The sequence below is a fragment of the Athene noctua genome, chromosome 1 (assembly GCF_965140245.1).
Source record: "Athene noctua chromosome 1, bAthNoc1.hap1.1, whole genome shotgun sequence".
NCBI lineage: Eukaryota > Metazoa > Chordata > Aves > Strigiformes > Strigidae > Athene > Athene noctua.
Window position 1 is genome coordinate 144365508 of NC_134037.1, and position 144179 is coordinate 144509686.

General features: G+C 39.8%; 4 protein-coding genes across 5 annotated transcripts; 2 read left to right on the forward strand and 2 right to left on the reverse strand.

Moving 5' to 3' along the window:
- Window positions 1–1892: 1892 nt before the first annotated feature.
- On the reverse strand, window positions 1893–16532 carry BTLA (B and T lymphocyte associated). The gene is made up of 6 exons (XM_074928438.1): window positions 16445–16532; window positions 6136–6444; window positions 5019–5054; window positions 4290–4418; window positions 3338–3384; window positions 1893–2234 (listed from the first exon to the last, which is right to left on the reverse strand). The coding sequence occupies exons 1-6, from the start codon at window positions 16530–16532 to the stop codon at window positions 1893–1895; spliced, it is 951 nt and encodes a 316-aa protein (XP_074784539.1).
- A 5292-nt stretch (window positions 16533–21824) lies between these two features.
- CGGBP1 (CGG triplet repeat binding protein 1) lies at window positions 21825–29253 on the reverse strand. The gene is made up of 2 exons (XM_074899183.1): window positions 29154–29253; window positions 21825–26511 (listed from the first exon to the last, which is right to left on the reverse strand). Exon 2 carries the CDS (start codon window positions 26480–26482, stop codon window positions 25979–25981), a length of 504 nt encoding a protein of 167 aa, XP_074755284.1. The 5' UTR covers window positions 26483–26511; window positions 29154–29253; the 3' UTR covers window positions 21825–25978.
- A 607-nt stretch (window positions 29254–29860) lies between these two features.
- Window positions 29861–66858, forward strand: ZNF654 (zinc finger protein 654). 2 transcript variants are annotated; one of them, XM_074899197.1, is made up of 9 exons: window positions 29861–30024; window positions 42286–42431; window positions 46301–46382; window positions 48295–48430; window positions 52548–52759; window positions 53528–53667; window positions 58440–58581; window positions 60263–62579; window positions 62967–66858. In XM_074899197.1, the coding sequence occupies exons 1-9, from the start codon at window positions 29893–29895 to the stop codon at window positions 62972–62974; spliced, it is 3315 nt and encodes a 1104-aa protein (XP_074755298.1). In that variant the 5' UTR covers window positions 29861–29892; the 3' UTR covers window positions 62975–66858. The 2 variants fall into 2 exon arrangements, with proteins under 2 accessions (XP_074755298.1, XP_074755307.1); XM_074899206.1 differs by having other exon boundaries at window positions 52548–52750.
- A 5474-nt stretch (window positions 66859–72332) lies between these two features.
- C1H3orf38 (chromosome 1 C3orf38 homolog) lies at window positions 72333–79683 on the forward strand. The gene is made up of 3 exons (XM_074928452.1): window positions 72333–72539; window positions 73919–74139; window positions 77740–79683. The coding sequence occupies exons 1-3, from the start codon at window positions 72401–72403 to the stop codon at window positions 78301–78303; spliced, it is 924 nt and encodes a 307-aa protein (XP_074784553.1). The 5' UTR covers window positions 72333–72400; the 3' UTR covers window positions 78304–79683.
- The last annotated feature ends 64496 nt before the right edge of the window (window positions 79684–144179 follow it).

Below are 144179 nucleotides of genomic sequence, written 5' to 3' on the forward strand. Positions count from 1 at the left end.
CTTCTGCTTGCAAGGCCTGTATCTAGGTCACAGAAAGCAATTAGAGAAGTTTCACGCCTTTTGTTCAAACCCATTTAGGCTCTCTATTTAATGGCTGTACCTTGTTTTTCAATTTAAGACCACTGAGGTAGAATCTATTTCAGAGCAATATTTTTTTTTTCTTATTCTGAAAGCTATTTGTAAGTCTGTAAAAATAATTGTACCTTTATCAGCTGAACAGTAAATGCAATTAAAGGACTATTTCTGGGCCTGTTCATACATAACTTTCTCCAAGTTTCCCAGTCCTTCACCTAAAATAAGTAGTCTCTAGCAACGCAAGGATTGGCCCACTAAAACTAAAAAAGCAACCTGAATTTTTCTAGAAGACAGTTTTGTACTATTTTTTTTTTAAATGAGGATTGTCAGTTATTTACTGGATTAAAAAAAAAAAAAAAAACTCCCTCCACCCCACCCCCCCCCCCCCCCCCCAAAAAAAAAAAAAAACCACCAACAAAAAGCAAAGTATCAATATATCTCACGGTCTGAACTAAAAACTTAGTGCAGAAAAAATTACCATGATTTTTATCCACACCAATACTGTGACTGATTTCAAACATGGAGGAGGCATATAGCACAAGTGTACCATTAACACGATAAAACACCTAGCTTACCAAAATAACAGGGTGAATGTGTATGTGCTTAGCAGCTTTGGTATTAACTGGAATGATACCAAGATGAAACAGGAAGATAGAAGAGCCTTACTTCCACTAACTCGAGTGCAAATTATCTGGTCTGTTATGTGCAGCCTGACACCTAGTACATCCTTTCTTTTCAAGAGTGGTGCAAATTTTTAACCTAGTTAAAGACTCTCTGCTGGCTGCTGTAAACCTCTGGTGCAAATATCACTATGAGTGATTTTTAAGAGCATTATTTTTCAAGAGCAGATGCATGGTATCCAAGACAGAGCTGAATAAGTGGTGCAGAAGAAGGGTGTGAGCTTTCTTTTCAAACTTTAAATGGCACCTTGGTCTTTACCTCCTTTTTATCTTCTTTCCCACAAACCTGAAGTATAATCACTTTTTTGTACCAGTGTTGGGAGGAAAGCTTAGCATGCCACATTTATACACAGTTATTTATGACCTTATTTTTTTTTATTTTGACTGGTGTCAGTCACCGCTGATCATTTGTTATTTCCATTGATTCATCATGGACAAAAGCAATATGCAATAACTTATCTCACCAATTATCCCACCAAGAGAAAAACAGAGTGCACTATAATTCAATATTTTCTCACACATTACTTGTAAAAATTCTTTGTAAAAAGGAAACAACCCTCTTCTTCCCTGTGTTCCACAAAACCAAACACACACACACACAAGTGTTCACTTTATTTTGGTTAATAATAGCTTTAGACATTCATGGTGCTCAAAGATCTTTGCAAAGAGATAAACTGGAGTTGAAAACTGAATCCTTGGAAGGATGTTCTTCGAAACTCAGAGACAAATTCTCCCACAAACAGTCTTAGATTATACTAGGGAGAAATTAACGTGACTCAATATTATCTTCCTCACAGGCTCATTTTACATGTTTCTATCCTAGGAAAACCTCCCCTTCTCCCCTTTGTCTATATTCAAATTATAACCAAATCAAATTTAGACTAGAAGCAGAATCCTGAAAAAAGGAAAAATAAGAAAGATGACTGCTTTTATTCCCCCTTTTAAGAGACAAACACACAGTACAAATGCCAAACCATTGACATGGGCTGTGTTTTGAATTCTAGCATTCCAGGAGCATCCATAGGTTCTTCTTAACAAAAGGGAAGTTTTCCCAAAAGAGGAAGGAACAACATCCTGGAGGGAATCTAGAACTGTGACTGCATTTAAGATGGTTGTTTGGAGAAGTCCTTGACACATTTACTTATTTACATTAATGGAGGCATACTCTGTAAATTCATTTTCTACAGTTAGTTCCCTTCTCTGGCATCTTTCTGCAATAGCAGAATGATTTAGTGCAGCGTATGTGAGGACATCTGAGCTTTCAGGTAAAACTGGGATGGAAGTAATAACAAGATCATTCCGAGGAGCATTAGCTGCTGTCCTCTGAGCATTGCAGAGAGGGACATCGTTGTCATAAATTGTGTTGCCATGCAAGTCCTGCAGTGGGCTAGTCATGGAGCAATAATAAAGTGAGGAGCTTTCTTCTGAAGCTTGAGTTGTCCCAGCAGCATGTGATGGAGCAGCTGCTGGACTTCTGACCTGCAGAAAACAGAACAGGGTACAGATCTGTGCATATCGAATTGTTGTCTGTGCTCCTGATAAATAAGAAGCGTGTAAGATTTTGTTCAAGTTGCTTTATTCCCTTAAAACCACTTTTGAAAAGATTAATTGGATTCACCTGGTCAATGGATTTGATATTTATCTTTGAAATAAAGTTAGAAATCATTCTTGTATCTCCTGCCTTTCCCCACTTCCCTTCCCAAACTCTCATGTCTTTTATTGCAAGTTACCAACTTAAGGCAAAACTGATTTATCATTTTGTGAGAGCTCTTCTATGCCACTCATTCAAGGTTTTCCCTTCTCAGTTTATGAAATCTTTTTTATTTTCACCTCCAAACCCTAAACTACCTTTTTCTCATTGCCCCTGTTCTCCCATTTCCTGATCTCTTATTTGTCTTACTATTTTCCCAATAAACTTTTCTCCTTCTCCAAAATCTGCAAATTCTTCTATAAATTAATCTCTTTTTAATGAACTCCCATTTTGACATCCATTTTTCTAGCCACTTAGGATACAGTGCTTTTAATTTCCTTTCCTCCAGCTTGCCCTTTGGGAGCTCTGCAACCTGTTCGGTGCTCTGTGATCTCCACCAACACTACCCCTGTGATTGATAGTTGTCAGCTCCAGTTGCATCTTTTGCGTTCTGCCTTCTGCCCATCTAAATTCTCTGGAACTGATTGCAGGACCTGTGTGAATTCATGCCACCCACATATGAATGTCTTCCTTTTCAATCATTTTTCTCGCTCTGTGAGTCATTTCTTGTCTTATGCAGACTGAACCATATCAATAGAGGTGCTTTAGGTGCCTAAACTCTTACTGGAATTGTACTTAACAAATTAATACATTTTAACAGGAATTTAGATGCCTGAAGTTCCTTTGTAGCAAAGCCCCTTAGCTCCTTCCTTCAGCTCAGCCATGGTGATATCTCACACCAGGCAAACCATGCTGCCCAGGCACCAAGACAGAGGGTCACTAAATCTGTCTCTGATCCTATGCCACATTTTGTACTACACAAAGATTTGTTCTCAGTACGTGGTTATGCAAGATATAGTCAGGTTTTAATGATGGAGAAATTTAAACATACCAGACTCTTTTGTCTCTGTTGGGTTAATCGAGTTCTCTTTTGCTTTGCTAGGAAAAAGAAAAAAAAAAAAAGTTATTTCAATAAATCAGCATTGAGGAGGTGCCTTTCTGCTTATGGAGGGAGTATTAATTACTATAGGAGTCCTTGCCTTGTTGAGTGGACCTCAAAGAATAAAAATGTATTCCCAAACTGGAATTGGGAATAGCTATTCTGACAAAAGCTAACCAACATAGACTGATATATTTATAGAATGAGCTTCTGTGTTCCACAGAGCTCCTCTGAGTAGGAGCAGTCAAAACTCCAATTGTTCTTGTGGCCAGTTTTCTCTGTGTTCAGTGAACTGGGTGGGGAAAAAAAAGGCACAGAAGATCCTAAAGTCATCCTATGAGCAAATATGTTAAATTTTATTTTAAGATGAAATAATTTCATTTTCCTAAAATAGAAAAAGAAATCCATGGGATTATAATAGGCAAATGCGAGATCACTTAAGACATGGGGGACTCCAAGTTCCATTCTTGATTTAGGACATGGCAGCTGTGTAAGAGTTCCTGTAAAGCAAGAGAGATTAATACTGAAATTATTTGATAATCTAGAGGGAAAATTAGGAATATAAAATGTAACTGGATAGAGCTGGACTGCATTTGCATAGCTAAAATGCCTCTTTATTTCTAAAACAGGAGAAAAATTTCCAACTATTATGAAGTCTGAGGTTTTTATTTGTTCTTACTATACTTCCATCACTCTGTCTCTGGAAGGGAACAGTACATAGGGTAAATTAAATTCTTAAAGATTCTGTATCCTAACTGGCACACTCAACAAGGACATTTCAGCAATCAGCTGGGGTAGTTATTAGGGGATTTTCATAGAGCTTTGAATGCAATTTCTGTGAAGCTGTGAAAAGGGGTGGAATCAAATGCACACTAGGCAAAGGTTAGATGGCAAAACTACTTACCATGGTACTTCCTTAGACACCAAAATATGCATACAATGATGATTGGACAACAGACACCCACGGATGCTGAAGCATAAATAACATGCAATATCTTGTATTTTCCAGGTTCTTCTGAGGTGCTAGTAGTATCTAAAATTGCATTAGAATGTATTAGTGTAGAGAATATTTGACTGACCTTATTTTTATTTTTATTTTTTTCAACTGGCTTCTTAATGTACTTAAACATGCTGTAACTTGGTACAGCATCCCATGGAGACAAGATTATCTCATGACCATTCTATGAAGTATGAAAATACTGGAAGGAAAATTGCACAGAGAAGTGTAATTGATGAACGATGCATGGCAGAAGGCTTGCAGAAGCAAAGAAAGGGTCAGAATTAGAGCACTGTTCTGAACTTCCAATATATTTTTGCAATTGTAATTGTAAACCACAACCGACTGTGAGTAAAAAACCATAAATTGGACTGTGTTAAAGTGATGGTATAGCATTTCAGAAGGGTGGAGTATACCACCAGGAGGTAATATGATTGGTTTTGTCCCTTTTATGCCAAATGCTGGACAGTCCTAGCCTTGAAAACTGTGACCTCTGAGAAACTGTATTTTGTTTAAGTGGGAAGAACACAATTGTAGTTTAGCAATGACTTTAAATTTGTCTTGACTGCAGAAAACACTATATCCAAAAATTCATGGTTCCTTTCTCTTAGAGAGGAAATAAGAATCAGAACTTACTTTCTGGTGAAATCATGATAATGTTTTCAGACTTTTCTGAAAAACAAAAGCAAGACAGAAATGAAATAGCAACTTGACATTTTGCACTGCAGTTGTGTTCTCTGCACCACATACTGAAGTTTTCACAAGACTCCCCTTCAATCTGCTGATGGCAGAGGGAGCAAAATGCAACAAGCAAAGGGTAGAGTGTTTTAGGGGTAGGGGGAATGACGTGTTCGTCTCCCACTGCCAACAGAGTAATTTTATCTTTCAGACCTCTTTGGCATTCAAATAAATAGATCAGCAGAATATATTTCAAAGGAAACTTGCATCATGAGCTGGGCATATACTGTGTCTGCTAGCACATTACAGTCACAAATTTTGATGTTGCTCACTCTGCTGTAGCATTTTGTTTGGCAATAAACAAGGTTTTAAAGTTCATTAACTTACCAGAAGAGGAACTGGCAACTGAACAACCTTACAACTCAGCTGCCTGGGGTCAGTAGGACACACAGCCACACAGATAATTTTCTAGCTGTAAAGCAATATTGAAGAAGGCAGATGTGGCTCCTCATAATCTAGACTGGCCATTCCAACTGTCTATGTTAATGTGAAGGTCTTTCTTGCCCTTAAGATCCTTTAAAGCTATTTAACCTTCCCTGCTCCTGAACTTCTTGGGGTACAAAATTATACTTTCTCTCTGTTTATGGCAAGAGAGATCATTCTCAACAAGACGCTTGAACTGCTTTCTCCTCTTTACTGTTGTGTGGCCTCATCGGCTGCTACTACACCACCATTTGCATCCTGTCTAGTCCATGTGATGTATAACAAGGCTGTCCTCCCACAATCTTCTTTTGTTCCAATTTATATTTTTTAATTATAAAATAGTCTTTTAATGGCTGCTTGGTGCTGGCAGCTTTGCTATTCTCTTCCAGATCCTCGTTTTATTTCTTTAGTTTGTTCTTTCCTTCTATTTCTATCCTACCAAGAGGCAGGATAGAAGCACAAAGAAGGTGGTAAGTACCAGCACAAGTGTGCTACCAGTCAAAGATGTTGGGAGAAGCCATCATCCAGCATGCTTTTCTGTATACATCACCCTTTTGTTTAAAAGGGGTCTTTTGTAACATAGGGGTCTCACCTTCAACAATAACCTTAATTCCATGGCTCTCACTGGAATATTTGTCCCCTATTGCTCGACAACGATAAAGTCCGCTATCATTCTGATGAACTGAGACAACCTCCAGAGTAAACACATTGGACTTCCATTCTGCTTTGCCCTCCTTCAGCTGCACACATGTAGCCACCTCTATCTTGCACCACTCCATGACTGGCTTTTTCTTGCAGTAATAAACTGGACAGTGTATAATCAAAGAGTTCCCGACATTAATTCTGTGCTGGGAGTCTCTCCTAACCTGAATTTCAACTGGACAATCAGTGTCATCAAATCCTGAAAGAGAAGAAAAAACATGATAAAAATCATGGTGGTGGGGGTCTACTGTATACTCCCCATAACATTAATCACAGTTTCTTTTCTCTCTCATTACTCAAGACTTCCCTTGTCTACCTGCAGCAGATCTGATCTCTATACAGGACAGTGAAAGCAGATAACATCAAGACTATTGGTTCTTTCATTTTTAGGATTGTTAAAATGCACTTTTTCCCTCTCATATTATTTTTTCCCTTTTTTTCTATAACTCAGTCAAGTTAGAAATGTAATAGTTTAGAAAGAAAATACATAAAATATGCATATGAAGTTTTCCTGTGTCATCCTTCTCACAGAAGGATGTTAATTTGCAGAAGTTAAGGCTTTTATTTGATAGAGTTCTTTCTCATTATAATATTGAAAAGAATTATATTTAATGCAAATATACCTTATCTCTATTTATAAAATTTTTGTTATGTTTTGTTATGTTCAAAATATTATGTTCATAGTGTTCAAGCTATGGTATGTCACCTTAACTCTGGGTCTTAGTATTGAATGGCCTGACCTTTTAGTAAAGTTTCATGTTTATTGTGGTGCTTTTATTTCTCTGGCTAAGTCAAAGTAACAAGAACTGTGTGATACACATGTGCTCTCTAATTTCCTACCCTGTCTTACAGTACAGTGCCCGTGCACTGAAAAGAGTGATTGATTGCAATGCCAGAGAAAGAAATCCTAAATCTATCTGTATTTTCTCGCTGATAGGAGAGAGTAGAAAAAATGGTGAAGTATGTTGAAGGCAAGTTTTGTAGGGAGGATAAATGTGTAGGGGAGGAAAGACCATTGTTGGGGGCAGAGGGGTCTGTCTGTCAGCAGCCAGTGCTGATTCAAGGGACAGAGCCTCTGGGCCCCGAGCAGGCTGTGCACATAACTGCAACACCGAACACCTCGCCTGCACCATCAGCCAGGATTTCTCATGCATGTGACATAGCAAACCTTGTGAATCCTTGGATAGTACCTTCAAGAGCTTGGGTTGGCCAGCTTAACAGTTTTCATTTATGACTTCTAGTTTGCCAGCCTTTTCTTCACAAATCTGACAACTCCACACCACAGAGAAATTGTAGAGCACTCGGTAATACTGAGTTTTGAGCATGTGTGTTCATAGCCTTCATTATAGCAGAGCTAATGCTTTGCTGCTGTTGATTTTTCAGTTTACTCTCTTTAAGGTGACTTTGGGAATGAGCGTCTAAAAATTAGGTGGCATTCATCTGCCTCTAAATCTAAATCTTTAATATTGTTCTCATTTTGACCTATCAAACCTGCGTGATCTTGCTTGATAATGGCTATTCACTGTAAAGCTGTTATTTGCAGCCACTGCAAGAGATCATGGCCTCTGATATCCCTCTGCCATGTGCAATAGAGAAACTCATCTGCTCACAGGACCTGTCATCCTGGGAATTCTCTGCTTTGAGACATCCAAATCTGAAATCATTCTTGTATACCAACTTTCAGGATGGATTTAAATGAGGATTGAAGTGGGGTGAGTGGCAAAAGCACACAGGTAAGCAACTTGGACAAGAACTTTAAAAATTTGTCCTTGTGGAAGGGGCGAGTGAAGGAAATTCAGATAATTTGGATGAAGATGAGAAAATGAACAAAGAGGACAATAGCTCTGGATACAATGTCTTTTTACTAAATGAAAAAGTCTGGATAAAAGGAAGGGGAACTAGAAGCCTTAATTAATTCAATATCCCTAAGAAGACAAGGAAGAAGAGCAGCAGGGTAAAAATAGTTTGGTCTGGCAAAGAAACCTTCGGTATGTTTGGAGACCTGCGAGATACGAACTCATCAGATATAAGTACAAAGGAAAAGGACATAAACAGAGCTGGTGGTCCATCCAATAAATGAGAGTATAAGCACTGAGTATCCACTACAGCAGTGCAGTAAAAGACTATCTTGGCTAAATCATGAGTAAGCTTTTCACTGAGGTGAGAAGGAAGCCTCCAAAAGCGTAGAGAAAATCAGGTTATTAAGGAGGGGCATAAAAAGAGCAACATCAGAAAAGTCATGACAAAGAATGAGATGCACTTAGAAAAACCCATCAAGTCTAAATATATTGACCGTAAAACTAAGAAAATATGATTTCACTAGTTAGTGGAGAAAGCTAGCAATAGATTACCACCAGTAGACTAGATTTCCAGATAAATTAGAAAAATCATTTGTAAAAAGGGAGGCTCAGTTCAAGAAGATATACAGGGGATATGTGATAACCTTTGCGTTCTGCTAAGGACTGATTAAGTGTACCTAGGTCTTGTCCAGTCCTTTGCACTGCTCTTCAGGAAAGAAGGGGGCCAATGCTTGGAGTCTCTCCAGGTTGGAAAGAAGCCAGCAAATGCCATGAACACAATAAGAAGGCTATAAAGGAAATATTGAAATTCTTGAGGTTGTTTCACTTAAAGAAAAGCAATAAGAGGAAAGGACATAATAAAATCATGTAAAGACATAAAAGAAGAATGAAATAATTTGGGTTTTCATGTTTCTGTTAGGTATGGGGTGAAATAATGGGCTGAAAATGAAGTAAGGAAAGTTCATTACACAGTTGGAAAAATTTCCTAACTGTGAAAACAGTAATATCGGAACTGGTTTGTACGGAAGCTTGTAGAGTTTGAATGATTGGCAGGCTTGAGGACTAGCCTACACTGACATTTGTCAGGATAATATAACCAAATTTACCTTCTAACTTGTCAGTGTATGTAGTCATGTAGACAAGTTCATGGCCATCAGGTCCATAAATGGATGCTGTAAGGACTTGGGAAAAGTTGTACATGCTGATGTCCCCAATGCAACTGTTCCACTGCTGAGGGGACAGGAGGAGAATGGACCACAGGCAATGGCCGTGCTCATGTGCTTTCCCTGAACAGCCTTTCCTTTTGCTGCTGCCAGGGACAGAGCACTGGTCTTAGGCAGTATGGCATTTCTTACGTAGTTTCCACTGCTATATAAGATATGCTTATGATCTGCTTTTTGCAACAGCATTGCCTCAGTAGTAGCTCCTGATTATAAATAAACATGTGCTGTACAGGAAGAGATATTCTCCCAGGGACCAGCCATCTGGGTGCAGTAGCAACAGCAATATATTTAATAGAACATTTAACATATTGTACAATATTTAATGTGAATAATTAAACATAGTGTTTCATATATTAAATATACATAATATATAATTTTTTATTGCAATGTATATGATGTGGCAAATATATTCCAGTAACAACAGCTCTAACATGTAGAGCCTGGCCATGTTCACAAGGTAGCATTTACATGTTAGATCCTGCTCAGTTATCTAGTCCCTTTTCTATTCCCTTGAATAGGAGCATTCAGAAAGACATATTTTAGTTATGAAGCAGGACCACTTATCTTTCACTTAGACTCTTGCATCTCTGATTAAAAGAAAGCATCATTTATTTTCAGGCAAGTAGGTCATATCTACTTCGGTCATACTGCGGTAGTAGCACATTGTTATGATTAGTCTGAAAATGGAAACTAAAAGCTCAAATTAGAAAGTTGAGGTTTTCAGTTATTTCAGTAATGATTGCCATGGAAGATAACACTTCAGGAAGTATCTATAAAGCTCGGATTGTGCCTTGATAGCAGTTTTCTTTCTGGTATAACCCTATATAACACTATTTCCAGAAGGATGTGCAGATCTCTGCAGAACAGATATTTTTGGATGTCCTTATCTAATTACTTTATCATATAGTTTTATCTTTTTCAAAACTCTATTTTGGAAACAAACAAACAAACAAACAAAACCAACCTAAACCCAAACCCAACAAAACAAAACTGCAAACTTTTCTAGAAGGTCCAAAGCATCCAATTTCTTTTAAAGTTTTAAAATAGATTTCAGTGACACTCTTTCATTCAGCATCATTATTAACCAGGGAGAGGGCAGGAGTTGTTGTATCTCTTCCATTCTTATCCTTTTCCAGTGCAAGGAAGTCATGTTTTCCTTGATTTTGAATCATCTGTTGCTTTTAGAACAAAATATACATCACTACTGTCATTTTTGGAAGAATTGCCTGATCGGCATTGAACAGATTTTGTACATCCAACAGCATTCACTTGGTGCAGGGCTACTAATCCTCATGGATTCAGATGAACATTAGTTGTGTAGGTAGCTGGAAAGGAAAATGTCTTATCAATGTTAAATACTGCTCTAAAGAAACTGTTGTCCTGCATTGGTCAGCATAACCTAGAATAACACTCAGTGGCAGAACCTCCCAGAGGGAGGGAACAGGGGTGATACTGAGTCCACAGGAAGTTTTGAATTATCCTTCAGCCTCGTCCTGAGCAGAAGCCTTTCTGAGGTCTGGATATACTTCTAGAATAGTTTTTGTGCAGCCCTTGTGTCGTGGTTTAGGCGCAGCCAACATCAAAGCACCACTCATACACATTGCTCTGTAAGTGAAATGTATAAGCAGTTGCAGTGTTATATGCTTGCACTATCACAACAAGAAGCTTCCCTCCATACGCCTTCCTGCACTACTACCAATTAAGCCATAAGGAGCTCTTCCACTGCTAACAAAGGATTTGCTTAGTTACAATTTGCTTTTTTAAAAAAAGTTCCACTGACATTGATATTACTCATCTTATTTTTTCTCATATATTATATTTTTAAGAGTTCACATTAAATGCACTAGTACATCTCTCGGTCAGGTGAGCTTGAGTAGTGTTTCTCCTTTTTTCCCAAGTGCCTATGCCAACATGTGCCACAGTCTTGCTCCTTCATCTTCTGGTGCTAATCGTTCACTTTTGGTGGTGACCACTCACTTACTAGTATAATTCCAATATAATCAGGTCTGGTTAAGCTATGTTTCCAGAGCAAAATTCCCTGCCATTGAGAGGGCCTGACTCCAGCACCCTTGCTTTCTCCAGAAGGTTACCTATGGAATATGCTACTGAGCTTCAGGAACTGCACGGGGAAAACTTGTACTGCACTTGCTACCCAACCCAACAGTGTCACTGCCTGCCCACAACTCCTGAGCAGTAGCATCCCCTGTCCTGATGACCCTCAGAGGTACTTTCAGATAAAAGTTTATGTGATGCTGGTCTACGCACATCTGTTGGCTCTTAGCCTTCACTTCTGGCTGCTGCTGCAGGTAAAAGGGTTTGGCAGCCTGCTGTCAATTAACCTGAGGGTACAAACCCTCTTCCTCTTTCTTAAAATAAGTGGGGTAAGGCTACTGGCTTTCACTTGGTCTTCCATTTCCTCTAGTTTATAGTCCTTGTTTTTTCTTTCTTCTAGTAAAGGTATAGACTTAGTAGAAGAAATTTAGCTTACTGAAAACTGATATAATTTTTTTAGTTATCATTTGTGTATCCCTTGGAAGAAGCCTGTGGGTGCTAGGTAAACACCACTATTTTATTCAGTGATTTTTTTTTTTTTTCCTGCCAGTCAAATAGAGCAATCTTTTGAACTTCCTAACTAGGAACTATATAAGATACTGCTTGCCTTTCAGTGTGTACAAGAATTTGTAGACTATTTTCAGAGACTGCAAAAGGGCCTTCCTTTCAGAGGCTTAAAGCAATTGGACTTTAGTCTGCCTTTAATTATTTTTTTAGTTGTTATGAGACAATGCTTGGAGCATGAAAAATAATCACATTTGCTTTTGTATGTTTCTGTGACTTGTTAGTGACTGATGACTGAATGACTTGGGGTTTAGGGTTTTCAAACTTTCGTTAGAAAGAAACCTAGTCCTTGGTAAATGTTACTACTCATCAGTTTGGAGAACTTCTAGAACAACATCATCAGAAGAGATGAATAAGTAAGAGTTAAACATTTTCCTCAGACTTTGGAAAATTCTTAGTTTGAATTATTTTGAACTTTGATAATTAAAATCTAGGCTAGAGAAAGCCTTTTCCTATAGTCCAGCCTTGTTTTCTCTAGCAATTAAATAAGGGAATTCATAATAAATACGCCCTAAAATCTCTAATTAATCTTTCCTCTCTCCCAGATCACACCTCTCTTGGCAAGAAATTTTAAGTTGCTAAAAAGCAGTGGAGAAAATATTTTTTAAAACAAAAATATTTGGGACCTTTTTTATAAAGAATAAAATATTCAAGACAAATCTTTCACAGATTCCCTGTAAAGGTCATTTGCCAGGAATAGGTATCAGTGAAGATTTGGGATTAAATAACAATATAAACCATAATATCCTAGAGAATGAGTGATATCTTTTTATGAAAAGGGGAGAAGAAAATTCAACGCATCTGACAATGAGAGAGAATCTTTTCTGTTCATTGGTTGCCATTAGAAAGACAAACATGAAATAAACTTCAGTTAATGAAAGCACAAACATGGCATGATGTACTTTTCCTGTGAGAGTGTATCTTAACTTTTTTCTGTCTGCTGCCTCCTGTGCCTATGAGAAGTCAATGGTAGAGACACTGTCTGCCAATTACATTCTATACGTGCAAGCACTTTCCCAGATAAATTTAATTACTCTTTCTTTAACACTGTTATGACCTGAGACCTAAAACCAGTTACAAGGTCTTATAAAGAGTCTTAAGTTTTCAATGTCATGTATATGGGTAGTCATGATGAGTATCTGAATGTGCAGTTGTCAAGAGGGTAAAAGAATCTGTAACACAGGGAAGCTTTATATATCAACTTCAAACTTAAACTCCTGGGTAAGATTCAGATTGACTAAAAGCTCTTTTTCTTTTAGATCATTTGAGTGTGTTTCTGAACAAGCTGCGGTGAGCCAGGCTCTATTGTATCAAGAATTGTTTTGCACAGGTAAGGAAAATCTTCTGTAGAGTGTACTGCCAGGATAAGGATTTCAAACGAAAGCATGTATTCTATAACTTATACAAGAACAAAATACCCATGACAATACTTTCTTTTATAAAAAACAATTTTTTTTCTCATGTTGTAGAAAACATAGTCATGACATGATTCATTAAGTGAACAAAAGGTTTAATGGAGATGGCTTTCCATTTACCCAACTCAACATATTTGTCGAAAAATAATAGCTAAAAATTGAGCCTTCTAATCTTTGAATTATAAATGCTGTCATTCACACCTGGTCATCTAAGAACTCAGAACAACTCCACTAAATTAGGACTTATTAATTGAAATTTCTGAGGCATTTGTTTTTAAAAGGATTTTTTTTTTTTTGCCTCTCCCCATTAAAAAAAAAAAGAAACAAGGGATGGGATAGAATACAAGTCATATGTATCATTCCCTGAGGCAGATAATGGCTGAGGCATAAAAATGTCAATTATTCTAAATGACTACGGTTAGTTTTGAATCCTATGTTTGGGTTGGTCTGTGAAAACAGCAGAGGACTAGTAATGGTTTAAAGTCAAATCCAATGTTCCGAGAAGAATTTGATTAGGGCCATAGCACAAAAACTGCACCAGAAAGTGCATTGCTGTCTTGCGGTTTCACATTTAACACCGAGTTCTTCACTTGTTAATTTTAACAGCAAAAAAATTAGCAGGCTAAACTCACTTTCCATGAGAAGAACTCAGGGAAAAATATGCTACCTCCTTGAGTTTAGAAAAGGTGTATTGAGAAAGAGAAGCACTTCTAAAGACATGTTAAGTGATACCGGGATAGGCATTTTTCAGAATTGTCCCAGCTTGAGAGAAAGCTTTTCAAGGAATGATGTAAAATTTTATTTTAGTAATTTTACATATTTAGATAAAAATTTGGATTTTTCAAAGAATGGAATTTTGCTAATAGAAATTGAATTTTAATCCTTTTCACTTAATTTTCCCTATGTCATCTTAAAGATATACTAATGTACTTTTTCTATATACTTGGTGTACAGTGAAGGATTTTCCGGGTTTATTGTTTTTCTGTGGTTTTTTTCTGGCAATGGTTGTATTTGTAAAGCTGACCTGCTTGCTGAGGTAGATGATGGAGAGTTGCATCATTTTTTAACCACTCCTTGATGAAAGCTGTGTAAGTGCAGAAAACATGCCTTTATATTTTGATGACTGAAACTTGAAGATGGAACATTTCTGTTTAGCTGAATGTTAGCATGTGCAGGCTACCCCACAAGAAGGTCTAAGAGCACGGTGTTATTAGAGCCGAGGATGGTGACCACCATTAGGAAGCACGTGTGCACATGCTGAGCTACTGGCTGGGACTTCTTGGAGCCAGGGTAGGTTTGATAGGCTTTATTTTCACTGAGATGAAATGCTTTGTTTCCTTTGCATATGCTGACTAGCCACCAACAACCACTGTTTGTGAGACTGGATGGGAACAACCTGTTACAAAGGAGATGGGGTCTAACTGGACTAAAATTACTGGGGTGAGGCAGGAGAAGGTACTTCTGCTTTTGTGACTTACCAGAAACAAGATTACTTCTCCTTCTCTAATTTCAAAAATATTTGCTGGTTATTGACTTTGTATATGAAACCTGAGTGGTCAACTCTGTTTCTGTTAGCAGTAAAGGAAACTTCGGATAGATTTGCAACATACAAAGCTTAAATAAGTTGGCTTCAATTTTAAGCTTACTTCAAATAAAAACCAAACAAGCTTAGAAAACTTACATCTAAAATTTAAATACATTAAAAAAACTTCTACATCAGGGTTCTGTAAAGACTGATTTGAAAAACTTTTCTCTCTGTAATACTTCTGTAAATATGATTCTGATATTTGTAGTAATGTAGGTATATAGAATGAAATAGTATTGTTCTCAGAGAACCCCAAGTAGTTTTGATGCAGATCAAAAAATAAAACCTAGTAAAATAAATTCTGTGTAAACCAGATACATGCTATAAGCAGAATAACAGAACTTATATTCTGTTTTAAAAACAGGATCTAAGAAACTGGCAGATGAGTACAGAGGGTTTGTCAGTGGATTAATGAGCTATACAGGGTGATGCAGAGAGGTGACTGTGTGAGGGACTAATAACACAGGCAGATTTAATGAAGTGAGTAGAAACAGTAGTTAATTCTTACAAGAAAATAAGATACTTCTATTTAGGCTATGAAGGAGGTTATCAGCTCTAGATACACCCCCTCCAGAAACATGTTAGTCTATTCAGTTGAAAATCAAATGTAAAGCAGTTCAGTAGCCTCCCTGAGCTCAGATCACACCCTCGTTAAGAAACAGCTGCATTTAACTGATCTGGTAATTCATGTCTTTTAAGCTAAATGTTTGGGTTTCCCTTCCCAGGCAGATGCTCTGAATGCTTGTTTAACTTTTCCTACCAGTATTAAAAATGTATTTTCTTCATAAAAACAAGGCACATCAAAAGATGCTATAGATGTGTAGAGTTAGTCACTCATGTCAACTAAGCTTCACATAGCCAATTCTATTTGTCTGTGTAATTTTAGCAGTGCCTCATAACAAATGCTATTTTGATCAGTTTATCAGTGTGTATATCTGAAATGTATCAAAAGCAGTTGAGTGCATCCATTACAGTAGCTATTATCCTTTCTCTATGACTGCCTTCCTTTCAATACTAAAATTTACGTCTCCTATACGATAATAGTAGGGCAGAACTTGAAACAAAATAATCTCTGGTAAAAATAATAGTAGTATACTGGGCACAGTGTAGTTCTCACATCATACCAAATTAGGACAATCTCTCTAATTAAAAACCATGGGTGTTCAAAGTTGAAAGTGGGATGAAAATTAGATGGAGTTAAGCTAAGTAATTGAGGGTACACTTACTTATCTGGTAACGACAATTTGCCGGATCCAGTTCAGAGATAGTAGGATTCCTGGATGACAAGCAGAGGCTTGAATGCTGCCAAACCTTGTAGGCAGAGCCTTTGGCCACAAAGCAGGATGTATTTGGTCCCAAGGTCCTAGAGTTCTGGTCTAGACTGTTACCTAATATTTCTCAATTTTTGGCATCATCATCATCTTTAATCGAATTAGAAATCTCTGATATAGTAATAAGACACAGATTATATCTGAGGTACACTAAGTACTGCTTTGGTTTCTGTTCTCCCCCTGCAATGTTTAGTAACTACAGAAGGTTAAATTATAAGACCACATCTTACCGTAAACTTGGCAGTTGCTCTGTGCCAGCATTACCAGAAGGATGTGCAGTAAGATCCTTTGTATCAGCATGACTGGAGGAGCCTTCATTGTCTGGGCATGGTAGAGAGAAGAGGTTCCTGTGGGTTTAAAAAGTGCAGTTCAGATGGCCTCTTGCATCCTGTTAGGTTTACTCAGGGTGTATGCCTGTCTGAGCTGATTCCCTTTTCTACTTCTATCAAGATAGTGAAGAAAGGGGCGGGGAAACAATGTATATTTCTGCAAAAATCTGACAAGTTACACTGTTGTCTTTTTTGGTGTGGTTGAAACATGAACTGCTATATTGTTTCACATAACTCAGAACTCCTCTGACTCAAGGCAAAACATCTTTCACCCTTCTCTGGTTCCCCTTACAGTGTAACAAACATAGTTGCAGATTTTTTTTTGATTTTTTTTTTTTTTTTTAAATGCTCCTGCAGTTGAGGTTTTGATTTTATAAGCAGCAATATAGCAGAGAGAAGGGATGCACAACAGTGCTTTAAACTTATTCAGTTGTGTATTACTCTAATTCAGCATTAACAAATTAAGAAGCTGAACCACTATTCACAAGCTTGTAGATGACCAAAACACATGTCTGAATAGTCTTAATTTTCATTAGATTAATTTACTGTAATCTGCACTATAAGGGATAATTGCTTCTACTATTATACTTAGTCTTAGCATCCACTGTATGTGGCTTGTGAGGATTCTTTACCTCATTTTTTTAACAGTAAATATCTTGGGTGCTCATCTATATTTTCGAGCCCCTTTCTTTAAAAGGCTTTGGCAAATGTGACTTCTATTATCACCACTGACACTTCGTTACTTCCTTTATCTCCTTTCTTCTTAGGAATAGGGTTGTTTTGAGGTTTTGCTTCATGGTGGTTTGAGAATCTGCCCGAAGATGGCAAAGAATCTGAATTTTTCATGTTTTCTTGTTAAGACACTTTGTTACCTCGTTGAGACATTCCTAGGAGCTTTTTCATTTTTGTGGTATTTTTAAGTTATAAATGAAATCTTTTAGATATCCAAATGGTAACTTATATTCTAATTTTTTGAGAAAGTCAGTCCCTGAATTTGAGACACTAAAATATTCTAGTTTTCCCTTAAATGCTGGTTTCAAGGGATAGTAAATACTAAATAAATATAAAATATTTACCAAAGGAAGGAATGAGAGTCCTAACTCATTCCTTACCATAGAGTATAACTAAGAGAGGGAGGAGCATATGCATTTGATTCAAGATGAGCTATCATTTGAAGATGGCAGAAAAAAGTCACTAGGTGGCACTGATTTCCACTATCTGCAGTAACTCAGTAACTTCGCTATATGCAAATCAGACCTCCACTGAATCCTGACACCAAGTATTTAAAGAACCAAGAGAATTCAGTGCAATTCAAATGCAACAGTTGGCACGGTTCTGTGTGTGTTGGATACTATTTTCAGGAAGAGACTCCAAAGATAATGGAGTAAAATTTGGACGAGAAGATTGTTATTAATGGAAACTTTCTTCACCTGATTCAGTCTGCTTTGTCATGTCTGCTGCTTCTTTACTGAATGCAAGTGGAACGAAAGAAAAAATAAAAATCTATTCAATGTTCCTCAGTTTTGTTTCTGACAAGACCAAGGTTGTGTTTGAGGGTTGCATTTTCCCTGTTTGTGGGTGTTTAGGCATTGGCCTCTAACCGCACAGACATGGCATTTACAGCAGGCTCCAGTAAGTCTACTGAAAACTACCTTCATAATACTACATGAAGAAGCTTTAGTATCTGAAAGGAACAATAATTTAGTCTCTCATCTAGCCTTACCTGTCACTAGTGATCACGCAACTTGCAGTAGCATGGACTGCCACGTGAGCTATGGGGTGGCCCCAGCATCCTGTTCTCATGCCTTACCACTGTAACTCCCTCTTAAAGGAGAGATCAGCTACTTCATTTCTATGCAAGTCCTTTCCTTTTTCACAATATGAGATTCTTTCCATCTTCTTGCTTTTTCCTGAGCAATTTCCATTTCACATGACAAGCTAAGCTTTGTGAAATCAAAGAACACATCTTGAGCCAGGTTTTAAAATGCAGACTGAGCATGGGCCTGAATGCTCTCACAAGAGGTGTCAGTTCATTCAATATAGAGTTGGTTAAGAATCTACTCAGGGTTTGCTGCATATAAAACACTTCACTAAGTGTAAGCATGGCCATTCTAGTTATTGGATTCATCTTGCAGTAATGACAGGCTTCAGAAAAGAACTAAGGCAAGGAGGTCTCATATACTGTGGTGAAACCTAATATTTAATTTGGGAGCTATTCTGTACACTGGAGGACGGATTAGAAAAACACTTGAGGCAAACCAATATACAAACCCTCCCTAAGAACCTCTAAAGCTTCTAATTATTTTTCTTCCAGCTTTGAACAGAACTGCTGAATGATACCCTCTCTTCACTGCATTGCTGTCAGCTACTCTATTGGTTAGGAGAAAATGCATGATTTCCTTTCCTTGTGTCCTCAGGGACACAATAATTCTCACTGAACAGAAGGATCAGATAGGAGGAAAAAGTAGAAGTATCCATTGAAAGATACTAGAAACTTCCTAACAGATGTGTACTCTTATTTTAGTGTGTTCATGGAGCACATATAAGAGTACTGCTCATTTCACTGTAATTACATTCACGACTAATCCTCTGCTTTTACTCCCCATTCCTGTGCACTATTAGAGGAGAGAAGACACAAAAAGAGAGCTAAGTACTTAGATACATCAAAAAGATGAATAAATTTAAACTGCTTGTGTTTGTTTGGCTCAGCTGAACACAGACTTTGCATACCAATTGAAACCAGTAATCTTCCTAGTGTCCTTCTACAGATCTAGCAGAAATCTTCTAGCAAAACAGATATTCTTTTGCAAGACTAAATCTTCAAATGTTTCTGGCTTTGGAAACTTAAAGTGAGCATGGAGTTGGGACACCCAAAAGCTAAACTGAGACTAAAATAGCTATTCAGTAATTGTTTATAATTTCTATTTGATACTTAATTTTCTATTTTATGGAACTCCATTAAAGTATACTTAATATATATATAATAACATGGAATCATAGAATCACTCAGGTTGGAAAAGACCCTTGGGATCATCAAGTCCAACCATCAGCCCTACTCTGCAAAGTTCTCCCCTACACCATATCCCCCAACACCTCATCCAAACGACCCTTAAAACACCTCCAGGGATGGTGACTCCACCCCCTCCCTGGGCAGCCTATTCCACTATCTGAACACTCTTCCTGGGAAAAATTTTTTCCTAATGTCCAGTCTGAACCTCCTCTGTTGCAGTTTAAAGCCATTCCCTCTTGTTCCATCACTAATCAGCGGCAAGAAGAGACCAGCACCAACCTCTCTACAATGTCCTTTCAGGTAGCTGTAGAGAGTGATGAGGTCTCCCCTCAGCCTTCTCTTCCTCAAACTAAGCAGTCCCAGCTCCCTCAATCTCTCCTCATAGGATTTATTCTCCAGGCCCTTCACCAGCTCCGTTGCCCTCCTCTGCACTCACCCCAGCACCTCGAGATCTCTCTCATATTGAGGTGCCAAAACTGGACACAACACTCCAGGTGTGGCCTCACCAGTGCAGAGTACAGGGGGACTGTCACCTCCCTACTTCTCTGCTGGTCACACTATTGCTGATACAAGCCAGGATGCCGTTGGCTTTCTTGGTCACCCGGGCACACTGCCGGCTCATGTTCAGCTGCTTCAGGGGGCAATGCTGGTCTTGAGACTGCCCTCTGTCAAACCAGAATGATAGTTGCTTGCGATAGCTCTCTGTACCCTATCTCAGAGCCTGCACCTTCTGAGGTGTACTGTCTGCTTTTGAATATGAAAGAGGTGGCCTCGACCACCAGAAGATCCACAGATTCCAAACTCCTTGTAGAAAGAGAAGAATGGTGGGATGGGAAAAAACAATTCCTTAAGCAGAACTGCCACAAATTTGTTTATTGCCCAGTCTCTGCTGTTCAGCCTATGTAAATGACAAATGCCAAACCTAATTATCAGTATAAATGTGGTCTAACAGCAGTTATGTATACTTCATCCTAATACATCTTGGATATGGGTTAAACCACATGATTCAGTTAGGAAAGTAAAATGTCATCGTAAGAATTTAGCATGGCCTAATTACTAAACTTTAAATACATACTTCATCCGATTCTGCACCAGCTTCCACACAAATCCTTACTGATACATTGATTTTGCAAGTATGCATCTGCTGTTTCAAAGAGGAATTATCCACACAAAGAAACTTTACAAAAGGGTATGTTTATTTCTGTTCTGTTTTTTCATTTGATATAAGGGCAACAAAAAGTAACTTGACCTTAATGTGCTGTGACCTGAAAATGAGAAAGTAATGATTAGAAAATTCCTAAGTCAAGGGGCTGCACAAGTTTATCACTGATCCGTCATGAAATGTCAAGACAGGTAAGAATTCAGGAAAAGGAACATGTAAACAATCAAACCTACACTTTACAATTTTGATGGGTTGATGTTATCTGCCCACTTTTCATGAAGTCCCTAAGGGAGACAGAGATCAAACCGTGACCTTTTTGCAGATAGTTTGGAAAGACACGATTCTTCCACATTGCAGAAGCCCTTCCTGAAAAGGCCTGAACCATTAGGCAGCTGCAAGATCCCATACCTACAAACCGTTTACTGCCATGTCAAATGCTTAACAATTATTTCACTTGGTATTGTTTGCAACTGAAGGCATAATGAGGGAATTTCTGTCACGGTGAAGAAAGTCACATACTTGATGGGAAATGGGTTCTGAGAGCCAGTCCTGAGATGAACTTCAATGTGATTGTACAGGTACATCAACAAACTGCTTCAACATATAGTCTGATGCTACCTTAAGCTACCACGACAGCATGTAGATTCTTTAATTCTTCCTGTCACCATCCGTTTCTACTGTCTTACTTTACCATTATATGTGAACTACCACATGTTCTTTATCCGTTTTCTTGGCAAAATAAGAGATCATGCATAAATTCTATGAAAAAGGAATTCCTTTATTTTTTTTAAAAAAAGACCATTTTTCCATTACCAAGTGAAAACTTTACAAAGTAAAGTATTTCTCTTCCAATAATTTTTTAATATAAAAACTCAAATCACTTACTCTGTCTTATTGTTCTAACAAGAAGTCTTGTGGCACTGCAGAACCCAGGTATTTTCAGCCTCACTCTATTATCTAATCGTAAGTTCATCACTTGTTTAAATAAAACCATTTCTGTGGCCACTTACCATCAGCAAAACATCCCTACCACCAAACCAAAAATAAAGCATCTTCACTAACCCCAAAGAGACTAAACTTTAATAGCATTATTACAGTGAGAAGCTTTGTTAAAAAAAAAAAAATTTATTTGAAAGTTAGACACAACCTTGAAATTGTACAAAGACAACAAGCACTCAAATTACACAGAGTTAGCAGTGAGTACAATGTGAACACAACAACAGTGAGTCTTGCTTCTCTTTATAGGTAAATATAAATAGAGATTATCCTTGCCAAACTTCCAGCTTTTTTTTTTTTTTTCCTGAAAACCAGCTCATTATGCTGTAAAACCTAGCAGGGAGCATTTCACTGTTCAGTTCAACAGAATTGTTAAAAGGGGCTCTGGCTAAAAATAGTCCTTCTATCATGAGAATATCTCATACTTTGCAGAACCAAGTTTCTCTCTCAGTTGAAAAACAGCTTTCCCTTTCATTATGTTGAATGTTTCACCTCCTCTAGGGACCTGGCAAATTACAGGCTTCAAAATGCTTAAAAATATTAGAACTTGCTCATGTTTTTTCAAGAACATGCAAGCTGAAACTAACATGGTGCATACACGTAAGTAGTCACAAACCAGAGAATGTTCCTGTTTGTATTTTACTCTTTGAAAGTGTTGTTCCAAGAAAAGCACTTCAGAGTAATTTTAGCTGTGAGTTGGCTAAACTAATATAAGTACATGATCAGAGAAGAAAATATTTCTTCTTTCTTTTTTTTTTTTTTTTTATATTACATTTAGAGCTTCAAATATATTAATAAAACCACCTGGCAAAAAGTATCCCTTATAGCTTGTCCCTACATATGTATGTAAAATGAAAAGCAGACATTGCTACCATCCTCCCTTTACTTCTGAGAGTACTCTTTACAGGAAATACACGGAAAAATAATGCAGTGTCCTTGCAGAAAAAAGGAAAACTCCATGGAGACTGTTAACCACAGCCTCTGTTCTAGGAACTAGTTATTACTTAGGTTTAGATATACCAGAAAACTTCCACAGTAAATCTTCCCAAAGATCAACAGCAATTAAATCAAGGTTATGCTTTATCCAACTACAGACACACTGGCAGAATTATGCTCTGAACTTGAGTGTTTGCAGGACACTGTTCCAAGACTGAATGTAACCATTTTTACTTTTAAAGAAAATAAGTGTAACTGTCTTGTTGATGATCTGGATTATGTCCATGAATATAAATTTACTTATTATTCTTTCTAGATTACCTGAAAGTGCTTTATATTTCATAGTTTTACCCCATTATGAATGTTTGTTGCAACAGATCAGTATCTTGATTTTCATAAAGCTTGAAAAACATTGTGGGTTTGTCTGGGTTTTTTTTAAACAAAATATTCTGTTATTAAGACACCAGTGTCCTATAAACTGCTGTATATTGGAATTCAAGTCAGTTCAATTCAAAATCCTGATAATCAATTTTTGCTTCCAAATTATGAGTTGGTAGCCTATGGCTGCACCGATAAGGTACCTCACAAGGCTCATACCCTCTGCAGTAAATCTCCATTAAAAATAAATTGGTACTAGAATAATTACTGAAAATACTCACAGAATTTTATTAATTCTGTAAATTGAGGCTCTGTACATAGACTGCTTTATAAATAGAGTAAGATTTAGAGAAACACAGTGTTCTAATATTGCTTTACCTTGTTGAAAATTACTGGTTTTCTTTTTTTTTAACAAAAGCTTTTGATTTGCTAACTTTTATTTTTACACAAAACTATTATAAGTGAAAGTAACTCGATATTTTTCAGTTGTGCAAGAGCCTATTTAATGTTGCCATTAAGCTTTTCAAAATGTCTCTCAGTTTGACAGTTAAGGAAAAAACATACAGCATTGAATCCTACATAAAATAGTTATGGGGTGCAGCCTGTGAAAACCCAGATTATACCTTTCAATCATACCATCTTCTCCAGATGCTTTTGTTTAATGGAAGCCTGCTTTCTCAGTACTCCACTGTTTTCTATTTGCTTCAATTCTAAGATGGCCTTTGTAAAGTTAAAAAAAAAGGTAAAAAATTAAAGCAAGGATGTTGTTTCACTGTAATGAAACGGCAGCTGTAAAAGAACACTTTCAATTATTGTCAGGGCAGAAAAGGCCATTGGCAGTGTATCTTTCACTTGGCTTAACAAGATTTATAAAACAGTTCTAGCCCAAGGCAGTTAATGATCTTAAGCTAAACCCTTGTGCAATAGCAAACGATATTTCAGAAGGCATATTTTGATATCTAGGATTAGAAAAAAATGATTACTGTTATTTCTGTCTGAAGTTCTAAACCGCAGCCAGTATCACTGACAGGCTTGCTGTGACTGCATGGAGACCTGGTAGCTCCAACAGAGACCAAAGGTGCAGCAGCGTACTGAGTAGCCCTGTATTGGTACACTGGATGGGAGCCTTCTGCTTTTGAGTTTTGTCCATTTATTGGAACAGGTCTCACACGAGAAGGCTACAAGACATGATTATAATGGTTATAAAAACACAAGTGCATTTCTATAGAAGCTGATTGCACAAAAACCAGTTCTTACTAAGTATGTAAGTCTCTCTCAATCCAGCAAAAGAGACTGCTCTAGAAATAGCTAGGGAAATAGCTACAGAAACAAAATAAGCAGGCTATTTTGTCTCTTTTTAGCAATTACTTAGTATTGCTGTAAATATCTGGAATAAAAGAAAGACTGAGAAACAGATACTGTGAAACTCTACTGGAGAAAGGAAGCTGAACAGAGCAACCGGCTCCACCTGAGGGAGTTAAAGCATGCTTACGCCATTGTATCCACCGAGTGGAGCATTTCTGTGCTGCTAGATGATGCTTGGCACCTCCCCGAACCCCGCGCACCTCAAAGGAAATCTAGATCAGGCAGGAGTTGGTCGTATTCCAACACTTTGCACAATGCTCCCTCATTCCATTCAAAAACTTTACAGAGCACTTACATTGAGGGGACCATTTGGCATAATAATTTGGAATAGCTCAGTAACAGTTTACTAGGTTTGGGAGAAGGTAACATTATCGAAATTCTTCATTTTTCCATTTTACTTTTTGCCAGTCCAATAGATGTGGCCTTGGCACAGAGTAAGAAATGCAGCCCACGTCTGTAATTCCAGTATAGCTTCAAAGTATACATGCTTTCTTATTTGCGCTTACAGGTACTGAGTAGCCTTTGCAGTAACTATTTTGAAAATCATTTTAATCACTTTACCTCCTTTGACTAAAAGGCTGAGGACAAGGCCAAAGATGCAGGAGACCTTCAGGGAAAGATGGAGGAGCCTCTTCTCCTGTGCACTGTAAAAAAAGCTTTCTCACCTCCACAGTTTCATGCCTCCCCTATCCCCAATTTAAATTTAGCATCCTTTGTCCCGCTAGTAAGAAAAAGGCATTAATCCTCTCTACTAAGACCTTGGTCCAGCATAAGTAGCACTTGCCAGCAGTTGCACTGCAAACCACACTCAGTTACTGGTTTGTCTACTCAACTTTCAAAGATTGGCACTGACACTGAAGGGGACATGTTAAACCGAGACAATGAAACAGTGGTTTTAACAAAGCGGGCACGGTAAACCTGCAGAACTCCTAGCTTCATGAGAAGAGCGGAGCTCAGAGGTCAGTACAAGAGACGAAAGCTATTTAAGCTTGATAATGAACACATCCACAGTCGCACCAAATAGGGTAAGAGTATTTTAGAAGAAAAAGGGTTTTCATTTTAGAATGCAAGCCGAACTTGAATAGGAATTTGCAATAATTCTCCCCCAACAGAGCAGTTATATTTTAACTAACCATTCTACAGTTTTGTGCATTTCAAATGTGCAGTACTTCTTCCTGGTCACCCGTGGGCAGGATACTGGACAAAGCAATCCACTGACATGATTAACAATCTCTATCGCAGCATCTTCCTCGGGTATTTAGATGCACAGTTTAGGTAAGTGAGGTCCTCCATCCAAGTGCCTTTTTCTTAGCGTCAGTTTCAGCTGGACTGAACACAGGTAAGGTGTATGCCAGGCATGTTCCCTGCATTCATCATGAACTCTACATCAACGTAGCTCTGAAGTCTACAGCAGGGTTAGCAACAGTCTGTGGCATACCGCTAAGTTCACAAATAGATTGTCATTTCTACAATAATACAAAATAGCTTGTAAAACCAATATGTAACACTGTATATATGCATGAATATAAAAATAAACCACACCATCAATATGCAAAACTTCACAACGATGATGAAAAGAGTTTTCTTCTCAACGGTCTTCAGTATTGATGAGTTGGTTCTCATTGTCATACCCATCAGGCAGGTATGCTTTCCTTAGCTGGTCTGACTTAGGTATCGAACTGCCATTCTTGACGTAGCGGGACAGAAAGGCTCTCACAGATGGATGATCAGCCTTCTCAAGTGGAATATTAGCTTCCAGGCACATTTTCACAAAGTCCTGGATGACACTGGTTTTCTCTGTCTGGGCAGTACTGTTGCACTGAAGGGAGGCAGTCAGAGTCCTTTGCTTCTTCCTGACGTTCTGTTCTTCAAACTCTGCCTTTCGCTTTGTGTGTGTTTTAGACTTGAGGTGGTCATTGATGGCAGACTTGCGAACATGATTCAGAACCACATTGCAGGAAGTACAGAAGAGTTTTCCTCCATCTTCATGCAGCTCACTGCCAAACTCAGTTACACGATCCTGGGGGGTTACATACAAAGCAGTCTTCGAGCGGTTACGTGACGGAGCGGACTTCACTCCAAATCGCTCCATGGCTGCCTTTAATAAACTCTACCTGAAAGCTGGAAAAGAAAAAAAAATTGCTGTTAAAGTGTGCTAATGATTTCAACGAAACAGTTCAGGATGCAGTCTGTTCAATATCCAATATAGTGATTATTGACATCTGAAAGATAACTACATGTAAGATACATGTGTGAAACTCTTACCAAAAGGTTTTCAGCTTGCAACCCAAACAACTTAGGAGACCGAAGTTCCTCATGGGTCAGAGTAAAATACTTTTTAGTTTCGACAACTACAAAGCTCAACAGAACCTCAAAACTCAATCTGTTCATCACTAAAAGCCAAATAGAAAGGCTTTTTGTTTTTTTCTTGAAGATAGTTTTTACCCTTTACTCTTTAGGGTAAAGGGTGCTTTGTTCTTACTATTTTCAACACATTTGATAGTTTCTTAGTTATGTTGAGTCAGTATTTTTCTGTTTACTTCCCAAAAATGCGTAGCAATTCTGTTAGCAAAAGCTTAGTTGTCCAAGTATCAGGCAAGAAGGCCATTACTGTCACTTACAAAAGCCAGTAAAAAACAAACAAAACCCAAAAAAACCCCACCACAAACCTGCTTTGTCAGCACTCATTTGGGAACACCTCTCACTTTTGCCCCAGCTCAAACTGCAACTATTAGACTGAACCTGAACTCAGAGTCAAAAGCAAACAATTTTGTCATTGCAACTAGAGACTGCTGAAACGGCTAACGTGAACAGAAAACAGCATACATTTCAATGCAAAATAAGAACCTGTATCTTCAGAGATAACAACCTCTCTGAGGAAGGTAAATGATAACTAAGAGAGCCGGACACTTTTTCACTTCACTCTAAATTACACTATGTTACCAGAGCAGGCAATAACCTAGTCGAGTGTAGTAAAAATCAAACAGGACTTATGCCTTTGTTGTTGGGAAACGGAGTAGCTGGTGTAAATCTCAGCCAAGATAAGTTAAGTCCTTTTCAAAGTAAAGTCAAAGTCAAGAGACAGCTCTCCCTTCTGAGCAAAATGAATGGTCATTACATTAACCACCCAATTCCTTAACAAAAATAAGGCAACAGTTGTTTGTTAAAAATGGTATTTTGGCAAATACTTTGGGGAAATGTAATGGGTTGCCTGGGCATTTACTTATGGGTATGAACAACTTTGAAGACTTTTGTACTGCTGGTGCTTACAAGGAAGAGAGATGGGAATACCTCCAGACGTATTATTCTCTGTACTTATTTTGTTACAAACACTGAGCTTGATGTTGCAAGATTTTAAAAGATCTGCTTTTAAAAGACCAGAACTTCCATAAGCTGAGCTTGTCCAGCTCTAATGCCTGGAGTTTCTGCTATCCAAAATCCCTTTCTCTTGCTCTGAAAATAAAGGAACTGAGAATTCAGTCTTCAAAACCGTATTTTTTCTTAAACCATTACAACATTAGCAGATGACAACCTTTTGAAAAAAAAAAAAAAAAGGAGACAAAGATATTGCTAGTAGCTACTTTCCCAGTTAATTTTTTGCACTATCTGCTACTTCCCAGAACTGTAAGTCTTGACTGATCCTGCACAACACTACAGACTAAGCAATCTTCTTTCAGCATCGATGGAACTATGTTCATTCTTTCTGTTGCTTCATGAAATTTATCCCCATGAGGTTCCTAAGTAAGTGTTTCCTGAAATCAAGCAGAAAACATCTTAACCTAACATTGTTAACTTGTTGCTTCGACTTCTGAAACGTCCAAACAAATCCCTCACCGAACTAAGTGTTTGCACTTACGCTGTATCGAAATCCATAGGAATTCTGTGAACAGTACAAGCACTGAAACACAGACCTTTTAGACTTTTTTTGCCTCAAGTTTGGCACGGATTCTTTGATGCCTACTCATGCCTGAACTACTTCTGGGTTCCCAGGTGCAGACGAAGGCGTGCGGGCAGGCAGGGCACCCAGGGCAGACACCCGACCCACCCGCTAGTACGTTGCCAGATGAGGCGGTGGGACTCTAGGGAAGGCGGATGAGCACGCCCTGGCTAAAAAGTGTCACCGGAGAGAGCCACTACGCGTGCAGGGACCTCTTGGCGAGCCCGGGGAGTATTTCAGGTGAGCAGGAAGAAAACAACGCCGGATTTCCAATCGCCAAACAGGTTTCGCTGCTCCCCTCGGTGCCGGGGGAAGCACGCTGTGACCGGGCGCCAGAACTCGATGCGTTTATTCCCTGGGGTTTGGTCGCCGGATTGACGGCGCCATTTAACTCGTGAGGGCCCCTGAGGACCGGCGGGGCCCACGCTCCCCCGCCCGCCTCCCTCCCTCCCGCTCCCTCTCCGGGGGTCCGAAGGGCCCGGCTCCCCCCACCCCGGCGGCGGCAGCGCCAGCGCCGCACGCACCCCAGGCCTCGCCTCCCCCGCCCGGCGGCGGCGGCGGCGGCGGCTGGCGGCAGACAGGTGCGGCCCCTCCCGCCCCGGCCCCGCCCCGTTCCTTCCCCCGCCCGGCACGGCGGGTGTTTCCATGGCAGAGCCGGGAGGCGCCGCCGCCTCCGCAGGCGCCGCCGGCCCCGCAGCCCCCGCTACTCCCCTCCCCGACCGGCCCCGGGACCCCACAGGCGGCGGAGAGCGGCCCCGGGAGGGCCTCGCCGAGCCAGCGCCGCCCGCCCGCCGCGCCCCGCCCGCCCCCTGCCGGGCGCCGTTACCCGCTGGGGCCGCGCGGCCTCCCCCGGCCCCGCCGCCGCGGGGCTGTCGCTGCCGCCGCCGCCGAGCTCCGCGCCGCGGGCCGGATGCGCCCCTCCGCCGACGGCCGCCGCGCTGCCAGCGCCGCGCCGCAGCCAGACGGACCGACCCACCCTGGCGGCCGCGGTAGGCGGGACCTAGCAACCCGCCTAGCAACCGCCGCGCCCGCCCGCCGCCCGCCTCTTGCCCGCCGCCACGGAGCGGCCGAGCGGGAGAAACCCTTCGGCGATTGGCTCCCCCTGGCCCGGGCGCGCGGAGATGGACAGCACTTTTGCCCGATTAGAAGTGGAGGGCGGGTGTAAGAGCCGTGATGGAGACGTGCTTGGGCCAGTCAGAGCGCGCGAGGGCGACGGTGGCGTCTAGCGGACGGGGATTTTGGCCAGTCGCCGGCAGGAGGTTGCCGTTGGGAGGTGTAACAGACGGGGTGAGCAGCCAATGGCAAGGCGGGGAGAAAGTAACGAAGAGACTTTTGCTCCAATCGAGGGACGCTTCGGCGGGGCCGGGTGGAAGGGAGGAGCCAGAGGTCGGAGGTCACCAGCGAGTTCTCCCGTCGTTGGCCGTTGATCGGCACGGCGGCTGGCCCAATAGGAGCGCGACTAGGGGGCGTGGCCGGAAGTGAGGCAGCGGGGAGGGGGCGCCCCTTCCGGCGTGGCGGGGCGGGGGCAGCGGGGCGCTCGGTACGCGCAGGGCGGCCGGAGCAGCATGGCGGAAGACGAGAGCGATCAGGAGTCGGAGCGGCTCAGCGAGGAGCTGGAGGCACTGGTGACGCCGGGCCCCCCCGCCGGCCTGCCGGCCCTCCTCAACAGCCAGTATTACTGCCGCCGCTTCTGCCAGGTGAGCGCCGCCCCGCCCCCCGGCCCGCTCCTCGCCCCTCCCCCCCGCGGGCGGGGGTGGGGCGCGGCGGGGCCGGGCCCCCCCCGTCCTCCCGGGGTGGTGGTGGCGATGGGGGGGGCGACGGCACGCCGCGGTGCCAGTCCCCATTCCCCCTCCTCGGTGTGGCGGAGGGGGCACGCCGCGGTGCTAGGGCCGCTGCCCCGTGGCTGTCGGCGGGGCGGAGGTCGAGCCGCTCCCCGGCGGCCTGGGGTCAGAGCCGGGGCAGGGCTGGGGGCGGGCAGTGGGGGAGGGGGCCCGGCCCGGCCCGCTCCCCTCCCCTCCCAGGTCTTGAGGCGGAGAAGGGGAACGGAGGCGACGCCTGTCCGTCCGCGGGGGGCGGCTGTGGTGCTGGCGCAGAGTGCCCCAGGCCCGGCCCGGGAGGAGGGCGGGAGCCGGGCTGGGGCTGGTAGGGAGGCTGGCGGGGGGAGGAAAGGCTCCTCCCGGCGCGGGGGAGCGGGAGGGGGCAAGGAGAAACCGGGGACGCCGGAGGGTGGCGGGGCCCCGCCGCCGCTGCTGCGCCCGGCGAACCGGGCCGTATGCGGTGGTGCTGCGGCCAAAACAAGTCCGAGTGGCTCTGCCTGAGCTGGGAGGGCAGGAGAGAGGGGGAGAGAGAGAGAGCGGGCCTCGGAATCCGTTCCCATACCGGTGGCTAAATTAGACCAGGGTATTTTTATATTTTTATTTTTTGAAAAGCAGCGTTTCTTCATGAGGGCCCGGAATTCTTGTGCTCTTTGCAACCTCTTTATGTATGCCTTGCAAAGTAACAAGCAACAACAGGTTGTTTTTCCTAGTTGCTTTCATCAGCAGATGTTGATGAAACATTAGTTATGCTGGGTATGTTTCAGCCATGCTACTTGTTTTCTGAAACAGTCTGGAGTGTTTTGGTATGGAATTACTTCATTTCATCAGCTTCTTGGCTTCTTACCTCACCGCTACGATTGCTTTCTTCCATTTAATAAATGTGTTCCTACGTTCTTAGTTTGTTCTTCCTGTTTTAACATGCAGTGAAACGTGTTTGAAATATTATTTACAGTAATATGTGTTTGAAATCATCACGGGCAGCCTACTGCTCAGTAAGTCCACAGGTTGCTTTTTGGTTTTATCAGCCTCTTATTTTTTCTTCTGTTTAGTGATTTTGCTAAACTTAGTATGTGTGAAAAAAATGTGAAGGAGAAGTGAATGTTTTTGCACGTATGACGTAAACTGCAATTGTAAGAAATCACAACCATATTTGATTAAGTTGGCAGGTTGGACAGACATTTGCTTCAGCTGAACATGGATGGGTTTATCTTAAATTTTTCAAGCTACACTTAGTGTGTGTTGCATTCAGTGCATTAAGGAGGAAGTGTGGGTGCGGGCAGCTTTATATACTAGTGCCAATCCAGTTTCCTAGACAAGGCTAGGAATTAGTAGGGAACAGAAGAGGACAAGACCAGGAAAGTAATTTCCTATATAATGGTTTTATCGCAGTAGATACTGGAAAAGTATCTAAACCACTTGACCTTGACTTCTGCAGTTTCTTTTGTGTAGACAGGTTGCCAAGCCCTCTCCCCTACTTTGTTTTGCTTCAAGCTTATCCACTCTCCACATGGGCAGCCAATGTTCTGATTATATAAAGGGCTCTATTTCTTTTCCCTTAAATTTTCTTTTTAACAATGTATAGTTTAAATAATCCTGATGAAAGTCAGTTAATATATTAATACTTTATCTCCAGGGTTATTTTTTGTGTGTTTAAATTTGGCCTCGTGTGGTCAACAGTCATGTGCTCACTCAAAATATAATCTTCCATGTTTTATTTTTTACTAATGGATTCTTCTACTGATTTAACTGTATAAATATAGGATCTTAACTGGTGTAGTGTACCAGTATGAAAAGCTAGTAGTTATGTGATCTTGGTGGTTCAAAAACAAATGAAGTTGTGCGTGCTCCACGTTAGCTTGTTTACCCTCATGAGATTGACAGTGGTGTAATCTATATATATACCTGTACATACAGAGGGTTGATAGGCTGTCAGCCTGTTTAATAGGTGATGAAGCATATTTATATTTTTTCAGAAAGTATCATGAAGTTTAGGTCACCTTTTTCTTGTAACATTTGTTGTATAACAAAACTTCTCACTTAAATATTATGTTGCTTTATTAGATTTAGCTTTTTTTTTTTTTCCTCACCCAGATATGTCTTCTAGTGCAATTTTTCCCTTTGGCTCTAGTTTTTGTCAGAGCCTGTCGCTTTGTACTTTCCTATGCAGATCTTCTGAAGGTCATATTTGTCTGTTGTGCAGATCAAGCCTTTCCACCTCATTCCTCTCCACACTGATTTTTCTGTTCTTAATGGTTATTTGGCACTTTAAAATGTCCTAGTTAGCCTCCTATGTTCCTGGTTTTGTGTCAAAAGTTAAACAGTAGCTCTAGAAATAGTTGCTTAGCGATAATACCATAAGTTTGAACTACCTGAAATAAACATTTTTATTTTCAGAACAACAACCTATTAAAATATATGGCTGTGCTTCAGTTATACTGATGAAGCTTGGTGTCAGCTGAAAATAATATTGTTTAGACTGCTTGTAGTTATGCTCTTGTGTGAAGTATGTGCACATCCACATCTCTCGGTAAGAGCTACAGGAAAAATCAAGGATGGTGAAAGCCGTTTTGGTCTGTAGAGCCATTTTCTGTAGACAGAAGCAAAGACTTCTTCACTGATCTTAAAGAGAGTGGCTTAGACCTTGAAAAGCATTAGCCTGCACATGTCTTTAATCCTTGAAATATGTTAGAAAGGTAAAATACTGCTGTAAACAGCCACATTCAGTACTCTTGAGGCTTGGAATATTGCACCTGAACTTCACTTTCAGATAGGAGATTAAGTAACAGTTACAAAAGATGACTGGATTATCAGAGCATTTTCCTTAAATATCTGTGTAATCACAATTTGATGAACAAGATTAAGTCAGAATGTGGTGTCTCTAAACCCATGTGTAGTTTCTGGGATTGGTTTTTGTATTGTAGGTGTGCATGCGTGGTTATAGAAGGTCATTACAGCCAGAATTTTCCAAGGCAAAGTGGAATAAAATGTTTTTCAAGATTGTTATTTGAGATTGATGACATGGGGAAAACAAAAATCAAGATTTCTGTGGTTGAGAATGAAAAGAGACAGTCGGAAGATGAGCTGAGTGCCCAGTTTATGCATATCACCAGCTGTTTGTATGTTACTTTCTGTAAATTGCTGATCTGGCATTTCTTCTTCTTTGTAAAGTATTGAAACCACTTAGACATTGGGAAAAGCAAGTCTCCTCAACTTTGGCAAGCAAAAGAACAAAGGCTTCTGTAACTACTTTGTAAGTTAAAGAAATTTGAAAGGTGCTACCTAGCAGAAATCCCCTCAGTCCAGTCTAAACATTTGGAAGAGCTGCATGAGTTTCAACTTATGATATATGCAGAGTTTGAAATTCTTTCATGAGATTTCTCAGGGACCAGAGCTGATGGTTACTTTTCGGCATGAGGGTAGAGGGAGTAGTTTTATAATTAGAAGGATGAATTTCCAAATTTACTTGATTTGAAAGACCTTAAGAGCGTGCTGGAAAAAGGATAGCCTACATCATTGCACTTGAAGTGGATATAGTTTTATCCACTAGAAACTGCATTTCTCTTCAGAATCTTTTCTCATAACAGTAAGTACTATCAAAACATTGCAAGTTACTCCCAGCATTTCTGTAGTTGTCCACATGGCTGCATAACTGTACTAGATGTTATTTTATGTTTTTCGGTACTGACTGAAATAAATGCAAGGTGAGTCTGATCTAAAGTAACAAGGTAATGCTGTGAGGGGTAAACACTACTTTATGTTCTTGTATTGTGGCATCAGTTTACGGCCTTCCAGTATGATCTGACTTCCTGAAATAAAGATTACCTAGTTTGCTTACATTAATGGTGGTATCGTGAGTCACTGCTGGAAAAATAATTCTTGGGTTTATAAGCTTGAAAGCTAAGAAGTAAAATTTAGTAATGTACTAGAGAAGGCAGTGTTCCTTGGATTTATTTTAGTAGACAAAAAAAATACAGGGGTGTATGACTCAACTGTTGTCTGTCTTGCTTTGTGGGGATGAAGGTGGAAAAATATACATGTCTTTGAATGTTTGTTCTTCAGATTTTGGGATCAATACATTTTCACACTTTGTGCTTAAATTTGAAAGCACTTGCTTTTGACTTTTACTTTGAACTTCAAGTCAACAGTTGTTAAGATGCTTTTATATTGTACTAAAAATAATCCCAAAACCAAACAAACAAAAAAAAAAAAACCCACCAAACCCAAACCTTTAGGTTATAACAGACTTGTTTTATTACATTCTGGACCTTTGGGACCTTTGTTTGGTCTCCATACACTATTTTAAAGTTTAGCTACAGAAATCCTGCTCACATGAGTACTAGTAGTGGAAAGTGATCTCTTCAATTTCTTTGCAGCTTATTTTTCTGAGAAGATAGAATCTGTAATTTTTAACCACCTATCTTCTTTTGTAATGATTTGTGGTGTTCTAGGGGTTTTTTGTATCTTCCTGAATAAATATACTTTGTACTTGTGAGTTGCTTGAATATTGAGAGCACTGTTGAAAGTCAAATTTGACTTATTTGACTGACATTTTTCATGTTTTTAAATGTGTGACATTGCTAGTTACTTGAAAGCTTGTAAAGGACAAACCATACACTGCAGTAACTAAATTTACCTGCGTATCAAAGAATACCATAACTATTTGAAACAGTTTAAATTTAAAAGTTAACCTGTCATTGTGTTCTGTGTTTACTGGGTCTTTTTTCCATGCTTGGCTGGTGAAACAAGCATATTCAATTTACTAGTTAGAAGTTTAGGACTGTGCTGCTTGAGATTCAAGTGAAGTTCAGGTTTAGAAGGAAAACCTTACAAACCAGCAGTGGCCAGCAGCAGGTCATGTTTATTCCCAAACTGAATGCCACGTGTGAGCCTTCAGTTCGGTTGGGGCTTACCTGTCTGCAAAGAAAGGGTGTCCTGGGTTAGGTGGTGGCACTCTTGCCTTTGACACTTGATGGTAAACCTGATAAGCCACTGTCTTGCATGATAAGTTGGGGTATATGTAGTGCACTTAGCTGTTTTCAGTTAGCTTCCTGGGAGAATTCACTATAGTAGTTGATTTGCAGCCTCTTTATTTGCAAATCCGGGAGGCTGAAGGAGGCAGTCTTCAGTGCTCTTGTCATTAACGTTACAAAGTCTCTTCATATTGGTTTCTCCTCAGTTTCTCTGCCTGCTGTCCTTTTAGCTTTACCCAGAGAAATTATCTCCCTATTTTAAATGGGATTAAGGAGTTAGTATTTTAAAAAAGGGAACTTTGCACAAATATACAAATATGCTGCATACTTGGCTTGAGCTTTAATAACGTTTTTCTCCTTCCACTTCTTTGGAACTTCAATTTCACACTCTCAAGCTTCTTGGTATTGCTGCTTCTTTTAATGTCTTGTCTCAAAGTTTAGCTTTTATATAAAAAAAATAATTTGAATTTTGCTTGAAAAAAGTATATCAAGATTGTAAGTTTTAAGGGAGTTGCAGGTTTTTATACCTAAAAGGAAGGATCTCCATTGAATGGTGCTTCTGTATCACGGTCTGTCTGATAGCCTTCCCATGCAGGCTTTTTCAAGTAAGAAAAGGCACACCTATTGCAGTAGGTAATGCAAAAATCAAAAAGTTAAGAACTTCTGGGTAACAGTTGTTCAGATGAGGGAAAGAAGTAATTGTACTTTTTACCTGAAATGCATCTGAAGTTGTGTTTTACTAATATCATTGGTGATCTGGACATATGCATTCATGTGTGTGTTCACAAGATTGTCAGTTTATTTTTTCATATATAATCAAACCAATTCTTTAAATTAATTGATTTTCACTCTAGGGGGGGTGCTGATCAAAAGGTGAGGAGGAATATTGCTACTTTTTAATATAAATACTTGAAGTTTCAGTCATAAGATCTTACACAGGCACACTTATTAGAGTCCTACAAGTAGCCAAAACTGCTTTTCTAGGATTAATATATAGTCTTCACTGCTGTGCAACTCACAGACTGTAAATATGTATGAAAACTGGGTCTTTGGATAGCTAAATGCAATGTATGTATGGAACCCAGTCTTAGATAGTTCTTGCCTCAAGCAGGCTGAGGAAAAGGGTGAGATTTCAGTGATTAAGGATGGGGGGAAGCATTTAGCTTTAAGGGTAGAGCTTTGGCAGAAACTTGTCCATAGGATGTGTCATGCTGTTGCTGGGTGATGTTTTTTTCTTTTGCCAGAAGTGTGATTATGTTTGGTTACTCCTTATGTAATATTCACATGTGAATTGCAGTAAAGCCATTGCTTACATCATTTTTTAATTTTTTTTTTTTTAGTTAGATCATATAAAACCATTTTAAACTTGTGTCTGTTAAGTAATGTTTTATGTTATCTTAAAATGTTAAGGCCTTTCCTACTCTCTCTTTGGATAATGGAATCCTTTTTGTAAGGATATGACATCTTTGTATGTGGAAACAGAACAAAATACTCATAATCCACTAAATAGATTAAAAAGGCAGTAAGAAAGGTGTGATTATTTCTTCTGATGTTTCCAGGTAGAGTAAATTTAGTGTTCCTCAAGTTTTCTTCTAGAACTGAACTTTGGTATCCAAGCTGCCCTGGTACTTCTACAGTATAGGCAGCCATGAGTAGGTGTTGCTTTTAATTACGGTTTTTAATTTTCAGGAAACTTTTTTTTTTTAAACATGCCCCTTTTTTGCTTAGCATTTTAAATCCTTTTTGGTTTGTTCTGTTCTGTGACAACCACTATATTTGCTTATTTTAACAAATGACAACCACTGTATTTGCCAACTAGCTTTGTTTTTCAGAAAGCTATGAACAGAAGTACTCATATAACTCTTGTGGTTTTAATCCTGTGGTGATTTCCTTTACTGTTAAATCTCACAGAAAGTTATGAGAGCAACTTCATTTAAGATCCTAGTCATGACAACGCTTTAAAATTGGTGGGTTTAGTTTCTTTTTAGTTTCTTTGTTTGTTGTGGGGAGGGACAGGAAAAGCTGTAGCAACTTCAGGCCTAGCACTGCATAAAAATTTGTTTCTTGTGTCCTATGCATTTGCAAATCTAGTTATTTTCAGTGTTATTTCTCTTAAGTGTTTGGAATATAGTCAAATCACTTTACATATGTATATTTAATCACTTAAAATAAATGTGTATATTTAATCAATTAATAATATTCCAGGAAAAATCACTTTTTTACGTTGGTGCAGGTCTTTACTACTGTATTATTTTCAGGGTTAGATGCTTCAGCTGCACTCTTAGAAACTTCTTATAGGAGACTAAGTCTGGTCTTGATTTTGTGCTTAATAGGACACATCTGAATCATAGATTTTCCTCTGAGTTACTTAAACATATTAAAGAAGGGGAAGTAGTGTATCGGTCTGGGAGAAGAGTGGAATTGAGTTGTGGGGTGGTGGGTATCAGGAAGGTGCTTCAGCCTCCCTTTCATCATCTGTATCTGCACTGCATGAGAAAGGGCAGACAAAAGGGCCCACGGTCTCTTCATGGATGGTAGTAATTTAAAAGGTGAAGACAGACTGGGGAACGATGCTTAGAGAGTCCTTAAGTATATAAAAATTGCATCCTAACAGAATTCTTGAAGGGAATTTTTGCAGAAAGTTGCATAAAAATGTCACCTTCCTTCTGGTTTTCTGCACTGAGTATTAGATAAGGAACAAGCCACTTTGTTTTGATAATGTTATGTGCTGCTTGTTTGAATGACTTCATTATATTGAAATTAGTGTACTCGTTAAAACTGCGCAGATAAACGTAAACTTTAAATAAAGCATTTAGTACTCAAGCAGCATAATTTATCTGATTTTCTGAAGTACTCTGACACAACTTCACAACATGAGAGTGAACATATACATGTTCCTTTGACTTATTTTCCTTGAAAAATATCAGAAGTGGTAAAGTTTGGGGGGGATTTTTTTTCTTCTGGGGGTTCTTTTCAGTATAAACCTTTACCTTTGTTCTGGTTTACAGTCCTGTTTCAAAGCATGGCATGTTGAGTATTTTGATCGAAAAAGTGTTTCTATTTTAGAAAAAGCTATTCCATGAGATCACTCAAAAGCAGACATTGAAGCATACATAGAATTGTAAACCAAACCTACATTATTTCTCACCCCCCCCTTCCATATAAAATGTGTGTGGTATGTGGTTTGGAATTTATTTCATACTTACTTTAGCTTTTTGTCTTACCCCGCTCCCTCTCATCTTTTACTGGTGATTGTTGCAAGTCTGTTGAGAACTGACCAATTTTAGACTTTTTTATTATTCCTTGGCACTGAAGAATACATGGTTTCAGGTGTCCATACTCAGAAAAAAAGTTGCTATTCATTTTCTTCCTAAGCAGCTTGGGGTGGCAGGTCTGTTGCTGTGAATCTTCTGTGGATACATTTGAGTGGCAGACTAACTGCCTAAGGCAATGCTGGTGGCGTGGCATCTTCCTTTCTGTGGCGCCTCTGGTACTTCTGTGGCAGGGTGGCGTGCCAGTTCAGAGAGCTGATGCAGTGACTGATGATGGCTTTTCCTGAGTTAGCTTTCTATGGGTTCGGATGATTGCTGTAGGTACAACAAGGGCAACTAGCAGGACTGATAGGCCTTTATAAAAGTGTGGTAGTAGGACTGCACCTTTCAGAGACTACAGTATCTTAACTATTGTCAGCATGAGCCTTTGTTGTATTGCTTCTGAGTTCTGATTATTTGCAGAAGAAATACACTGACAACTAGGACCGGAATCTTACCAAAAGTTCATATATGCCTGACCAAAGAATGAGATGAGCAAATACAGTAACTTTCCCTCTAACTATTTTCAGTTCACTTAGTAACTTTTGGTGGATGTATTTTCAGCTCATGCAGCCTCTTTCAACTCATGTAGCCATTCAGAATCCAAAGCATCCCTTTAGTAAATTGCTCCACAGCTTAGCTGCACACTGTGTGAAGAACTACCTCCTGTATTTTATTTTGATCGTGCTTGCCAACCTTGTTTGGTGACCCCCCTCATGCACTTGTCATTTCTTTACAACCTGAAGTGTCCTAGTTAGCTGCAGTGATCCTTATGTGAAAATTATTTTGCTGCTTAGCCTTCCTTTGAAGCTTTTTTTTTTAGGCCTTCTGTATTCTCTTTTGAGATAGGAACGGGTATGTAGCAAACCAGCATGCAGTTTTTTAGTTGTGTGGATGTGCTATGGTTTTGATCAGTTAACACTCTGTTTTATCTTATGAGTCTCCTAATATTTAATTTTCTTTCTTGGCCATTGTGATGAGTATTGAGGTGATTTTTCATTAAAACATTTACCATAACAACAGTCTTGCTTTTGGGTGATAACTGTCAGTTTGAAGGCCAACATATTACATGTTTACAGGCTGTTTTGTTCCCCAGGTACCACTGCACGCTTGTCTATGCTGAATTTCATCACTCACTGTCATAAATCCTTTCTACAGTTATTTACAGTTAGCACTTTATGCTACTGAGAAAAAAAACCTCAGTATCATCACAATGTTGTCTTGTTGCTTGAAATAATTTATGAACGTATGTATACTGTGCTTCTGTGCCTCTCTGGTCAAAGTGCTGTGAAACACTATGGTGAGAACTGATCTTTAATTTCTACCTTTGTGTCTTGGTTTTGGTTGGGATAGAGTGAATTTTTTTTTTTCCCCCTTCCGTCTTAGTAGCTAGAATAGTACTGTGTTTTGGATTCAGTATGGGATTTGACATGAGTGTTGATAATGCACTGATGGTTTTAGTTGTTGCTAAGAATAAGGAACTAAGATCAAGGACTTTGCAACTTTCCTTGTCCTGCTAGTGTGCAGGTACACAAGAAGCTGGGGGGTGGTTGTTGACAAAACAACACACCCAAACTGGCCAATAGAATATTCCATATCATTTAATGTTATGCTCCGTGTATAGTTTAAAGGGTTGATCAGGAAGCTCACTGTTTTCTGGGATTGTGGTTTCAGGATTCTCTCTTCTCTGGGATCACTAGCTGGGAATGGGATGGGGATTGGTCAGTGGGTGGTTAGCAATCGTATTGTGCATTATCCATTTGATTTTTCTATCATAACTATTATTTTAAAATTTGACTTCAACTACTAAACTTTTTATCTCAACCTATGAGTCTCCTTACCCTTGCTCCTCCAACTCTGTCCCCCATTCCCTGGGGATGGGGGATGGTGAGCAAGTAGCTGCATGGTGTTTGGCTGCTGGCTGGGTTTAAACCATGACTCTGACCATTTGGAGGTTGAAACCACTAAAGGACGTTTGTTCTTTGTCTGCTTTGTTTCTCCTAAGGCTTTTGTATTCTTTTATGCAAGAGAACTTGTTAAAAGCATTTCAGAGAACACACAATAGATGTGTGAGGCAGTACTATTTTATAAAGTGTTTATTCTTCCTTGTAAGAGGAAGAGTATTTATCTAAGTCTGCTATTTCTCTTCCAGCTGACCTAGATATTTGCTGCATTAAGCAGATTTTCAAACATAAATTTGGTGGAAAGTCAAAATCTACTTACAAAATATAAATCAGTCTCAGCTGTTGTTGGTGAGGAGAAAAAGTTACCAGTTCCATTATCAGTAACTGCTTTGCTTTGGAGCAGCTATAACCAAACTGTCAGAAATGGGACACTGGCCTGTTCATGTTGCAGAGCCTTAAACAAATTTAGGCACACAGCTTTGGAACCACAAATGTAGGCCACTTAACTTGACTTATAAGCCCTTTATTTAATTCATGGGGAATTAGACAAATTGGGGAATTAGACAAATCTTAAGTGGGTTTCACAGACTTTTAAGTCAAACATAAATTCTGAAGAGGGTTATATCTGATTTTTGACTTAGTCTATGCTTTGTAGGCCAGCCTGGCTCTTGAGATAGGTAGCCAGGTATAACTAGGGTGAACACTTCATAGCTTTCTTGAAGGCAGTTTCTTGTCTCTTCCATATGTGGTGGCGTGCTTTTGCTTTCTCATCGCAACTTGGTTGATGGCGTTGTGTTTCCCCACCTGCTTCTCACTTTTGCAGGATGTAGGAGATGTCAGTTAGGTTTCCTCAGCTGGAAAAGAGTGCCCTGAAATGCAGCTAGTCTGCTCTTCTGCTTATACTGGAGCTGTGCTGCTATGATGAAAAACAAATAATCAGGCAAGAGTAAGTGAGCAAAGGGAGCCTGACTGTAGTGCAGTGAGATAAGCTATGTGCCGAACCGTGCAAGGAATACAGTTTTCAGTCTCTGCTTAGAGCACTGTGTAAGAGGTGTGTCTTAGCTGTTGATTAAAGGAGAAGAGACTACCCCAATCCCTTTGTGGGGGATGGCTGCATAAGGACTAAACTGTCACAGAATTGGTGGGTGCTTTTACAGACATCTGCTTTATTGCTGTGCTTTGTGCTGAACTCAGTGCTGTGTGTTTTATAGGTGGAGTGCTCTAAATGGACTGGGCCTTTCAGAGGACTTCAGTGTCAAGATACCCATGTAGAAATGTCAGATGGTGATGTGTTATTGAGCCTCGAAGTGTGGGCAGAGGTAGTGCCAGAAATATGCATTTATTAATACAAACAAGACTGACTAGTAGACTAGGCAAGGATTTTTCTCCATTGAAACAACCTTCATGTTTCTCTGCAAATAGTGGTGCAGTTCTGTAACTAGATCAGGGCACAACTAGCCTTAGTTCCATCATATGAATAAGGAAGGCCAAATGTACTTATTTGGTCAGATAAGAAAGTGTGACTGGTGTGTTTGTGCCTTTCTCTGCTGACATAAAGGCTAGAAGGGTGCAGGCTAGTCATTTCCCTCTGAAAGTCTTAGAATGGAATGTCTGGATATTGTTATATATCCATATATATCTGTAATTTGTATCCTCTTGCAAAATAAAAATGTGTTTAAATGCAGAGCGTAATATCTACTGTGATACTGTGCAAGATGAAAGTTTTCTGCCTTACCCTCTGAAAAGAATAGTGAAAGGTCCTTTGTAGTATATCTTATAATGTAGGTCATAAAGTTTCTATTTTTGGTTTGATACCACAATGGTAAGGGGTTTTGGTTACAAACCCTACTTCTAAGGGAGAAGGGGAAATAAAGCAGGTATAGTATTAACTACTTATTTTTCGCTAAAGAGAATATTTTCCATTGTAATACCTACGTCAATGTTTTTTGTCGTTAGGTTGTTGAAGACTATGCTGGAAGATGGCAGGTTCCTTTGCCTCAGCTCCAGGTGCTTCAGACAGCGCTCTGTTGTTTCACGTCTGCTTGTGTATCATTCCCAGCTGAATGTGAGCACGTACAATACGTATTGAGTAGCCTAGCTTTGTAAGTACACCTTTTTTTTTTTTTTTTTTTAACTACTACTTCCTTTACAATACAGGCTGTGTTACTTTTATAATAGCTATAGGGTAAGTGTTCACCATACAGACGTTTTGTAAGATCTTATTTTGGAGTATTTGAAGACCAATCTTTGACAGTACATAACTGTAAATAATTTAGATAAAGTTTTTGCTCTTCTACCTCTAGTGATGTAATAAGCTAAGTATTTGTTAAGATATATTTCTTGTGATGTTTAAGAAATTAGTTCATTTTAAAATGGATTTCTATGTTTGAGTTATCAAAGTGCTTATGGGAATGACTTGTTGCACTGTTAACTGACAAAAAGTCAAAGAACTGCAGAATGTTAGGTCGTAAATCTTGCTCTATTCTTGATTTTCTTGATGGTTCTTGGTGTTTTTCCCACATGAAGGTTGAAAGTGTCAGGGTAATGGTCAGTAGATGAGTAAGTCCCAGTTTTTTTCTTGTTCTAAAAACCTACTTTTCAAGCTTAAAAACCTCAGTGTTGAATGGAAGAAATAAAAAAATCATTATGTGAGTTACACTTAGCTGAGATGCAGTGTACTTGATCTTCTCTCAGCAGATGAGGACAAAAACCTAAAAGCTGGCTTTATTGTGAGTTAGGTTGGAGTAAATCAGATTTCTTTGTGGCTGTATAAACTGCTTTCTCATTGAGCAGTGCTTTCAAATACAGCTTGGTATCTCAGTTCAGAATTTTGTGTGGAAATGTCTTGCTCCCGCTTTGTCTAGTCATCAGAGTGAATGCTTTCCTAGTCTTCCACTCTTAGTCTACTCTGTCAAGAGGACTGGGTTGCTTATCCATTCCACTGTTCTTGAGCTATTAGTACTAATTACATAGAAGTTAAGGCTTTGTTCTGTACACTAAGAGAGTATATGCTATCTTTAAGTGTTGGTGAAACTTCACCAAAGAGATTTACTGTGTTGTGCTTGTGCAACTGACATGGGACTATTTATGGAATCCTAATACCACAATTTTTAAAATTGAAATGCTCATGTACTGGAGGATAACTGGCAGTTGCATGAAAATATGGCAACCTGTAAGGTATTTTTTGCTAGTTTTTATTTAAAAAACCCTCAGAGTTCACGCTTTTTTATATACTTTATAGTATCAAAGCTTCAGAGGAAAACCAGTAAAAATTCAGGTATTTGTTGTATGTAGGGTGGTCACTTACTGATAATCTAGAATTAAATTGGTCACTGAGTTCTTGTCACCCCTCTCTATCTTGGGTTTTGGAGCTGGGTTTATTCACTGAGATTTTCTTCCATTCTAGAATGCCAGCTTATTTTTTCTTCAGAGACTGACTGGGGTAGTTTTACATGTGATATCATAAAGGGATCCTGGGGCTTAGTTGCTGCAGTTACCTGGGAAACCTAGCTCGAATCTCTTTTGAAAATTTGGTGTATATTAAGTCTTAGTTCTTGGAGAGCAAAAATCTGCCTGACTGTATTGTCATACTTGCCCAAGATTTCCTTGGTAACCAGACAATAAAGTATTAACAGTAATGACTGTTCCATTTCCTATGCCTACTAGCCTTGCTATTCATCACAAATTAAATAATATCTGTATTGCCATTAATATCAGGGGTTTTTAATTATGGTGCCAGCATACTAGTGTTCTCAGGCAATCTTCTGATGCCCGTAATATCAAAGTAGTGATGTGATAAATATAGAAGCACCATTATTATAAAGGGATGTATGTAAACATGGATGTGCAGTGCTGCAGACTGGTTTAAGTTAACAGTGTCAAGCTGGAACTGACTATAGTAATTTTAACTGAATTGACACTGGTGATGAGGAAATAGAAATATTTTGATAGCTTCCTTTGATTAGTCTGATAAGAGTGTGGAGCGGGTACACTGATAGGGAAAAAACCCTGTAGTTTACACTCATTCACTATTAATTTCCAGATATTTTTTTTTTCAAGATTCTATTCTCTTCAAATCAGGCAAAGCAAAAAAAAATGGATGCATGCATCATTTGCTATAACTGGTTTTGTCGCATTATTTAAGTTCCAGTTTGGCTGCTTTCCAGATCATGACATGACTCATGCCTGACCTTTCCCAAGAGTCAAGTATGCTACAAAATTTTGTTTATCAACATGAAATGAGATCATGTTTTTCAGAACGAAGTACTTAATAGGGTACTGGTTGTTTTATCATTCCATATTTGATTTGAGATTCAAGGACCTAATCTGGAGAAAAAATTCTGTCATTGGACAGAACTTGTTTCAAAAACCTGTAGGTTGGAAGAGTGCTGGAACCTCTTTCAGGAATCATCATCCACTTCCTCCCTCTCTGTTGTCTCATTTTCTCTGTTTATTTGGAAAAGATCTCTGGAATAATCTTAAATAAAATTACTCATCTTCTATTACAAGACCAAAGCCTTTGCTGTTCAGTCCTGTTTCTGAAACATGCTAAATGCACAGTTTTTCTTTCAGTACTATTGCCCTCTGAGAGTCACTCAGTTATTGCCTGCTACTCATGACTTTCTCAACCAGCAATTGTAGATTATGTTAGTGTAGTACTTGGTAGTTATCTTCTCCAAATAGAAATTAAATTTCTCAGGATCTTAAGGCAGAGCAATAGTAGGTGCACTGGAGCTGCCTCTGCATATCTGTGAGATCCAACTACCTAGTTTTTGATTGAATCAGCTGAGTTGCAGGTATTATCTGGAAGTATGCTTCTGTAACTGAAGACCTAAATTGACTTGAGCTCTGGAAAGCTATTTTTTACCAACCTCTGTGATTCTGCTATCAGGACTTTTTGTCTCAGTCACTGTATTAAAAATAAAATGCTCAACAAATATTTTAAGATGATGGAAAACATGGAGGCCACAGGTCAATTTGCATCTAGACTGCTGTTGAAAGGATCAGTTTTACCTTCTCCCTTATCTGCCACCTCTTCTGAGGTAGCGCTTGTGAATTCATGTTGCAGCATATAGACCTGATTTGCTTAAAAATGTGTTGGAGGTAAAATAGAAGTTTTTTTATTAATTTTGTCATTTGAATGCCACACAGGATTAATGTAGTTCCATTTTGTACAAAAGCTCTCCCTTTGAAAATAATCTTCAAAGTATTTTTTTAAAATATGAAATTAATAGCACCTTTAAACCTGCATCTTCATAAAGAGACTTCAGTGGGTGTTCCAGCAGGACAGGCTGAAATGGAATAAAAAATATTAATAGAAACTGTTTATCATACTTGAAAATATGAACTATTGGGAGTCTGCATTCACGTGAGCTTAGTATTCCTTGAATGTAACTTCTTATACGCTGTGCATACTATAGTAATTTTACTGTTGTCCTTTATTCCTCGAAATGGCTGCATATCTGACAAGTTCTTTGGCTTTTGAGGAAGGTTCACTTTTGTAATGGTGAATGGAGATCAGCAGTATAGAGGATGTAAGAGTTCTTGAGGGAGAAAATGAGGCAGGTTCTGCGAGTCTAAATGTGCTGAACTCATAAAAAAGGCAGAAGGGTTTTTAAATTGTGCTTAAGTATAATTTGGTTTATTACTGTTTTGGTCTTGTTAGCTTATCTATAGATGTATTGCGTTTGCGACTTGATGCCCGATGAAAAATGTGTTTGGGGGGTGTGTGTGGAAACCTAACTCCCGAAATCCAGCACAAAGTATCAGTATTTTTGGAATAAGAGTTACATTTAGAGAGTGCGGGCTTTAGCCAAAATTTTTAGGATTACTTTGGTGTGGGCACAGGTCTAGAACTTAGAAAAATCCTAATCTTTTTCTTTGACTTGTGAAAACTAACAGACTTACAGTAGTTCATTATTTTTATTAACGTTTTTAGTTTGGTTGACTTGTCACTACTTCTGTTTTTTAGGAGTTTTTTTGAATTGCTGCTGTTCTTTGGAAAGGATGAGTTCTATGAAGATCCTTTGAAAGATATTTTAGGTTCAATCCAGGTAGTGTTGCCTACTTTCATATAAACATTTAATACTATTTTAGTACACATAAAGACAGTTTTTGTGGATATATAACCTGGAGGAAACATGCCATTATAGTGAAAGAATGTAGGTATTTTACTTAGATTTATACCCAAATATAAAACCAAGTATATTTAAAGGGAAAGCCATTTATTCTTACATTTATCATCAGTATTGCTATTTGAATTGCTACTTGATCTAGAGTAAAATATACTCTTTTTTGTAATGCTGGTCTGTTAAAGATCTATTTTGTGCATTTTCCATGTGGACAAGGGAAGGTTTGCTTGTTTATATCTCATTAGAATTTAGTGTCATCCAGTGTTGCGTACCAGTTCATGACATGAAACCTCAAGTTTCTCTCTGTGGTTTTAAACAGTAAATTTGAAATGGAAGTGCTCTCTTAATGAACTTTTCAGGTCAGCATAAACTCTTGTTGTTTAAAACTTGTATTCTTGGCTAGCCTGGGACAAGGTTTTATATGGCTATATACAACTGCATCATTTGATCCTGGATTAAAAAACTTAACTTTTTTTTCCAGATAAGTCTGTTTGACCTGATTTTGAGAGTAGAGTTCACTGCATGGGAACACAAGCACTTCTATTACCATGAGAGTAAACTTTATTGTAGAAAAAGAAAGGATGAAGAACAGAGTTGTTTCTTCTGTTAATACTGATCATGGAACCGCAGATATCCCTTTGTTATTTTTATGTTGATACCTGTTTGTTACTGCTGCTACAAATTAATGTGTCAGCACTACTTAATTATAAAAACAGCAGCAATTACATGCTTGATTAGAATTGGTGGAAGAATGGGGTCAAGGAGTGGCTTAGCATCCTCAGGAATGGGTAGAGTCTCTTGCATAAAAGTAATGGGACATTTTGGCCATCCTGCAGTAAGTGCTTTTCAAAAGCAGTCTATGAACAAGAAAGAATTTAGGGAAGAGTGTGATGTATAATACTTTCTTCGCCATGCTTTTGTATAACAATTCTCAGTTGCCTTCACTTTTAAACAATGATCATATTAAAATGTATCTTTACATTATTTTTTACATAAAGAATTTCTGAAACAGCTATGTAATCAAACTGCTAGTGAAAATCGTTTCAGTTACTTAACCTTTTTTTACTATCAAACATATGCATCTGAATATAAAAGAAAAAAGCTGAACTGAAACTAAAAGAATTTACAGGAAAAAAGCACGTGAAGAATTGTATGTACATAGAAGCCATTCTTCAGTTCCATCTTTTTGTTTCAAAATTAGACACCTTTTTCTTATGATTAAAATTCTACTGTTGATTAATATTAATGCTGACACTTTTACCAGCAAATAACAAGGACAGGGGGAACTTGGCATATGTGAAAATGTTGGGTGGCTAAAACATGCCGGATTGTTTTAGGCAAGCATAATTTCTGTTATGTAGCAATTTGGAGAAGAATGGTTGCTTGAGGGCTGGTGACTTGCATGGATTAATTCAGTTGTTCCCTTGTAGAATTCAGACACCATCACTGGATCACACATCCAGCATAACATGTCTAAATCTGTGCAGATTAGCACGAGGTGAAGACTTCTCCCATAGTATATGCCAGTAATACCTCTAATTCAAGAAAGGACATTTTTGTATTGTTATGCAAATGACAGGCTCTTGCTGTGTGCTTATAGAAGACATGAGCATTCTGGTTTACAGAGTTTTGTATTACTGTTTTCAGTGAATGTAAGTTGTTTCTTTAGGGCTCTGTGTAGGCCTAGTCAATAAAAGACTTTGTAGCTTGAATTGATGAATGAGGAAATACTTAAACATGTATGGGTTTTCTTGTATCTTATCTTTTGAATGGCCTAACTTTATTTTTAGACATTGTTTTTCTTCTTTCTAATTGTTCTTCTTTTTACATGTAGGAATGTCAGAACCTCCTAAATAGATACAGAAATACGAACCTGGAACTAGTGACTCGCATCATCCGAGATGGTGGACCATGGGAGGATCCAGTATTACAAGCAATTCTTAAAGCAAAGCCTGTATCACAGGAATTAGGTATTTTGTTTACCACGTTAATTTTTAGACTACTAAAAAATGTGTTAAATTATGCTTTTTTAATATTAGGGTCAGGTGTTGTCAGCTAGCATTGCACACAATTTAACTTAATTTTCTGTAGTAAAATGTACTGGTCCCTTTTTTTGACAGAAAACTGCTAGCAGTTTAAGTCTCCTTTTTCAGTGTACAGATCAGATTATTCAGGTAGAAGAGGCTACTGAGCAGTTACTTATAAAATGAATTTACCAAATCAAGGTGTTCTACCCCTGAAAGAGTGTGGAGAGTGATGACTTCAGTTAGGCTACTGAAGTAACATGTTTGGGGGAGGACCTGACATGTATTTCTGTCTCGTGGTAGTCTGACTCATTTAATTTTTCTTTTAAACTGTAAATACTCAGGCTTGTGGCTTTTCTGGGTTCTGTTTGGAATGAGGCCTGTGATTACACCTGATAGCTGCTTTCTGTTTGTTTGTGTAATTTCTAGAGTAGGAGAAAGGTTTCTGGTTCGGTCTACAAAGTAAACCAGCACTTTTAATGGTGTGTGGAAACAAACATTACCAGAATGTTAATGAAAGTTCATAAGGGGAAAGTAATCTATAATAGAGTCTTTACTAACATCTTATGCAACATATTTGCTAGCAGTGTTCACAGAGGACCTCTTAATAAAAAGTTGATTCTGTTTGATAGTGATAAAAAATACTAGTTCTTCTCTAGTTACTATGCATGATTCAAATTCATTACTGTGTTTATGACAATATGCTCATTCTGTAGAGAGAGGAAGAGGACTTTAAAGACAGAACAGTTCAGTGAGCTGGCTCCTTAACCAGAGGAAGTATTTTGATACCAAATTAATGTGATAAATTGAGTAGTCTTTGTTGTTTTGTCTCTTTTGTGAAGCAAGCACTTGAGCAACATAGTTTTCCCATGATTTTTATTATGTATCTGATAAGCTTCTAGTGAAATACCTATAGAAGCAAAATGAAGACAAAGGTTATCCTTTTGTTCCTCATTGCATGACAAACTCTAAAAGTTTTCGTGGTTATGGTCTGAAGTTAGGTCTCAATCTCCATCTCTAGAGCAAAGAATTAGTTTAGTCTTTTGTCTTAATGATTCCTTTGGTCATCATGAAGCCTCCATTATCGATAACAGTTTGAGGATTTTCACTTAGTTTTAACTTGGCAGAGTAGGAATGAGATTGCCTGTTGTCACTAGATGATAATTTTATTTCATTTTGTTACAGACCACATCTCCTTCCCCTCTGCTTAGGTATTGTTCCTTCTTTTATCTTCTTATATCCCCACACGCCCCCTTGGCATGTCTCATCTGTGATGACAAGCATATTATTTTAGATAACATCTTCTGGAATCTTTTTCTTTCTTGTTTTACTTCCTCTAAAATCTGATTCTTGTGAAGTCTTACACAAAGCAAACATTCTGTGCTGCTTTACAGGCTGGCAGTGTTTGGTGTATATTTTGAAACTTGGCCATATAGTTCCCTCGGGGATCACTATTTTAAATGAGGAAAACTGCCCATTACTGCTGAATCACCAACCATCACTTGCAAAAGTCAGTTTGGTAAATATGTGTGGTGTGAACTACATATTCCTGTCTTGGATTTGTTAATTACACAGAGATGCTTAGGCCAAGACAAACCTCACTGTGTCTGTACATGAACTGTAGTATACGTTGACATGTTTCAGTCTTACTTTGATATGTCCGGAAAGGAAGGCAGTGTTTTGAGTTTAAAGAAAAATAGCAGGGTAGAAACATAGGAGCAATAAAGTTCTACTAGGTTAGGGAGAATGAGGTAACCTACTGTGAACATCAAGAAGTAGTGTAGACAGAGGTACACTTAGATGTAAACAGTACCTAGATGTAAACAGGTAATTAGTTTCTAAGCTCATGGTTGGCATCTATCACTCTAAAGCAAAGCACTGCACATGCAGCCTGGACAAGAATAGATGTTTTCCCCAAGCCTTTTTTAATGTAACATAGACTTGGCTAAATGCTACTATAGTTAGCAGTTGTCTTTTGCCTGGGAGGTTAGAAGAGCTGTAAATGCTGCCTTGGTAAAAGAGGGCATTCCACTGCAGGGAGGGAGCACAAAGCTGGAACTTGCAGTCTTAAAACCAGTGTTGGAGTGTGTAGGAGACCCCATCCTGGGAACTTGTTTTTTTTTTTGTGTTGGAGAGTGTAGGAGATGCCCTTCCCTGGGAGCTCATGCTGTCAGAAGTGGGATTCACATTTATGGAGCAGAGGGGCATATTGATGGAAGAATTCCCCACACAGAAAGTGTGAATGATACAACAAGTTAACCTGTATTGTGGATTGCCGTCTTCCCTTGTTTGAGGGAAAATGATGTTACAGCCAGTTGTTACACGTGCAGCATTTTCTTAACATTAGCATGTAACAAAAGCTAAGTATTTCTGGCCAAATTTTTTGCTCCGAATATTCAGTAATCTGTTGGGTAATGTTTGCATTGTGAAACTGGTGATATGGTTTATTACTCTAAGTATGTTATTTCAACAAAGAAGAGGCCTTTACTTGGCTTTAAGGATTGTTCTGCATGATTGCTTTTTCTTGCAGTTAATGATCACTGTTAGACACTGGCTTTTCTTTCAGTCATCTTCTTTACAAAGTTTGTACCCAGAAGTGCTAGTGGATAGTGGGGATGAGATCTTCTCTTACAGTGGACCTTATATCTGTTAACAAATCTCATCTAAAAGCTTACATCACACTAAATAATATTTCCTAAATGTTCATTAGCATATAATAACAGTAGCTTATGTAAAAATAAAGATGCTAAAGAAATGCTGTTTCTGAGCGTAAGGAATGTCTTTCAAACAGGTGTCCTTTAAAAAAAGTTTAGGTGAAAGCTTGTTATACAAATAATCTTTTTATTTGGGGAAAAAAATGTCTCTTAGCTGTTCAGGTTATGTTTTTCAGTAACCACCTCTACTTTCTTTAATCATTTTAAGTGTCACTTTCAGTTGCTTGTAACTTTCTTAATACAGGTTCCTCCTAAGGTATAAACTTCTCATGCTCACTTCTAGCCTTCAGTATGCTGACAATCTCTTTTCTTTTTTTCTTTTTTTAAAACATGAAACGCTGTACAATACTACAGGGTATGCACTAGAAATCGTGGGTTTTTAACTCTTAAGGTAGCTGTTGAGAATATAAAAGGAAGATCAGGCCATATTGTCCAATACGTTACGTAAATGTTACCGCGCTATGCAGAGTGGGCATTTACTTGACAAGATGCAAACAATTCTCAAAATAAAAGCAGCGTTAAGTTGCATTTTGTACCGTTGAGTAATATTTTAACTTTTAATCTTGAGACACTAGAATCTGTGTCATCTTTTATAAGAGATCTAAAGTATGTCTTCTACATATTTCATAACTTCCCAATTACTTAAATGTTAAGTATTTTGAGTATCTTAGTTGAAAAAATTTCATTCAAGTGTTAGCTTTAAGATTAGCTTCTAGATCTGAAAAACAGATTTCCATAAATCAGAGCCTAGAACTTAAAGGTATTTAGGTATTTAGAATTGTGCTCAATAGCACTTCTAGAGGAAGAAAAAGTATATTCTTCCACTTCTCCAAGAAAAATCAAGGTGTTCAAAGCTACATAAAGCAGCAGCGTGTGAATTGTAGTTAACTTTTTCACCACCCTGAGCTCTTCCATTTTAATGGGTAATGATTATCCTGAGTTGTTTTAAATATTTATAATTATAGTGTTGGAAGTAATGTCGATACGATACTTCCGACAATCACCCAGGTTCCAGTGTGAGAAATAAGGGAGTTTTCTTTTTTTTAAAAATGTTCGTGTCTGCTTCTATATAGTGTGTATTTTACTAATCCTTTGCAGCACCCTGTGTTGATCTGTTAGAAACAAAATACTGAGTTAGATTGCTGGTGTAAGAAAAATAACTATTTCTGTTTTCAAGCAGAAGGTCAGATTCTTGATGGTATTTCATTTAATATATGATAGCTTCTTTAACAGAGCCTTTTTTATATTATTTGTTGACATTGCACTATTAAAAACAACATTACATTTAAATATATTTGTTGTTTGGACTTCATATTCTAATTGCCTTTAAATCTTTCTTTTCTGTACAGTTAACAAATATTTAAGCTCTGAAAATCCACTGTTCTTTGAACTACGTGCCAGATACCTTATTGCCTGTGAACGCATCCCTGAGGCAATGGCTCTTATCAAATCTTGCATAAATCATCCAGATATCAGTAAAGATCTGTATTTCCATCAAGCTCTTTTCACCTGTCTTTATATGTCACCATTAGAAGATCAGCTATTCCAGGAGGTATTGTTTGTCAGTATACATTTTTTTTTTTTTAATGAAGTGGTACGTTATACTTACTGTATACAAGTTGTCAATAGGAGTATATGGAACTCTGCTTTTGTAGAATCAAATGTCATAAAATCAGGCAACTACACTGGTGTTGCTTAACTTAGCACTGGCTTAAGCTTTGAAAAGTTAAATGTTAAGTGCCTATAAATCTTGTTGACCTAGATGCAATTTTTTGGTCAAGTTTACTTGTAGCTATATTCCCTAAATAACTTGAGTCATTAATATTTTGTAACTTCAGTGTATTGACCATTTTACTGTTGAGAATTATTTTAGCAAAAGCACTTGAGCCTAATTGATGTCAGTCCAGTGTTTTGTACACTATATAGTTTTGTTAGCCTTGAAGTTTTTTAATGATGCCCCAGTATGTCAAATGACACTCTAGCTGAATGTGGCCCTACTTTTACCACTGATAGCACTTACTAGATAATGATGCTTTTTGTAACCTTGTTTTAAGAACAAGCTACCACCATGCAAAAAAGTGCTTTTGTGTAGTCTTTTGACATCTCAGACAATTACTCTGATTGTTGTTACTCTAAGAAATATGGAAGAGCTTTAAATATCTAAAAAAAAATCTATATTTACTGACCTACACAAAAGCTGTTCCAAAGAAATCCTGTGTTAATAGCAATTCCTGAAGTTTTCAGTAGCTTCTTTAATATAGCAAGGTCTGATAGGTTTTTATTTCATGTTAGCAAATTTGTCTAAATTGATTTTATTTTAATTGTATAGCACTTGTTGAGGACTGATTGCAAGAGTGGAATTGAGATCATCTGCAACACTGAAAAAGAAGGGAAGACTACCTTAGCCTTACAGCTATGTGAATCGTTCCTAGTCCCACAGCTTCAAAATGGGGACATGTATTGTATATGGTAAATACTTTATTTCTGGTGAAGCAGCTTAGCAGATAATAAATGCTTATTGCCAACATGAAACCCATTTAACTTTGAGATGTAGCTCAAGTCTAAAATACCAGATAAAAACATTCTAATGTGACTTTTAAACATCCCTAGTACATCTGTTATGCCTGTTGCATTTTTACACACAATCATGTACAGTGGTAGCCTACATAGTATGTAACACTTATTAACTGTTTCAGAGTAACAGAAAGGTGAGCCTTTACCTGCTTTAAGCAGTAAATACCAATAAATAAGGCATTTATTATTAGTAATGTGTAAGAATATGCAGTCTGTAGACTCTCTGGCTATGCAGATTTTTTGCTGTTCTGCTAGTGAAATGACACTGCTTATAGTAACCAAATTGTAGTATGTCACCAGTGTGTCTAAAAAGATATGGTTCTGGAAACATATTACGAATTATGCAGACGTCTGTTTCATAAAGAGCCATAACATAAATTGTGGTCGTCTAGAAAGTATTTAAGTAAGAATGTCTTCCTGTACACTGAATCAGCTTGATACTTGGACGTTCTTATGGCTAAGAAGCGTTTTCTAAAGAGTTGTTGAAACAAATTTCATCATTCTGAGAACTGAAAGATGGCCAAGGAAAATAGTCCTTCTGTTTAGCCTGTATAATTTCTACCTAAAATAACATCTGCATTCCTTGATAAAGTAAGCTTAATTTGTTTGATTATGTAGTTGAAGCAAAAAGGCTTAGCAAATATTTGATCAGTTTTTTAAATTGAGATTAAGTTATTGATCTGAGTAATTTTAATATGGAGTTTAGAATCTGTATAAGATTTCCTTGTTCCCAGATTTCAGGGAATTGAAAAGTAAGACATGTCTCCCTTTTTTTTTTTTCTTGTGGAAGTAATAAAGGTCAGGCATAGTTTGTTAATAAAAAATTTCCTTAACTATAGGGTGAGTAACTGATTGCACTGAATAAAAAACTTCTGAATTATGATTATGACATCCATTTATAATACAATGCATTGGCAGTACCTAGTGGTATTTTTCATTCAGTCTGTCCAGGAAAAGGTGGGCATGACTGTCCTTATAGTGCAGATGAAGTTTAACCAAAAAGGTGTGCGTGGTTTGTGTGATTTCAGCAACCAATTCAAAATGGAATCCAACTTTGCTGATTCCTGCCCAAATGCTGCATCCCCTGACTTCTTACTTACCAGGAAATTTACTGGTGTAACCTACACGTATTAGTTACATGGTTAGTGCTTTGTGTTTCAGGGATTCAGTCTTTTAAGAAATGCATTTTAAATATTGGAATTAAACATATATTATACCTTTTGCTGTAATAACATGTTAACCTTGCTCTTGCCCAGTTGATCGTTAAGTCTTGTGTCATCCACTTTATTGTTATTCAAAACAAGATGTCTGTCCTTACATCTGCAAAGTGGATGTCAAAAATGAAATTCCAGAAGAGGCTAAAGTACTGTTTGATATCTGTTTATCCAGTAAAGCATTTTGGCATTTTAGGATTTTAATCTTGTGTTCAGAATCTAGAACCTGAGGATCTTTGAAAGAGTACAGAGCAGTTATGTCTGTGCAGCTAGAATAGCTGTTTCATTCTTTACAGATGCTGAGCCTCAACAATTGTGTACCCAATGAAAGAAGTCTGCATAATGCTTAATAGATAATGTAAACTGGAACAAAGCTTGTGAAGGCATGACTATACTGTAATTCAAATTTTTGAAGACACAGGAGCCAGGTTAAATTAACCCACATCATGTATTTTTCCTTAGAGAAGATTTTAACATCTTCAGCACAGCTTGAATCATCTTGCCTTGTCTGGAATTGAGGACCTTGCAGATCTAGCAGGGATCTAGCAACAAATATTACTAGCAAAGATAAGAGATCAAAATAGATTAGAAAGCTATAAATAGCAAATATTTGCTTCATGTGAAGCAGCTTATATGAAATCTTCATGCTGAAACCATTAGCTCTCATTATTGTAGAGGACTTTAAGCAGCTCTGTCACAAAACTCCTACTACTTTCATTAAGAATAAATTCTAGATTCAGATGACCTGAACTATTTTCCAAAATGAGAGCCCACTTGCAAATTAATCACAAAGCAAGCTGTGCTTGGTCTTACTAGAAATATTTGTGTACAAGGTATTGGTAAGAGATCAGTCCATAATGATGTGATACTTCTAGTATCAAAAAGTGATGCCTCTTCAGAAAGGCAGCCAAAATTTTGATAGAACAGGCATAGCAGAATGGCTTGTCTTCTCTGTCAGGCAATTTTAAAATGCCGTTTTGGCTGTTTTCAGGTGATTCCTATGCAGTAAATTCAGAAGGTCGGGGCATTTTTCTCACCTGTTCAATCAGTCTCTAGTCTTTGTGTAATTTTTGTGAATTGGATAATATTTTGGTAAAGCATGCTATCTATACCAAATAGACAGACTTTCTACTTAGCAACAATAGCAAAGGTTTTAGATCTAGCTAATGAATGGCAGGCTTAACCATTCCCTCACGTTGCTATGGAGGCACGCAGAGGTTTTGGTATTTTGAGGGGGATTAACAGGCTGGAATACCTGGTTGTCTCTGGTAAAGAGGTACCTGGTTCTGTGATCTCACAGTAACACTTTAAACTGCCCCAACACATGTCCATAATAGTTTAAACACAGGCCTCAAGGTGAACCAGGTTCTACTATCCAAGCAGGAAACGTAATTAAGTACAATATTATTATGCCATAATAATTGAGCAAATAGAAAACTGCTCCTGTCTACATTATCTCGTTTATCATCTGTGTTGTGCTCAGTGACACAGAGGTATCTCAAGTGCTGCTCATTTCAGCATTAAAGTTGGTATCAAGAGCATTTAAGTGGTTGAAATAAGAATATAATCAGCTCTTCAAGAATGCTTTAATCCTTAATGATTATCAAAGCCAGAAATGTGCTTGAGAAGGAGAAGCCTCCATGTGTACAGGGAGAAATAAAACTAAAATATTATTTCACATCAGGGTCTAGTCAAATGGTGGTTAAACTGCTTTGACAGCTTGCTCTTCACCAGTGGAGCTACTCCTTCTATTTTCAGTTTTCTCCATTCCTTTTTCAGCTCTTTCCTTGTGCTAGCTATCACACTTGTCTGAACACATGGCAAGCCACTTTAACCACTAAGTTCTCAGAAGAATAATTTGAGTTTTCTCAAATTCTCCAGAATTACTTTTGAAATGGCTTGCTCTGAAATGGTGTGAGACAAAGCAAAGAATAAGTTGTATTATTTAACCGCTGTAACATTTGACAGCAAAAATGTTCAGTTCTTTCTTTCGTACTCCAGGTTGAGACTTTTACTGATTTTTTATGAATGGTTTGGTGCATGAAAACACTAGTTAATTTCAAATGTGTACGTGAAGTTTGCAGACTTTCAAGAACTTTGATTTCTAGCCTGCTAAAGGCAGAGGTGAACAGCTTGTATCTTTAGAAAACCTGTAAGACTAATTTTTTGTGGGTAGAGCTGCTTGTAGAACTCTTTTTTTTTTTTTTCAGTTTCACCCATATAAGCTTGATATTTCTTTCAACGTGTTCTCTTGGGTTCTGAATGAAAGAAAACTATCAAACTCTTTTGTCTAGCTGTTAATGTCAAGCAGAATTGTAAAGCTGTCCTAAATTTAAAAGTGAGGTTGGTGTTTTGTCATAGGCAGTTCTGTCCTTCCTTTCATGCAGGCACTGACCTCACTAGACAAGCTTAAGCTCAAAAGGTTTGCCTGATTTGTGTCTGACATAGACTAGAGAATCTGGAAGATTAGCCAAATATTTTGTCAGTAACAGGGTTTGTGTTTTCTGAGGGAGGAGGCTGGTGGAATAAAAAAGTGTCTTCCTTCAGAAAATGAAAGTTGATTGGTTCCCTGTTTTCACTGTGATGTTATAGTGGGATTTCTGCCTACCCCTAGCTGTATCTACTCCTGTGTAAAAATCTTTGTGCTGGCAGATTTTCTTATAACTAAAAGTTAGGTTCAGTTGTCTTTCCAAGTCTGTGAATTAAAGTGCATGGAATTTACAGGCTGTAAATTTCAATTCGTTATATTTTATAGACTAAACACATTACCTGTCTAGGAGCTCTGCTGTAGTCTAGCAATCTATTCTTACGTTTCCTTGTATCAGTCAGAAATGTTACTTGACTGAAGATCAGAGATGTATGAACTGGCTGTAGAGCCTGATATTTCATGTAACTGCTGTTGGCTAGAAAGACCAGTGATGACAGCAGTAAAAAAAAGAAAATTGTGTTGTAATATGCATAACTGGAGAACATCAATATTTCCTGTCAATGGACCATAATAAGAAATTAGCTTTCTGTGGCACTCCCCTTTTCCAGATACTTCTTTTCCTGAAAGACTCCTCATCCTTGCACTGAAAGTAACTTAATCCCAAGGGTGCACAGAGCTTGCTGTTCAGCCTTAATGTTTATTGCCTGTGGTGTTAAGGGCTAGATGCTGTAGCATCTGATTTTATTATGCAGTTCTCTGATACTAAGCTGAATACATTAATATTTTGTTGAATATTTAATTGGCTCAGTGATAGGAGATACCCTGACTTCTTTAACAAAGTAATTAAGTTGCATTTTCCATTGTGTACGTTGGATACAGTTGTGGTGATAATTAGGTTGGTATTATGCCCTCAAATATGATTTTAGTTACAGAATATGCAAATAATTTTTCTTAGAAATGCATCATGCTTAGTGATAGAATTCTAAAACTCAATCTAATCAAAATATTTTGTTCTGTACTTATAGGGACCTGATCTTCATTTGGAGTAAACTGCAGCTCAAGTCTAACCCATCAAAACAAGTTTTTGTCGACCAGTGCTACCAGCTTTTAAGAATTGCTACAAATGTCAGAGTAATTTTCCCTTTCATGAAAGTCATTAAGGATGAAGTAAGTCTTGTTTGTTTGTTTTACCCCACCCCCCATTCTTTTTGTAACTAGTTAAAGAGAAGTGATGTTAACATTGTGTAATGGCCACTCTTTGTGGAAAGTTAAGAGGGAGTAAGGAAGAACACAATATTAATTTAAAAATTTTGTCAAGTTCCAGAATGTGCTTCAATATGAAGATTTCCCTTGGTCTGTTGTGTGTTTTTAAGTTTTGTTTTTTTTTTTTTTTTTTTACTGAATTCTGACGTTTTCTTTTTGTCTGCAATAAGTTTGAGGAATGTCATCCTCTATAAATAAATGGGGAAATGTGAAAGATGCATTGGTGGTTGGGGTTTTTTTTAGCCTGGCTCCTTAAGGAAATAGGACTTGTGTAACACCATTGTACCTGCCTTTCACCCTTGTTAAGTTCTGAATCCTTTTACCAGTTCTAATAAAATCTGAAGAAGTGCTTATTGTACCATAAAGGAAAAGCTAGGCTAAGGCTAAGGTAGAAGAAGATTTTGCTTCAGGAAAGTGTGCTGTGTTTAATGCTTCAGATGTTAGTCTTACACTGTCCCATACAAACATCTGCAGAAGACGTAACATGTAGTGCTTTGCACACAGGAGTGCAAGTCATTTCCACACAAATGTTTTTTATGATTAACCTGACTGAACAGAGCTCCTTCGTATTCTATGCCCTAAATGAATTATAAATTATTTTGTCACGGGTGCTGCTGTACAGTTCTAAATGCAATGATTCGCTGCTGTTAAAGATTTTAATCTCAGTATGTGTTCTAAAATACTTGTGGTGACATGGTAACTTTTATTTGTGTTTGCATCTGAATGATCATATTTTTTAATAACACACTACTTATGGAGCATTGTATGTATTTGTTAACACACATTTAAATGTAGGTAGGTATTAATTATTTCTAACTTCCTGAAACTCTTTTTACTTTAATCTGCTACCTGCTGGCCAGTATGTTTCTGATCATCCCTTTGAATTACATGTTCAGGGCAGGTCCCCCAGCCTAAAGTATGGAATAGGAATTGTGCTCATTGGAAGGATAGGTTGTCAATTCAGAGAAGTCGAGCCTTTTAGAATGCTTGGCCATAAGTTGCTGGGGTTCAAAATTGAGGTCAATGTTTTATAGCTTGTATTTTTATGTAATGCAAGTTAAATGAGTTAAAACAGGGAAAAAATACAGAGTAATTGTCCAATTATAGTGTGAAACAGCCTAGATAATGAAGATACAGACAGAAGATACTGCTAGATCAAATATGATATGCTGTAGTCTTGTTTTATATCCCCAATCAATTGTCTTTAACTGTAGAACTGCATGTGGCAAAAGTATCTGAAGCTTTATTGACAGTAGCTGTATAGCTTTCAATGCAAACCAGATGTTATTTTTGAGCATTTTTGTATCTGTATTTTATAGTCTCATTGGAGCATTATTTTAAAATGAGCATGCCTTTAGGTAACCTTTACTAGCAGGATGCTTTCTGAACAAACTCCTAACTATTTTGCATGTAGATGAATATAAATATATGGGATGTTGATCTTCAGGCGTTGCTTATACTAGTTTATTTTTAGTTCTGATTTTTTAAAAATTTTATTTTCAAGCTGTAGACTTCTGTAAGCCCATAAGGAAAATACCGTTACATGTACTCTATAATTATGTATGCTATAATTTCCTTTCCGCAGGTTGGGGAAGATGGTCTTCAGATATGTGTTGAGATATGTGGATGTGCCCTACAGTTGGACCTCCGTGAAGATCCCAACATGAAAAGTCTTATTTATAAAGCAATTGCTCATTTTCTGCCAAACGACTTGGAGATCCTCAGAATTTGTGCTCTTTCTGTCTTTTTTCTTGAGCGCACCTTGGAATCTTACTACACTGTTGAACATTTATATAAATGTGCAGATGAGGAATACAATGAGTGCACTAGTTCTGTTCAAAACCGTGTACGGTTTGAATTGCTTCCAATTTTGAAAAAAGGTTTGTTTTTTGATCCCGAGTTTTGGAATTTCTTGATGATCAAGCAGAATTGTTTAGCATTATTGGGGGATAAAGCCTTCATTGGCTTAAGTGAAAGTACACTGGAAAACTCTACTACAAATACAGAGAAGATAACAGAGTATAGGGCTCTGAGCGAGGAACGTGTCTGTTTAACAGATGTAAGCAATGGGGAGCTTGACCCTGAAGACCCCTCTGAAGCCCAGTCCAAAGGTAATGCCAAAAAGAACCACGAAGCTCTTGAGGCATCTAAAATGTTAGATCAAACTGTACCAAGGCACCGCTGTGTGATATGCAACAAGGAATTTCTTGGTGGTCACATTGTGAAACATGCACAAGCTCACCAAAAAAAGGGCAGTTTTTCCTGTGTACTTTGCACCAGAAAATTCAGGCAAAAAGGACTTATGCTAAAGCACTTGAAGAATCATGTCAGGAAGATAGAAAGGCAACATCTTGCTGCAGTTCTTGAGGCTGGTCAGCAGGCTCCTGCTCTTAATGAACTAGAATGTTCTGATGTTTCTCTGTCTCTTGAAAATGGGAATTCTGATGGTTCCAAAGACAATGAACCAGAGATCACAGTAGCTCCAAGTGCTGACCAGGTGGTCCAAGTGGAGGAGGAGAATGCAGAACAGGTATTAGATGTGGTGGAAAATCATCTAAGTGATCAGGATGATGCTACTGAAAATAGTAGTGACAGCTGTTATAATAATGTTCCTGATGCTTTAAGTACAGAAAGTTTGCCTGAAGATGATGAGAGCTCCAGTAAAGAGTCACCTATTCTGCACAAAATGAATGGAGCTTTTTGCTCTCAGAAAGACATTGATGCTCTGGATGAGGAAGGAAGCTTTAAGTGCCCTGCTAATGGTTGTGCTAGAGTGTTTAAAAAGATCAGATTCCTCAATAAGCATGCAAGAAAAAGTCATCCAACTGATTTGAAGGTGCAGCAGCATATAATGAAATGGAATAAAGGAAAATGTCGGTTCTGCCAGAGGAAATTTGCTGACTCTCAACATTTTATAGACCACCTGAAGAGACATGTGTATCCAAATGTTTACTTTTGTTTACACTTTAATTGTAATCAGAGATTTAAGCTGTCAACTGAGCTTGCAGAACATACAAAAAGTCATAGTGTTTTTAAAGCTCAATGCAATTTTGCAGAATGCTGTGAGCTATTTGAGGAGCTCCCTTTGCTATATGAACATGAGGCTCAACATTATTTAAATAAAACACCAGAATGTTCAGAAGATGCAAGTGAAAAAGATTCTTCAGATGATCCTTCAGAACTTTGTAGTTACCAAGATGATGATGAATCTCTTAATGAAAAGGAAATTGTAGATTTACCAATTCCAACTTGGAAGTCAAGGAAAGATTCTACAGAACCAAAGACATATATTCAGAGTGTTGAGAAGAAAGCAAATAATGTAATTCACAATGGTAATGAAAGTTCATCTGAGGGTAGCACTACGGTTTTAAATTTGATAGACCAAAAGACACCTGTGTTACAGCCAAATTCTGAGAACTGTAATGTTGTTAGTGACCAACTAGTCAATGGGCACAGTGACCTAGACCAGACATCGTCAAAGTCAACAGAAATAACTTTGGACAGAGTGGCAGATGAAACAAGGACAGAAAATGGGTCAGTGTTACCAGTTTTACAGAATTGTCATGATATACCACAAAATAATGCTGCTGCCTCGCAATTACCTTCTAAACCAAATCAGACAACAGAGAATACTTCATATGGTGTCATCTTAACAAAACCGTATTTTAGACCATTGCCTCCAAGTTATCTTGATGAACGATATATTAGCATGCCAAAACGTAGAAAAATGTTGACTGATGAAGTAGATGCTCATTCTGAACAAGATACATTTTGTAGCAAATCAACAGAAAGATTTAGATGTGGCAACTGCTTGACCATCTACTGTAATTCAGAAGCACTTGAGGCTCACCTTGCACAAAAGAAGTGTCAGACGCTCTTTGGATTCGATTCAGATGATGAAAGTAAGTCTTACAGTCCTTCTGGGTTGGTTTGTTTGGAGGTAAATACCAACCAGTTAATGGTCTTTGAAAACAGTCAACCAAATGGAATAGATAAGACAGACGTGACTTCTAAGCAATTGTAGTGTGCCAGCACTTAGACAATTAAATCACAATACTGTGCTAAATTGGAAGTTCCAACTGGACATGCTGTTTAGATAAGAAAGGGGTGGTGAGAACTGGTAGGCATCTCTAATGGAAGACTTCTCATGAAACAAAGGGGTAATTCACTTTGTCTTTCCTTGCATGTTTGAAACTAAACATGTTGAAAAACACAAGCAGTGTTCTAGATATAAGAATTATTTGCATTGGTTAGTCTTCATTTTGATCCTGGTGCATTCTCTTTTACAGGTGCCTGATTCAATGTTGTGGGGAAAATGTATCAAACGAGGAGTGGTGTAAGAAAACACTACATGAAGAAGCATCAGTTCGTTTCCCAGTTGGCCTTAAACATAAAGCAGTCTCAAATTAAAGAAAAACATGACCTTGATAAAGACAAAGCACATTTTCTAGACAAAACTCACAGAGGAATAATAGGAGCTCTGCAGGTCTTGAGTCCAGAAAGGTTGCTACAAAATCCCCAAAGTACCAGTTATCCGAAAAGCCACATTCATTCCAAATGTGTGATTGAAGCTTAGCGGCACAGTCTTTCTAGCATGAAGGTTTAAGGAAAATAAGGCATACAGTTGAGCAGGCAGAGAAAGCAGGGGTGTTAATTGCCTTATGGAAATAAAACCAGCCAATTCTGAAAGCTGCTTTAGTTGAAAAAAGTGTGGTTAAAGGATATCCATCCACACAGCTGGGAAGGAATCGTTTGAGAAGGTGCTACATTACTATAGTATGGATGATAAATGCATAGAGGAACCATGCATTCTTTTTTCAAAGTTTGAGTATGTGATTCCATTATCTGCTAAAAATCATGGAGCTCATTTAATAAACTTATACTCTGAATCTAAGAGGAATGTAGAAAGAAATCTAAGATAGATGGAATGCTCACACAGCCCAAAACTTGAAGTACAGACCATGCAAGGAAAAGTGAGTTGATGTGATACTAAGTGTAAAAGATGCACAGTGGGAATCAGATGCATGCAAGAGAAGCCCTTTTCAAGGCTATAGTAAATGTATATGTTAGAGTGTCCTGTAAAACATCTGTTGTAGGAAGACTCATGCAAGCAGTACATGCACAGATTGTGTAGCTATTAACAGACGCAGGTTGAAACAGATACAGAATGTGAAGGGGGTTAAGCTTGCATTACAGGGCAGAGTTAAACTCATTTTATGCAAATACAGAGGTCTTCAGCTGTTGGTGTGACTGAGAAGAACTTGAGATAGCTTCCTGTTCTAAAAAAAAAAAAAAAAAAAGCAGATAAAAGCAGGGGACATGTCAAGTTGGAAAAAAAAAGATCAGGAAGAGCCTGTTTCACATATGTGATATTGCTTAATGGTAGTAGCTCACAACTCAGTACATTAACTACTTGTTTACTGTCTAGAGGAAGGAAGAACATATGTATTGACTCAACCTTAAGACACATTACAAGCCTGTCTAGTAGCATCTCTTGAAAAGATGGCCTTCCCCAGAAGTTAGTGAAGGAGATAGACTTAATGTTAAGCACTTTATCTAAAATTCACTGTTCATAGAAACAATCAGTGTGAAGACAGGAAATTTGAGTCATTCAGCTCTGTATGTAACATTGAAATACTGGGCTTTGGAAATCAAAAAGATGCTGTTGTAGTTTTTGGTCTTCCCACCCCAAACAGAGGTGTGGCAAACATGTGCATTGTCTAATTACTGTGCTGATTTATCCTCTAATTTATCTTTATACTGTCTTGCCACCTAAAAATGCTTTGTTTGGGATCCTGTTCAGTGTGGGTAGCTGAAAATTTTAATGTGATTGTAGGCACTGAAGGTGTAGTGCTGAAAACTGGTGTGTACAGATGGAGTCATCACAGAAATATAGGACAACAAAGACCAACTGTTCCTGCTCAGCTAGTTTGCTTACTGAACAGTTCATCACAACGCGTGTATGGCACAATAAGTTGATCAACTTGCTTAAATCAACAGATATGTAAAATCTAATGAGTAAAAAAATCAAGAGGTACATAAAAGATCAGTTTGTTGTAGCAATGGCTCACACTTGCAAACCTAAGGATTTCATTGTAAAATAGGCTGTTAAGTAGTTCTGGAATTTAAACTTAATAGTTCAGTAATGCCTCTGCTAATAATTCTCTGTGAAATTAAACAGATACTTGCATTATTTCTGCTTCCTTTTCCCCTCCTGGGAGGTAAAAACGCAAATTCAAAATCATACTTTTTTGAATTCTATAAAATTTTTGCCTTAACTTTGAGTTGGATTAACATAAAAGGTTAGAAAATTATGATCACAGGTATGTGTGCATTACATTAATACCAACAACTGGCCCACCTTCAGAGATCTGTATAACATTTGAGGCACCAAAGAATTTTTTTTGCAGTTGCAAAAAAAAAAGATTTAAATGCATCATTCATTATATATACATATATACGCACTATATATATATTTACATATATAAATACATTAAAAGTTTTTAAACATAAACTTAATGGGGACCTTATCAGCCAAATGCACTTTCACATTTTTTGCTTTCACGGTAACAACTAATTTGTAAGGACCCGATTATCATCATGAATGTTCCCAGGCTCCCCTTTCTTTGCTTAACATTGTTAATCTAGTTAAATTTGCTTAAATATGTTAGGGGGAAAAGAGGTTAATTTTAAAGTATTACAGTTTTAAAATCTCAAAATGCAGTCAATAGATATGACAAAAATGTTTGTGTAAAGTCTTTTAAATGTACTTTTAATCTTTGGTGCTTTTTTGCCTTTTCCTGTGTTTGAAGATGCTTTAAAAACATGATCGAGACTTGTATTTTCTTTGGTTTAAAGTGTGTAGATAAATGCATCTATGTACATGCATAAACTGTGACCATAATTTTTTGTACCTGCATTAAACTCATTTTTGTTCAAAGATGTTTTTCTTGGACACCACCATTTGTTTATACCATGTGTTCAGTATATACACGTTGGAGAACTGGAAAACTAAATTCTTACGTAGGTGAACATTAGCATCACCGAACACCTATCAGAATTGCTAAATTGACTTAAAGTAGCATGTGGGTGGTAACTTTAAGTAATGATTTTTTACTTCAAAGGACATTACATTTTCTTTAAACTACTCTCTGATACCTGTTGGTATTCTCAGATAGTTGCAGTATTAAGCAACTTTAATTAGGAGCAAAAAGATACTTGTAATGTGCAGGAGATAATTCTATGTGGTTTTTTAAGGATTCTTTAGTATGTTGAGTACTACCCTATAGTAAGCCTGCAACTTCTAGGGCAGAAAAAGGTTCCAATTCTAGAATTGAAAGTGGTTTTTTTCCCAGGCATTAAGCATTGTATGATATAATTGGAAATACTTCTTCAAGATGTATCACTTTGATTCAATAAATACTGAAGTACATGTGTAATCATGCAAATACGTAAAAGCTGCGTGAAGTTATACATGAGCTTAGGGGCTTTGTTGGATCAAAGTTTGTGCATTTCATTGCTGATAATTGTATTCTAATAACATTCCTCCAGGTGGCTATAACTTGGATTTAGACTTTCCTTTTAAGACTGTCTACTCTAACCTGATCGCAATTCACTACAAAGGTCATGTAAGTTCTAATTTTCAAAGAGTTGCCGCTTGGTAGGCATCTTTCACAAAGAAAGAAATACTGAAAGTAGGTTGAAAGTGGTCATATCTGTGGGGAAAGGTCACTGGTACTTTGGTTATTTAGCCATATTCATTAAAACTATATAAATTGTATAGTTTGGATAATTTATAACATTAAATTTTGTGATTTTAATATCACATTGAAGGTTCAGCTGTACTCATTTATTGTTTAACACCAGTGCTATGGACAAAAGACTCAAAAGGGGTTGGTAGTGTTACTATTTTCTTAATTTATTTGGTACTGTATAACACCTTTCTGATTAAATGCAGTGTATGCATTTTGGGACTCTTAATTTGTAAAAGCTGTTACAGGTTCAGCAAGAAAGGAAATTTGTGCTTCCTTGTTGAATGTTAAATTATTTTACTTTGCATTTTATATAAGAGTACAAATTAAAACTGAGCCATCAAACTGCAATAAATCAACAGTAGTGTTTCATTTTAAAAACTTTTTTGTACTGTACATAGATTTGTTCAATAAAACGTTGTCTTTGTTGTTGATAGAAATTGATCTTGTCTTTTGGGGAATCACTCTGAAAATACTGCTGCAGTATTTATAGTTACCATGTTATGTTTGGTGTATGATTGTTGCACAGCACCTATGTAAAGCTGCCAGGTCTTGATATTCCAGGTGTAGATATTTGGATTTGACTAGACTAAATCTATCGAAGTATATGCAAGAATATTGAGGATTACCAAGAAAACTAAAACGTAACTACTACCCCCCCCCTCCCCCCCTGCTTTTCTTTGTTCTAGCTGATTAACTACCTGCTCTGGTAGATTTGGGACCTCTTAAATAAGTGGTCAAAAAGTCATAGTATTTGTGGAGATTCTTTACAAATAGATAACTGCTGAATAAGAGAAGCATGTCTGTGTGTGAGGCAGAAGAATAACTTTTTTTTGGTCATCACTCTGAGACATGTGAAGAGCACACCTACTGCAGAAAAAGTTTCCATCAGCACTGGAACCTTAGACATGAGGCGATCCATTCCTCAGCTTTGACTGGCTCAAAGCACTGGCAACTTTAAGAACATTTATTTAAATAGCCACTGGGAACTGACTTTGTAATTAGTGCATATACCTAAGTAATTTACTAAAGGGAATCAGTCCAAACACAAGGGGAAATGGGAGTCCGCTCAGTGATCACCCAGGATCTCTGGGCAGGACAGGCCTGTGAGGATTCTGACCTGGTGAGAAAGGGCTCATGTAGTGGTTCTCCTCATGCCTGTTAGAAGCCATGTAAGGCTGACAGGGTGGAAATGGAGGTAGTAAGGGTTGGGAGGAATAAAGCTTGCAAGGAAAATTTACATGTGGTCTTCAAAGAAATCGGCAGACTCGTGTACGTTTCAATGGCTTATATGCTGCTTATCCTTGGGGGGCAATAGCTTCAAAAATCAGGGCAGGTTAACCACTCTGAAGCTATTGTGTAGGGCTTGAAAGCTGAACTTGGGGCCACAAGGCTGGATGCAGCAGTTTAAGATACCTCATGCTTCTAGCTGATTGTCTTCATCATAAAATGTTAAAGTTCTTCAGTGGCTCTGCGTTACAAGTACCAAATGCTGGACTAAACCTCTTGGGAAGATTGGTTGGCACTAATGCATAGAGCTGAGCCTCCGCTGTTGAACTTTATGGGTTTATGTTTGTTTCTGATAATGCTGCTAGTAGAGATAGTAATCTCTAGCGTGATATGCTAGTTTTCCATGGCTTTGTTTAGTCTCCTTGATGGAATGCTGTAGTCTAGAGATAAAGACAGTGTAATTGCTTTTTTCTTTTGCTTCAAAAAGTTCAATACTGTCATCTGAAAATGCTGGATTATTTAGATTTATTATTCACAGTCCTGTAAAAATGCTCTTTGATTGCAGATTTTGACTGTCTTCTGCAAAATTTTGAATGGGGATGTTTTTCATGTCACTTCAAATTTGCCTTTATTTTCTATTTTGTATAATTTTGACAAGGTCCTTGGCTAAGAAAGTTACTAAATTTGGGCATAAGGATAAGGGTTCTCAAATCTCTGGTACTATGGCATATGCATGTTGCAGGCAAAATATTTATCAAAATGGCACCGTATATACAAGCTAATTGATAAAGTCATTGCAAAATATATATTTAGACATAACAAGTGTTATCTTTTATGCTCTGGATATTGCTTTAATTCTTTTGACACACTAACATTTCAGGCAGAAGTAATTTCTCAGTAGAACTGTACCTTAAATTTGTAGCCCAGTGCAGTGTTTTAAGTTTCCTCATCAGTAGCCCCCTTCACAACAGGTTAGTGTGGCTGGTAAACTGGATAGTCCAGTGTTAAACAGCTGGATTGTAAGGACTAAATATTGAGCTTTGATCCCAAGGGGATGTTGAGGTGCCAGGATGAGTGAGGCACATAACAGAAGCAGCTCAATAGACCAAGAGAGGTGCTCAAGGATGCTTGAAATAAACTTAACTAGACTACGACAAATGCAAGCTTTGAGGTTGTTGAGTATACATATAGCTCTATTAATTAATTTTGTATGTTGAAAGTTTAAAATGTCATACTGGGGACTATTTTTCCTGATTCTTAGACTATGTAGGGAAAAAAAATAACAATATCCATGATGGCAGGTAGGAGTTGTGAAATACCAATTCAAGGATATTAAATGTAATTGAATGGAAGGTACAGTTAAACTGAATATGCTTCATGTGGTAACTAGCTACTGTTGTCCATTTAAAAAATACGTATCTTTTCAGGCCATACATTTCATCTTCATCTATCAGCATAATCAGCATTATTATAAGCTAACTTGGAAAATTTAGTGTAGGATGGCAGTGGTAAAATAGTTAATGCAGTGGCCAGTGTCATTTAACTATGTATGTATGTAAATATCTTTTATATAGTTTATGACTGTGCCCGCCTAAAAAACAGCTACTTTTGCAGATGACGCTGAAATTTGTATCTGTGTTTGTGTTCTAGTCAGTAATTTCTCATATATTTTTGCTTAGCTTTCAAAAGAAGGAGAAAAAAAAAAAGTCCACAACTGGAGTTTCGGTTCAGTTCAGCTGCCAATCCATATAGCCTTGGATATATTTGTGCTGTCTTGTTGGTGTCAGCAGTGCCTGTGTGACTTGGAGCAGCATCTAGCACTGCCTGAAGCTATATTCCTATGTATCAGTATAATTAAATCCAGTACTTTGTCTCGGTGCCTGACTTCTGCACTCTGCTCATAGAAATAAGTGGATGGTTGACATTTTAGGGATATAATTTGCAGTAAATAGAATTCTGAAGGGCGAAGGAGAGTGTCACTTGTAGTGACTCCTTGAATTACAACAGCAGTTTAATGTTACGAGAGTTCTATTCACCTTTTGTTTATATAGGCTAATAATTTTCCAGTTTCTTCCCCTGTAGGAATGCCAGTTTATATTCCTGGTCAATAATCAAAGTCAATTGAAAGTGTGAATAAAGACTCTGTAGGAGGTTCTGAGTTATGGGAAAGGCAAAAAAACCAAAACTAACTTCTGAAATTTTCCCCTTCCTCCACTCCCCCACCTCCAAAGGGGAAGGATTTACAGGGTATAGGTATAATCCTACTAAAAGGGCTGGCCTTGATTTAAAATAAGAAAGGGGGAAGAAACATCAGTTTTGATTATTAGAGTCCCTCCAGTCTCCAGGATGACAATGCACTTATCTTAGTTTTAATGGGAATGTGACCATTCTAAGGTACCCCCCCCCCAAAAAAAAAAAAAAAACAAAAACAAAAACAAAAACCCAACAAACCAAACCAAAACCATCCTCTTTGAAAACACAGCAAACATCTCAAAATAATCTAATTTTTTAAATGGCATCTTTATCCCCCCCCCAATTCTAGAATATTCAGTTAAATATTATTCCCTGAAGGCTGCAAATCTAAACAGGTTTATTGAGACAGCAAAATGAAGAAAAAGTAATTAATGTTTCTCAGATGCATTGTCTAATTCTAAGAAATTCAGAATTTCAGCAGCAAAATTAAATTTGTGGCATGTAGGTAGTCCCATTTTCTATGAACCAATTTTGCTTTGTAAACTAATAGAGATATGCAGAACGCTGCACTGCATATTGCGGTGGGAGGTCTGTCTTCTACACAAAGAGCATGCAAGTAACTGGTCTTACAGAACGTGCAATAGCTATGGCAAGGCCATGCATATTGTACATGAGGCTGATCTTGTCAATATGAGCTGTTACATGTTGCTCTAACTGAATAATGTATATTAAATCAGTGTACACAAGGGGAAATTTGGCACAGCAGACAGTAAGCATTATTGTGTTGAGTCTTTCCAGATGCTTTAGGACTGAATTTTTATCTGAAAGTTGGACTTAAAATTCATGGGCAAAATTAATTCATCTGTTTCTGGCTTATTTTGAATTCCTTGTTACAGCTGCAGAGAACAGCTCCTACTCTAGCTAAATGTCTGTTGGTTTTCCTTCTGATGAACCTGAGAGAACCCCATGGACAGTCTTTGTAGATCTCAAAGAGGAAACAATCATCTAAAACATACACATAGTATGGGGGGTAGGAAGGTGTTTTCTGTTCACATAGAAGTTCTATCTTAGGTTTATAAGATTTTGAAGGCAGGCATTCATCACTGCGGATCTGAGCAGAGCCTACCATAAAGAAGTGGCCAGTTGTTTGTGCAAAAGCAGCACCAGTAGTTTTAAGTCCTGTCTTCAAGTGACCGTCTGCATGTCTTTACAGGATCTAGGCCCTCCTGTTGTTGAAACCACAGGCACCTTTAGCACCAAAAGGTCGCTGCCTCATGTTACCCCTATTAAAGCATGCTTGATTGAGGGTGCCTGCTCTTTCTGCCACAGTGAGGTCAAGCACTCATTGCACCTATATTTTTCTCAGCACCAGTCCTCACATAAGCTAACTGAAGCTTTTGCTACCTTCTTTTTCCTTTTTTGTCTTCCCTCCTTTTTCTTTTCTCTGTCTGACTGATGAAGTTGCCCTGCCCCTGACAGAGAAAGTACTGCCAAGTGGAGGAGCAGCACAAGGTTCAAGCCTTGCAGGTAGCAAACAAGCAGCTTTGGCTTACAGAACTTCATTTCCTGGGCCAGGTGCTGTGCTACCGCATTTCCCACTCTTGCGGACATGTGTAACTTGCTCTAAGTTAGTTCCCAAAGGTGTCCAACCACTCCCCAAGTCACACGTGGAAGACTTACTCAGTGCCCCGGGGGCTGCACCTTGGATATCCAGAGATGGGTCAGTCCAGCTCAAGTGACCACCATAGATGTTCACACAGGCTGAGGCCTATCCGTAGACTTCCAAAGTCTGTCTCCACCAAGAGCATCTGCCTGGACCTCAGCAGGAGCACCGAGCCCTTCCTGAGGATCTGACGCTGGCTGCTGGGCAGAGCTGGAGCCTGCTGGCAGCCTCGTTTGTACAAAACCTTCATCTCTGCGCAGGCTGGGACAAGACGGGATGCGGGGGCTCTACCGCCGCGATGGAAATCTGTCACTGAAGTAAACACGGGTGGGAGATTCACTTTCTGTTCTCCTTTCCATCCTCTGCTGGGCTTGCAAGCACCGAGGAGGGGAAGTCACCGCCGGCCCCGGGGGGCAGCATCCTTGGCGGTACTCCCCTGGCTTAAGGGGCGGGGGGTGTAAAATTCTCATGACAACTTCACGATCTGATGGAAGGGTAATGATTGCAAACTCTTCGTGTGCAGAATACGGGAATTATGCATTTAAGTTCGCTTTCGTGGGGCTTTCCTCCACCTGTGGGCCGTCGGGTCCTCCCCGGCCTGGCCCTTGCTCTCCACGGCCACATGCGGGCTGGTCCGGGGAGGCTCCTCTCGCCGCCGGGAGGAGCCCCGCGGCCCGGCCCGGCCCCGCCGCTCCTCCCGCCGGCGGCTCCGGCTGCCGGCCGGAACCTCCGAGCCAGCCGCTGGTTCCACCCGGCGCCTACGGGCGCGGCAGCGGGGAACGCTCGGAGCAACGCACAGGGAAGGGGCTGTTGCCAGGGCGTCGGTTGGGCAAAGCGGCGGCGTCTCCGGTTGTGGCGGAGGGCGGGGGGGAAGCCGGGCCCGGCCATGGCGTCGCTGGGCGGGGGGCTGAGCGAGCGGGAGCGCGCCGGCTGCCGCCAGCTGCTGGAGCTGCTCGCCACCGACGAGCTGCTGGCGCTGACGGACACCGTCACCAGCCGCCTGGTGCACCCCGAGAGCCGACAAGGTGGGCGCCCACCCCCCCCTCCGCTCCTCTCTCGGGCCGGGCCGGCCTACAGCGGGGGCGGCGGCGGCAGGCGAGCCGCGCCCGGGAGCTGCCCGGGGGTCCTGGGCGCCCCCGAGGGCGGGCAGCGGCCTCCCCGCCGCAGGGCCGCCGCGGCTTCGGCTGTGGCTGTTGGGAGCCTTGTTCCGGGGCCGCCTGTCGACACCCGAACAGCAGCGGGGTCGGGGGAACTGCGGGTTGTTCTGGCCGAGGAACCTGCGGGTGGGCGCTGGTGGCTCGTAGCAGAAGCTCAGATCTGGGGCAGTTCTTAGCCCCCCTCCCCGCTGAGCTCTGTGCTCTGCTGCGCCCCTGCCGTGCCCTCTTAGCCTTAACAGCGTATTTAAACCCAACTGCTTCTTGCGGTTTGCCTTAACGACACTCGCTTTCGGGTTTTGAAAGGGTAAACCATAAATCTAGTACTGAACTTGTTTCTTTGTAGAATGGCGCACTTTCAGGTGTGACCATCCCCCATCACTTCGTAGACGTTGAGATTTGTTTCATGGGTCTGAATTCTGTCTGTGAGTTACCCGAGGCCGCTCAGTATATTGCCCTCCAGTAGACTCATCCAAAAAATAGGAATATGTTTCGTGTGATAGAACTCAGAGTAAAACACGTTTCTTCAGAAGTTCTTAACGTAGTTTTTCTTCTTGCTTTCTTATCTACTTTTTGCAGTGCTTGTAGATTAAATTGAAAGATTTTTTTTTTTCTTTACTTATTAGTCTTTTCCTTAACAAACTTACAGTTTTTATAGGTAACACGTTAAGTAAGTGGATGGCTTCTTTTGAAATATCCCTGAGCTTTTGAAATGGAGAATGAAACCAAGCTCAGCTTTTGCGAAGTGACATGAAGCAGGGAACCCTGGGTGATTTAATGTTAAATAAGTTTATTTTGAAATTAAGACTAGCTACATCTCAGGAAATATAGGTGCAGGGCATTATGTGCAAGAATCTTTATACTACCTGAAGTTTCTAACCAGCTTGAAAATACTTGAATATTAATAGTTCCATTTGGAATAAAAAGTTGCATCCTTTTCAACAAGCTCAAATAATACATAGTAAGTTCTAAGCAGTCATTGATACTGGAAGTATGGATTATGAAGTAGCAAAGTGTTCAGTAAAAACAGCAGTGTGTTTTCAGTATGTTCCCAAATCTTTGTGTATCTTCTGTGTCTAATACCATTAGGCCAGATTTCAGTTTGCGAACAAACTTTTAAGTCTTTCAGTTTCGTTTAGGCTTGTCTTGTACTGTGTTTGGAGGTGCTAGTCAGGAGTTTAGGAAGTGGCATAGGTTTGGGTTTTAGTTGTGAGAGAAGCAACTGCTAACTTGAATTTCTTTACTTGCAGAAGCCATTCATGCCATATTGGTTTACAGCCAAAATGTAGAAGAACTTTTGAAACGCAGGAAAGTCTATCGAGAAATAATTTTTAAGTATTTGGCAGCACAAGGAATTCCAGTGCCTCCTTCCTCTGAGAAACATCTACTCATTGATCGTGTAAAGCAGTACTGGAGCGGGCAGCTCACAACACATGTGTCAGAGTCAGGGGAGAGAAAACCACACACAGAGGTGAGTGCTGCTTTCTGAAAGACTTGAGGATGCTCAGCATTGCTTTCACAGGATAACCAGCGAAGATATTCTAATGTGCAGCCAAAACGTGACTCTTCATCTGTATTTAGGGAGGTCTGTAACTCTTGGTTTGTTTGGGTTTTCGTTTGTTTTTGTTTGTTTTTTTTTCAAATACATCATTTATAGGTGACAGTGCCAGCATATCACTCACAGGGCACAGTCTTCTGCTCTGTCTTGCCAAGTAAATTAGTGCATTTGAACTCTTAATGTGTGGGATCTAGTTCTTGCTTTTAATGTGTAAGTTGCACTGTAAGCTAAACCAGAGGGTATTCACAAATAATTCTGTGGATTCAAGGACGACTGAAAACAATGTTAATGATACAGAAGCCCTGCATAGCCTCTTGTTGCTTTTTAATGTGGTGGATCTTCTTAAACTTTTGGTATTGATCTGGGATTTCCAGCCATCCTACAGCCACGTTAGTGATAACACTGGTAGGGTGCAGAGCAGAGCAAAAGGATGTTCTCAATAGTAGATCATAGGGCAAAAACGTCTTGTCAGCCTGGTCTAAAATGTTTCAGGGGAAGGAGGGAATGGAGAGAAAATTGCCTTTTTGTAAATGGCCTTGATCTACTTCTAGAGACAGTGCAATCAAAGTAGCGCTGTCTGTAAGCTGGTTTCGTTTTTACCTCTTACAGTTAGAGTGCAGAATGGATTTTACTGGATATTATATCGTTGGAATGTAAATTTGGTAGCAGTGCCAGGTCTGTGTCATTTTTTTCCCTTGATATTAGTAACACTTAATACAGTGTATAAATGTGTTTTGGCAATTACAGGTTATTTTGAAGTTCAGAATGTTGACATTTAGCAAATCCTCGTGGTGTAATGAACTTTCGGTATTTTATTTGTCTTGAATCTTTACCATGTAGTTCTAAATAACCACCTTGCTCTTTCAGGCGTTGTACTTCAGAGACCTAATGGGCAACAGCCCCACCAGCTGGACTGTTAGAGCTCTGTAGCTCTTGATAACCTCTTGCATTGAGCTTTCTCTCGGGGGTTGACTCATGAGAATTATGACTTAGCTGAGAGTTGTTTTCAAAAACATTTTTTGTGTGCATACTTTGGGAAAATAAAAATGTTGCTCTTGCATGAACGCTTCCCAAATATTACCCCCTAGTAAAGTTTTTATGATTGAAGGTAAGTTCTCCAAAGTACTTAAAACGCATTCACAAAGAACAAGAAATTCAACAGGTTTATTTATCACATACATCTTCCTTTGCCTTTGTTTTCTCTTAATTCTTGTGGACCTCACTTTTTTTAAGAAATAGGCAACAGGAGCATACGTAACAGAATTAGAAATTAATTACAGGTTTTTTTCACACTTTTCATACTTAATTACTTAATACTTACTTAAAGCATACTTAATTTAATACTCACTCGACTTTGACGTTAGCAAACTTGACATTTGATTTACTCTAGAAGTCTTGCTGTCCAGTTGCAAATACTGAGAAGCCCTACAGAATAACTGTGGGTTTAGTTCTTGTTCAAAAAACACCTCACCTTACAGTTGGAGGTCATGTATCTTTACATTGGAAAGTTTGGATGATTTTTCTGAAGTAAAAAAATTTATCTATTGTAAGAGAAAGCAGAGGGTAAACAAACTACATATGTACAAATTAAAATTGGCTCACAGGACTCTTACTTGAGCATACGATTGTTGCCTTTTATAGCAGTGCTTCCTTTAGAAAGAAGTGTCCTCTAAACCAATTGTGTATAACAACTTAAAAACCTGTCTTAAAAATCTAATTGCTAACGCACTCATTTTCTAAATGTTTGTGCTTAAATTTTGCTCTTCTTCTACATGCAGTTTTAGACATACCAAGAATTTAACTGCTAGATTTTTTTTTCCTGAGCTTAACCCGTAATAGCATCTAAAAAGTCTTACTGCTTACTTTGTTGCAGTACTTATTTAGTGATACAACACTTGGGAGTTGTCACCCTCTTCTGATAATGGTTTTAATAACATGACCATTGGTTCCTCACTGATACTTGCCTTTGCTACTTACTGTGAATTCGGCTTCAAAACTACACCCCCCACTCTGTTGTCAGTCTCGGCAACCTATCATTAAACTTAAGTATTATTTTGAAGTATTTCTTAGCCCCCTACTTCTTAGATGTATTTTAGGAGTGTATGTATGTCATTGTCTGCAAAACAAGAGAAAAAAAGGGCACAAGTGGTTTGTCCATACCTATGGGGAACTAGTGGAAAATGTGTTTTGAGTAGTTTCATGCTTTCTTTCACTGACCCGTTCTTCTCTAAGGCTTCTAGCCAAGACAAGAATCTTTGAACCTTTTCAAATTATCCTTTGAAGGTTTGGCTGTCTGCTAGCAATGTTTACTTTGTCTCACTACTTAAGAATACTTCCTCAGCAGATTCAGTGTTGATCAAAGGATTTTATGACAGTCTGAAGGAAGGATTTTATGAAGGCTGAATGGAGTTGCCTTTTTTCCCAGAGTAAGCCTGTGCTGCTGTGTGAACATCCCTGCAGCCCTCCTATCCCAATGTCATACTGTCTCAGTCTGTTTTAAGCGATCACTTGTACAATTAGAAAAGTAACTGAGATTCTTCAAGACTAATATCTGTTTTGGAGGAGCAAAGATAGCATAAGTTACGGTTTTCTTTGATTTGGGCTCTTTTCCTATTAGAAATATGGTGAAGACCTACAAACATTGCTCATGAAAGTGATCAAGCATCTGTTCCATGATTTTTGGCAGTCTTACTGCCAAACAGGGCTAAATTCAGGCACACGACTTGGTGGAGAAAAAGTTCTGGAACACGTTAATTCTTTGAGTTTCAGTTCTTCCTGGATTAGTTGTGCATTTTGTTAGCATATTCCAGTGACACAGGTAAAATACCCCCAGAAATCAGAAGTATTCTCTCAGTTTCAGGTATCAGAATGTGCATATTCAAAAGGTGACTTCCCAGTAAGTGCTGTTTGTTTGTATCAGCTGTATGAAGGTGCAGAAACCAGCACAATTCACCAGATTAAAAGGTACCAAAAAGAATAGACTGAAGGCAACATGAAACAGGAAGAACGTGTCAACATAATTGCTTATTTATAAGCACTTTTTAGTAAATTGATACACCTTAATATGAGATTGGCTATGAGTCTGTATCCTTGTTTTCCTGTCACTTTCTTTTGAAAATGTGAAAGCCAGTGAAAAGTTACTCAGAAGAAATTTTGTGTCTCAGTGTGAGAATCCTGGACTCATGTAGGTTGCTCAGAAATTCTTCCCCTGCCCTTTTTAGTAGAACCAAGGTTTCACTTTTTGTTTATATATTGTAGACTGAGACAAAACTGAAGGACTATTCTAGCTGTAATTCAAAGAACCTACCCTGCTTCTCTGGATAAGATAATAATGATCTTAAAAATAAATGAGATTTTACTTTGTTGTTTTTCTTCAGGCGCTCTGTCTCAGAACACTTGAAGAAGACTTAGAATATTTAAAACAAGTGTTTACACAATTTTATGTTGTTCTAAGTGGTAATCTCACATGTCAAGGATAAATAGTTCTAAGGAAAAAAATGTGCTTGATTGCAGAGTCGTGGAGAGAGACAAAAGTCACCACAAGATGACATTCATGATCTAGGAGAAGAATTCTGTCAATGGTTCTATAAACTCCTGAATTCTCAACATCCCTTGGGAGTAAAATCTGAAGAAAGATGGGGACCACAGCATTTTTGGGAGGATGCCAAAATGAAGTTCTGTTACAACACGTTAGAAAAAAACATGGAAGAATATGTTGGTGCAGAAATGGTGAGCCTTCGTCTGCTGTCCTTGGTTAAAGAAGAATATCTTCTATTCAACCCTAATTTGAATGCCAGTGGACTGAAATGTGTCATGTCTCCACATGGGTTAGTACTGGTAGCAGTGGCTGGCACGCTACATAGAGACAATACTTGTTTGGGCATCTTTGAACAAATTTTTGGACTCATTAGCTGTCCTGTTAGGGACAATACCTGGAAAATAAAAGTTGTGAATCTTAAAGTAGTTGGACAGAATGTTCTGGAGCCTGGGATGCAAATCGAGAAACCCTCCCTAAAATACGAGTCATACCAACTGCAAGAGTTGTATGATGGGAAAGAACTGAGTGTGAAGCTCTGAAATTCTGAGCAATTTTTTCACAACTGAATGACTAGGTGAGGAGGGGAACACACACCCCTTGTAGTGCATAGTTGAATATTGAAATGGTTGCAGCCATGAGATGTTGTCTCTTTTTTGAGTCAAGACTTGCTGGATGACAAACTGAGATACAGAGTCTAAGGTATTAATACAAGCAATGCTTTTGGGCACCTTTCTGAGTGTTAACTAATATTTCAGAGTATTACTTTAGATTTTGTACTGTAGTTAATGGAGTTAGTTTGGTTATTCTTGGTTATGAAACATGGTTACATTTAAATATGGGTTTGCAGCAGTATGTAATGAACTAGATGACACAGGGTTCACAGTCTTCAGGTTGTTTCTCTTCAGGTCCCCAGTTTAAACTCTTGCCTGAGTTGTAACGGAAAGTCATTACATCTGGCTTTTGGAAATTAGGATTGGTGAGTGTCTTAAGTGGACATCTAAGTCTCGAGAAAACCATCTGCAGCTTTAGGAGTTTTTGGAGAGAACAGACAAAATACTGTGAATGGAGTCTGCTGCCATTTATGTTCTAAATGTAGTTCCGTCACAGTACCATTGAAGTTCTTTCTCTTTGGGTTAATAGCTTCCTTTCCTTTTTTACTGATGGTTCCATCTTCATAGTGAATACAGAAAGTCTCTCTGTTGTTCTATCTATGTCCCCAAGCAGACAAATTTGAGATGGTTGCCCAGGCATCCATTTCTAGCATTGACTCTCCTGGATCAAGCAGTCGATTGCATGACTTACAGCAGCACTGTATGAACCAAATGCTTTGATAATTATTTTGTATATACTTACAACAGAGTTTTTAATATATTAGTTGTGATTTTTGTATGTGTTCTTCAATTAAGAATTTTATCTAGTCTAAGCTGCTTTATTACATTGTCAAGAAGTCAATTTGTTAACACTGGGCAGTTACAACAGGTGGTATTAAATAATCCAGTTACTACTTAATAACAAATTATTGCTGTTGTAGAACTTGCATTTTTCTACCTTTTTTTTAAAAAAGAAAATTTATAAGTGATTAGAGGTGAAACGAGATGAAAACTTTTTTTGCAGCTTGCTTGGATTGTTTGGGAGTTTCATTTTAATTCTGTAGTTTCACCAATCCAAGTTGTGGAAATGGAAACATTCCCTGTAACATGGGAAGAGTTCTTTTGGTTTTAATATTTGTCAAATATGACAAATGTTAAAATTGTGGGTGGGTGAGGGGAAACAATAAGATTCAGGTATGCACAAAACTGTTTTTTATGAACAGTCTGAATCTCAAGTACTCTTTAAAAATTTCTAAAATAATTTATTTTCTAAGCAAAAGTTCAGATATGGTGTTGGAATATTCTTTCTCAATAAGCAGTTGAGTTGTAGCTTCTTCAGCTATTGATGTATAATAAATAAAAATCAACCTGAGTTTAAAAATTTTAAGAAGTGGTTTCATTGTATGTTTTGAGAATTGCATTCCTCTTTAGGTAAGGACAAAAGCCTACCTAAAGGCCTAAATGGGCACCTTTTCAACATTCAGTATGACAGTCTGTAATTCAACTAAATATTTTGTCATTTGCAGAATGGTACTTCGTAACTGGCAGCGTAGTTATTACTTTAGTCAGCGTGTTAAATACAAACATGACTAAGGGTGTAGGTTTTCGTTACTGCTTTAAGCTGATGTGGTGTGGGCAGCCCCCTTCCTCCACTCAGGTCCATGTCCTTGCTTCCTTCTTGAGCCAGCATTGATGCTTGGGCTAACTCTGAACAAACGAACTCGTTGTCAGAAACCCTTCAGGCTGATCAGCTCGGTAAGAGGGCTGACCACACAAGTGGTAGCTCAGTTTGAGGAACAGAGATGAAAATTTGCTTTTTTTGTTGACAATCTGGATTTTTGTGGGATTAATCAAGTGACCAGATAGCAGTCTTTGTTAATTCTTACATTCCAGAGGTTTATGTTTGATAACTTCAAAATACTGAATGAAGGAGCATTACTATAAATCAGCTTTTTACTAAGGCTGGTATCTAATCAACTTGTCCTTACTCCTTCCGTTCTCCTACACAAAGTATGCAAGAAAATGTTAAATTGTCACAGCTTCTGTGTGAATCTCTGTTGTGTTGCTGGGTGGAGTAGGTGCTGTATGATGTGCTGTATGATTTACTGATGACCTGTTGGTGCAGTTGCTGCTCATGCATTGTTGATCGGGCTGTTAAGAATCTACATACATTAGCCTGTGCTCATTAGCTGCTGAATGATAACTGATTTTTGTAGCAGCTAATTTTGATGTGTGTTTATGCAGAACTTCGAATTGTAGTTACCGAGCAGCAGCTGGTATTGGCAGTTGATGAGCAGTTGATGGCTGCTGATGAGCAGCAGTTATTATCACAGGCTGCTGCAGCAAAATGCAGGAAGCTACAGTATCTGCTCTCTGCAATCCCACCACCTAAATATTTGGTAGGCACTGGCAGTCAACTGATGCTGAATAACTGGTTTTGCAGTTATTAACTGTATGACTTTTTATCCTGTGATACACCTTCCTTTTTTTTTTTTCTCCTAGGCCTGCACTTCCTCTTTCAAAAGCGTACTCATCACTTCTAAATGCATTTTATTTCCACTTGGAAATAAAGGATTCCAGTTTTAGATGTTTTTTTAGACTCTCCATCTTGCAAGGAGGCAGAACTGGGCTTTGAAAGCTGCTACGTATTTGCAGTCAGTTGTAGGGGAGGCAGAGAAGCGATGGTGCTTCTTGACGTTTCATGTATGTTGAAGCATTTTCGTTTTGTGCCATGTGAGAGTTGTGAGGTCGTAGCTGCGATACTGCACCACAGGATATCACAGGTATTTTTCTGCTGTTCTGATTATTGTTTATAATAAGTATCCTGACTAGGAGTTCAGAATTCAGTTTTCAAATCATTGTCACATTCTGATTTTTTTTTTAAGGGTAGAAAAACACTAACTACAGGGTAAATTTGAGAAGGTACTTCAAGCTTAAGCCTGACTTTAAGAAAAAAAAAAAAAAGTACTTGTTTAAATGGAGTGCAGCCAAAAAACTTGAAATACTTAGGGAATTGATTTCATCACTCCCTCTAGATGCTGCTGTTCAGAGCTGAAGTAACTTCTGATTGGTTTATCTTTGGCCATTTTAGTTGCTTTTAGGAGATGAAAAAAAAAAAGTAAAACTTCTTCAAGACTGTTTTAATTTTTCTCTGTCAATTTCCCCTTAGTCAAGGCTCAAGACAAATATTTTCAGTAACAATTTCTTATGTCTATTACTACTACTTAAGATGAAATGCTAAATTTATATTTTCCACATCTATCTCTGGGAATTAATTTGATAGTAAGCAAAATACTGATTTGCAACAAAGCAGGCAGAACTTGGAGTTGAACAGTGGAAATCGTGACCCTCTCTTCTAATCAGCCACACCAGATGGTTTTAATCTTTTTCTCTCTGAAGTTGGAAGCTTGTATGTCTTAAAGCAATATATGAGCAGAACCTTTGTGATCATGCAGGCCAGCAGTCTTACTGCAGGTTATGCTGTATTACTTTGGCTGTGCTTACTCTCCTTATGCAAAAGAAGAAAAGTAATCACTGGGAGACCTGACAGAGAGCATTAAACGAGTTCTGACTTGTGTCTGTGGTCTAAATATCCAGCAGTGCTCCACTGCATGTTATTTTATCAAGCTTGTAATAGTAATGAAAGAAATGTGTTTTCTTTGGATGTTCATTTCCTCCATGAAATTAAATTAAGTGTATTGAGGAATTTGTAAAAGGTGTCTAATATTCTTCATCTGTGTCCTGCTTCCTTAGTAATCTGAGGAGGAGATCTTCAGGTTGATGACTAGTCTTCATCAAAATACTTGTAGGTTGTATTTTTCCCCCCTCGTAAATTCTAAAGGTAGATGAACATTGCCTTTGCAGACTCACTGTCTGTTTGTCTTGATGTTTCATAATGTGGCATTAAGCGAGCTGTCAGTTTGTTTCCTACATTCAGTTCCCTGAACTTAAAAACTTCGATGCTTATTTCAGGTACTATATCAAAAGTTGTGGATTCTTAATTGCTGCTGGAGAGACTATTTCACATCTCAGATTAGCTTTAGCTTATTAGTTCACAAATTTGTTGTTGAGGAAAACAATTTGTTTGGAATTGTGATAGTTTTCTCACCTGAAATGTTTGCGAGCAATAGCATTTCTCACAGTGGCTGCAGAATACCTACAGTCCTCTTCCTGTATCTTAATCAAAATTAGGGAGGACGGAAATGACAGAGTTTCGCTGCTAAGCATTCTATGAAAGGGCAGGATCTTAATTAATGTAGGGGTTCTGGATGCCTTCAGAAGCATATAGATCTCCTAGTTAGTAGTTGTTATTTTGAAATGGGAAACTAACAGTGCCTCGGACATGACAAGCTGCTCAGGACGTTTCTTCCAGCTAAGGATTGTGCAGGCTTGGCCGGTTGGAAGCAGAGCCTGCTGTAGGAGGTGGGGGCAGGCAGATGTCTGCAGGAGAATCAGCTGTGCTAACTCAGCTTCTGCTCCGTCGTTTGAGCAGATACTTGTGCTCTGTTTTTTTCAGAAGAAGCTGTAGGAAACTGGATTAATGCAGTACACCTTGTAGGCATGGATTTTTATGCTTTTCAAATAGTATGAATTTGACGATTTGTAAAATCTTTACTAACTTTTTCAGCAGTTGATATAATTTGCATAAGTCAAATGCTTTTTGTGGCCTGCAGCTGAAACTGACTCAGTATGAATTATATAATTGTTTAAAGAGAGCAACGGATCTGAAGATGGTGATGAAACGTATAAAGTTCATCCTACAGGGTGATGCCAGGCAGTGGCAGAAGAAATGCTAGTGTTAGAAAACGTGAGAGGTGATTGCAGCAGCAAGACTGTATCATTGCAGAGTACTGTATCTTTGAACTATCTGTATGTTTTATTGAATGTGAAGATTTACTGTTAATGTGCATAATGTATAATGTGCATATACAGCTACTTTGCCAGCATGACTGGAACTGCAGTGTTTTCTTGTATCAGTGTTCAAGCACCACCTGCTGCAATATTTTTTTTTAGCTTGTGACTGATTTCTTGATTTCTTCAAACTCTACCGAGAGAATGTGACAAGATTAACTGTTAAGAACATAACTGGAGGAGAAGAATGTTTACTTGAAATACTGTTTTTTCTCTAATTCCCAGTTATTTTGGACAAGTGTCACATACTTTTGACACTTTGACATCAATCGGTTTTGAAGACTCACAGATATTTGAGTGGAGTCTAAAGATGGACAATTAATGCCACATTCTTTTTAGTTGCTTCTTCTAATGTATGCTCATATTTGAAATTCAGTGTTGAAGCACTTAGAAGATCATGAATGGAAGAAGCAGCTAAATAAAGCATTCCAGGTGATGAACTTTAGCATTTATCGTTCTGCTTTTATTTTTTTCCTGTTCTAATTGTCTTCACTATGGCAGGAAATTTTCCATGTTCCCTTGTCATGAGACATTTCTGCTTCATTTTGCATTACTTGCTGCTTCTTGAAATCTTTTATCTATCTCGATAGCTTGTTCTTTTACCCCTGAGTGTTTGAGAATGGTAAGTTCTGCTAGGCGATCAAGTTTTGTAAAAAGAGAAATACAGGTCTTCAGTAAAGAGAGCAAAAATCATAGGATTTGGCCTTTAGCTCATGCGATGTACTTCAGTGTTCAAAGGATTTTTGTTCTGAAGATTTACTGCAGATTGAAAGTTTCTTATTTCAGGAAAGAAAGTAGAAATCCCAAATTAAACGTAGTGTTTCTCTCCCAGCTTGGAATTAACAGGAACTGCTGTCAACAACTATTTTTCCAGGTATACTTCACTCTGAACCGTCAGGCTCTGGTTTTGAGTCTGATATATTCACTAACACAGAACATTGGGCTTTCTGGCCTTTGGTACAGAGATGACATACTGACAGTGCAGCTGGCAATTCAAATACTACTAATATCAGGGACCGTAGTAGCCGGAGCTGGAAAAGTGATAAACCCATTTAGTCCACCCATCAGTAAAGACTGATAAAAGATGGGTAAGTAAGGCAATTTATGTGGGCCTATGTTGCAAGGTAGGGTGGGGACAAGCAGCTGGCAACTGCTTGCTGTGACCACAGCTGGACTTGCTGGAGTGCCTCAATTAATCAAGGAGGAGAAGACGTTAAAGAGCAGAATTTTAGGTATTCTAGCCACAGTTCCACCGGTGTCAAAATCCTTAAACCGAGCTTTTGAGTTTCAGTTTGTGACTGATGTGAAGTTAAGCCTCTCTCTGGAAAGGTTAATTAGCCGTATGCTATCTAAGCAAACCTGGAACGTGCAGCGGTGCCAGTCGATTGCAAGGAATCCTCTTTTTAAAACTGATTTTCAGCTCATAGTAGGAGAAAGGAACGACCTCGTGTAACTGTAGGGGTAGTAACAGTGCCATAACCCTGCCTGCCCTGCCTGCGGGAAGTCCGGGGGCCGGGTGTGCGGGGTGCCATCTCGGCAGGCAGAATGGCCTTTTGGTGACATCTGGTGGCAGATTCATTGCTTGTCTCCGCGTGTACGCCGGGTGTGCCCGGCTCTCGCAGGCACAGGCACTCGGGGCTGGCTCTGGAGGCAGGGGAGGAAGGGCCTGCTTTACCCCTTTCCTTGCTGGCAACAAAATGGCCTGACATTGCCAGCGGCTCCCTTGCCTTGATCAAAAGGAGGGCTTGAAGGCACGGTGGCAAGCAGTGATATTCAGGAAACCTGTTGTTCTAGGGTTGTAGAGGGAAATATGGTGATAAGGCGGCTTCCTGGCAATAAAATTTCAGCTGACTTGTTAGCAAATGCATTTCTTTTGGCATCTGCTTCCCTATTATTTTTTTTTTTCCAGAATGCCTAGCTCAAGTGCCTGGGATCCTGAAAGCAGCACAGTTGCTGTTTCTCAATATTGCTTGTAACTGCAAATCATAGTTACCTCTCAGGCCCAACGAAAGGAAGATCGCCCTCATTCAGAGGTAGTCCATAGCCCTCTGCATCATTGCGTTGTGCTGTGTTCAAAGTGTACCTTTTTTTTTTGTCAGGTTCCCCAATCTTTAATGAAAATGCCAAGGAAAGAACCAAATTAAATACATTAGAAATGCATAGCCCGTCACATTTCACATAGAGTAGATGAGAAGTAAGAAACTTTCTATCTTGCTTTGACAAACTTATATAGAGAACAAAAATGTAGAATTTGTTGGTCTTGTTACCAGTAGTAATTGCACATATAGAGGCTCTTTAGAGACATGTATTAGAACAAAGCAGAGGCTTTTGTGATAGTCTTATTTGTGTGGAAAGGCAATGGTTCAAGCTGTACTGACTTCAGTAGCAAAATTGCAGTAACGAGCATCCAGAAAGCCACTAACAGTCATTACCTGTTAAAGCAGCTGTAGTTGTTCTTCACATAGGTAGTTGCACAGCTTGCCAGGCAGGTTTATGTGGTTAGGAAGGAGAGGGCATGCAGCCTGACAGTTCCTCCGCTCTCCTTTTTTGGTCCCTTTGGCCCCTGCTCTGGAAGAGGCAGGCCTCTGCTGGAAGGAGCAAGGGATGTGTAATTTGTGCGCACCTGGCTCTTCTCTGCACTCTGAGAGCACACTTGCAAGGGGACTAACATCACGGTGTACGTGTCGCCATAAATCACCTATTTAAAAAACAGTAAAAGCCAAAGCTGCTCATCTAGATGAGGTTTTGGTGCCTTGCCAGCATTTTTCTGCATGAGACTATTGAAAGAAAGGAAATGGCGATTTTGAGTAATTTGACTGTGATTTAACAAAACAAAGGAGAGGTTCAAATTTTATCTTGGAGCTTTCTCACTCCTGAGCTGCTGAAGTCTGCCCCGAGCCTGGTAGCTTGTGTCTGAGGACATCAAAAGAAGAAAAAGAAGTTACCATCCCTAACAATGGGCAGGAGCAGCTTTCAGGCAAGGAGTGATTGAACAGACTACAGCTCCTCCACCAGGAGAGGTGGCAGCAGGGAATAGTAACTCCACACCTCCTTTGCTGTAAGAATTGGGGAATCGAGTAAAATTTTCAGGTGGCAGGTAGAAAACAAGGAGGAGATGCTTCTTTCCACTTAGTTAAGTGTCAGGGAAGAGTTTTCAATCTTTGAGTTTTTCCCTTTTCTTTTAACGTATTTTCTACACATTTGCTACCGTTTTTTTTTTCCTTTCGTATCTAGTTGGATTGCAGTATCTCAGCCTTCAGGACAGGCATTTTGAGTCTTCAGATGTCTTGTGACTTGCCTGAGGAGACCTAGGTACTCTACATCCTTTCAGCTACACAAACAATTGGGGACGGGAAGCAGCTCCTGTGGTAAAAATAATAATAGATAATTGACCTATTTATCACAGCTGTCTTTTGCATGTTGGCATTTCTAGCTTCTTCCTCTCTCTTAGGTTACTCCTCAAAGATAATAGGGTATGACCATGTCTCTTCTTTTAATATACAAACCTTTAGTCTCCTGGGAAGAAGCACATCCCGTGGCCAGCACAGATCCCATCATGACATGAATCTGCTCTTTGTATCACAGCTGAGGCACCAGGAATTCCCTTCTATGAAATACCAGTGAAATTAAGGAGCAGTGAACCTACACATATTGGTGGAATTTGTCTCCGTCTCCAAGTGTCCGTTGAAGCAGCCTGGCTAACTCCAAGTGCACTATTTGAACAGCCATTTTATAATTCCAAATTACCATTTTATAATTTCAAATTACCAAACCAGGTGTTTGGTTTTTCCTCCTAGCAAATTGCTGAAGCTCACAAGTATATGGAAAAACATGTTTTTACGTTCTGTCTTGACAGCTGTCACAGTCCATTGGTACCAAAAAAGCTGTTTTAGATACCCATCATTGTCATCAGATCATCTAGGTAATGTGGGTGAGTGTTGTGCTTGGATTTCTGCTCGCTCTGGCTGGTTTTGTCCTAGAGTTGAACCATCTACAGGGTTTTGAGTGCTTCCATTCAAAAGTGAAAGTGGAAGTCGGGAGGCTGTTTTTGAAGAAAATTTCATGTTTGCTACCTCACACACAATCAGCGTGGTTTGATTCACACTACAAAGCACCCTTGGAGCATGTACTCTGAGTTCCCTTTGGCCAAAACTAGTCTAGAGAGATCCTCCAGCCCTGCACCTGAGGTACCCTGCTCCCTTTGAGGCAGGCAGTCTGCAGGACCAGCCTGGAGCTAGCTGGCAGAAAACACACACCACCACCACCACCACCACACCCCCAATGTATGTACAGTTTGTGTGCTGGCAGCATCTCAGCAACAGCTGTTTCATGCTCCTGTTGCACAGCACTGTTTGCTAATATAAACACAATTTAGGGGTGTTGAAAATGGTATTATAGCCTCCTTAGAAATAAATTAATGTGTGCATATATGTACATACAAATTTTAACAAGTCTTTCACTTTCTGGCATTTCCCTTACTAGAATTACATTTCAAATGGAGTAATAGTCAGTTCCTTTTTAACAGCAATAAGCATAAGACATCATGTCAGTACTTGTTCATCTATTCCTTTTTCTCAGTTCATTAGTATTATTTATTGCATGGCTGGATTTTGAGTATTAATGAATTCTTCTCAAAGTTTGCATTTTTTATTGAAATAAATTGATCCTTTTAATATCTCTTCAGTAATTATGGGTTTAGATATATTTGCACAGTGCCCTAGCTCTAACAAGATTAGCAGCGAGAAAATCCCATTCTCAAGATTAGTGTGACGTATTGAGTTGAACTTTAGGATTTTACTCTGGTGTTTTCATTATGGAGGTTTATAACAGAAAAACACTTTGTCTTCAATTACTTGCTAGCTGACGTGCATCTGAGATGCTCAGATGAATAGTCATTTTTTTCTGAAATGAGAAACTGCAGTATATGGGAAGCAAACGCTTTAATCACCGCTATTAGAAGTAGTTGTTATGGCACTTAAAGGATCTCAATATTTTCAATTTTCAATTCAGTTTTCAATTTTGTCTGTAGCACGCATTATCACATTTGGGACAGACTGACAGTGACATAACTATGAGCTGTGTGTACTGGACTGTTGCAAAGGGAGATAGTGGTGTATGCATACTCACTGGCTACAGTTTCGGCAAAGGCCATGAAATACACGCACCCTGAGGTAATGTAAAGGAATGTAGAGCTGTAATACTTTATGCACCTGCCTTGCTGATGCCTGATATTGTTCAGTACTTTGTGTGTGTTAGATTTGTGCCTCTGTAAAAGATTTGTATACAGTAGTGTAGAATAAGATGGAAGCCTTCTAAGGTAAGGGCGAATTTAATTTGGGATTATGTGTCACAGACAAAAACTGTCTTGACTGACTGGAGGAATTTTTATGTGACTGAATTTACTGCCAATTATCACTAAGTTTTAATTGCTGATCTGAGGGTTGAGAAGAAAGAAAACAAATTAAAAAACCTACTTAGGGAAACTCTGTTCCTCTCCCTTCCCTGGGGTCAACTTCAGTCAAACATCTTCTTGGTCTCCCCTTTGCTTGCTTTTGCCATGTGTTACCCTCAGTCCCTTAGGGATGCCCCTGCCCTGGCGTAGGTGGCCAGCGAGCCACAGTTGCTCAGGGATGTCTCTGCCCCAGTGTGGGCTGGCTGCGGTCCCTCAGGTTTGTCCCTGCCCCAGGGGGGGGCCCTCAGCCGTGCCCTACCTTGGCACTGAGCACCTCCTTTCAAGAGTATCTCCAGCTGTGTCCCCAACAACATCTTCTACAGGTCTCCTGCATCTTCCAGGGTGTTGCCAGCCCCTTGCAGCTGCCACTCTCTGAAATGTGTCTGAGCTGGGGGGCCGTGCGTTTCCCTGGCTGCCCGCAGACCTATTTCTTCATTAAAACTGATGTTGGTGCTGCTGAGCCTGCGACAGAAACTGATAGATAGGAGTGCTACTGTGGGGCATACAACTTTGCAGCTACTATAACAATCATAAAAGTCTCTTTCCAGCTGTCTTCAACAACTGCTTTCCCCAGACATAAAGGGAAAGGTGTCTGCCAGGTTCAGGAGAATAATATACAATTTGCTTTGATGCCAGTGAAGGGTTAATAGTGAGGACAAGGGCTTTCTGAGGAACAAAAGGGAAAATTCTTCCCCAGGTGAGCTGAATTTCATTGCTAAACAGTCTTCTATATTATTGGCCCAAACTGGGATTTTCTTATGAATCTGTCAGGTTTTATAGTGGGAGCCCAGGACACCTGGGGCGTGAGCTCACCAAGCACAGTACAAGTGAGAAGAAAGTGATGTGACAAGACAGCAATTGCTTCAGCCCAGCGTGCCACCCGTTTGCAGCGGGCTGGTAAACAAGGACCATCTCACCGGTATACTGACCAGTGATAATAAAACAATTTCATTAAAATATTTTGTTAAAGCATTCTAATTAAAACACCACTAGAGGGTTTTGCATCAGGGAGAACCAACCACAAGCAATTTTGCCCTGGGAGTGCGAACACCATGTTTGCTCTAATGCTTTTACAACATAACAGAGGGCTTTGATTCAAGCCTGAAGAAAGTTGGATGCTCGCAAGCTATAGCTGACAAACTTTGGCAGCCATCTGACGCTGCTAAGTATGATGTATATAATTTTTTTAAACCCTGCCATGGAAAATATCTGGCTGTGGGCTCCAAGTAATCAAAGGCTCTACAGGGAGAAACTGGTCTGTAGATGACTCCTTTTGGTGGTCCCGTGACACAAGAGACAGCTCTACAGCTCCTTGGAAAGACCGCCGATCCTGTCCTTCAACGGCCCTGGGCAGAGGGAAGAGTGTCTGGTTATCCTGAAACGTGTTTCTTGGATGTGTGACTCCACATGTAGAAAGTTGCTAAGCAAAAGCATCCTACAGCTTGCTTGTAATGTACTGGTTCCTTCTGCACAAAGAAATAAGCTGTGATTTCTCGTGCTGGAAGGCAGAAGCTTTCTATATGTTTGAAATTTTAATTAGTAACTATGCCATGTTGTAATTGCACGGAGGTCGTGCAGTTACCTAGGCAGTGTTTTGGGACAGCTACGTTTGTCTAATTCACTTGTATGGAGAGTGCCCTAAATCTGCGTTTTGTATCAGAAAGCACATGTTATATTCCATCGTGTGCTTCCCTTGACCTCATGTACCCTGTGGAAGGCCATGAGAATTAGAGACCTTCTATTTTCTTTCCTGCTTACAGTAACTAAAGCATTAAAAATTAGGGAACAGACTTAAAAGAAAATTATTTTTACTTCTATTATCTTCTGGTTCTCACCCCTTTCATACTGGATATATTTCCAGATTGTTTCCCTTACTATGTTTTTTTCTTCTCCTCAACACAAGAGAAAGATTTAGCTACAAAAGGAGGACAGATTAACCCCTTCACCTTGAAATACTGAGCTCTTTGCTTCACTTACAGATTCCTTCTGCTCCCAGTGTCCCCGCAAGCTAGTAATACACTCCATGTTGACAAATCCCTAATGTTTTCAGTGTGCAAAAGGGAAATGGTAGTCCTGGAAGGTTGTTCCCACTTTCCCAGTCCCAGTGGCTGTTTAAAGAAAGTTTCTGCTTCTCTGAGCTAATCTTCCATTCCCTCAAGAGGGAAGATGGCTCTGCACTTCCTCCCACTGTGCAGCATTGTGTCTTCTGTTGCACTGTGGACTGTAGTTCCCTCCAGTAAGAAGATGACTTGCATATCTGTCATGGATCCATTTGAAAAAAAAATTCCATCACCTAAGGGGAGTACTATTTTGTGTGGGAGATGGTGGTTGCTCAAGTCACTTCCCACATTTCAAATCTTTAATGTCTATTTTTAATCTGGCAAATCCTAACTAGGTTAGGTAGACTTGCCAGGTACAAAAGTGAGTACTCTAAGTACTACTTCTGTAGAGATACGCTTTTTGTAGTATTACGGTTTTTGAGCAGAAGTAAAATTGGGCCAGCTTCAGATCCCAGGCCAAAAATGAAGAGCTGCTAGATTGGATTTATAGTTGTAATTACTTTGTCACGGTGTAGTTTGATCTCTGCAGGTGGAAGTTATCAGATGAACTTTGTGCTCCTGAATTTACGGTATTTAGCATGTTTTAATTTCAAATGCTCCTTTTCTTGCATTCATTATTTTCTTTGGATGTATGGGTGGCCTGCTCTCTGGTTTTCTTAATGACTCACATATTGCCCACTCTCCTATCTAACTTTGGTGCTCTGTGGAATATCTCAGTTGCTGAGTACACACCAGGCAGTGTCCTCAAGGAACAGTGCCAGATTGAATATTGCAAGCTCATTAGGGTGTTTTGGGTTTTGTTTTGTTTTTTGTTTCTTTTTCTTTTAGTTTTAAATCCCAAGGTGTATCACAAAATCTGAGGTGAGTAGAAGGGGAAGTAAGTTGTCTCTTGCAGTAGCACTGGTGATTGCTGTCTTGGTTATGTAAATTGTATCTGAACGCATTTGTTCTCATATTTAATGTACAGACAGAACTGACTCTTTTTATTCTCAGCTGAAACAACATTTTGCATTGATCAAGTCACTTTCTTTTTCTAATTTTATGCTATTCCTGAAAAGTTGCTCACACAACTCCTTGCCTCCTGACCTTTTTCTTTGGGTTGGTGGTACATCTGACAGCACTGTTACCTCTGTATTTCCTTGATAGGTGGGTTTGAGAGCAAACAAAAACCTCCGTTCCTTTCCTTCAGCAGCACGTGAGTTAGGTGTATCTTCTGTATATACCCAGGTCAGGAAACACTCTCACAGCATTCCTAATGATTCTGCAAGATCTTACTAAGATGAAGCTGGTTTGTGGAGAATGTCTGTTGATCTGTGTGCTGGGTTGCTGTGGTGGGGGTTTTGGTAGCGGGGGAGGGGACTACAGCAGTGTCCCCCTGTGGGAACCTTCTCAAGGCTCCCCCGGCTCCAAGTTGGACCCTCCTTTGCACCAAGGCCATGCCAGTTAGCCACTGTGGCTACACCTCTGCGATGTAGAAGGGGAATCTTGGAGGAGGAGTGGGAGTTGTGAGGAGGACACCTATGCAAACACTGAGATCAGTGGGAGAAAGGAGGAGGCAGGGAGGAGATGCACTGGAGCAGAGACCTGCCCTGTATCCCATGGTGAGAGGGCAGGTTCTGCCCCTGCAGCCCACAAAGGTCATGGGTGGAGCAGATGCCACGTGCAGCCCGTGGAGGTCCCCACGCCAGAGCAGGTGGCTGCACCCGAAGAAGGTCGGGACTCTGAGGGAAAAAGCCCCTGATGCTGCAGTTCAGTGCTGGGAGGACTGCAACATGTGGGGGTGACCCACGCCAGAGCAACACAGGAATGGCTGCAGCCTGTGGGAAGGATTTATGCCAGAGAAAGTTTGCTGTGTCCTGAGAGGGACACCACGCTGGAGCAGGAGGAGGGAGTGGTGGACTGACCATAACACCCCATTCCCTGCCCTCTGTGCCGCCGGAAATCGGGAACAAAAGCAACCCGGGAAGAAGGGGGGGGAGGTGTTTTTAAGATATGGTAATGCTTCTCACGGTCCCACTCTGTCTGTTAAGTGGTGTTGTTACTGTTTGAATGAAAGTGATGTTCTTTTTCTTGCCTGAGCTGTTCGGTGCTCAGTTCCCTTTGGGCTCAACCACAACAATCTGAAAAACACCAGTTTGAATGCTGGAATGAACCGGACTTTGTGACCTGGGCAGTAGGGAGTTTATATGCCTGTAATTGTCTTCTAAGACTATTACTGTGTGTGCAGATGATGCAAGGACGTGTGATAAGGAACGCAGCTTTTCAGGATGAACTAGGTGTCTTTCCTTCAAGTCTGTAAGAATGGTGAGACAGTGGTAGAAGGTACCCAGAGCAGCTGTGGCTGCCCCCTCCCTGGCAGTGTTCCAGGCCAGGCTGGACGGGGCTTTGAGCAACCTGGGCTAGTGGAAGGTGTCCCTGCCCGTGGCAGGGGGGTGGAACTAGGTGGTCTTTAAGGCCCCTTCCAACACAAACCATTCTATGATTCTTCTGTTTCTATGTAAGTCCCTGGTGTGTGTGTGTAGGAGAGAACTGCTAATGGCTGTCACAAGAGTATCAACAGGCTTTGACTTGCGAGCAGTATGCTGATGTTGTGATAGCTGTTGTGGGGAAAGCACACAAGCACAATCCATGTGTTCTTTCCTGGTGTACTCCTGGCTTTGCTGGAGTACAAAGAGTATAAAGAGAGCCAAGACTTTTCCTGGGTGTAGGCGGCTTGATCGAGGTGTTGATCACTTTAAATGTCTTGAAGGAAACAAAGTGGCAGCATAGTTGTGAGGGGACCGTGACCCACTGTGGGCAAGGGGATGGTCCCCTCTGCTCTGACCTCTGGGGAACCACAGGGGCCAGGGAGGTCTGTCCACTTGCAACATACACCTGAGGAGAAAATGCAATAATATCAAAATATAATATAAAAGACTTTAGTAAGCACTCGGGACCTTGATTTTGAGAAGTCAGGGAAAAGACTGTTTTCCAGCACTTCCTTCCGTGTGGCTTTTTTCATATTTTTCAGCTCATACATGAGCCAAGTTTTGGAATCCATAGCAACAGGTTAGGGGGGAGTAGGTTTTTGGTTGTTTGTTTTTTTTTTTTTCTTTTTTTTTTTAGGCTTTGTTTCATGTCAGGACTTTGAACGCTCTGCAGAGACACAGCTCGGACCTGATGAAGTTGTGCTGATGCCTTTGGCTGGTTCTGTTGGCTCCATCCGGAGGGTGGGAAAGGGTTGAACTGTTTTCCGAGGAAACAGATTTTTCAGATAAAGTCCTGTAGGAAGAGCTGTGAGTTAGGACTGCTGAGCTAAAATGTTTTGTTCTATTTCAATTGGCAAAGTCCAACCAGAGGAAGGTGATAGCTTCCAGCTCTGTTGATGTGTAGGAGTAGAGAAGAAATGCTCAGTCTTCTTCTCCTCCACCTCCAAGTAAAAATGGGATCATAAGGAGCGAAACTGGCTTGTTCTGTAGCTCTTAACAGCAAAGGGGTTTGGCTTTTGCTGTGCTCCAGCCTGCGTTCATGTTTGTGCAGATAAAAAAGAAATATTTTAATTTGCTGTTGGATTGTAGATACAAACTTGTGACACTATCCTATTAGGATGATAGAAAGTGTGTGGCTTTTGTTGTGAGGAAAGCTTTTATAAAGATCTCACATGTCCATATAATAATACTTTGAAAATCAAACTGCAATCCAGTTCAAGTGACTGTATATAATGTAGCTGTAACTCATTATGAAAAAAATCAGTCAATAGGGTTATTATCTGATACTAAATCATATCTTATAATTGGACATGTTTCTCTTGTGTTGTATGTGCCTAGTAATGCGGATGAATGCATTCTGGTATGATCAAAGATTTTACTCAAAATTTACACACTGTAAATTGCTGTACAGCATAAACACTCCTCAAGTCTGCTTCCTTTGTCAGTAGCTGGTAATGGTGACAAGGATACAAAAAAAAAAAAAAAATTAGCCGTTTGTCTGGCAATGTTAAGCTTCATTCTGGTCCTTGAAATTAATTCTAATAGCTGTGGTGTCAGTGGCATTGAATGTGGCTCTTTGGGACAAAGTAATGGCAGTATAGAGCAGTGGCAGCAGCACAGGGGGTTGGTGCTGAGGGACTGGAAGATGGAGAATAGGAAAAGATGATGATGGAGCCAGGGAGGGTGAGGCATGAAAAAATGGCATCTTCTATTCACCCTGAAATGTGGCAGGCATCAGTGATCACGGTAGTGGTAGGCAGAAGTGATGGTTTTCTCAAACTGGGCAGCTTCCAAAAGATTGTTGGAAAATTATTCAGAGGTAAAAATCAGAATTACAGCCAACATTCAGCTACATACTTATTCAGAGCTGAACTTCACAACAGCTGCAGTTGTTATACTGTTTTGCAGATCTAACACTTCCAAGATGTGGAAAATAAAATTCAGGATGAATTTTAAGAACGTAATAGAAATAACTAGTGTGGCAGATGTAGATTTAGGGTATTCTGCACATTCTGAAGGATTTGTTTTTAATGTGAAGCATGTACCTTCACACTCTGTAACATGTGCTCTGATTCACTGACAGATTCGTTTTGCACAGTCCCGCTGGAATATTGGCACTCACACCATCTATAAACAGACAGTCAAGGTTTGTGTCTGTCAGGACTCTACTTCATTTTATTTCCCGCATGGTCTTTGGGGGTGGGAAGAAAGGGAATTAATCAAGAGAAGCATGCAATTCTCCCTCCCTCCTTCCCTTTATTTATTTAGTTTTGAACTTGAAAGCTTTCTGAACTCTTTATTATTCCCAGAGTTCATTTTTTATTCTTTTCCCCAATAGGAAAGCAGCTGATCTCAGCAGGTGAGGGGCAGGGCGATCAGCTGTCAGAGACAAAATGCAATTCAAGAGACCATCACAGAGATAAGGGGCCCTCAGGTGATTACTTTGGTTGATCTCTGAAGGGAATAGGGTGCAGATGAACGAGAAGGGTGAGGAGCGTCTGGTTATCTGCTACCAGGGGGAGGAGGGTGGAAGTAGGTGCCATGTTGAGCTGGGCTGGATGCTGGCATGAGCAGGCACAGGGCATGGGCTTCTAGAGGTCACCCTGGAGAAATTTGCCTTTGCAAGTATAATGTGTTATGCTCAAGGAGGGTGTGCATAGTTGTACGTGATTGCCTTCTGCCTGGCAAATTTCACGAAGACAGAAACCACAGTGTGTGTGCTGTACTAGCAGTGTTCCTGTATGGGATATTTCGTCTGCGCTAGCTTGTCAGAAAGAAAAAGCCCTACGAGCAAGAGTCCCTTAGCGCCAGTGGTAGGAGATGGCATGAAAGTCTTGATCAAGTGATTATATATATATTAAAGGTAATGTATAATCTCTTTCGGGGCCAGTGAACTAACATCCATAGTTCATGACCACCAGCACAGAACAATGTCATGCCACACAGCACAAGTTCACTTCGAGGATGGGCTAAGTAGTTGCCCGCAGAAAGCTTGCAATAACCGGATTTCCTCTACAGCAAGGAATCTCTTTCCAGGAAAGAGCCTCTCAGCTGTAATTTGCAATAAACCAGGTGCTATTACAAAATTACAATGGAAACTTTAAAGTTAGGAAAAGAAATGCCCCTTGCGGTGCGGGGTGGACACATTTTCAACAGCCAGCAAGTTAGAAAAAGGAGAGTTCATCCCCACTTGCTGATGACTGTTCACGACTTGCTGAAGTTTACCCTAAAACCAGAGGCTGCGGCAGTTAAGCTGCAGACAGAGCTGCGAACCCTTGACAAACCAGACCTCTGGCCATTCCCCAACCGACAAAGCAGCGAGAGGGCGAGAAGGAGCCGAGGCCGGGCGAGGCGGCGCCACAACGGAGCGCACCCCGGCACCGCTCGGCGCAAAGCACCGCGCCCAGCCCAGCTTTGCCGGACGGGCTGCACCCCGCCCAGCGGCGGCAGCGCCCTCAGCCCTGCCCCACCCACCAAAAAAAAAAAAGAAAAAAAAAAAAAAAAAAGAAAACCAAAACAATCCAACCGGGACAGAGTTTAGGAGAAAGGGAGCTGTACTCCAGCACCCACACCCCCCCCAGCCCCGCCGCCATCCGAGCCGGCGCAGTGCGGGCGGCGGGCGCGGTGCGGCGCTGTTGCCCCGCGGTGGCAGCGGGCAGGCAGCGGGCAGGCAGCGGTCGCCCCGGTGTTTCCCGTCGAGCCGCCGCTGGGTGTGTGTGGGGGGTGTGTGGGGCTCGGCATCCCTCGCCCTGTCAGCCCGTCGGGGCTAAAGCGGGATGCGGCGGGGCCGCCGCGCTCCTCCCCGCGCGTCCCTAGGGGAAAATGGGGTGTTTATTGCAATTAATGCCGGGAACAATAAATCTCATCTGCAGCGTGATGAAGGTATCTGCCACCGGCGCTTACGGAGTAAACCAGCTTCTGTGGCGTTAGTAAGAAGGGTAGGAAATGGTAAGGTGTGTTTGAAAGCCCTGTGTAAGGGCAGTGGCTCTTAAAGCCGCTTCTGGCTGCATTGCGTGACCCAGTTACGGCAGAAAGCATCGGCAAGCGTGTGCGGTGGCATCTCCTCCTGCCCCCCCCCGTATCCCCCACGCTTTCCACCTGTGTTGGGACCACTCCTGGCAAGAGGGGACAAGTTTCCCAGACAACACGTGCCACGGGGTGACAGCAAGTGTACACGGAGTAACACGCTGGCATCCTCCCGCCCGGGATGGATCCTGCCCCAGGATCTCATCTGCATGATAGGCGTCTTCCACGCGGTGATGCCAACGCCTGCACAGCTCATCTCGGGCAACGTGAGCAGAGAGCTGCTGGGCCAAGTGGCACCTGGTGGTGTTTGCTCCTGCCCGCATAGTTCAACAGATGCCCTGGGCCTTTTCTGTCGCTGCCCACCTCCTGCTGCCTGCCATCGCCTGAGCTGGTCAGTCAGCGCCATGCTCACGGCTCGGCTGTGGTGGGTGAAGCCTGAGGGATCCATGACTGTAATTCCCTCTTCCCCTTCCTCACTCCACATGGAAGTAGGAATGGATGGCTGAAATGGTAAGAATTACCAACCAAAAAAGCAGGCAGTTTGCCCTAGAGCCTGGAGGCAAACTTAGGGATGAGTGTTGTCCTTGGTACAGCTGTGTGAGCAACAGGTATCAGATGCGCTGAAAAGGCAGCAGAAAAGCTGATGGTGACGCTTATGGCATACTTGTAGTGAAAGCCAAGAGAGGAATTTTGTTGTTGAGGTGACAGGAAAGGGCTTTGGCTACCCATAAAGCCACTTGCCTGCTCTCGTGCGATTCCTCCTGTGCTCGGGGATAAGCTGTGTGAAGTCTTTCCTGACTCCATCGCCTGCTTCTCCTCCTGAGGGTCATTGTTGGCAGGTCTCCAAATCCGACTAATGGCTCAAGTTGAAAGAGTAGAGGTACCAGTCTGGTCATTTCTAATATTCCTGCTGAAACCCTGGCTCTACAAAGCTTCATTCTTCTGCAGTGCTCACCCCATGCAAGGATATTTGCAACTCAACAAGTCTCACTCAGGTCTGCTTTTCTTCCAAGTGCAATAACTCTGCGGCAGGGAAGGTCATCTAGTTTTGATCTGAGAAATTTAAGCAAAACAAAACAAAAAATGCCCAGCTTTACCCCCTGGCAGTTCACTTCAATGGGTAACTGTCAAAAAATGTGTACTTTGCTTGCTTCTCATTTTAAATCACCTGGATTTGGCTTCCAGCCACTGCCCGTGATTATATCTCTCCCTGCTAGGCCGAGTCACCCTGCGTTACCTGGCATTTCCTCCCCTTGATGACACTTTATATACTGTAGAGCAAAGTGACTGAGGACTGTTTGCATTAGAGAGACATTGCTGGCCGAAACCGTGGACCAGAGTTTGTTTTCCTTCATAAAGAAACAATGTTTGTGCTGTTGGTGATCCCCATTCTGCTGTAAAATCCTCGTCCTGCTCCTGCTGTGAAGATGACAGGCTCCAAACTGGGGCAAATCCATGGGAACAGCAGTTCGGAGGGCAGTGGCTCGTGCTTTCACACTGGAAAAGTAGCATTTGCTAGAGAGAGAGAGAGAGAGGAGATTTTACCTTGGCTCCAACCCACAGGCTTTCTTCAAAATATTCCTTTCACATGGAAATTCTTGCCAACTGAAGATTGCTAGCTCTGGCTGGCATGTCAGTCATGGCAAGCAACACAAAGGTTTTGTATCATTGGATATACGTGACACAAAGAAAAGGAAAGAGGTTTGTTTTGTGCTGGCTACTGTAATCAGCCGACAGCATGCAGGGAGTCTTTGTGGAAGGGGTGGAAGAAGGGGGAGTAAGTATAGGAAAAGAAAGCTAGATTTATTAACATTAATTCTAAATAATCAGTTTTCGGCTGAAGGCAGAACCACTAATCTCAAATTTCCCTGCCTTAGAGTCACTGCTTGAGTCCCTTGCCTGCTCCACGTAAAGCCCCAGCCAAGAAAGCACACCTGCATTAACTCTGCTGCTCGTAATTTATTGAGCCAGTTTTACCACAATACTTTTTTTGTTTCCCATCACCAGCAAAGCAGAAGTCATTCCTAGAATGACCATTCCACACGTTGGTTTTTAATCAGCATTACACTGTGCAAACAAGGCAGATGCTGCTCTATGGTAACAGTCCCTGCCCGCACTGTGGGTGTCTTTGGAGGTTTTCTCCAGCCAGAAGTCCCATGCGGAAAAGCAGGACGGTCTCAGATGCGCTGCCCTGATGCCAGGAGGCAGCAGGTTACCTCCTTGTTGAACCCTGTGTACGGACCTCCAGGCGGCTGGATGGAATGTGTGTGATGCCTGCAGAGCCAGCCAGCTGCTGCACGGGAACGCAGGGGACTCAGTGTCACCAGGGGAGCCCTTCAAAAAGGCAACAAGTGAGTGGGATTGGAACAGAATTGAATATGCTGGAGGCTCAAAGCACGTCGCCCTGCTGCCTGGGAAGAATGGATAGCTGTGAATTTGCAAAGTTTATTTTTTCCCTTTTCAAATATTAGCCCCTGTTCTTTTTTTTTCTTTATGTCTTTTTTTTTTTTTTTTTTTCCCTGTTCTGTCTGTGTCTGCAGAACATCTTCTCCACAAGCTCCAACATGTTTTCCAAAATGCTGTAACACATGCAAAGCCTCATAGGAAGGACCAACAGCTACAGCTGCCTTTTGTCACAGGATGAGAGCAGAGGAGGGGGATGTCATCAACTAATATTGTGGGTCCCTGGGAAAATGGGAAGTTTCCCATGTCAAATTCCCAGATTATTCTAGGAAATCAAATTGTACTGTATCTTGTGGAAGAAAGTTAAAAACAACATGGCCCTGCTCAATCTCATCTTTGGGAAGACTCCTTAACTCAAACCTGATAATCAGGCACAGAGTATCAAAAGCATGTATTAGGCTGTTCGTAAATTAATTTCCGTGTTGTTATGTGATTTTCATTGTATATGTTTCAGGAGTAGTACCTTCTCGACTGGTGTACTGTTATATATTTTTGAAAAGCTCATGTTATGAACTTTCACGCTGGATAATTAAATTATAATATAAACTGCGTTTTTGACAGATTTTGGAGGTTTGAAGTTCAGATGTCAAAACAGCAATTTCGACGGATCTACTTCTACAAGTTCAAACTTGGACGTAATGCAGCACAAGCTGCTTGAAACATCAGTGAGGTCTATGGCCAGGGAAGGGTTAACTAACGGACAGTGCGACTTTGGTTCCAAAAATTTCGACGTGGCTATTTCGACCTCGAAGATCAAGAAGGTCATGGATGTCCTTCTGCTATTGACAACAATGAATTGAAGGCTCTGGTGGAAGCAGATACACGCACAACTGTTCAAGAACTTGCAAAAGAACTCATGGTAAGCATATCAACTGTTTCTGAGCATCTGAAGAAGATTGGAAAGTCGTCAGCACTTATTTTTCACAACCAGAACGACCCGTTTCTCTACTGTATTGTGACATGCGACGAGAAATGGATGCTCTATGATAACTGGCGACGATCGGCTCAGTGGTTGGACTGCGATGAAGCTCCGCAGCACTTCCCAAAGCCAAATCTGCTCCAAAAGAAGGTCATGCTGACTGTCTGGTGGTCTGCTGCTTGTTTAATCCATCACAGCTTCCTGAATCCGGGTGAAACGATCACAGCGGAGAAGTACGTCCAGCAAATCAATGAAATGCAGCAGAAACTTCAATGGCTGCGCCCAGCACTGGTTAACAGAAAGGGTCTAATCCTTCTCCACGATAACGCGTGGCCACACGTTGCACTTTCGACGCTGCAACAGTTGAACGAGCTGGGCTACGAAACTCTGCCTCATCCACCGTACTCACCAGACCTCTCACCCACCGACTATCACTTCTTCAAGAATCTCGACAGCTTACTGTGCAGGGGACGCTTCAGAAACCAAGGGGAGGCTGAAACTGCCTTCGATGACTTCATCGCCTCCAGAAGTCCAGAATTTTATGCAACCTGAATAAATATGCTTGTTTCTTGTTGGCAAAAATGTGTTGATTCTAATGGGTTTTATTTTGATTAATAAAATTTATTCTGAGCTGAGATATGCCACTTCAAACACACAGGTTGAAATTGGCAATTAATTTCCGAACAGCCCAATAGCAAATTCTCACCTTAGGTGTCTGATCAATTTTCAACACCTCACAGGAACCCTGAAATTTTCTTGAAAAAGCCAAGTTATGTATCAAGGGAGAAAATGCAGTCTGTGCTGGGCCCTGTGTATGACCACAATGGACTGGGAAGTGTGGAGCCTCTGCAGCATGAACAAGGGGGGACCTAAGAGTGATCCACTTCTTCTGAACCTCCTTTGAGAAACTGAGGGTCTGGTATCACCAGCTGAACTTTCTTTATGGATCTCTCTTTGTTGTACAATCCCTTCCATCAGGTTATCAGACTTGAGCTGATGCAGCAGAGGTTCCTCATCATCTTCCTTGAAAGGCTTTTTGAGAACTTCACTTTTCTGATTCTTAGAAACTTTCAGATGGTTACTTTAAAATCTACTTATAGATAAGCTATAACAATATGATTTTGTGCACATATTGCCTTCAAATTAAATGATTCTTATCTCTCCTTGAAATTTCTATCGTAATTTAAAAAAAAATAAATCTTACTGAACAGAACAAAAATACTTATTTTGAATCTTTGGTATTTATTTTACAATTTCCTTTTCTTCTTTTTTGAACACAAAGTAAATTTCATCCACATCTTACTTCAATTCTGTGGATATCTGGAAATTGATAGAGAATGAAACTTGAGCTATTGAATTTCCATTCATTTTAAATGTCTGTCAGCATCAGCTTCTGGTCTTTGCTACAGGCTCACATGGTGCTGTGTTTCCATGGATGGCTCGCCACACCTGAAACCTTCTTCATAAGAAAAGACAAACGTTAATGGGCATAGTTTTTTTCTTCTTTTCTGCTAATTCTTTCTTTTCTATAGCTCTTTGTTGTCCTCAGTTTTAGGGAAATATGCCTTATCCTATTTTCTGTCATTCATATTTCCTTTCCTCTGTGTTTCTCACCTCTTTCTAAAGCTGTAAATATCTCTTTTGCTACATCTCACTGTTCATTAGGGTATTTAGGCCTCTTCCAGCTGCTCCAGCTGGGTTTTTTAATTGGAACAAGGATGCCTGAGGGTGAAAAGAAGAAAAGAGAAGACCAGGGAGCAAGTAGAGGAGAAAGGTGTGGTTTGAAAGGGCAGAAGACAGATTTCTTTTACAGATGGGAGTGGATGGAGCTTCCCTGCAAGCAAGCAAGAGCTCAGCAAGAGAGGAGGAGGGGAAATGGAAAGAAGGCAGTTAGGTGAGAGACAGGTGAAAGGAGTTTAAGAAATACTGATTAGTTAATGTTTGTAAAGTGTTTCTGAGAGTGCAAAGTTATATGTATATGCTAATCTACTAATTATTATTTTGTGGAGTGTCTTGGTTTATGCAATCATGTATGATTAATCACAGATGACTTGTCAATAGCAATGAGTGATGGGAGTGTAATAGAAAAATTAAGCAGCAATTAAGGTCAAGCTCTTTCTCTCTTCCAGAATAAAAGGGGATTTTCCTGAGGCTTAGTTTGAATTTTTTTAGAAGATGCCATGTTTGAGTTGAGAGAGTTCTTCCCCCAGCAGAAGGACTCCCTGGTTGTCCCCTGGTGTGCCCCCTGCCCTTGCACAGAGAAAGTTGATGAAAGTGTGTGAGAACCCCTCATTAAGAGGTTATTTCTCTAATTTTTATACCAATATCTGATGGCACAGATGCAAACAACAGAGTAAAGAGTAGCCTGAAGTAAAGAGTTGCCTGAACTTTCAAACAATCCTGTTCCATGGCATATGTATCACTTCAGGTGGTTTAAGATTTCATCCCATGTGATTTGTGTGAATTGAATATAGATGGGGGGAAAAAAGCAGTGGGTGTTAAGAACATTTCTGTGTGGCCCAATGTCCACCAACACTGTCTGTGTGGGCTGGCCACCTTACACTTCTTCCTGTCTTTCAGGTGTCCAGTGGGTCTGGTTACCAGAATTGACGTGATAACAGCAATAATGGCCAGGGAAACAGATTATTACTAGAGGGAGCCTGTTTGGTCATTTTTAGAGGCTGAAAGAAAGACTAACTAAAGCTTGTTTGTGGTGAGGTATTGGAGTAAAACTTAGAAGAGTAGATCAACAAGCTGATGACTGTACTGGATGGAGCAATGAACTTTGTCCTTGCTGAACTGCTCTTCGTTGTTACGGTTAAAGTTCTTCCTGAAGAGACTTGACAATTAGCATCTGTGGTGGCTTTTGTTCTCCCTCTATCTGCAGAAAAAGGGGAATTGACTGCTGGCTAGGTACACTGAGTTAAAGTATTCTGAAATTATTCAGAAATTACGGAAATGAAACTTGAAGTCTTAATTCTTGTGTATTATAAACACAAAATATTGTTTTTTAAAGTGCTCTGAATTTGAGAGGTCTGAGAACATGCTGTGAGAGATAACTGCCTCAGAGTAATGGCCATAAAGGCTGCTATGGTGCTTTTGAATGCAATAAAGTTCTGTATTTGTTAGCTAGTGGATGCTGAGTTTTCTGCTATTGTTATGGTGTTGCTGAGTATGAGGCATTTTTGATTATGTGCTTTGTTTGGAAATGAATATAGCCTCTGTTTGTGTTGATGCTTTTACACAATTGCTGACCTTTCTGAAAAACCTTAATGCCTCTTATGTATGGTCTATGATAAGTCCCTTCGTAAAGTCTTGGCTCTCGCTCTCTCCTGCTCCCATCCCTTAGTTTCTCTATCTCTTTGTAACTTTAATTACGAGTGGTATTGCTCAAGATCAAAAAAAATCTCCTTTTTAAACATAAAAAGGAGAGAGAATCACTTCTTTTTGTAAGAGAAAGGTGAGAGAAATCAGAGTTGAAACTTGCATGCTAACAGGATAGTTAGAAACCATGCTGGCCTTCATCTACTGCTTTTCTGTTTAAAGCACAAGCTGTGAAAACTGGCTGAAACGCGCATGACTTTACAGCAGATTAAATATAACTCTTTGTATTCATGCCTAAAAGTTGTAAAATGTTCATCAGAGTAGAAGTTGCTCATGACAGTTTTGGGGCTTTTCATTTTAGCCAGGTTTTGGTTGTGTTTATTGATACAGTATCATGTTAGTAGCCTGGAAAGGTAAATTTAGTAGTGTAATGTAGAAATCAGGACAAAGGTGGCATAGAAGCGGTAATAGAAAAACTGTCTTCTGTTTGTAGCAAACACAGATTTAAACAAAGCCATTTATGCAGGTTCCATTGTAAGGGTGTAACTGGGACACTTGAGTTTGAAGATGTATTAGAGTAGCCGAGTCAGTGTAGAGGAAGGTGGTAATGACATGTAACTTCATCAACACTTCAGTGGTAACAAGGTGAGGAAAAAAAGACAATCACCCTTGCTACTATCTGTAACTTTCTATTAAGACTTTCTTCAGGCTCGTAAATGCCTGTGATGCTAGCAGCACTGCTTCCTTGTGTGTTTCTAAGGAGCTGTGGAAGGAAAGCTGTGTGTTTTGGGTATCACGGTGATTGAGGTTCTCCCCCTGCCCCTGAAGAAAACTTACTTCTCTGGGGGAAAATCCTAAATCCATCAAAGCAAAGCAGTGAACTGTGGATAACATAGTTTTCAGACTTGCAGTGCTGAAGGGAACTGGCAGAGCTGTTTTTCCTTTGTGGGGGAAAGGTGAATGATTGACATAATTTCCAGGGAGGATAGCTGGAGAATGAAATACTCCTCTTTGGAAATATCAGATGTAGGACTCCTGAACGATGACCAGAGCAAGGACACTTGGAGCCTCCCAAGCCTCCTCACTGGGGAAGAGCAGTCTTCCCACAGCCTCCTTGGGTCTCCATGTTCACTGGCAAAGAAGGGCATGTGAGGAGTCAAACAAAAGCCTGAGATAGCCTGTCGTGTCGGAAAGCCTTACTCCATTGCAGTTCCAATTAAAAAGTATCTGCAGAGAAACATTCACTGGTATCTCTCTAATCTGACTAGTTAGGCACTGCAGAGGTGAACCCTCGGCTGTGAGTCTCTCGAATAAACATCAGCTGAACTAAGAATCTCATCTTCTTTGGCTGTGAAATATAATTGGCAAGTGTCCAATGGGTTTCTCTGACTGGTGCAGTGGGAATGCTCACTGATGTTTTTGTCCCACTGAAGTGGCAATACGGTAAAATGCACACACCACATACCTGTACTGCTCTTCTGTTATACAGTGATACAAGGCTCTGTGGGTTTAATAGTAGCATTTTTAGTGTGGGTTTTTTTTTTGGTTTTTTTTTTGTTTTTTTTTTTTTTTTTTTTTTGTTTTTTTGTTTTTTTTTTCCCAGGAGAAAAAAATTTACGAGATCCCTGTCCTAGGTGGTATTGATGGGAAGGCTGCTGAAGGTCACTAGGTCAGCCCTTGTAGTTGTTATAGCTGATATCCACGCCTGAGATAGAAGAGGGCACACTGATTAAAAATTACTAATATTGTATTTGAAAGACACTGTTTTCTTTTAACTCCACTTCAAAGACAACATCGGGCAAGGAAGAAGCTGAGGAAGCAGGGCTGTTGGTAAATAGGGACCCTTTCTACACTGGTGCCTACACATGAACATTAAACCTGAGATGGAGTGCAGGAGTTTAACCTAAGCAATCCATCAGATAAGCCTTTGGGATGGGCTTGCTGTTGGAAAAACAAATTGCTGCAGGTAGACTGCCTAGTAGTACCTCTGGTGTCATGGTGATTTGGCTCACAAGTTGCTTGGCCTACATAATATGACCTATATAGTAAAAGCTTAACCAAGTTAATTATACACACTTGTACCTATAATGTGCAAAGCCAGATTCTTCAACAAGTTATGTTTATCTGGAAAACCTGAAGTGTCTGTTCTGTTAAGATTATTTTGGGGAAGGGAGAAGATGTTAGAGGAGAAACTTAAAAACCAAAAAGTAAGAGTTCAGGTTGCATTCACTCTTACAGCAAGCGCACTGATTTAAGATCAGTCGGAGGAAGATGCACTCTATTCCAATGCGTAAGGCTTCATTCTCTTTGCTGACTGAGTCTCCTCTCCTTTTTTGCCTCCAAAGCTCTGGCTGGGTTTCCTGCCTGGGGAGGCTGGTGCCAAGCAGGGCACTGCTATGAGTCCTAGGGCAGGACAGTCTGAGGTCTTGCAGGTTGCTTGTGTCAATTCCTGGAGCTGAAGTCTGGCTGACTTCTGACCTTAAGCAGCTCCTTCAAGCGTCTCCTAGTGGGGACTTAACTGAGATGTTTTCAGATGAAGTGTTTACAAAGGTAAATGTCAAGCTATGTGCTGACAAATGTGCAATTTATTCCCTCTGACCATTCTCCTATCCCTGCGCTTGCTATTTCATATGAAATACAAATACTGAGATAATAGCAAAATCTGTAAGATTTTACTCTGAAGGTGGTTTGGATACTGTGCTTGGGAATAACACCTTTGACTTATGTTCTTTCTGTGGTTTTCTAGAAAATTGTTCTCATATTCATCTCAAAATATATATTTATTAATAGAAATACTCATCCTGATTAATTTCTAAAATGGAAATGAATGTCACCAGAATTTGTCCACCTGAAAGTATGCACATGCGCATTTTTAACTGTTGCTTTACTTTTTCATGATATTTGGGAGGAAATATTATTTAAAATGAGTGCGGGTTTGTGGATTTGTCTTTTCTCTGGGTTTTGTTTTCATTTTACAGAAATACTTCAGGTTTTTCCTTTTATGCTGGGTTACTTAAAAATTGGGTTAGGAGTACAAGAAAGCAGAAAGGGCAAATCTATAGATTTCTTGCAAGTTTCACCACTTTCTTAATCGGGACCAGGATTTCACCTCAAATAAGTGTTGAGGTTTTTCTCCTTTCCTCACAGATTCTTCTCTAGCTTTAAAAATGTTACTGAATTTCCTCTTGGATGTATAGATTCTTCCTTCAAGTTTCTTCTTGCCATAAGCCACTGAAGGAAGAAGGGAGCAGAATTATTTTGTTTTTAGTGGCAATCTAACAATTTCAGGACCAAAATAAGTGCACCGATATCAGTCTTCTGTTTCTTTTTCTCCAGTGTTTTACAAGGAAATATCCCTGGCATGCATTTTTATATGAAAAAAAATAATTTAAACCTAAGTCAGGCTTCTTTTGTAGTGTCTGTAAGCAATCCAAGGAGCTAATCTTTTGTCTATCTGCACTGCCAACAACGCTGGTCAGCTCAGACATGTACTTTCACTTATTTCAGGTGATCTGCATAGTCTGCCTTGTAACTCATTCTATTTCCTCCACAAAGGGCAGCAAAACAGTTACTGTCTCTCAGCACAATGGGATGGATGCAGAATAAATAAAGTAGCACCAGCAATTGCAGCTTGTTAGGTGTTTAGTGGATTACTTGGATTTATTCTTTCAGCTTTTTGTTGTAGATTTCATGTACTTAATGTAGATTCAGCAGTAGCAGGGTCTATGAGCTGGCCTCTACTTGGGTTTTAAAACATTGTTTGGATGGTGCAGCCTGGAGACTCTTCCAAAAAATCTTCACAGGATTAGGGCTGATTTTGCAGTAGTAAATTTTTTTTTTGATTAGATATAGATAGATTGATTTCTGGGACCAACAAATAGAACTAAGAGTCAAATGTCTAGGCAAAATTCAGGAACTTGGAACACATTTTAACAGCTCATGGATATGGATGTTCAGCTGTTTATCAGTAATTTTGCATGACTTACTACATGTAATTACTTCTCTTTGCTCCTGTATGTGACTCTTTACTAAACCACTCCTGATACGCCACCTTGTGTGTTTGACTATTTTTTTTTCTTGTAGCTGTATTGCATATATAGCTCCTGTGTAATTTGCTGTCTGCCTTAGTCTTCAGACACCAGCCATGCAATGAAGCACAAAAAAAGCGCTAACTCACCTCAGTTTCATCATGATACGACTTTTTGACCTTCCTAGTCTTGAACATCTGTCTTTTTTCCCCAGGTTTTTTCAGCGTGAAAGATATTTTCATCTGGGGGAGAATAAGGATGGAAGGGAAATCTTGGAATTAAGACCATAAACACTGCATGTATCAAATGCTAAAACAAAAATTAACGAATTGGTAAAAGATAAAATCAATCTTTGACTGAAAACATGTGTATCATACACTGCTTAAGTCACCAGAGCATCATCTAGTGATGCTAAATGACAAAGGCCAAGATTAATCAGTGTGGACTTGATCATGAAATTGTAATGTTATTACTGTTTTGCAGAATATGAGTAGTAGCAGGATGTCTGTGGATGTGAGTGATAGATAGCTCATATAATTTGCTTAAATTCAGTACTTTTTGTACAATAGACTTCAGTGTTGGCTGCACAGGGATGTGAACATCTGAGCTTTGTACTTGGAGAACAATGATAGGATTATTGGCAATTCCTATTCCACAACTGCAAAAAAATATATCAGGAATTGCATAAAAATGCCAGTGACTTGGAAAAGCATGTGCATTTTGTGACTTTTGAGCTATAAGATAACATAATCTCTAAAGCCTTAAGTCTCAAAGCATACTATTAAAAAAGGAGGGGTTGCCTGATGGGAACAGCAAAAAAAAAAAATCATGCTCTGCCATAGGTTAGATCAGAGCCAAATGCTGAAGAGGGATCTCATCATTATTCTCTATTCTAAAAGAGAAAATTGAGGGACGGCAGCCTTGATCTTATTGAGAAGAAGATTGAAGTGAAAGACAAGGTTGGTTGTTCTCACTTCAGAAGGGTCTGAAAGCTGAAATTGCAAAATCAATTTACTATCGTTACTGTAACAATTAAATTGACATGATGAAAAGATGGAGGAGGAGGATAGATCAGATAATCCACCCCCACAAAATATCTGTGTGTGCAGGTGGCAAGTGTTAGAGCTGCCAAGGGTAGAGCTGCCACAACTGTCTCTCCTCTAATGTGACAGGCAGTTGCCTCCTCCCCTTTCTCCATCTCCTCCCTAGGTCTGTGCTGGCTTCTCCAAACACCTCTACTCAGCTTGGCAGAATTTCCTCCTGTGGCAATTTGTGGTTTTTTTAACCCCCCAGGTCTGTTTCTTGGGTGTCCCTCAGACCCGAGTGTTTTCGCTGGTTTAGGCTGCCATACTGCTTGTGTTTGTACAATATAATAAGACATCTGCTGCCCACCAGCACTCATCTGCGCCCCGGCAGAGTGCTGCAGTTGACTGCTATCCTATTTATATTAATTGAACATGCCGTATTCTGCATACGCTGCTGATTACCCTCATTTATTTCGTCTCCTAAAGACCCAAGGATTTCTGCTGCTCGCCCTTACAGCATTGTTTTACTCATTTGGCTCCAATTAGCCTCGGCTAATGAAAATACATTATACTGAACCTCTTGTTACCCGTTGCTGTTTCTAATGACATAATTTGTGAGTTTTGAGCCTTTTCAAGTAGAGACATTAGGAATTATGTTACAGTTTCTTCGGTGGGGTGGAGAAATATTAATTGCAGGCATCTGGGCTCTTTCCTTTAAAGAAGACTGGTGATTTTTACTTAACTAATAAATGTTGACATAATCAGGGAGCTATCAGCACCATATGTTGGCCTTTTGTGAGATGCAGATCTTATCCCTGGCCGGCTGGGTAAGGAAATGCTTCAGTGTTAGCACTATGTCTTGGTATATTTTTAAAGCATCACTCAGCACAGGCAGATTGCTGTGAGAAAGAGATGAAACCTATTTTTAAAAACAGGTGGGCTGTTTCCCGAACCATTCAGGTGAGGTTATCTTTAATGATAAACAGATGCCAAAAGCTGCATATGCTACTGTGCTTATCTAGCATGGTATTTGCAAAGCCCCTTTTTGTTAGCAGAAGTCTGCCCTGGGGACTTCTACAGTGGGGGTGGAGGGGAGCCAGATCGAGCAGTCAGCCGTCTGTTTGTTGGGGGTGCACTCATCTCTTCTCCCTCCCTTCCCCTTTCGGGGACATCATGTGCAAACATTGGGCCCTAAGGACGCTGTTGCAGTTAATGAGATTTGAGGGTCAAATCTGAAGGAGAGGTGTGCTTCTGCCCTTCGTGGAGGGATTGATGTGAATCGTTTGCCCAACCATGCCAAGGAATTAAATAAAGGGTTTTAGTTAATTCAGGAAAATGTATCAAGATGGAAAAAAAATAATAATTCATAGATGTGACATGTTCTGCCAAAAGGCAACAGGCAACCATAATACTTCACTGTGTCTAATCCAAGCTAGGTTTTGACACAACATGCTTCAGCCCTGACAACTATGCATATCCTCCCTCCTAGCTCTTTTGTTACCTGTTGACTACTTTTATCTCAGACAGAGAAGCTTCACAAGACCTCCCTCCATCTTTTTCTATTCTTTGGAGGAGTTTCTCTGGCCTGGACTCCCTTGATTTTTCTGAAAACTTCTTATGGCCTTGTTTCTGAGAGAAAGTGGGATGTGATCTGGGGGCAGTTGGGTGGATAAGGCTGCCATACCTTGAAGATGTTTTTCCCCTGTCAGTCTTCAAAGCACATAGAAAAAGCGGTTGTTTAGTGCATAAGTAACTGTTAAAAAGGAAGGGTGGACTGATGTGGGGGAATGTATGAGGAGGCATTGTGAGCTGTGGCATGATTTGAGTGACTGCCTGGTAGAGTTACACATAGACCTCTTTGTTTAAGGCAGCATTTGGCCGCCTGACAAGGACTGGGTGGATCAGTTCTTCTCTGTTAATCACTCTGCTTTTGGTGCTGCTCCGGGCAGGGCCGCTACTGCCACAGGGAAGGATCGGTTTCCCCCAGTGTGAGGTGTCCCGTTTCCCCCATTAATGCTATCGGTCAGCTCTCCCCAGCTCTACAGGCATGAGGAAGCTGTGCAGGATGGCAATGCCTGGTTGGCTGAGTCTCCTCCAGCTGAGCACGGCTGCTGTAATGCAGCACAGGCTCAGCTGCAGCACCTCATCCTTGCCCCAAGGAGCCTACAGCTGGCATGGCTTTGAGAGGGATGTTGACTTGGTGGGCAGGACACTTGGTGATGCTGGAGCAAGTGCCTGGGTTCATGAAGTGGACTGCCTTCTTGTCACCACCTTTGTTTTCAGATGTTTACATCTTCTTGTCGAATTTATCGCAATAGGTTTTATGGAACAGAGAAGCCTAATGCTTTGCTCTTGACTCCCTTTAAATCACTGTAGAGGCTCAGAAGGGGTCAGATGGGTTGCTTCTGCGTATATCTTTCTCGTGGTTTTGCACCAGCCAGAACCAAGAATTATTTAGGAAGCCGTTATCTCGATGCACCTCAAAAGCACACAAGAAGTGGAGTTTACTTGATTTGTGGGTCAATATTCTTTATTTCTTGCCTGAAGGCAATATGGTAGCTGACATGTCAAGAAGACAAGCTGCAGAGCTGGTTGAGATTTTTTTTTTTTTTTGTAAAATGGTGTCCCTTCCAGTAGCTAGTCCCATTTTTGCATTAACTGCTGGCACTTCCTCTACATGCATCAGAAACCCAGGGAAATTCAAGCCTATAGTGTCCCTGGAGCTAACAAAATAACATTTCTCAGCAGATGAGAAGTCTGGTTAGGGAACAGTCCTAAGTCTAGTTCCATAAATGTGACATGTGTCTTCTTTTCAAAAAGAACTGCCAAAGAGAATTAAGCGATATAAAACATTTTACCTAAAGAAGATTCTGGGAGGAAGAAGCAAAAACAGAAGCTTCATAAAACTCCTGTAATACAATACAGCACTAAAATATCGAGCATGATGACAACCCTCCCATGTCTTTGTTAGGTTTTCATCCTTACTGTCCTGCGAGTTTGTCTAGTTTGTTATGCAATCTGCATTTTATTAATATTCAGCCAATACACATTCAGTGAGAGATCTTAGACTTGTGTTCTGCACAGCCCTTCAGCTCCTGTCCTGGGTAACCACGATTTACTGCTTTTCCCACAGGGCTTGTATTGAAAAGGCTGCTAAACTGCTGTACTAAAAGGGCTGCTAAACTGCTTGGAGTATTTTCGCTCCAATTCCTACCTCCACCTGAAGCTGCTGAGTGCAGCAGAACACAGGAGCGGGGTGCAGGAGCTTCCCCGTGCAATCCAGCCTCCCCTTCCTCTGGTGTGCAGGGGACATCCCGACCTGTCACAGTCTCTGGTGGGTCTGGACTTCAATTCTCTCACTGTGTCTCTGTAAGCAGCCATCTCTATCAGGTTTATGGTGCATCTAAGTGTGTGCTTGAGGAAAATGCCCAGAGTGTGTTTCTGCATGCTGATGGCTGCTTTTGTCTGATGCTAGTCCCAGAGCACCTTTGGGCTCCTTGCTCTAATAGGTAAACTTCTGTTTACCTGAGTGTTAGAGGAAGGAGTGAAGTGGCTCACCTGTTCTGGGAAGTGAGACAGGCCAATGGTTTGAGGGGTAACAGTGAATTTTGTTGTCTTGTGTGGTCCGGGCTGTCCCCTGGCCAAGGTGGATTGGTGTCTCTTAGCAGGGCTCTTGGCGGACAGGTTTGAAGGTGGGGAGGTCTCAGTGGCAGGTCTGACTTTGGAGCTGGGTGTGCTTTTTGTTCTCCTCAGTCTGCCAGTGGGTTTGCAGAGCAATAAATTATTGGACCCTTGTAAAGGAGGAAAAGAATGTCGTTGCGATGCCACTGGAGAAGATTTGGCTTGTGGAGGGGGGCAGGGAGCCAGAAAGGCTTGTTCTCCTCTGCTGGCAGCATGACTCTGAGCACGTGGCATGAGAAAATCTATTGAAAAATGACTTTTTAGATGAGAAGTGTCATTTAAGTAAGAAAGCAGTATGTGACTGCTCGTCTCTATTAAGATATGACACAGGCGTCATCCTACAAACACTCTTTGGGGTGTCCAGAGCACCATGACACAGTTTCTTCTTGATTGCCCCCCGCCATTTTTTTAAAGGGAGGAGACACAGTACTAGAGTACAAGAGGAGAACAGAAATCATTGGGCAGTCTTCAGATAATGTATACCATACCTTTAAATAAATCCACCCTGACACAGAGTAGAAGTTAAGTGGGGCAAGAGAAAAAGAGCCTGTAAGAGGACAGGCTTATTGATCACGTAATGAATAGTCTTGCGTTAATTTTGCTGAGGCAATATCTAAAGATTTATGGCATTTGGCTTGAGGTAAAAGACGTGTGTGTCTAAATTCATCTTTTGGTGAATTGTTCTAGCCGTGTTTTGATGTGCTGGCTAAAACATTACGGCTAGGTTAAATCCAGTCAGACTGCTTTGGTTTACCTTCTCATATCCCACTGCCCACCTCCATGTGGTTTTGAGGACAACAGGAGATTCTTCTTAGGGATATTTGATAGTCCCTTTTTGACAGCAGAAGGGCATGGAAAATGATTATGGTAACTCTATTTGAATAAGGTGGATAAAGAAACAGGTTTAAAGCAAACCTGAATAAAGGGCTTAGCCAGCTGTAGAAGCTGTCACCAGCGTACCCTGGAGCTTACATTTTGATGACAGCCTGTCTGTGCATCTGGGCCAAGACCTGATCTCTGTGCAATATCCCACATGACAGCTGGTAATTCTGAGCACAAATCTAAGACCGTGTCCTTTCTGCGCTTTATTAAGGATGATGGCAAAATCCTCTCTATATTAATTAGCCAAAATCACATCCAGTGTAACTGGAGGGAAATTCAGTAATATGGTGGAGTTGATCTGCTTACTCAAGGCTAAAATCTGGCCTAATGGCCTTTATTTGAATGAGGATTGAGTAATGTCACCAACCAGTTTCAGTGCAAATGTCCTGGGGTTGCCTCCTTGATTAGATGTTGCATTACCCCACCTTATTTTTAATTGAGGGTCTCTCTGTCTGGACACACTTTACATTCTTCAGTGTAGGAATAAAAAAGTTTCAAAGAGTTTATTTTTCAGAGGTTTGGTGTCAGTGTTCTTGCTGGATTGATAATCTTAATGGGATATGTTTGGAATGGTTCCAAATTCTAATTTTGGAAATTGAATTGTTTTAGTGATTAAACAAAGTAACTGAGGGCATCACCCTATTAAATAAGATATTTCATGCATGTGATTAATTGTAATCTCAATATAAATCCTTTTGATTTAGAGATTAATGTTGATTCTTTGCTTCAAATTTACTGTCCATTTGTTTTCTTAATTAAAATTAAAGGTAGAAGACAGATAGCAGAGGAACCTCTTCAGGATTTTGATGTTCACTTTGTTAAATAGAACATTTTTCATTAGGAGGCTCAGAAGTAATAGGCTTGATATAACTATATTAACCCTCAGACAATAGAGGATAGATTGTATGGGTTTTCTATTGCTGGCTAAGCTTGTCATGCTTCACTTCATTTAGAAGAATATTGGTTGCTGATCTTCTAGCTTGCATGCAGTCTTTTTTAAAATTAAAAGGTAGCTTTTGAAAAATAGCTTCCTGCTTTTTAGAGAGGAAATTTCTCCATCATGCTGCTTGGAGAGTGTGTATTTTGAATTATCACATGTTCCCAAGTCAATATAAAATAGTGTATTGGAGGTAGAGGGAATGTCTCCTATTCCCCATCACTCACGTTTGCACTGGGGATCTATACCTGGTCTTGATCCAAATGGTTTGAATATCATATCAAGTTTTATAAATGCTTATCTTTTCATTACTCAGCTGTTAACCTAAATCCACTGGAGTGTGTTAATGCACTGCGTTATCTCTGAGTATGAAAGCCAGAAACAGTACAAGGGTAGTATTAATGCAATACTTGTGCTTCCACTATACATTAAGCAAAGTGTTGCCTCTGTGTACATGTAATACTTTATAATACACAAAGAAGCCATAGAAAAAATTTCTTATGCAAAGAAAATATATAATAGATAACAACATTATAAGATTTTTCATGCAAAGACATTGGGTTTTTAATGAAAATGCATATTACTGATAAAGGTACAAAGCTGCTTTGTATTAATGAGGTGTGTCATGATACAACATGATGATCTTAATTTATCTTAATAAGAGTGCAAATAATTGCGACAGCAAAGCTTTATTGAAAATCATTTGAGATCAAATAATGACAAGCAATTCCCATATGTCACCACTCTAATGCTTAATTGTGGCTTGCAGCCGCAACATCTCATGCTTGATTTCTAGAAGATCTGGAGATAGATTGATAGAATTACAAAGATGCAGTGAACCTGAAAAAAAAGTAGTCCACCAGAGTGCAGTCAAGTATACTGAAGTCATCCTTGATGGATGTCTGACTCATCTGATCCTTAGCTGCTTCCTGTTTGTTTTGTTTGTGGGTTCTTTTGGGTTTTTTTGTTTGTTTGTTTGGTTGGTTTGGGTTTTTTTGTTTGGTTTTTTTTTTTGTTTGTTTGTTTTTATGGTGTTCCTTCTTGTGATCTGATTTGTATCTCTTTTGATGTAAATGAAAGTTCGTCTGGTGGAATGTGTAGACTATGTGCCCTATAGCATAGTAAAAATCACCTGGCTAATGTCTACAGCCTCTTGCATTGTGTCAAAATCCTTTGGTCTACCTTCTATTGCTATCAAGGTGATAGTGATGAGAGATCTCCTTGCTTAACTACTAGTGACCAAATGGTGTCAAGCTATTTTGCATTAGTAAGCTTTTGGAGCTGGTGTTTGTGAACTACAGCTTTAATGAAATAATGTTTTTCTAAGAAATGGAAAATTACAATAAGTCTAAAGACACTATAGTTACCATTTCAATAACAATGGTTTAAAATGTAAAATTTATTAAACTGTGAATGGTTAAACATTCATTTCTGATGCACTCCTGACATTACTCATGCAGTGAATGTTGTTAAGCATGCTGGAAGAATAAACTCAGTTCAATGTTTTCTACCTGCTATCATGAAAGTATATTTCTCCTATGAAAACTGATTTAAGTGTTTTCAAACAAGAAATATAGGTAAATTCTCCATCATTTTAATTTGCCAAAGAGTTTAATACTTGTTTAAAATTTAAGGAGCATTTTCAGAAATCCTCCCATAATGTTCACTGGATATTCAATATATAAATACATAACTGTGCATCAGTGAGATTCAAGATTAAAAGCAGCTTCTACTGTCTCAAAATGTGCTTTCTCACGTGTCCCATATGACTATAATTTTCTTAAAGATCTGTTACTGGTTGTAGTTTACCTCCCAACACTGTTTAAAATTTTCTTCTTTGTTTTCCAGATGTGCATATATTGTGTGTGTTTATGAGGCAAGTAAGGTTTGGGCTCCAGCCCTGAGTGCAGCCAGGAGACTGCATTGGGTCCTTTTCAGTTGTGCAAACACAGCTGGATTGGAGATGGCAGTTAAATATTTCCTCTCTGTGATTTGGTTTCCCAGAGAAGTCAAAGATAATGACAGGGGAATGCTGTCCTAATTTAGGTTTTATTGGAGCAAACCTACCACTTCCTAACCACTACAGAAAGAGATGTGAGCTCTTACAGGTCCAAGCAGCATGAAATTTCCTAATTATCCTATATCAATGGAGAACTTCCCATGGAGATCAAGTGGATACTGAAAAACTGCAGAGAAGTACCTGTCTAGACTTTCAAAGGCCTTGTATAGGAGGAAAAGGAGGAGAGAGGGAGCAAAGACGAAATGAGAATTTTATACTATTGTCGCAATTAATTTAGGAATGTAATTTCTGCAAAGCTATCCAGCTTATCAGTGGTTGGACCCTACCAAATGACTCAAAAGCGTTTCATCAAAGCGATGTACCTCCCTAACAGACCAGAGGTTGGTCTACTGGTGGAACCCTGCACTCTTTGGTCACAGCAGGCACCAGGTACTGAGAGTGCCAGGTTTTGACAGAGCTAGGGTAGTTCTTCAGTGGCACTGAGCTGGGCGATTGACTGTTACGATGCAAGTGGTGGGTGCTCTTTCCTCAACAGAAGTTGGTGCTGCGTTTGCCTGTCTCCAGCCCTCTGGTCTCTCTTTGTGTCCCATTGTCTTGTAAGGGTGCTCCTGCCTACTTTGGAGATCACTTCCTGCAGCTTCTGACACCTTCCAGAGGAATGTTGTCCATGTCTGACAGCTTGCGTGAAACTCGTCTATCCAGGCCATGAAGCTGAGGGCGCTACCCGTTTTGGTGAAGTCTGTGGCACAAGGGAGTAAATACTTCATCATCTTATCTTTAGGAAGAAAGTCTTGCTTTCCATGGTTTCCTCTTATTGTATGCCAGTGAAGTTGTTCTTGATGCATTTCGTCCCTTTCTAGTTAGCTTTGTGTCTTGTCTTTAATGCGCTTTGATTAATGTTGGTTCTTTTGTATTCCTCAGTCATGTATGCTTGTTTTTGACATATGATTTATGTTTCTTTCTAAGTGCCTTAAATAACTTCTGGCACGGCCTCGATGGTCTTGCTATGCATTCTGTTCTTCTATATCAGAAAAGCTGTTTTGCTTAAAATAATTATGTATGTATATACACATACTTTTTTGATTGCTTTAATCCAAAGTGTTATTTATTATCCCCATATGTCAAATTCTCAATTGGTGCTCTCCTGTTAGTCAGGACTGGAGCTGAAATAGTTCCCCTTTAGTACTTCCTCTGAATTTTTTTTTTGGGGGGGCAGAAAGGTTATCCTATTGAATTCCAGTTTGTCAGTGTGGTGCTGTGCTGCTTTACCAATGCACCCAGCTGAAGTTCTCTGTCCTATGCATTAGGGAACAGTGGCTTCTTTTCCGATGAGTTTTTGATCTAACCGTGGTAAGACTCCTTATAATAATATCATGTTTGGATTCCCACCCCCCTTTTTTTTTTTTTTTTTCCTCATTTCACTTTTTATATATGCTCTTGAAATTTAATGTAATAAATTCCTTCTTACTACAAAGTAAGTTATGCTCAGCTGTACAGTTTGCCCAAGAATATTTGTTCTAGTACTCATTCAAATATTAGAGCTTCTAATTCTTCCCTTTCTCTTTTCTATGCTTATAGGTTATTATATAGACATCTAAGTGAGTTTCCCAAAGTGTCTCACTGCTGCTTCTTCAGATAGATGCTATTACAGTTTCTTATCACTTCGCCAGATTTCAGCCCTCTGGGCCAGATCGTTGCTTTTAGAACATGAGAATTTTGTTATCCACTGCTATTCAATCTGGCTTAAAATCTTTCCCACTTGATAGGCAAGCTGATACTTCCTACTCTGCTCTTCTTATCTGTTCAGAGACACTTCTTCGTGGGATAACATCCCCTAGTTAAAGAAGCCAAAGATCTCTTGCTGGTGCCATCTGTACAGCTACGTGCTTGTTTCCGAGAGGCATCTGTCTCTGTCACTAGCAACCCGTGGGCTTCACGCCTGGGCTTCACGCCTGGCCTCCACCCAGCCACCATCAGTCGTAGGTGAGCGGGTGAGTGGTACCCTCCAGCTCCTCTGCTGCAAATCAGTGGGATGGTTTGGAAGAAGTGGGGAAGGGGGGGGAAAAAAGCTTGCTGTAAGTGAACAGAGACTTCTGTTCACTATTAAAATTTGTAAATGGAGGTAGTTTAATATTAGCACAATGTAATTATAAAAAGTGCATCCATCAGAACATTAAGCGGGAAAGAAAATTAAACACTTCTAAGCTGCCCTGATGTGGAATGCCTAATCATTGAAGAAGATAGTGCTTATTCTGACCTGAAACCCTCCTTAGCACTGCTTTTCTTGCAGAGGAAGAGCACTTAGAATAGGAAAGCAAGCTTTTCCAATCAATTAAGTACAGTATATTTATTTTATATATATATATATTTTTTTTTTTTTTCTTTTGTCACTGGTTATTCAGCTGAAATCCATCATTATAATTTTTCAATTACTTGTAATTTAACCTTATGCTCTATGTAAATATTCAGTTCTTTATATAGCAATCAGAAGAAAGTCCGGTGAAGCTATGAATAATGCAAAATATGTGCAGGAGATAATTGGTGAAATGACCTTTCATTTGTGGCAATAACTTCATACTCTTGATTTGGAATTATTTCTCTTCCTTCTGCCTCTTTAAGCTTGTTGTTTTGAATAACGACATGTTTCAGTTGGTAGATAACAGATTTGAAGGAAAGACAATTTTCAGGAGCTGAGTTATACCCCGTAGACACGCTTCTGCCTAGGGCGGGAATTTCTGAGAGAGCCCATCAGTAAATGAACCTGGCCTGTGGTGCGTACTCTTGCAATTGCCCAAGCTGGCCATTTCAGAGGTATGACTGCAGTGTGAGCATGCCCTAGGACACAGTCTAAGCATTCTTGAACTTTTAAATATTTGTAATGAGTAGAAACTGAAGGTGCTTGTGATGTTTCAAGGGTTGCGAAGTGCTGCCAGACATCCAGGTTTTTCAGGGCTGTTAGTGAAGTAACCATGACAAGGAGTTAAATCCCAAGTCTGAAGACTCTTGCACAGGCACGATGTGTGTATCAGGGGACAGGCTTCAATTGTGTGAGCTGAGTGATATGAAGTATGTCTGGAGGTGGCTTCCAGCAACCAAAGCTTGGGGGTTTAGCCTGTCATGGGAACCCTGCTTCATAGGAGCCAGCCTTTGCCAGCTGCTTTATCATGTAACTGTACTTGTGTAGGGGGAAGCAGACATTTCTGTCCTTGATGTATCAGCGTGAAGAGGGGACAGCCTGTCTAGGAGTTGATGAGAGAGGTCAAGGGTTTGTTTCTGACTTCTTCAGAAAGAAGGGAACCACCTCATCTCCTTGTGAGCTTGGCACCATTAGCTGGAGTCACCATGGTGAGAAAGGGCAATCCATGACACAATTTAATGCTGGATGAGAAGAGTGTGTGTCCCTGGTATTCTAGCTGTAGTAAGCAGGGAACTCCTGCCAGGATTTCCTGAGAGCCGAGGTTCCTGGAGGCAACTGTGGCTGTGGGCAGCACTCCTTGGAGCTCAGCCTGGCCGTCTCCTGGGGACAAGCTGACCACCTGCTGTTGGAGGACATGGATGCTGTTTTAGAATACAGTATTTTCAGTTAGAGGGGACCTACAGTGATCATCTAGTCCAGCTGCACCCCATCTTTCTGATGTCTTTCCATTTCCACAACACTGTGTTTGTGCTGACAGTAGTCACTGTGCTTGAACAGATGTAATTGAGTGATGCTTACTGACCAGATTTAATGAAATGCAATGAGACCTTTGTATAAAAGCAACTATATGAACATAAGCTCAGGAAATGGTGCATCTCATAGGCAATTAGTGTATTCAAATGAACCAAGACTTTGTGTGCCTTCTGTACTTGGAGATACTTGGACATTGCAGCTTGAGTAGTCAGAGCTTAATCGTTAATTCCTAACTGAATATATATATTATTGAAAAAATATTTCTGAACTGCTTACATTTTACTTTAATGCTGTAGGAAGCTGAATTTTAAAAAATCCTGAAAATGAACGTATGAGTACCAAATGCCATAAGAATCCAAATGAAGATTACTTGTAAGAGTAAAAATATGACTGAATTAATTGAAAATACCTCTTCTAAGAGTTTTCAAATTGACTTGTATGATAACATAATCTTTGTTAGGATAACATTTTTGTTGTTAAGATGAAAGGTAAAAGCATGTGTTTGTTTTCAATACATTAAATTCCACTGTCTCAGCATTAGACTATCTTTTCCTTATCTTTCTATCACCATGTATGTAAAAATAACCTGTGCTCTAAAGGGACAACTTTTTTTTTTTTTTTTTTTTTCCCCCACAGTGGACAGAGGAGACCAGAAATCTCTCTTAAAATGCTTCTGTTTAGGTTACATCTTCATTACTCCTGAACACTGCAAATGACTGTTCTCATGCCACAAGCAGCAAAACATTGAGGCCAAGCGTCAGCAAGGGCGTATGGTGCTACAGAAACTTAGGTCATATCCTTGTTCAGTCCAAGAAGTGCATGGAATTATGGGATCTGATAAAGAGATGATATTTCAGATTTCTGGTGATATCGATATGGTCTGCTTTCTTCATGTATGGGGTGCTCTTTGGAAAAGCAAGATGGATGAGACTTTAGGGATTTAGGATGAAGGTTTTTTCTTTATATTTCTCCTTTTGTGAGAAGGGAATAAAATTTTCCCTGTTGTACTTATGCCTCATAGGTAGTTAAAAAGCAAGCAGAAAAACATGAGCTGGTTTGTGTTCCTCTTCAGCCATCTACTAACCATTCCTCTTAGCTTCTGTCTGATATTACTATGGTGTGCTTTCTCTAGGTATGTTCAAAATGCTCTTTAAGAAAACATGAAAGATGAGATCTTAGGGGTTATGATGAAGAAAAGCAGTATTGGATTTAAAATCGCAGTTAGAGGCAGACAGACCTGTTTCCAGATGATATGTTTGCTGAGCCCTAAAACCATTGCAGTGAATTGGGCCAAAGGTTTATATTTTTATGGCTCTATAGAAAGCTTTACAAGACAAACTGTAATGTTTTCTTTGGAGCTTTTATGATGGCTTACATCTAGAAAATAGCTGCAGCAGCTCTGTACTGCCAACTGCTTCCCTGCTCCGTGGGAGCTCTGAGCACCTCCTGTTGCAGCGGCCATTACTGAGCATGCTACAAAGGCCGTGTGCTCTAGAGAAAGGTTGAAGCTGTGTATAACCTTGGTAAAAGATGGCCTTCATGATATAATTTTTAACCCATGTGTTGTTCTGTGTAGATACGATGGTATTTGCCTTCTGTCTCCACAAGAAAGAAATAGGGAAAGGTTGTATGGCACAACTTGAATGATTTGCTTATCACTTGCTTTATTTTAATAAAACATGTCTGCCTAGCCTGAAATCTGTTTTACTTTCCATGGTGTTCAGGATCTTTAAAGCTGTATTCAGCATACTTTTTCATGTGAGAAGCTTTTTCATCAGAAGCCCTAACAGATTTGGAAGTGGGTGATAAACATAAAACTGGCCATGTGCTCTTGGAATATGAATTTTGTGTGCCATTTACTCTGGCCTTTTGAACAGAGAGGCTAGATGTATTTGGCCTGATGTGATTAATTTTCCACTAGAGTGTTAGCAGATTATTGCTATGTCTCAAAACACACCAAGGTTCCATAATATATATAATTCCCATAAAAACACACCAACTACCCACGGATGAACAACAGGGTGGAAACAAATGTAAAAAAAAACCAACCCACATTATTATTAAGAGTCTTACGGATATGAGCTACATTTTTCAGTTGTAGGCCTGCTCTCTGAGAACAGACATTTGTGGAGAGGGTGAACCTTGAGAAGGCAGGGAAGGGTGGAATTCCACTGCTGGGAATGGTTTAGAAAGGACTTTATTCAAGACAGCATTTATTAAGCATTTTGGAGAGTAGTCTATTCTATATATTAGACATGTGTGGGAAGGACTCTGGGTTGTTTGACAGAAGGAACTGCAGAACTATATGGCATAGGTGAGCAGACATGATTCTTACCTCATGATCGGTGGTTGTCTCATAACCAGAGTTTCCAAGTTGTAGTGTCTGTGTTGTGTTCTCCCCTCTGTCTTCCCCCCTCAGGAAAGTACTTGGGAGCAATGTGAAAACTGTGACCATTTGTCTAGGATTTCTCAGTGTCCGCTGGTCAGAACAGCATTCTGTGCTGTGGATATTCACTAATGTTGAACAAATGACCATTGCAAGGGTACATATCCATTCAACTACAAAACTGTTTTTTCAGTGGTGAACAAGATTGCTTAACATAGAGAATACCGTATGGGTTGTAGCATTGCATCAGGGAATTCAGTAGCGCCACACCCTGCTGACAGAGGGGGTAACTAATCTGGCTAGATGCAGGGGGGAGAAAAACTAGCTTAAAGTTGCTTACCTACATAGCTGTCCTGCTGAAGTAATATGATACCCATTATTTCCTTCCCTGCTCCCCCTTCCAAAGTGTGTGGATGCCACTTACTAAAGGAAATAATAGTTTGCTGTCATCTGTAGTGGTTCACGGCATTTCTTAACTAGCAAGATGTGTGGCTGAAAAGTTTAAGGTTACTGCTATAAAAATGTCATCCTTTATTTAAAAAAAAAGAAAAAGTGATACATTGCTATATGATAATGAAGCACTTTGATTAAAAGCATCCAACAGCCTATGATGTATGGGAGCTAGCTGGAAGACCATTGGACTGTAATTAATTATTAGCTGTTCTTTATGAGGTCTAGTTGCTCTTCACAGAATTGATTTTGAATGGTGACAAAGCAGCAAGCTCTTGTTTGTGAATGCTATGCAATTAATATATGGATGTTGGCAGGAGCAGGTGGTGTGTGATGGGTGATGGAGTACATAGCCTTTCACCTGCAAGCACTTTCTTACGTTGAAGCCAGACAAGTTTTTGAGGTGACGAAGTTGTTGTTGATGGACTGGTTGGAAGCCAACACAGCTTGTACATGGCGGATTTGTAGCCATATCTTAAAAATTATGATGGTGTGCAGTGGGAGTCTCTGCAACAGTGAGTCTGCATGGGCTTTACCTAGTGGGCTGGACCCAGTCTCTGCCACAAGAAGACCATGGTGCATTTGCAGAGTTGTGTACTGGTTACTGTGCCCACCTCCTCTACTCTGTGGTTAAATAGAGGAGTTGGGTTAACATAGTTTATGCTTTAAATTTAGGTTTTCAGAAGAGAATGGTGCTTATTTACTGGAAGAGACTTGTTAGAAGCTGACCATCTAAGAAGGTGTTAGATACTGCAAAGGACTCTCAAAATCTTTCATTCAGTCATTGGATTTAATAAGACTAAAGTGAAGTAATAAGAAACTTTTTTTTCCCCTCCTTCTACCCTCTACAATTTAAAACCTTTGTTTCCAGTGAACGCTGCTCTCTGCAAAGAGGAAAACATTTCATACTAACAGTAAGTCTAGAAGCATCAGAAAAAAGAAATTGAATCAAAATTTTTGCATAGATAAAACACCTCACAAGAAGTAAAGTAGACAGTGTTAGGATGGGGTCTTACTGTCCTCATCTTACTGTGGCTGTTTGGTTGATTTGGCAACCTAAACTGTCATCTGCTGTTCAGGTCAGCTGATGTGAGTGAGCTGGTTAAGGAGCTGTGTCCTCCTCCCATCCTCTTCCAAATGCCTCACTTGCACTTCTATCCTAAGTGCACCTAGGGATAATAGATTCACATTCATACAACCACAAGTGAGGGGAGAAAAAGTAATTTGCAAGCAACATTCTGCCAAAATGTAGAAATCCTTTAAAAAAAGCATCTCTATTTGTAGAGAGAAAAACCTGATCCAAACCAAGAGAATGGGATGAGATCAGAAACTCTTGCAGAAAACAGCTTGAGATACTCTAGGATCTCATTTCAAATGCAAATGAGAAACTTAACTTGTTATTTTTATTATTTCAGTCTGAATTCATTGAAAGTTGTCAAACAATTTTCAGATGTACTTTTGCTTGAATGTAACTTGAAGGACAAATTTGATATTATAAATGCACGTATCCTGCTGCTGAATTCCATGAAAATTAAAAATGAAAAACCCCAAAGCAACATTACAACATAACCCCAACCATAAAAGCATTTGGTGATGATTTGAAAAGCAAACTGAAAACTTTTGTGAATTGAACCAGATCCTGGGAAGCATGTGACAAACCCATGCTAAGTATATGGATACCCCATGAAGAAAGAGGTTAAACTTTGAAATGTTGAAACTCTATGTATGTCTCAGCACTTGCTACCCTTAGTCTAGTACTAAAGACTGTTCTTATATTATGCTCGGGTCTATATCAAAAGAAAAGAATGGTGCAATTAGACTTAAAAGTTGTCCTGTTACTTTTGGATGAGAAACTTTCTATTAGAACAGTTTTCTTGAAAAGTCATGTTAACTGGAGTGAGTGAGAAAATCGTAGGTGTTATTTACCCAAACTGTCCTTTGCACAATGAATGATAACAACCTAGAGAGAGCAGTGGCTGGCAGATAGGGTTGAGACTTTTTTTCCTTTTTCTGGAAACACCTATTTGGGGCAGCTGTAGGGAAAAGAGGCTGGGGAAGGAGCAAAGCCAATGTGCCTGGGAGCAATTTTTATTCAGTACATGAAGGAATGAAAAACTGAACAGTGTCTGCCTGAGAGGCTCTGCTCTGCACTGACGATGTGAGAGTGAGGATAAATTTTCAGGACTCTATTAACAGCCTAAGACTGCAGCTCCATGTGTGGTTTCACTGGGTGTGGTCAGGAGTTTCTAGTCCTTCAGCTAAAACCTGGACGTGTTTGGGCTGCAGGTCTCCAACATAACACAGTGGTTCCTGAAGGTCCAGCCTTGGGGAGAGATGATGTTGGGAGGTGAGGATTTCTTTCCTTTCCTCTGGACGGGAAGTGCATCTGTGCTTGGAGGGGGGTCTCTTCCTTGCTATTTGGTTGGGAGACAAACAGAATCCAGCTATGGTAGTATTCTGTCTTTTCTTCCTGAAACATAGTTTTCTTTTTCAGTCAGTGCGGTCCCACTGCCACTTACTATGTAGCTTATTTCATATATGAAAATAATAGTTTGTAAATTGCATTTGTGGTTAACTTTTGCTTATATGTCATAAAGAGAAATATCCTATAATTATTATGGTCCCCTAGTAAATTCACTATTATTACCTAGTTATTTTGGCCATATGGATTACACCATATTTAAGGTCCCAGTTCAATAAAAGTACATCTGGTTCCTGTGCTGCAAAAACCTAATAAAAATTGAGGAAACCATGCAAATAGATTTATATGGTATTTTGTTGGATTTAACAGTGTTTAATTGGCCTTTCTATTGAGGGGTAACCATGACAAAATTGAGATTCTGGGAGTAGCTACTATAAGCAATAGTCTTTTAGTTACTGGAGAGTTAATGTCTGCCATTCTTCTGCTAGTACATGTTTTAAGGGTCTTACATGTTGGAGTCTCTTCTACTTCCTTTGGGAGAATATTCTACAGCCTTGTAGATCTCAATGTCAGGAAGTCTTTGACCACAATTTATGTAACTGCATATGTTTCATATAGATTCCTCCTTGGCCTATGTAAAATATGCCATAGGGCTTCATCAGGGATTTAAAAAAAAAAAAAAAAAAAAAAAAGACTTTAACATGAGTGACATTAAGAATACTTTCTATATGAGCTGGTTTATTAAACAAAGTTGAAAGTGAGTTGAAGTGATGCTTTTGGAGGAGGGATTCTGCATCTAGAATAAGCAGCAGACCTGTTAAAGTTCTGCTCAGGGAAACAAGTTTACCAGGAACAATGCCATAGGTGAAATATTTTTGTTTCCTCTCCACTGACAGGGTCCTGGACAAGGAGTCTGTGTGTTACTACCACAATTTTTTGATGTTCTTACACTTCAACCAACCATGACTTGCAAAGCAGATTTTTTCCCCCCTATTTTAATATAACAGATTTCCCCATCTTCAAAACTTTTAAAGAAGTACTTAGTATGTGTAAATTTTTTCTTCATATTTACAGGCAGTTTAAGGCTTGTTCCTAGTTTAGGTCAAGATACTGACTTCTTGTCCTGTACCAGAAACGTGTGGGCTCATGTGAATTCCTGCCAGTGCCTGTGAAATTGTGTGTGGTCTTTGCTAGAGCCCAGAACTAGCACTTTTGTGTTACAAATGGGAGAAGACCAACGTTTCTTAGGCTCTAATTTGCTGCCCGGAAGTTTCTTTGAAAAATTAGTGCAACTATTTGCCTCAGCTCTTCTCTTCCCCTCCTTCTTCCCAAGTAAATCTTTAATAAGGATCTGACTAATTTCATATCTCTGTTTCTAAAGTGAGAAGGGAAAAGTTTTACTTTACTTATTAAGATATTTGTCTAAGATGGTTCTGGATCATTTTCTTGTCTGTATGATGACTACTTTTTTAGCTGTAGGCTCTCTCAGCTGTTATTAAAGTGTGAAATGATAAACTCCTTTTATCTGAAAAGATGTTTGAGACTTAATCACACAAAGCACTGAGATAGCATTAATTTCTGCTAAGCAGTTTTAAAGAGTGAAAGTTGAAACTTTTTATAGAATTCTTTGTTTTTCTGGAGGAAAAAAAACTTTGGAGGAAACTTGATCTGGTAACATGCGGAAAGTAAAACTATAATGCTTGAAGGATATGCTACAGAACACAGCTGAGTTCCTATGCAGTCAGCTCACTATAGATGGAGGCAAAATAGGAGCAGTGTCCACGGGATTAACCAGCTCTCTCTATGGAACCATCAATTTCCTTGGGGCTGTCTTCCAGGGGCATGGGCTATGCTATACACTCAGGAATATAAATAACTTCTTTCTTCCTCTGAAAATGAATCTTCAGGCAATCTTCATGCCTCTGACCTTTGACTGTGCTAGTGCCCAAAGCGTAGTTCCTGTGTACAGAGGGGTATGACACATTTTCTGCTGTGTAGCCTGAAAACAGTTATCTCAACTTTTTTTGCGAGGGGAGGGTAGTGCCTGTGAATAGAGGCTAGGTTTGCTGTGTGAAGGCATGTTTCACTTGCAGGTACTGCTGGCAGAGTGCTGAGAGTGGGAAGGGGGAAAAAAAAAAAAAGAAAAAGATGAGAAGCTGCAGTCAGAAAGAGATTTAAAGAAAGCAGGAGGGGAAGTTTTGTAGGAAATCCAGCTTCCTAGCAAGAAAGATAGATGGGAGGGCTCCAGCAGCAGGTTGCTCAGGAGCCAGGCTGGATGCATCGCTGCGAGTGAGGGAAATCGGTGGAGGGGCAGGAGAAGCATCTCCCGCCCGGGAATCCTGCCACCGAGAGCAGCTGCTCGCCCGCTTCGGCTTCAGCTCCAGCTCTGCAGCTTTGGCGAGGGAGGATGCCTGCCAGGAGAGGGAAAGGGGTAGTGTGCAACATATGCCACGCTCCCGGTTTCAGTGCTTCCCACGAGTCGCATTTCATGGGAACAAACAAATGCTGGCCTCCCCTCTGTGCGGCGTAGTGGCAGGGCTGACAGGAAATGACAATATTTAGTAGAACTGACTGGACAAAAAACCCCTATCCAAACATGTTATTTTGCTAGAATGTAAATGGCTTGCAAAACCAGTGACCTATTTCCTACCCTTCAACTCCCCAAATATGTCTGGAATGGAATGTTTCCTTTCTTTTCAGGGACAGGAGTTTGAGGGATTTTGCAAGTCAAAGCCCTCATTTGAGTGAAAGAAGAGGGTAATACAAATAAGTGGAATAAATTTCCCCATTAAAATGAGCATGTAAAATTTATCTTTGTGGTAGCATGTACTTGTCTTTATATTCAAACTGACAACTCTGAAGCATCCAACTTTAGCTAAAGTCTGTTGAGTCCCTTACAGTCACCTTCTGTTCTATGCACAAGAAATAAAATTTGTTACCAAATTTGTTTTCTGGGTGGTTTTTTTGTTTGTTTGTGTTGGTTTTTTTTTTTACTTTGAATAAAATGTACAGGTATGCTTGACAGAATAAAACAAAAAAATGGCCCTTAGGATGGCAATATGTTTAGGGTCAGAACATCTGTCTTTAATGCAAATCGGACTGTCTTCAGGCGTTTTCTCATGTGCTGCATTTGCATGTTTTTGTTTATTATTGTCAGATGAGCTGCCTTTATAGAAAGGACATGATCTATTAACTATTTACATACGCACATCTGTCTTGTATGGAAATCTACTGGCACAGGAAAATGTGTTACAGCTTATAAGTATGCAGGTTCAACAAACTGCTGCTCTTGTGAACTGCAAATGGCTCCCTTATTAACTGGCTTTTTAGCAGCTCTCACAGCAACGTTTGCTTGCTTTGTAGCCCTCTTATAGACAGTCTCACATACATATTCTGCTAGGTTGTAGCTGTGCTATTCACACTTTCTAGGGGAATGTTTACATTGGGATGCTCAAAAAAATTAAGCAGAATTAAATTTTAAAGTGAAATAAATCCTGACCAGATGTAACCACACAGAAGTATGTTAGCATGGTTCAGCAACTACGGGTTTGGAGTCCAGGAGTTACAAGAGACTCACCTTTGTTTTTCCTTTGAGTAGGTTTCTAGCCCTGTTCCAGATCATGGTGTTCAGGCTTTTCATTGTAAGAATACAACCAAGAGAAATTAAAAAAGAAAAAACACCATATTTTCAGTTGAGCCCAGGATTTCAGGTTCGTCTACCTGATGCTTGAGTAGCATTTAGGTTTGACAACAGTTAGGGAGACTGAAGTGCAGAACCTGAAAATCAATGTTAGATGGTTTCTTAAGGTAATATGCTTGTTGCTGCATACCAGACATCATTTCATGCATAGATATGTACCTTCACAGGGCAAGAAACATTCTGTGTGTTGGAGATTAACAATGAAGAGAGCAGACTGGAAGTGAAAAAAGGCATTGCTGACAGGAAAAGCAGAAACACCAGGAGCACATCTGTTGGTGAGCTGTGTAGAAACATGACAAGGCACCAAGGCAACAGGTTTATAAGTTCAGTCTCTCAGTGTCATGAATCCAGAGCTGCCTGCAAATCGTGGGGGTGGTTGATAGTGCTGAGATCGAAATATATCCTTGCAACTTCCTTCATATTCAAAAACCACAGAGGGTAGTTTGCTGATATGTTGCATTGGTTGAAAATAGCACTTTGTTCCCCTTCTTACTGTTCTCTCCAGAAAGGGATGTAGCTGTGACTTCTTGTCAAAATCACTAACATAAAACTTGTCAATTTTTTTCCCAAGTGATTTTTTTTCTTTAGAAAAGTTTATTTTATGTTCACATCTCCCCTTTCTTGTGATCATGTTCTAGTAAATGGCTTGGATTCTCCGTATTTCTTTGTGACAGAAGGCCATAAGGCACTTATACTAAAGAGACCTTGAAGAGACAACAAAATTACATCTGGGGAGCTATTTTTTGTAGGTTACAGGCTGATTCAGGTCAAGTTTGCACAACTTCCTTGGACTCAGTGGAGCTGTCCTGTATTTCTGATACAGGTATGCCAATACTGGTAGACTTGACCTGTGATTCTGCCTTAAAATGTCTTACAATGAAACAAAGTTCAATTCTGGGTTTGCATCTCTAGGTCTTCCAAGCACAGGCAACTCACTTCTGTGTATGGATGGATCCCCTTCTGAGCTTTCCTATAACAGCATGCTGGTAGCACAAATTTTAGTTTTTCTTTTATATTAACACTAAAAGGTTCAGAGAGCTGACAAGTATAATTTGTACAAAGGATTTCCTGTGAAGAGAATTCAGCCTGGCCTTCAAATTCAGAATTCACATGCGAGTCTCGCAGGGTGAAATCTGTATTGCAGCATCTAGGGAGAAGTCAGATCTTCAGCCTCTTCTCTGGTCTTCTGTGGTGTCTGGTTATGGGACAGCATTAAATCTTTGTGTGACCATGTGGTGCTGGGTTTTTGTCTGGGTGTGTTGTTTGTCTTTTGGTGTTTTTTTAAATTCAGATTTAGTTTTGTCATAGTTGTGTGGGGTTTTTTTCTTTCCATTTTTCTTCCCTATTTTATGAGCTGATATCTCAGCTTTGGAAAATTCTTCTGAATTGGTATTTGGCACAGATATCTTCAGCCAGAGAAAATTTTTAAAAATATGGTTGTAAAACACGTTCAGGTGTTTAAGCAACTCTTCCAATACAGTGTGGTCTGCTTACTGTTTAGTCACTGACTCACAATGCATGATGTGTATAGATAAAAAAAATTATATTTTAGGTGAGTGCTTTATTTGAAGTTGTTTATATCTAGTGATATTTTCATTCTGGATAATTGCTTTTTTCTTTTCATCCAATATTGTACTCTTTAAAATGAGAGGTCATATTGGTGAATATTTTCTTAGTTGTGTGGGTGAGGATTATTACTTTTTGCATGTGATGTTATGAATGTTTATGGGATGGGACTTGAATTGCTAGGATTAACCTTTGTAGGGTGAGTCATGATATATTGTATTTATGATTACACACACATCTTAGCTAATGAGTTAGACTGCTATGACTAGTGCATGCATCAAAAAGCCAGGTGTAGTGGACAATAGTGATATTTGTAGCATATTGGTGCAATAATCTCTTTTTGAATTTAAAAGTCATAGAACTGTACAAACAAAAATGTATTTTTTTTTTTTACTAGCGAAAAAGCAGCATGAAATGAAATGTCTGTTTTCATGAGGGTTTTTCACCCTTTCATGCCATTTCTGGTTAATGATTATTTTTATGCAGTTCAAGTAAGTAGTCCTCAAAAAATCCTAGATCTTGCTGCAACTCTTCATTTATGAGCTGTGCTGTACCTTGTTGTGAGTGATCTCATTGAAGCTATGGGAATTATTTGCAGAATGAGCACTATATCCAGAGGTAAGAACTGAACAGGTTGGGTCAGAAACTCTATTCTGCATGAAGTGTCACAGGCTCTCCAGATGTGCCCCAGTCCAATGCACTATCCAGTAAATTTAAGTCTTCTGCAGTGGCTGTAAACAAGCCCTGAGTCCCATGAGCACAGCACTGTGCCATGGAGAGGCAGTTACTGGCTTTTCAGGTGGAGGCAGCTCATGTCTCTCCAGCTCACCGTGGCGGAGGCAGAATGCATCATCCATCGTCTTGGGCCAGTCGGCACAGACCTACCTGCAGCCATCTCTGAATTTGCTAGCTCTGATTTCTCGTCTTGCTCTACCAGTGACTAAAATGATGCCAACAGGAATTTCTACCTTCTCAATCTCCTGTTGGTAGCTTGAATGCAAAAATTGGCTAATGATATATTTATTTCTGTATGAAGTTATCAATTCAAAAGTATTCCCTGTTAAAATACCCCCATGCAATATCTAATTATCTGATACACTTTGGAAGGAAGATTAAAATTATTTGAAAATCAATTGAATTTAGGTCTGTATATTTTTTTTTTAAATATGGATTGAATGCAGCTGGTTCTGGCTGTGCTCTTTTGGCTTGCTGTCAGCCTTTAGAATACCACTGTTTTAAAGCTGAATAAATATCTAACAACCAAGAGATAATAGAAACATTATTTAATATTGGATTCCCAGTGGCTTAGAAAAGGTTACAAACTCTGATATCTGGTTAGTGGCCCCAATGGTTTTGTAGCAAGTTATTTAACTATCCATTTATTCATTTAATTTATAGCAGTTAATGAGAACTAAAATGCAGCCACAGGATTCAGGTTCCCAGAAAAACAGACATAAATTATGACCAGGTTTAAAGAGCATGACTTATCAAGCGATCATCCTGGTATCCACTGAGAGTTTGGTGCTGTACCACAGGTATTTATATAGTTATCCAGTTCTGCCTTCCAGGATAGAGCTTTCTTTTAGCCTTGATTGCTACTTTGCCAGTTCACATTCATCTTTTCTTTAAGACAGGGAAAGATTTCAGATCAGGCGTTGCAAGGCACATATGAAGTTTCATTAAAAATGCACTGGATGTTTGCAAATGGGTAGCATAATTCTGTATGGCATACTTACTGTCTGATATAGACTATAGAATTGTGGGTACTTCTATGTGGTTTTTGAAAAACAAACAAGTATCCTTGTTATATTCTATTAGCCTAAAGCTAGTTCACAAATAAATACTTTGTATTACGGAACATCTTTCCTAAATCTTAATACAATTCTGTCCACTATTTGCCAGATTTTAAGGTCCAGATGGCTCAGTCTTGTATTTATACTAGAGGAAAGGACACTCATTTATCATAATATTCTTGTAATAGTCATCAGAAATGTTATATGGTCTTGGGGTTGGCTCCTCTGAAAACTCTTAGATGTGCTAATAGGTGTTTGTGAAACTGAGTTCCTTGTGGAGTTGAGTCCTCAAAAAGGTGGTTGATTCAATGTTTATTTTTCAAGGCATATAAGGATGCAAAGGTTTATATAAGATTATGTATAATGAAGTTAGTGGTATAGAATTATGAGGTATTTGATTAAATGAGTGTTCAAGTGTTCAACTCCTTAAAGACTAGCTTAGTCTAGATATATGAAAGCAAGCATTCTTAATGTAAGTCATTATAGTTTTGGTATTGTACCCAAATATATCCATATTCATATCAGTTGTAGAATAAAATGGAAAGTAAAAATTGAACAGGCAAAAATTTACTGCTGTCTCAATCATACTGAGTTATTGTAGTCATGTAAGAACACTTAGAAAAGCATGAAGTAATATTATAGAAACCTGGCATACTAACTATCTGGCAATCAAAATGCCGCAGTATTATGTAAGTTAATATTTCTTGACACATGCTGATATTTTAAAGCTTGTAAATTATTTTAGACTTTAATGGAGAATGCGCATAACTTTTTCTGCATTCCTGGCAACTTTTTCAAGTTATTTGGTGTGGAGCTGACTTGACTGTGATCTGTCCTATATACTTGTGATTTAGAAATTTTAAGTTTATCTTAGGCAGTTGTTGATTCTGTGTAGAGGTTGAGTGGGAAGTTCTCTGACTTTATATCATTTATTTGCATGTTTCCTTTTCCCTATTCCTGCTCAGTGTGTGATGAACTCCATTTTGTACAGTAGGGCAACCATGTGTGTAACTGTGTAGTCAGCTTCTCTTTGACCACGCCAAAGGATACAAGCCAAGGTAACTGATCCTCACAAGGTGCACATTTGCTTCTGCTCTAACATTCAGTATGCCTGTGTTGCTTGTCAGAGGTTGATAAGAGGCAACGATGTCCTTTATCCAAAGGGAACTGGCTTCCAAAATAAGTCACTTAACACCATCCAGAGACTGATCTGGAAGCAACGCATTGATCCTGGGCAGCATTTCTTTGGTGGAGAGGTGCCATGAGGGTTTTAAGTGTGGTTTACTCTTGAGACAGAAGGATTTTAAAATAGCAGAAACTAAGGGTTGCTCTGCTGTGCTCTGCCTGGGAGCTGACCTAGTATCTAATGTAGCCACTCTGACTGCTAGTAGTAGTCCCTGCTCTAGAGCTTGTACCCTGGATCAATATTTTATTGTTCGGAGATAACATTTTCATCTTGTGACATGATTAGAGTCTCGTTAAACTGCTGGAATAGTGTTGTAGGGAGTAATCATGATAAATTCTGGGAGAAAAATAAAGCTCTGGAGGGAATATGGAAACTGTTTCAGAAAGTACAATTAGGTGTTCTTGCTTTGTAGTTTCCAAGTTAGATTTCAAGATGTGAATGATGTGCTTGGACATAATAGTAACTTCAAGTTGGTTATCTTGCTACTGTCTGATTTAGGCAGGATATTACAAAGGTACCTTGAATATCCTAATGGTATACTAATACCTTGAGCATTAAAATAAAGAGGTATTACCCGCATAACCTACATAAAGAGGTATGCAACAGAAACTCTGCCTGGGCTAATCCTACAGAGAAAGAGGTCGATAAAGTCTGTGTGACTATGGCCAGGGTAATTCCTCGTCACTACACCTCGGACTGAGACATCTGCTTGCATACATTCCTCGTAGTCAGAGTGCAACTGGACAGGGAGCCAACCTGATGACATCCCTTCTGGTCCTTGGGAAGGAAGTAAGGAGAGCAGCTTACCATCTAGCTCTGTATGGCCTATTTCAAATGAAATATGAAACACTAGTCCAATTCCTTCAACTGCACTGAATGGCTAGTATTAAAGAGAAAATTAACCAAGCTATCCTGATAAACACAAGATACAAAGCAGAGAAGATGAACAAACACCCAGAGAGCATCCAGATAGTGATTTCTCCCTGAGTTTTCTGAGAAGTTTCCATCTCGAAGCAGAGAGGGTGAGAAATTAGTCCTGCCTTCAGAAAAAGGGTAAAGTGTTTCTGCTTTGTGTGGTGAAGGGCGTGTTAGATAATGTGCAGTGTGTGTTTGCACTGATAAATGGAGAATGCAATTTTAGTAGCTATGTTTGTGAGGGCCAGTGTGCCAGTATCAGGATTCTGGAGCTTGAATCCAGCTAGCCAAAAAGATAATCCAGGGAGATTAATTTTAGAAGATAGTCTACAGCCACTTACTAGGATTTGAGGAGGGAATTGGGGGTTGTATTAAGTGTGAAGTAAATAAACTGAGTCAAGTCCCATGATTGCTTCATTATGGTCACCACTCACTATCTGGTGGATAAACTCAACAGACTCAACCAACTTATTGGGTTTTGGGGAAGTAACATGCTGAACTTGCTGTAGCAACTGCCCTGTGAAAAATTGGAAAGATAGAAACTACATATCTCAGAAACACTCAATGTAATCCAGGCTGTATTTTACACTTATATCTGTGGCCCTACTACTGTCATTGTAGAGTTACTCCGCTTGTTCTGAATTTTAAATGTTGTTTTGTAATCTCTTGAGCAGAGTTGGCTTTGGTCTGTTGTTTAGTGCTTCATGATCACCTAATGAAAAGCTCTACTAAAATAGTTTAATATATATGATAGATTTAGTATAGATCTTGGAAGCTGCTAGTAAAAGTTTACATCTTTTTGGTAGCATGTATGTATATTATCTGCCCTGGTTATGTGAGATAGTAAGTATTAAAACTAACTATTTACATCCATATGAGCCCCTCCAGCCTCCCCTTCTCCAGTAACAGTGCAGGAAGAGAGCAAAGAGAAAGTCTTTTTGGCACAATTTCTGTATCAGGCAGCATTGTTTGCTAAGTCATAAAATGAGCTGAGCACACAAAGTTGCTGCTGTGAGGTCTCTGCTCTTGTAATGCTGGTTTGCTGAACACCCGCATCCAACCACGTGTCCTCACTCAAATGAAAAAACTCCCCCAAAAACCTTCAAAACCCAGAAATGCCTTAAAAACCACCTCCCTGCCCCATCCCACCACACAGTTATTCTTAAGCTGCTACCTGAAATATGCCTTACCAAGAATAAAGGGAAAGGATGGGTTGGTGGGAGACCAAACACTCGATATCTTACTTATAATAAGCCATCACTGGAGAAATGATGCTGCATATCTTTCACGTAGTATGGGGATTCAAAAGAGAGCCTACCATCTTACCTATTTCCAGTTTACATAACAAATGTTTTCTGCTGGAAACCTTAATGACTTCAGATGTGATTGCATCTCTAGTTATCCTCTAGTTATTTGACCTTACTTTGCTAGAGAAAAATGTCTTCTCTATTCTCTTATTAGGAGACCTGACTCCAATACTGTGAAGTGAAGCTTTGCTTATGCTTTTTTTAGTACGGTTAATTAACTATTTTCTGAAAAGTACATAAGGTACAATTAGTAATATGTTTTGCTGTTTTATTTTTGACAACAGGCAGATGATTACCTTCAAAATAATAACAGATTTTAATCTAAATAAGTATCTAAATTATAGTTGTTGAGTTGTAAAGAAAAACAAATTCAGCTAATCCCTATTTGCATGTACCAATTAGCTAAGTGTTAATCAATCTTCTATATAAATGAAAATGAGAAGATTCAGCTCTCTGGTAAGATAATGTTTGTCATTAACAACAAGTAAAACCTCTTATTGCTGTTGTAGGAGAAAAAAAATTCTGCTTCTCTTACTATTTAAAAACCCAGTAAAACAACTATGAAGTAATTTATGAAAACTGGGCACTCTGTAGTCTTAGCGTTGTCAAAATCTGTCAAAAGTTCTTAAAATCCATGCTTAGTCTTTAGTGTGATGTTGTTAGTGCAAGGCATACAATGTGGAGCAATTACTTAGAAGCGTGCTTAAATAGCATACTGGATCCCAACGAAAAAAACTATTTGTAGGACTAACATAAATTATGTTGGCATACAAAGCAAAATAGTTGAATAAATCCAGATTACTTTTTTTGTTGTAGAAGTAATCTGTACCTTGAATTGTTTTTCAAAATCCAATTTTGCATACCTGGGCATTGAGATACTTTGGCCCAAAAACATTATGACAGCTTGCGAAAACCAAAGAGAATGTAGTAATGGTTCAATAGACGTGTACTATTGTTCTCCATGTTCTCTCCCCAGTGTTGTGTTTTAAACAATATATTTTAATACGGACACTGTTGCCTGGGAGGTATGAGCCTAGAAAACACAGATTCCTTTATAGGGGATTGTAGTGCTCAAAGTACCATGTTCTTCTGTGGAGAAGCTAGGAACAAACATTTTAAATGGCTTTTTAGATATCGTGTATATGAATGGGAAAATAATTATATCTATCCTGTCTAATTTTCTGAGAATTCCTAGATACCTATAGTTCAGACAGGGATCTGGTTGTTTTTATCAATGAGGAAGGTGATAAGTAGGTAAAGTAACCTGTCTAAGGTCGACGAGGAAGTCGTCCAACCTCAGCATCACAACTCACAGTTTTCAGGTTACCAGCTCTGTATGTGTTTGGCTCAGTGAGTTTCCTTCCCACTCCACTTGACTGCCCGTCTCTTGCGCCCTTTTGAGGTACACTCAATCAAGGAGCAAGTCATCCCCAGGGGCTGGTGAGAGCCACTGGGCACTTGGATTTCACTGGGCATCTGCTGTTGCTACATTAGAAACTAGGCAGAAATTGAGAATTTAATGGGGTTTTGGGTGGGGTTTTTTGGTTTTTTGTTTGGTTGGGGTTTTTTGTTCGGGGTTTTTTTTTTTTTTTTTTTATGGCAGACAGGCTGGAGTGAGATCTTGCTGCTAAATAGCTGATGTCTCTCAATCTGCATACTAAGCATGTGAGGGTCAGTGCTGCTGTGAGGATCCCCATGCCTAGGGCTTTGGGGAGAGTCTTTGTCTGATGCTGTTATGCTGCTCTTATGTGCACGCAGCCTGATGGTGTGTCTCCCATGTGTTGAGTCTCCGTTACATCCATCACATGCTAACAGAGCTAGTGCTCCCTGGCAACATCAGATCTGCTGTATACGCACCACAAAGAAAATACGTCTGCCTGTGTGTTTGCCTAAGATATACTAGGTTTCAGAGATTATAGGTTTATGGTCCCCCTTCTGAGTTTGTTGACAGTAAAAGTTGTCTATCTACTCTGGAAGGGAAAGAGATGCAAACCAGAATTTAATAAAAACTTCATGAGGATAAATGCTAGCTTATTCTGTTAGTTTTGGATAGTCTAGACACCCCACTGCAAGAAAAACATGACTGTGTCTAGCAAGCATTAGGGATCTCCTTACACACCAGCAACTCTCTATATAATCAGCATCATACCAGACTTCCCATGCTGAAAGCATTGCCTGTCCTGTCAAGCCACTTCAGTGGACATGTGATTGTAAACATGTGAATATCACCAGGATTACTTATACAAGTTATTATGGGAGTATTATTTGTCTATCTCTAGCCATCTTCCCCACATCCAGTTTAACGTATGTTTGGGGGGGGACGATTTTTTTATTTTGTTTGTTTTCCCAAGAGCAATCTCAACTTTTAGATGTGTGTCCTCTCAAAACTAAAAAATGAAACAGCAGGCATATGATGTGAAAAAGAAGTTAACTTTTTCAGAAAGGTGTGTAGTGATCATGAAGTGATGTACTGTGAATGGATGAACATACTGGCAGAGGCTAATGCGCTGGTAAATGTGGAATGGCCCCTAGACAGGTGAGCTCTTTGATACTTTTTTTTTTTTTTCTCTCTCCACTGAGTTGACTCAACTTCTGTAATTGTATTGTCTGGTAACATCTTCAGAGACTGATGACAGGTTGCTCGTGACTGCTTCAGGGGCTTTGTTCAGGTCTATTTGCTCAGATATTTCTTCTGCGGCTGCTCTTGGCCAGGTGTCAGCATTTGCCAGACACTCAGGGTTGTAGCAGGGAGGGCTGTGGGCTGGGACTAGCAGGGCTGCTCTCTTGGAGATACTCGATTCTCTGAGCATTGAAATAGATCAAAGGGAAAGAGGGGAAAGGTGCAAGCTCCAGAGTGAGCATTTAATTTTTTTCTTTTGTTTTGTTGTGCTTGAATATAGTAAATGAGTATTTGATTGCGTGGTATGAGGTGACACTAACAGCATGTTTAATACCAGTAGTAAGCCTCATAGGTCACCTTTGGAAATGTTTATTTCTGTACAGTTACTTGATGGTTTCAGGCACAGTGTGATTTGATCTGTATTTTCAAAAGCTTTTTATAAGACAAAACTAAAACCCTTTAATTTGCTTTTTATTGTCTATACCAGTATATAATTATGCAAGTGTACTGATTATGCATACACTTAGCATAAATGTTAGTATTTTAAATATTGTTCCTATCAATAATTGTCCTCTGAGGTTGAGTACATGTCACTTTACCTAGGAATGCAGGGAAAGCTCATAACAGAGAGCGTGGCCTCCAGCGTGTTTTCATCTGTAACTAATGAACCTCATAGATAAGGGCTGTTGCAGTAGTGTAAGTACAGTGAATACTGCTCAGAGCTGGGTCCAGGTGCAGAAATAACAGGGAGCTGCCTTTCGTGGTGGAAGCATGTGAGGAGATTTTGGGACAGGGGAGAAAAAAGCTCGTGGCAATGGAGGGTCTAGTTGTGGCCCTCCAGACGATCTGAGGATGCTAGCTCCCCAGGGCTCTTTGTGGCCTTTTGCTCCGTTTGTTCAAGCTCTGACCCTTTATTTTCCTGCCTTTTTGTTTTCCTTGACAGTTGCCCTACCCTGTGGAGACTTCTTACCTGTGAAAAAAATTCAGTTTGGCCAATGCTGTTGGAGTTGCTTGAACTGACTGTGCTGCAAAACCATATGCTGAGTGTAGCCTGAAAGCCCAGTGGGCTGCTGGCAGAAGAGTGAGCGAGAGGTGACCAGGGTAGCTGCAAACTAAGAAGGTTGTAGTCAGCTGGTAATTCCTTTATGAGCCTGATAAATAACATACATGCAAAATTTGTAGACTAAATTACATTTACACATAGAGAAGGTGGAGAGTGGAGTCTAAAATGCTTGTAGGCTAAGTGAAAAATTTGCATGCTATCTCCATGATGAGTATGAATGTATTTTATCAAAATGAATTTTATTTAAAAAACAATCAAATAAGAACTTTATAGTATATTTAAAATTTCAGGTTCTTTTAAGGGCCAGCTTTAACATGCAAAAGCATTATATCTGAAAATATAATCCTGAAATTTTTTAGGGGGTGTCATGATGTTGAGGAGTAAATGTATGCCCATGTAGTGTTTAAAAATTCAGGTATCTCTTGGGGCAAGCTGTTGTCCTAAAAAAAAACCAAACCAAAAAAGCAACACCCCAAAACCCAAATGAAAACAAAAAGAGCCACCAAAAAATCCCACCTAATCTCCCCCCACCCTCACCAAAGAAAACAAACAAAAAATGTTCACTTTTAAATCTTGTGCTTTTGGTTGTGTCCATGTAAACATGAAGTATCCACAAGCATACAACTGGTGAAAGGAGGAACAATCATTTTCTGTGTCTACTTAAGCACTGTGGGAAAATTATAGGATATGAGACCAATTTTGGCTTTTTAACTGTACTTTGGATGACGGATGTGTTAACTGACTTCCCACCAAAGTTTTCCAAGCCTGGTTGTAAGTTATCTCTTAATATATACAACTGTAAGCCATGGAGTAGCCCTAGGAAGACCAATGAGAGTCCTCCTGGGTATACAACTACATGTGCACTTGCTGAATCACTTTGCTAAACACCATTCCAAGAGTGACTTTAAAAGGGGCAGTCAGGGAACTCATGGGGAGGCAAGAAGAGAATGCTTCATCCGTAATTAAATGTGAGGTAAAGAGCCACCGTTTCTGGTTGAATGACTCTTGTTGCAATGTCCCCATGTTCAGCAGTGTCTTTCGCGCATGCTGTCTGTGCCTGGGGATATGCCCCTTGTGCCCACCTCACCTCCTTGCAGTGCTATAATTACATCCATTTGATGTGCCAAGAGCTTGACTGGCTTGGAAAAAAAAAACAACAAAAACAAAACAGTGAAGGATTTCTTATTTCAGGGTTTTGTTTTAGTTTTAAAGCTGGATCAGATGCATGATCTGGCTCATGGTACAGACTTTACAAGTATTTTATAAATGTACTGGGAAGGAAGACCAAGTGGTAGGAGGGTAAAGGCTTCAAACTGTTATCACAGCCCAGAGTTTTCCATTCAGAAATCCTGTCCTGAGTTGGCCTTCTTGACTTGCCTCTGTACTTGAAAGCTGAATTGCAGGAAGGACCTGGTCTGTGCCAAGTTGCCCTTGGCAAGGGCCAGATCCTGGCTGTTTGTAGATGCACTGCAGTGTCTATGAAGCAATGCTGCCAGGAGGGCAGACAGCTCTCTCCAACGAGAGGGTTTGTCTTCAGGAGTCCTGGGTGGGCAGGAGGAGTCCATCAGTGCAGCATGGGCAAGGCACTAAACTTGTTAAGTGACAGTTTTCTGTTTCCAGCCTCAGAAATGCATTAAACTGTTCCAATAAATAAATACATAAAATTACAAAAAACTAAATAATGTGCCTAGTGTGTAACATAGTATTTATCCAATGCTAAGGCATAAAAGCTTTTTCAATAACTGTATTTAAATCCTCAGGCTAGACTATGTTTTCTTCAAAAGCTTTTTCTATTCTAAAATGGCATGAAATGATGGAGTTTCTATTAAAAATAACAGCACAACCATTTCTTCCTCCCCCCCCCCCCCCCCAAATAACAAAAACTTTCAGGAAGAACCCCCAAAACAACACTGAAAAAAATGGTGGTACTTTGAGACACATTAGTTTTTCTATTGATATTTTATGGGGAAAGAAGGACAGAACTTGAGCCAAGCTTTAAATGTCTACAATAAACCACTAACTCTTCCCCTACTGACCTTCTTTCTTGAAAACAAAAGACCCTACAAAAACTTTCTACTAGGTTTCATTAGTTCTCAAACTGGATATTGATCTTGCACCAATTTCACCTCAGTCAATTTGACTAACTTGAACAGAATTGCTCTTGATTGAGAGCAAAGGGGAACTAGAGACCAGAGCCATCACCAGTGAGTTAAGTATAATTACTCATTCTCTTCTCAATGCTCTGCAGTTAATGTTCAAGTTAATCAGCTACATGGCAAGCCTATTATTTTGACTTTTTTTTTTCTTTCTTTCTTTTAAGATGAGTTAAAGCAGTAAAGTAATTTCCCCATGTATTTCACAGTAAAGATAGATGTAGCCATTTAGCTAACTCCATATACCTTGGCATGAAGGGTTCTTAGGAAACTGAAATAAGATATTTTTCAAGTATATGTGTATTTTCTGGACAAAACCACGGCTGCAAGGATGGAGCCCCAGTTAATACCCAATGAAGTTATTTTTTGAGTTGGTGGTTGTGCTTACAGGAGCCTTTAGATTTATGAGTCAAAATTTGTTTCATTACTATACCATGTGATGTGCCAGTAGGTGATAATGTAATACTCATGATTTCCTTCTGACTTGTTGAGCGTTCTTTGTTTGCTGTGATTAGAAAGGTGAAAATGTAGAGCAGCCTTGAGAAGATTTTCAAGTACTGAACTCTGCGCACATCTTTCCACACTTGTTTGAGAGTTGGATTTCCACTAATTATTTTTTTAGAGAGCAAGTTGCTTTCAGAAGCATTCATGAGGGAAAACTTTAGTTTTTGTAATAATATAGGAGAAAATGTGTGGAATTTCAACAAGTTCCCACATATAGAATGCTTGGTCATGGAGAAGTGTGATCTATTTTTGAAGTTCACGTAGAGTGTCAATGATTGAATTGCAAATATAACCCCACACTTCCATACTAATGAACAAACCTCACATCTTTTCTGTGAGTCACTTCAAGCATTGCCTTGGTACCTGAAGTAAACACAAGAAAAAGCAGTAAGATAGCTCTTTAACCATCCTACTTAAACTAAAAATGAATAACCAACTTCTTCAACCCCCAAAACACCCTTTTGTTTTTCCTCTAGATCTGCCAAGGCCATTCCTTTTGTAATTTTTGCCTTCAATTGTCATCAGCATCATGATGTATCACATTTACCTCAGAAATAGTGTGGTATATGAAGACAATGTGCTATGAAGTTCATGACATATGATTTTTATTTTTTTAAAGGGTACAGCTTTGGAAAACTCATTTTCCCCAAATACAGTTTCATAGTATCGGAATTTCTTGGGGTAAGGGTGCACTGAAAGGAATGCCTCCATTTCCTGTCATGAACTGCAAATTGGTATTTGCAGTTATTAGGAGTTAATGAGAAGGGAGCTCTATTTCAAGATTCACTCTTGTTCTGTGGTTGGCTGGCTTGGACCTGCTCGTTAATAGAGAATTAACCCAGAGGAAGACTTCCCTATTACCATGTACAACTGGAGGTCTTTCTATGGAATTAATGAAATAACAGTGCAATTGCAGGCTTTATTTTCCTTAATCAGGCATGAAAATAAATATTCCCAATATCACAATGAGAGGCTGAAGTCATCTGTTTGGTCTGCCTGATATTGATGGTCTCGTTGACTTTAGTGATGCTGCTTGAGGCAGTTACTGATGTCTCTTTTTGAAGGCTGAGGTCTGAAGTTAAGTGAATGATGTGCAGGAGAATGCTGATCAATAAGGTGAAGGCATGGCAGAAAGGAGATGTTACTTAGCTTTTAACTATACTAGGTGTTTAGGTCCCAATGTTGATGCTATGCTGAAACGTTTTTAGATTTTTGTTAAATCCATCCAGCTGGAGCTGGAAATGAATGTCTGATGTGACAGCGAAAACCTGTTGGGTGTTTCCGTCTTTCAGCGAGTGCATAATTTCCAAACAATGGAGTTTGGGGTGATCCCAGAAATCCTTTATAGGTTGTTCTTTGCCATCCAGGTACACCAGACTGCTGTTTTGAACCATGTGGGACTTCTTTATAAATCTCTTGATGAGGGTGTGCTCCTACAGGAAGGTATTTTCACAAGGCTATGTAAACCACAGTTATTTTTCAATTCCTTGCCTGTTTCTGTTTCTCTGTAGGGCCCTGTGCTGCCATTTTTATGATGACTAGTTCTTCATTGTCGAATTACCCCCTTTCTCTCCAGTGAACAGTGATATTCCAGTGCAGTGGCTGTCATGCTTCAGGCACAATTTACAGTTAAATGAAACTTCTGTGATACGACAATACAGATTTGTACAGTGGGAATGGGAAGTAAAGAATTTGGTACCAGCAGACACTTTTATAAAGGACTTTATCATACTTTTTCTTGAGCTTCTTATTTGCTTCAAATATCGCAGCTAGGAAGGTAGCAGCATAATTATAATGAGTACATCTAATACTGGGAATAGAAAGAAATGATCTAATGCTATTTAAAATTTCTTGCACACTTATGTTCAAAATAGCATGAAGATCTTATTACTGT

Excerpts from the sequence above, each read along its gene's own strand:
- BTLA (XM_074928438.1), bottom strand. The coding sequence starts at position 16,532 with ATGAAGGCTCCTCCAGTCATGCTGATACAAAGGATCTTACTGCACATC. Across the intron at positions 6,445-16,444 it reads GAGCAACTGCCAAGTTTACG|GATTTGATGACACTGATTGT; the intron begins GTAAGATGTGGT and ends CTTCTCTTTCAG. Across the intron at positions 5,055-6,135 it reads AATTAAGGTTATTGTTGAAG|AAAAGTCTGAAAACATTATC; the intron begins GTGAGACCCCTA and ends TTTGTTTTTCAG.
- CGGBP1 (XM_074899183.1), bottom strand. The coding sequence starts at position 26,482 with ATGGAGCGATTTGGAGTGAAGTCCGCTCCGTCACGTAACCGCTCGAAG.
- ZNF654 (XM_074899197.1), top strand. The coding sequence starts at position 29,893 with ATGGCGGAAGACGAGAGCGATCAGGAGTCGGAGCGGCTCAGCGAGGAG. Across the intron at positions 42,432-46,300 it reads GTATTGAGTAGCCTAGCTTT|GAGTTTTTTTGAATTGCTGC; the intron begins GTAAGTACACCT and ends TCTGTTTTTTAG. Across the intron at positions 48,431-52,547 it reads GCCTGTATCACAGGAATTAG|TTAACAAATATTTAAGCTCT; the intron begins GTATTTTGTTTA and ends TTTTCTGTACAG.
- C1H3orf38 (XM_074928452.1), top strand. The coding sequence starts at position 72,401 with ATGGCGTCGCTGGGCGGGGGGCTGAGCGAGCGGGAGCGCGCCGGCTGC. Across the intron at positions 72,540-73,918 it reads GCACCCCGAGAGCCGACAAG|AAGCCATTCATGCCATATTG; the intron begins GTGGGCGCCCAC and ends CTTTACTTGCAG. Across the intron at positions 74,140-77,739 it reads AGAGAAAACCACACACAGAG|AGTCGTGGAGAGAGACAAAA; the intron begins GTGAGTGCTGCT and ends GCTTGATTGCAG.